At 45.8% G+C, this 126,822-nt stretch overlaps 2 protein-coding genes, 4 long non-coding RNA genes and 4 pseudogenes across 20 annotated transcripts; 3 read left to right on the forward strand and 7 right to left on the reverse strand.

Moving 5' to 3' along the window:
- Positions 1–2,708: 2,708 nt before the first annotated feature.
- Positions 2,709–4,173, reverse strand: LOC139360187 (uncharacterized). Its single transcript, XR_011617397.1, has 3 exons — positions 3,892–4,173; positions 3,221–3,418; positions 2,709–3,008 (listed from the first exon to the last, which is right to left on the reverse strand). It is a non-coding gene; the product is annotated as an uncharacterized lncRNA (long non-coding RNA).
- Positions 4,174–21,704: 17,531 nt separating this feature from the next.
- Positions 21,705–97,019, reverse strand: LOC105497034 (zinc finger protein 83). 14 transcript variants are annotated; one of them, XM_071086094.1, is made up of 6 exons: positions 96,987–97,019; positions 44,476–44,563; positions 31,352–31,478; positions 29,911–30,006; positions 27,657–27,773; positions 21,705–25,740 (listed from the first exon to the last, which is right to left on the reverse strand). In XM_071086094.1, exons 2-6 carry the CDS (start codon positions 44,488–44,490, stop codon positions 24,041–24,043), a joined length of 2,055 nt encoding a protein of 684 aa, XP_070942195.1. In that variant the 5' UTR covers positions 44,491–44,563; positions 96,987–97,019; the 3' UTR covers positions 21,705–24,040. The 14 variants fall into 14 exon arrangements, with proteins under 14 accessions (XP_070942195.1, XP_070942194.1, XP_070942196.1 ...); XM_071086093.1 differs by lacking the exon at positions 96,987–97,019 and adding an exon at positions 48,018–48,122; XM_071086095.1 differs by lacking the exon at positions 96,987–97,019 and adding an exon at positions 46,870–47,501.
- LOC105497035 (Golgi apparatus membrane protein TVP23 homolog B pseudogene) lies at positions 42,210–43,381 on the reverse strand (annotated as a pseudogene).
- Positions 47,830–64,977, forward strand: LOC139360188 (uncharacterized). Its single transcript, XR_011617398.1, has 3 exons — positions 47,830–47,961; positions 64,234–64,356; positions 64,856–64,977. It is a non-coding gene; the product is annotated as an uncharacterized lncRNA (long non-coding RNA).
- Positions 60,847–61,794, reverse strand: LOC112429406 (zinc finger protein 860-like; annotated as a pseudogene).
- Positions 62,162–75,988, reverse strand: LOC105497036 (putative protein ZNF321; annotated as a pseudogene).
- On the reverse strand, positions 77,724–87,462 carry LOC139360177 (zinc finger protein 813-like). Its single transcript, XM_071086122.1, is given in 4 exon segments — positions 77,724–79,880; positions 81,360–81,486; positions 87,401–87,417; positions 87,420–87,462. Coding segments are annotated over 4 exon segments (1,932 nt in total). The 3' UTR covers positions 77,724–78,135.
- LOC139360183 (uncharacterized) lies at positions 88,204–102,956 on the forward strand. 2 transcript variants are annotated; one of them, XR_011617392.1, is made up of 4 exons: positions 88,204–88,385; positions 89,079–89,154; positions 89,815–89,987; positions 102,561–102,956. It is a non-coding gene; the product is annotated as an uncharacterized lncRNA (long non-coding RNA). The 2 variants fall into 2 exon arrangements; XR_011617391.1 differs by lacking the exon at positions 102,561–102,956 and adding an exon at positions 95,615–95,748 and having other exon boundaries at positions 88,205–88,385.
- Positions 102,957–107,210: 4,254 nt separating this feature from the next.
- On the forward strand, positions 107,211–107,822 carry LOC105497038 (CDKN2AIP N-terminal-like protein pseudogene; annotated as a pseudogene).
- Positions 107,823–119,607: 11,785 nt separating this feature from the next.
- LOC112429411 (uncharacterized) lies at positions 119,608–124,353 on the reverse strand. Its single transcript, XR_011617868.1, has 2 exons — positions 124,252–124,353; positions 119,608–120,139 (listed from the first exon to the last, which is right to left on the reverse strand). It is a non-coding gene; the product is annotated as an uncharacterized lncRNA (long non-coding RNA).
- Positions 124,354–126,822: the final 2,469 nt, after the last annotated feature.

Consider the following 126,822-nt stretch of genomic DNA (forward strand, 5'->3'; position numbering starts at 1 on the left):
GGAGAGAAACCTCACAAATATGATGATTGTGGCATAGTCTTTACTTCATGTTCACACCACATTAGATATCAGAGGGTCCATACTGGACAGAAAGTTTACAAATGTCATATGTGTGACAAGGTCTTCAGTCTGAGGTTACTCCTTGCAGAATATCAGAACGTTCATTTTTGAGGTAATAGTTACAAATGCAATGAGCATAGCAAACCATCAAGGATTAATTGACAGTAGAGTCAATTCAGCATTGACTTGAGTTTGAGTTGACTTAAAACATTGAGTTCAAGCATTAATTGACATTAAAGTGTTTATATTAAGAGGATTGGGCCAGGTGCGATGGCTCACGCCTGTAATCCCAGCACTTTAGGAGCCCGAGGTGGGTAGATCACTTGAGATCATGAGTTTGAGACCAGCCTAGCCAACAGACGTGAGTCACTTTTCCCAGCCTGCTTTTTGTTTCTTTAACAAAAACCGATAGGGATTTTTATGAGTATTGTGTTGAATCTGGATCACACTGGGTTACATAATAATTTAGCAATATTAATTTTTCCAAACCATCAATATGAGTTGTATCTCTATATATGTTTTTAATCATTTGGGTTAATGTTTGTAGATTTCAAGGTACAAAATTCTCAGTTTTTAACGTTTATTCCTAAGTATTTCTCACTTTAAGATCTCTAGCAAATGGAAGTGTTTTTTAAGATCCCCAGCAAATGGAAGTGTTTTTAAATTTTCGTTTAAAAGTGTTTTTTGTTAATATACGGAAATTCAACTAATTTTTGGTGCTGATACTGTACTGTGCAAATCCACCGAATCCATTAGTATTTTGGTTGACTCAGGCCCCGCCCACCTCTTGCCCTCACGTTCTGGCCAGATCCAGGCCCCGCCCACCTCTACCCCTGGTCTGGCTTCTGCCCTGCGCTGATTGGCACAGACCCGGAAGCTGATGGCATGGACTGAAGGTTGTACCGTGGAGTTTGAGCTTCCCAGTTCTTTGGTGCTGCTATACCGGGGACGTGGGGTCCCCACAGACCTGGAAATTCTGCCCCCTCTTTCTCAACTCAGAGAAAATTGAGAAGTCCGGCTGAGAGTCCATGAGTCGCTTCCTTTTGATTTTAAAGTCTCCCTGAGGCTGGTCCCGTCCCTGTCTTTCTGTGGGGCCGTGCAGACACCTCCTGTCGCGAAACTTTCCTTCTAAAAACCCTTCCGACCCATCCTCCCGCCTCCTGCTGTTTTTTTTGTTTTTTTTTTTTTTTTTTTTTGAGACGGAGTCTCGCTCTGTCGCCCAGGCTGGAGTGCAGTGGCGCGATCTCGGCTCACTGCAAGCTCCGCCTCCCGGGTTCACGCCATTCTCCTGCCTCAGCCTCCCGAGTAGCTGGGACTACAGGCGCCCACAACCGCGCCCGGCTAATTTTTTGTATTTTTAGTAGAGACGGGGTTTCACCGTGGTCTCGATCTCCTGACCTTGTGATCCGCCCGCCTCGGCCTCCCAAAGTGCTGGGATTACAGGCGTGAACCACCGCGCCCGGCCCTCCTGCTGTTTCAAGTCCTCACCATCACCCTCGAGCTGGACTCTCACCCTGGGCGCCTTCCAGCCTTGCTCTCTTCGGCTCCTGGAGCGCAGCGCTGCAGCCCCAGTCCCGGGGAGACCACGTTCTCTATGTGGTCCTGAGATCCTGCAGACCCCACCCCTGTCCGAAGGCGCCATCGCCCCCCACCTCCCTCCTCGTACCCAGCCCTGCTTCTCCCCAGTTCCAACTCCTGGAAAACGTGCTCCTGCTGGAGGCAACCCTGTTTTTCCATCCTCCCCCTGTTGTTCCCGGAAGGCAGGCCTGGAGTGTGAAGTTTCCAGGTTCTTGGATATTAAACATAATTGAAAAACAAACAAACAAACAAAAACACAAAGTAACAAAAGAATGAAGCAGCGAAAGCAGAAATTTAATCAAGAAAGCACTCCACAGGGTGGGAGTGGGCCCGAGTGAGCGTCTCCAGGGCCCCGTTTACAAAGTTTTTAGAGGTTAAAGTTTTTTGTTGTTGTTGTTTTTAAGGTCCCTATGGGCTACCCCATATCTGGATGAAGGATTTGGCCCTTGGCCAACGAAATACTGAGGTGAATTCGCCTGAGACCAGAGCAGATGGGTGCCCTACGCAGAGTAAGTGGTGGCCAGTGCTTGGCTGTGGCCACTCCTGGGCTCTTGCTCTTTCCATCTGATACCTGGTGGAAGGGGGAGGGCGCTAGGGAGAGCAGCCTTTGATCCTTTGTTACTTCGGGTGGGAAGATGGGGTTTTTCCTTTTAGTCTAGTTTTGGAAAGTTCACGTTAATTGGTTTTAGATTCCTTTTTTATTTATTTATTTTTTTGGGGGGGATATCGGGGTCTCACTCTGTTACACAGGTGGGAGAGCAGTGATAGCATCACAGCTCACTGCAGCGTCAACCTCCTGGGCTCAAGGGATCCTCCCACCTCAACCTCTAGAGTAGCCACGCGCCACCACACCGTGATAATTTTTGTGTTCTTGGTAGAGACAGGCTTTTGCCTTGTTGTCCAGGTCGGGCTCCAACTGCAGGGCTAAAGTGATCCTGGAGCATCGGCCTCCTTCAGTGCTGGAATGACAGGCTTGAGCCACCATGCCCGCCTTATTTCTTGGTTTTTAAAAAATATACATATAGGCCGTGCGCAATGGCTCATGCCTGTCATCCCAGCACTGTGGGAGGCCGATTCTCGTCTATCCAGGAGACAGGTTTCACCATGTTGCCCAGGTTAGTCTCAAACTCCTCAGCTTAACTGATCTGGCTTAACTGATCCGCTTGCTTGGGCTTTCCAAAGTGCTGGGACTACAGGAGTGAGCCACCACACGTGGCCAGTCCTGGAATTTTCTAGAGGAGGATGACCAACGCAGCCTATGGACCCTTCCTGGCCATCACATGAAGACCAGCGACTCCTCCTTCCAAAACTCAGAGCTTCTCAGGATGACTTGGGGAAACGTCCCCCGCTGTGAACCTCGGTGAGCCCGCCTGTAACATACAGGTGAGGGAGAAGACCAGAAAAGCTCAGTCAGAGTGACACTGACCCTGAAATGATGGGCAAAATGGAGTGTGTGGCTTTTCCTGTAGGAGAGGGTGATGCTTAGTTGTAATTTGAATTTTAAATGGATTCCAGTCGTCCGAAAAACAGGTGATTAGACTCAAATCACCTTGAACCTTTTCATCTCATGGCTTTAACCCACCTACATGGCTCCATGTCCCTTGCAGTCCTCTCCCCTGAGCTCTACAGTCCTGTGCCCAGTTCTCTCCTCTCTCTCCTGGGACATCAAACAGGCGTCTCCACCTTCACATGTCCATAAGTGACTTCCTAAACCCCCAAACATTCCCTTGCAGTCCTACACATCTCAGATGAGGGCGACAATGTACTTCTAGGGGCTTAGCTGAGGTCGACACCATGTATTTTAAATATAGGAAATACATTATTTGTAAGTGTTGTAATTTATAAGGTAAAGAGAAAATTTTATGTACACGTGAAAGGAGTGAGAAAATGCCGGGCGCGGTGGCTCACGCCTGTAATCCCAGCACTTTGGGAGGCCGAGGCGGGCGGATCACAAGGTCAGGAGATCGAGACCACGGTGAAACCCCGTCTCTACTAAAAATACAAAAAATTAGCCGGGCGCGGTTGTGGGCGCCTGTAGTCCCAGCTACTCGGGAGGCTGAGGCAGGAGAATGGCGTGAACCCGGGAGGCGGAGCTTGCAGTGAGCCGAGATCGCGCCACTGCACTCCAGCCTGGGCAACAGAGCCAGACTCCGTCTCAAAAAAAAAAAAAAAAAAAAAAAAAAAGGAGTGAGAAAATACATCATTTCCAAATTTCTTTTGAGGTGTGGGGGAAAAATATTTCAAGACCTCAACCTTAGGGATCTGTGCTCCCAGGACCCCTCTGACTTCATCTCCTGCCTGCGTCCTCCTCACTTCATCTGCTCCAGCCATACAGGCCTCCAGCCATACGGCTCAAGCCATACAGGCCTCTTTCTTTTTTCTGGGACTGAGGTTGCTCCTGTCTCAGGGCCTTCTGGGCTGTCCCTCTGCCTAGTACTCTGGCCCTGCAGCTGCAAGTGACAAGCAGCCTTTCTTCCCTAAGTCTTTGTTCTGACATCACTTTCTCTATGGAAACCTTTGTGATCTCCTACAGTCCCCCATTTGACATGGCAGCCCCACCTTCACCCCCACCTCTGGTCCATGTTGCCTGTTCTGTGTGATTCTTTTTGCTCCTTTACTGTTCACTGGATTCTGGTGAGAACAAGTCACCAAGGGGAGAGCAGAGCCAGAAGGTGGGGCTGTGCTGGGCTGGCGCCCTCTGAGTGGAGCTCAACCCTGACTTTACATGAGGGTTCTCAGACATTTTGCAAATACATGTTTTATGCTGTTTTATCAGAGATTGCTATTATCATAGGATGGGACCCACCCTCAATAATACTTATAATGGCGCTGGTGATTCTCATCTGTGTCCAGCATTGAACGTCAAGGCAGTTTCCTCCATGTTGAGAGCTGAGATCAGCCTGTGATCCACAGGGAGGTGAGGGGGCTGTGCTCTGTGTGGGGTTTGGTTAGTGCCAGATCTGTGCCCTGAAGGTCTGTGCCCTGCTGCAGCGTGTGTGTGTGTGGACTTTTCCAGGGAGGGGGGAGTGGAATCTAAAAACAAGTCAAAATTACCCTTGTAGATCTTCATGTGGGACATTGTTATCTCTGCGTAATCTCTGGTGCAGTGGGCAGCAGAGGACTTCTCCCGGGTGAGGTGTCCCCTGTGTGTGCGTGTTTTGTCACAGGAAAGGAATGAGTGATTTCTAAACACTAAATCTCGGCTGGGTGCAGTGGCTCACATCAATCCTGAGTCTTTGGGAGGCCTGGGTGGGCAGATCATGAGGTCAGGAGATCAAGACCATCCTGGTCAACGTGGTAAAACCCCGTCTCTAGTAAAAACAGAAAAATTAGCTGGGCCTGGCAGCTCATGCCTGTAGTCTCAGCTACTTAAGAGGCTGAGGCAGGAGAATCGCTAGAACCAGGGAGGCAGAGGTTACAGTGATCTGAGATCATGCCACCAAACCACATCCTGGTGACAGAGCTAGAATCCATCTCAAAAAAAAAAAAAAAAAAAAGGAAAAATTAAATTGCTATGTAATGAAGCCACCACAAAGGGCAAAGAAAAGGAGCCAGGGATGGCTGTTCCTCAGGTAAAGTGACATTCCTCAGTGGATTCTTCTGTCTCCTTCTTTTCTAAAATAGCAGGTATTGTAGTAGCCGGTCTTCTGTGATTCTGAAGCGTCCTACCTCACAAGTTTGCTCACACTCACCCATGCCTTTTCTCAGTCTCTCTCATCTTAAATTCCATCTGCCTCCGTTGCCCAGGCTGGAGCTCACTGGAGCAATCTGGGCTCACTATAACCTCCACCTCCCAGGATCAAGTGATTTCTCGTGCCTCAACCTCTCAAGTAGCTGGGATTACAGGCGTCCGCCACCAGGCTTGGCTAATTTTGTAATTTTCGTAGAGATAGGGTTTCACCATGTTAGCCAGGCTGGTCTCAAGCCCCTGACTTCACATAATCTCCTTGACAGTTTTTCACTGTTACTAAGAATAACATACTGGATGCCTGTGAGTGTGGTGACTTCACTGCAGATATCTGGAGAATTCCTGCAAAACCAATTACTTCTTTTTGGACTTGCCATTTCCTCTTTTAGATATGGGAAGATTCCATCCGGACCCCCCCAGCTGCAAAGGTGCCCTCTCTGACTGAGAACATGAGAAATGTCTCACTCTTTCAAGCAAGGCTTACTACTGTGGTCTTACCACCATGTCCTTTTTTGTATTCAGTGAAAATGAAAGCCCTTTTTATTTATATTTTCTATTCCTTGAGAGTCTGAGTAGATGTCATTAATCGTGGACATGTATATTTAAAATAGATTTTAATACTTTGCTGAAAGCATTCTTTTCATGTATTTTGAGAGCTATTTTGTATTCTTTTGTTCTTTATTTTTGTCCTGGTGATTTGTTCATATTATGCATTTTTTAAGGATAAAACAGAAATGTTCTTTCACATGCCCGCTTTTTTTTTTTTAAGACTGAGTTTTGCTCTTGTCACCCAGGCTGGAGTGCAATGGCATGATCTCGGCTGACTGCAGCCTCCGCCTCCCAGGTTCAAGCAGTTTTTCTGCCTCAGCCTCCCGAGTAGCTGCGATTACAGGCAGGCGCCACCAGTCCCAGCTAAGTTTTGTACTTTTTAGTAGAGATGGTGTTTCACCATGATGGCCATAATTTCTCTTGCCTTCTGAAATTAGAAATTTTTGGTCATTAATGTCTTCCAACAGGCTTTTCTATACCTTTCTTCCTCTCACTGTCTTCTGGGACTTCTGGTACTTGAAAAAAAATTTTTTTGAGATGAAGTTTTGCTCTGTTGCCAAGCTGGAGTGCAGTGGTGCAAACTCGGCTCATCTCCAGCCTCTGTCACCTGGGTTTAAGTGATTCTCTTATCTCAGCCTCCCAAGTAGCTGAGACTACATGTGTGCACCAGCACACCTGGCTAATTGTTACATTTTTCATAGAGCCGGGGTTTCTCTATGTTGGTCAGGCTGGTCTCAAACTCCTAATCTCAGGTGATCTGCCCACATTGGCCTCCCAAAGTGCAGAGATTTCAGGGGTGAGCCATCGTGCCTGGCCTATTTTTTTTTTTTTTTTTTTGAGACGGAGTCTCGCTCTGCCGCCCAGGCTGGAGTGCAGTGGCCGGATCTCAGCTCACTGCAAGCTCTGCCTCCCGGGTTCACGCCATTCTCCTGCCTCAGCCTCCCGAGTAGCTGGGACTACAGGCGCCCGCCACCGCGCCCGGCTAGTTTTTTGTATTTTTTAGTAGAGACGGGGTTTCACCGTGTTAGCCAGGATGGTCTCGATCTCCTGACCTCGTGATCCGCCCGTCTCGGCCTCCCAAAGTGCTGGGATTACAGGCTTGAGCCACCGCGCCCGGCCAGCCTGGCCTATTTTTTAAATTGTTTTATTTTTTTGAGACAGTCTTGCTTTGTCACCCAGGCTGGAGTACAGTGGAGCGATCTTGGCCCACTGCAACCTCTGCCTCCCATGTTCAAGTGCTTCTCCTGCCTCAGCCTCTAGAGTAACTGGAACTACAGGAGCCCACCTCCACACCCAGCTAATCTTTGTATTTTTAGTAGAGACAGGGTTTTGCTATAATAACCAGGCTGTTCTCCAAACTCCTGACCTCAGGTGATCCACCCACCTCGGCCTCCCCAAGTCCTAGTGTGAGCCACCTTGCCAGTCCCCCAGTCTAATTTTTAATTTACATTATGAATTCTGATTTTGAACCCATGTATTGAATTTTTCCATTTAGTTACTGTATTTTTAGCCCGAGAGCTTCTGTGTAGTTCTTCATAATTTCTGTATGTTGGTTGACCTTCTCATTTTCTTCATGCATTGGTTTTTTGATTTCTTGAAGCTGTCTCTTAACTCAATGAGTTTCCAAAATTGTTTGAGTTGGAGTTGTAAGGGTGGCAAGGTCTTCAGTCCGAGGTCAATCCTTGCAGAACATCAGAAAATTCATTTTTCAGATAATTGTTCCAAATACAGTGACCATAGAAAATCATAAAGCTTTAATTGACATTAGAGCCAATTAGGCATTGACTTGAGATTGAGTTGACTTAACATTGAGTTTAAGCATTAATTGACATTAAAGTGTTTATGTTAAGAAGATTGGGCTATGTGGGGTGGCTGACGCCTGTAATCCCAACGCTTTGGGAGGCCAAGGCTGATAGATCACAGCCACTCCTGGCTATGAGAGTGTGGAGGCGGCTGTAGGGGTGGGGCCTGGTTAGAAGGGGCGGGGCCTTGAACAGGATCTGGACAGGGCAAGAATGAGGAGGCTGCCTGGGAGCCGGGCTGGAAAGTGGGAACGCCCGGGCGAGAGAGAGATCATCATCTTGAGGGCGAGGTCTGGAAGGGATGTTTTGAAGTGCAGGGTCTGGAGGGGGCGGGTGCTGTCTTTCTCCCCAGCTGGGCCCCAGATGTCTCCTGCTGTCATCCTCCCCATCCTCCATCCTGCAGGACTGGATTCCCGGGTTACTGATTGGTGGATTGTTTCTGATATGCCGTGATATTACCCCTAATATCACAGGGATGCTTCCTGTCCGTTTTGAGTTAATATTTCAAGCAATCGAAGGTAAAACAACTTACTGTAGTGGGCCACCTGTACTGATCGCTGAATCATTTTTCCTCTTTTTTTTTTTTTTTTTTTGAGACGGAGTCTCGCTCTGTCACCCAGGCTGGAGTGCAGTGGCCGGATCTCAGCTCACTGCAAGCTCCGCCTCCCGGGTTCACGCCATTCTCCTGCCTCCGCCTCCCGAGTAGCTGGGACTACAGGCGTCCGCCACCTCGGCCGGCTAGTTTTTTGTATTTTTTAGTAGAGACGGGGTTTCACCGTGTTAACCAGGATGGTCTCGATCTCCTGACCTCGTGATCCGCCCGTCTCGGCCTCCCAAAGTGCTGGGATTACAGGCTTGAGCCACCGCGCCCGGCCCCATTTTTCCTCTTAAGTTGAAAATGGTTTTAATGCAAAGCGCCTTTTTTGAGCAGGTAGAGTCACGCATCCTGCTGGCGGTGCAAGCTCCCCTCCATCTGGGGCAGGGTAGGGGAGAGGGGCAGGAATCTTGGTAAAGGGGTGGAGTGGGGCGCTGGTTGCAGCGGGGACTGGTAATTAGAATGGCTTATTAAACTAAGCAAGATCCTGGGTTGTTTGAGTGGATAATGGAAACTGAAAGGTGACATGCAAAACTGCCTATTACACACAGGAGTGGAGGATAATTTCATATTTCATGGAAATAAAGTCACAGCCTGGAGTGGTGTCTCACACCTGTAATCCCAGCAGGTTCAAGAGCCGAGGCAGGAGGATCGCTTGAGCCCAGGTGTTCGAAATCAGCCTGGGCAACATAGTGAGACCTCGTCTCTACTAAAAATCAAAAAAATCTGCCAGGTGTGGTGGTCCACGCCCGTGGTCCCAGCTGCTTGGGGGTGCTGAGGTGCGAGGATCACTTGAGCCAGAAAGTTGGAGACTGCAGTGAGCTCTGAACTCGCCACCACACTCCAGCCTAGGTGACAAAGCTAGACCCTGTCTCAAACAAACAAGCAAATAAATGAGAGGTGTAATTCCTCCTTTAAAAGTAAGGGAAGAGATTTTATTTCCTTTTATCTCTTAGAATATTCAGTTAGAAAATTTGTAAATTCATTTTCTCTGTCTTCTGAGGTGTTATTATTTTTTTTAGACAGTTTTTTTCTGTTACCCAGGCTGCAGTGCAAGGCGCGATCTCGCCTCATCCACAACCTCCATCTCCTGGGTTCAAGCGATTCTCCTGCCTTAGCTTCCCGAGTAGCTGGGATTACAGGCATGAGCCACCATGCCCGGCTAACTTTTCTTTTTTTCTTTTAGAAACTAAACCTTTTTTCAGTTTAATGACCCAGGGATGTATTTCTGCAGGACTTGGGAGTTCTTTTTGAAAGGCAAACAACAAGGGAGACAGTACCTTTATCTCAGTAGGAAATTAAATAATTCAAACATCAAATGACTTCAATTTAAGGCTATGGACCTTGAGGTAATTCTGAGCCTTGAGAGGAATGTGGTCATGCAAGCTGAGTCCAGTGTTATGCAGGGGCAATTTCTAAGACTTTTCCTGTAAGTAATTAGGAAGACTAAGCAGCCACAGAGCTAAGACCTCCTCGGATCATTGTCCCTTCTTTTGTAATGATAAGGTACACTTTGACCTTCCTTGAAGTGTATCAATCCACAACCAAGCAAGTGGCTGCACCCTATGCACTGGTCTTGAATAAAAAAATGTGGTGATTCTGCTAAAGATTCTCTGTCTTTCCCTATGTGTGTGAAACCTTAATATCTCTACTTTGGAATGCTGATCCAATTCATTTAGAGTTGATGTTTCCAGGTGGCTATTTCCAAGCTTTGCCTTCAAGTAAATTCTGTACTTAATCATATACTCTAAATTTTATTTACTGCTGACATCAGTTTCTGTCGGATTGTAGGAGCCTCACCAGAGAGGGCACCTGCTGCCCTGTTGTAAAACTCACACTTGCCAAAAGTTATGGGTTAGAGTTTCTCCCCCTCCCTCAGGATGACGCTAGTTAGCTGACACAGATGGTCACCTCCGTTACCAAGTAGAGCCATGTGCGATCAAGGGTGTTGTCAAGTCCTCTTCCCTGAGGACTGATTAGTGTTTATCTTGAAAACATGTACTTAATGGGTTGTATAGAACAGTGAAGTGTCTTTCTCTGTTTTCAACCTCTTAGCTCTTTTCCTCTATTTGCCATCACATTCTGGTCTAAGGCTTATTTATTAATGAAATCATTTTTATTTCTTATTCTGTTATCGTCGTGTAGATGATTTCTCATTCGGGGGAAGATCATTTTGTTTTCAATTATATTGTCTCAACATTTAAATGGTGAAGTAAAGAGTATTTCTTGGGCCAGGCTTGGTGGCTCACGATTGTAATCACAACACTCTGGGAGGCCGAGGCAGGTGGATCACTTCAAGTGAGGAGTTTGAGACCGGCCTGGCCAACATGGTGAAACCCCGTCTCTACCAAATATACAAAAATTAGTTGGACATGGTGGCGCGCTTGTAATGCCAGCTACTCCGAAGACTGAGGCAGGAGAATCACTTCAACACAGGGTGTACAGGCTGCACTGAGCTGAGACCTTGCCACTGCACTCCAGCCTGGGAGACAGAGAAATACTGTCTTAAAAAAAAAAAAAAAAAAAGGAAATTAAAAAAAAGAAAGTATTAGATCTCCTCCACAAATATGCTGGGACGACTAACTGGATATTCACATGGAAAAGAATAATGTTGGATCCCTACAGAATCAAAATTTTATTTTAAAAATTTAGAGAATGAGGAAGGGAGCACTGCGGGAGGGACTATTACTTTGTCGCCCGTGCTGGTCTGGAACCCCAGGCTCAGCGAACCTCCCGCTGCTGCTTCCTGAGTAGCTGCGACCTCAGGCTCCCTCCCCAGCGCCCGCATCCCTGCTGTGTTTAAGCAGCAGGTGGTGACCTCACTCTTCCCTGGCCTGAGCACTCCGTCCCGCATCCCAGGTGTGGCCCTAGGGAAGTCTCTGAAGCTAAGCACAGGGTAGACCCTTCCCTCACCCCCACTCCCACCCCCCAGAGTGAATGGCGAATAGAAAGGGAGAAGATTTCTATTCTGTTCTGTGGGCCGGCAGCGTGAAATCGTACATTCCGCCCAGGCAAGGCTTTGCATTTCACATTCTAGTTTGCATCCCCATTCCAGACAATTCCAGGGCTTTTGAATCAAGCCTCAGCCTTCCTGGCCGGTCTCGCCTCCAAAATCGGAAAAACAGAGGCGCTGGGCTCAAGACTGAGACTCACAGGTGCAGCCCCGGCCCCGCCCTCTGCCGGTTCTAAAGGGCAAAGTCTCTCCCCGTGGCGCCGCGCTTCGCCCTGCCCAGGCTCCGCCCACCTCCTCGTGGACCCCGCGCAGGCCTTATTTCTGTCCTGCGCACGCAGATTCACGCAAACCTGGAAGCGGATAGCGTGGAGTGAAGGTCCCACCGCAGCCCGTGAGTTTCTCTCTGTCTTGCATTAAGTCTGTGTTTCCCAGGTCCCCGGCGCTTCTGTACCTGGGACGTGGGGTCCCTACAGACCTGGAACTTCTCGCCCTTCTTCATGCAGAGCAAATTGAGACGTCCCTTTGAGAGTCTGGGGTTCACTTCCTTTCCTACAGACCTGGAAATTCTCGCCCGTCTTCCTTCATGCAGAGCAAATTGAGAGTCTGGGGTTCGCTTCCTTTTGGGTTTAAAGTCGCCTTGAGGCTGGTGCGGTCTGGTTTTTCTGCTGTAGGGCAATGTATACACTTTCTATTGCGTAGTTTTCCTGCTTAAAACCTTTTTCTAACTCCTCCCGCCCCGCGCTTTTTAAAGTCCTCACAGGTGAGGTGGATTCCCGCCCTGGGCGCCTCCCACCCTCGCCTTCGTTGGCCTGTGGAGTGTAGGGCCCTGGCCCCAGTCCTTCAGAGGCCGCGTCCTCTGCCTGGTCCTGAGATCCTGCAGACCCCACCACTGTCTTAAGGCGTCGTCGCCCCCCACCTCCCTCCTCGTGCCGGGTCCTGCTGCTCCCCAGGTCTCCCCTCCGCAGTCACCGCTTCTCCTGAGCGCGCGCTGGGGAGGTGCCCGGGGCCTGTCCTGTGACACGGGCTGTTCTTGCCTGCCCAGCTCCAGCCCCTGTAAAATGTGCTCCCCCGGGATGCAGGCGTCTTACTCCAAATCCTCCTGTAATCGTGTGGGCCAAAGGGATCAGGAGACAGAGAGCAGTAGAAAACCTGAGATAAGAAAAGAAAACAGGAGGAGAAAAGTAACTGCAGAAATGTAGAGAAAAGCTAGATGTACAGAGACATGGCAAGGAGAAGAGAGGGAGAACCACAGCAGGGAGGATTATTGTGGGTCTAGAGTGCCATAGAGTGGGGACGGGGGATATAACAGGGAAGAGAGAATTTAACAGGGAGAGCAGAGGAGGCGCAGAGATGGGAGAAGAGGGAGAAATCTATGGAGACTGAGGACAATCGAAAGATTGAAAGATCTATGAAGAAGGAGCCATAAGAGGTTAAATAAGTTGTGAGGATGGAGCAGAAGAGGTGGAAGAGAAGGAATAAAGGGAAGAAGGGGATAAACAGCAAGAGAGGAGAGGGGCAAAAATGAGACGCAGAATCCCAGGGAAAAAGACAAGAAAACAAGAGCTGGAGAGAGAAGAGGAGAATGAGAGATATGTACAGAATTAGGGAGGGAAGCATAGTAATGAAAACAGAGAAGCTGGGCGCAGTGGCTCATGCCTGTAATCAAGGCACTGTAGGAGACTAAGACAAGGGGATTGCTTGAGTCCAGGAGCTCGACACCAGCCTGGGCAGCATAATGAGACCCACATCTCTGACCGAAAAAAGAAAAAAAAAAAAATTAACGGGGCGCGATGGTGGACACCTGTAATCCTAACTCTGGAGGCCGATGTAGGAGGATCACTTGAGCCCAGGAGGTCCAGGCTGCAGTGAGCCGAGATCATGCCACTGCACCCCAGCTTGGTCAACAGAGTGAGACCCTGTCTCAAAAGAAAAAAAGGAGCGGGGGACTTTGGGTTCAGATGAGTAGGTGAGTTCATATTACTAGTCGTGACATGTTGACTTCTTTATATATAATCTAATAACTTTAAAAAATTTGTTTAAATTATACAGATGAGGTTGAGAATTTTTAAACTCCTATCTATGAGACGTTAACATCCTGTAAATCTTGGCATCAGAGGTCAGCTTCCACTTGGAATCCCTATTCAGCCCGAGGGCAGTGACTTACTCAGTTGTGAGTCACTCTCTTGCCTTTTCTCAGAGTTGGGTATAAAGTGGAACAGTGAAGTGGGGAAAGAAAAATTGGTGTTATTACATAATACTTTTAATTTAATTGATTAATACTTGGGACAGGCGTGAGCCTGGGCGATAAAGCCAGAGCCTGTCCCAAATATTAATTAATCCAGCACTTTGGGAGGCTAAGGCTAGTGGATCACTTCAGGTCAGGGATTCGAGACCAGTCTGGCCAACATGATGAAATTCTGTCTCTACTAAAAATACAAAAATTAGCAGGGCATGATGATACTCGCCTGAAATCCCAGATACTAGAAAGGCTGAGGAAAGAGAATCGGAGAATCGCTTGAGCCTGGGAGGGAAAGGTTACAGTGAGCCAAGATCCTGCCACTGCACTCTAGCCCAGGTGACAGAGCGAGACTCTGTTTCAAAGAGCAAAACAAAACCTTCTGGCTGACGTTAAAAATATCCAGTTCTGGCCGTGCGCGATGACTCATGCCTGTAATCTCAGCACTTTTGGAGGCTGATGCGGGCGGATCACCAGAGGTAGGGAGTTTGAGAACAGCCTGACCAACATGGAGAAACCTTGTTTCTACTAAAAATACAAAATTAGGCAGGGGTGGTGGCGCGTGACTGTAATCCCAGCTACTCAAGAGGCTGAGGCGAGAGAAGTCGCTTGAACCCAGAGGCAGGGGTTGCAGCGAGTTGAGATCGCACCATTGCGCTCCACCTTGGGCAACAAGAGCGAAACTCTGCCTAAAAACAAACAGATATCCGTTTGCCTGTTTGCTTCTGTACTTTTGATTCAGTAGTTCTTGGAAGAGAGCTCGATGTCCACATATTACATATTACAATGCTCCCCAAGCATTCAGAGGGAGGCAGTCAGCGGAACAATTAGTGAAATGTTTTCCTAGATCATCTGCAATGTCTTCTTTCCTACTGAAACATAGGACTGGGACTCTAGAAAAGCTCCAGTATGTTATCTTCCTTTTTTTATAAGCAGGAGTCTCTTTCTGACCTGCTGTCTCCATGTTGGAGCAAGGGAAAGAGCCCTGGACAGTGGAGAGTGAAGTGAAAATAGCAACAAAATCCAGCTGGGTGGGAATGTATTACAGGTGTAAAGGCAGGTAAGAGCTCAGATGGGCAGAGTGGAAGCTCCACCTTCCACTAGTGTGTGGGGAAACTCTGCAAGTGGGAGAATTCTGTGGGAAAAGAAAAGTTTAAATCCTGAGATCTCTGAGTGAACATCTTTATTTGCCCCCTCTTATCTCTCTGCTATTTATTTATTTATTTAATTTTTTGAGACAGTGTCTTCCTCTGTTGCCCAGACTGAAGTGCAGTGGCACAATAGCTCACTATGACCTCCGCCGCCTGGGTTCAAGTGACTCTCCTGTCTCAGCCTCTCAAGTAGCTGGAAATACAGTCATGCATCACCACCACACCAGGCTGATTTCTTTATTTTTAGTAGAGATAGTGTGGCACCATGTTGGCCAGGCTGGTCTTGAACTCCTGATCTCAGGTGATTTGCCTGGTGCTGAAATTACAAGTGTGAGCCACCGCTCCAGGCCCCTCTGCTCTTTATTTATTTATTTATTTTTATTTTATTTTATTTTTTTTTTTTGAGACGGAGTCTCGCTCTGTCGCCCAGGCTGGAGTGCAGTGGCCGGATCTCAGCTCACTGCAAGCTCCGCCTCCCGGGTTCACGCCATTCTCCTGCCTCAGCCTCCCGAGTAGCTGGGACTACAGGCGCCCACCACCTCGCCCGGCTAGTTTTTTGTATTTTTTTTTAGTAGAGACGGGGTTTCACTGTGTTAGCCAGGATGGTCTCGATCTCCCGACCTCGTGATCCGCCCGTCTCGGCCTCCCAAAGTGCTGGGATTACAGGCTTGAGCCACCGCGCCTGGCCCCTCTGCTCTTTAGACGTGTAGTAGTTTGATTTTTTTGTCCTCTAGTGATGCTGCAGCTCAGAGACAAAGGCACAGTCTTTATCCTGATGGGCAACACCCTGTCATCTGGCTTCTGTGACCTCTTTGGTTTCTTGACTCTGGCACAGGGAGTGCTGTGTCAAAGGGATCTCTTCCCCTGTGGTCTCTCCTTCTGTACTTGATTCCATCTGATGCTCTGTTCTCTGTTCCTGTAGATCAGAGCTGAGGCCTCCATACACCTACCCCTTGACCTATTCAGGTTCCATCCCATTTCCTGTACTTGGAACACCTAATTAGGAGATGAGAAAACCGGGGCTGCTCCTCTGCATCTGGGGCCCGGGATACTGCACAGAGCCCTCTCTGGTTGTTCAAATAGTTGGCTTGCCTATTTGAAATAGGAAAAAAGGCCGTGCGCGGTGGCTTATGCCTGTAATCCCATCATTTGGAGAGGCTGAGGAGGGCAGATTACTTGAAGTCGGGAGTTTGAGACCAGCCTGGCCAACATGGTGAAACCCCGTTTCTACTAAAAATACCAAAAGTAACCAGGCCGGGCGCGGTGGCTCAAGCCTGTAATCCCAGCACTTTGGGAGGCTGAGACGGGCGGATCACGAGGTCAGGAGATCGAGACCATCCTGGCTAACATGGTGAAACCCCGTCTCTACTAAAAAATACAAAAAACTAGCCGGGCGTGGTGGCGGGCACCTGTAGTCCCAGCTACTTGGGAGGCTGAGGCAGGAGAATGGTGTGAACCCGGGAGGCGGAGCTTGCAGTGAGCTGAGATCCGGCCACTGCACTCCAGCCTGGGCGACAGAGCATGACTCCGTCTCAAAAAAAAAAAAAAAAAAAAAAAATACCAAAAGTAACCGGGCGTGGTGGTGGGTGTCTATAATCCCAGCTACTCAGGAGACTGAGGCAGAAGAATCTCTTGAAACCAGGAGGTGGACTTTGCAGTGAGCCGAGATTTTGACACTACACTTTGCCTTGGCGACAAAGTGAGACTCCGTCCCACCCGCCAAAAAAAAAAATAAAAAAAAATTTAAAAAAAAAGTGTTTTCCCTACTCTCTCATGCCACTGAGCACAGAATGCCTCCGTTCTGATCACCAAAATTTGTGGATTTCTCCCCAACCACATCTTGGAGTGCAATGGTGTGATCTCGGCTCACCACAACCTCCGTTTCCAGGTTGAAACGATTCTCCTGTCTCAGCCTCCCGAGTAGCTGGCAAAGAGCAAGACCTCATCTCAAAATAAAATAAAATATATGAGAACAAAGTTACTCAAAGTACGAAAGGCTAATCAGAGACTGAAAAGAAAGCAACCATTTGTCTCTTATCTACCTATGTCCTGGAACCCCCCTCCCCGGCTTTGAGTTGTTCTACCTTTCCCGACTGAACCAATGTACCTCTGACACTTACTGATTGATATGACATGTCTCCCTAAAATGTAAGGTCTACCTAGACCATATTGGGCACATGCCATTAGGACCTCCTGAGCCTGCGTCATGCGCATACTCTTAACCTTGGCAAGATAAACTTTCTTTTTTTTTTTTTTTTGAGACGGAGTCTCGCTGTGTCTCCCAGGCTGGAGTGCAGTGGCGTGATCTCGGCTCACTGCAAGCTCCGCCTCCCGGGTTCACGCCATTCTCCCGCCTCAGCCTCCCAAGTAGCTGAGACTACAGGCGCCCGCCACCACGCCCGGCTAGTTTTTTGTATTTTTAGTAGAGACGGGGTTTCACCATGTTAGCCAGGATAGTCTCGATCTCCTGACCTCGTGATCCACCCGCCTCGGCCTCCCAAAGTGCTGGGATTACAGGCTTGAGCCACCGCGCCCGGCCAAGATAAACTTTCTAAACTGATTGAGATGTCTCAGATACTTGGCTCACAAACTATTTTTAAAGTCCCAGGTGATTTATTTTAGCAGCTATAAGAAAAATCTGGGCTGGTACGGTGGCTCATGCCTGTAATCCCAGCACCTTGGGAGGCCAAGGTGGGCAGATCACAAGGTCAGGAGTTCGAGACCATCCTGGCCAAGATGGTGAAACCCTGTCTCTAGTAAAAATACAAAAATTAGCGGGTGTCTTGGGCACGTGCCTCTAATCCCAGCTACTCCGGAGGCTGAGGCTGGAGAATCGCTTGATCCAGGGAGTTGTGGCTTGCAGTGAGCCGAGACTGTGCCACTTCTCTCTAGCCTGGTGACAGAGCAAGACTCTGTCCAAAAAAAAAGAAAAAAGGAAAAGCTGGTTTCAGGGGTTTCTGGTTACATCAGGAAGTTTCAGCAGCCATACTTCAGAGAATCACGTTCTTGAAGCAATGTATGTGTCCTGAGTTTATTTTTTATATGTCCTCTTGACTTTGGTTTAGTTGTGAAGCAGCCTCATTTTCTGGGGTAATATCTGAGGTTCATTGTCTCATGGCCACGGAAATCAAGTACGTGGACACCCAAGAGTGACGTTAGAGTGGAAGTTCAATAGGCGAAAGAAAGTCAATAGCTCTCTGCTACAGAGAGGGGTCCTGGAAAAATGGTTTGAGGATTCGTGGTAAAATGTAGGGGTTTTATTGATGAGCTGGTGGGGAGGCAGTGTCTTATCTACATAGGGCATGAAAAACTCGTTAGGACCAGATGTGTCATTTGCATACGGCATGAATTTCTGGTAGCCCCCTCCCCAATGTTTTATTATGCAGGTGGGTTCTGTGCCTGAGATGTGCACCATCTTGCCCATTTCTTTCTTACTGTACACGTGCTAACAAAAAAGGAAAGACGGAGCTTCCATTGTGGGCATGCCTAGCCCCAAGGTTGCCCCTTTCCTATTGGTGCAGCTGCTGACTTTCCTCCATGCAAGCTTCCAGCTTGCTTACCTGTTTGCAGATCAATTTTTCAGGCTGCTCTTCGTTAGAACAAAATGATATTTTGGGCAGCTTTTTGTTAGAAGGGAAGCTCTGCAGAGGAGTTTTTGCCCTCACTATCTGCCTAAATAATTTCTTTCTACCTCCTGTATCAGTTGGATATGGCAAGGGTGACCCAACTGATAGGATGAACTTTCACCACGACAGAATTTTCTTTTTTTTTTTTTTTTTTTTTTTTTTTTTTTTTTTTTTTTTTTGAGACGGAGTCTCACGCTGTTGCCCAGGCTGGAGTGCAGTGGCGCGATCTCGGCTCACTGCAAGCTCCGCCTCCCGGGTTCCCGCCATTCTCCTGCCTCAGCCTCCTGAGCAGCTGGGACTACAGGCGCCCGCCACCGCGCCCGGCTAATTTTTTGTATTTTTAGTAGAGACGGGGTTTCACTGTGGTCTCGATCTCCTGACCTTGTGATCCGCCCGCCTCGGCCTCCCAAAGTGCTGGGATTACAGGCTTGAGCCACCGCGCCCGGCCACACGACAGAATTTTCAATTCACTTTACGTGCATTCTGAAAGTAACTAGAAAAGATACTTTTTATTGTCAAATTGTAAGGGTTTTGTTTGTTTTGAGACAGTCTCACTGTGTCACCCAGGCTGGAGTGCAGTGGTGTGATCCTGACTCACTGCAACCTCCGCCTCCCAGGTTCAAGCAATTTTCCTACCCCAACCTCCTGAGTAGCTGGGATTACAGGTGTGCGCCACCACGCCTGGCTAATTTTTGTATTTTTAGTAGAAATGCCATTTCGCTATGTTGGCCAGGCTGGTCTCAAACTCCGGTCCTCAAGTGATCTGCCTGCCTCGGCCTCCCAAAGTGCTGAGATTACAGGCATGAGCCACCTTGCCCAGCCAATTATAAGGTATTTTAAAATTATTTATTATTTTTTTGAGATGGAGTCTTCAGTCTGTCAGTCAGGCTGGAGTGCAGTGGCACTATCTTGCCTCACTGCAACCTCCGTCTCCTGGGTTCAAGCAGTTCTCCCGCCTCAGCCTACCAAGTAGCTGGGATTACAGGCATGCACCATTACTCCCAGCTAACTTTTTTTTGTATTTTTAGTAGAGATGAGGTTTCACCATATTGGCCAGTCTAGTCTTTAACTCCTGACCTGGTGATCCGCCCGCCTCAGCCCCCCAAAGTGCTGGGATTACAGGCGTGAGCCACCGCGTCCGGCCCTATAAGTTATTTTATACCTTTTCTTTGTTTTCTCTTTCTGTCAGGTATGGTTAGAAAACCTATAACATAGAGAGTCTTCAGAATATATTTGGATTTATTGTGGAGTCCTAATTAGGGAAAAGGAGTCTGGCTAGTAGGAACAGGGGGAAAGCAAAGAGATAAGGCAAATAAGCTATTTTAAAACTTAAACATTGAGTTACCATATCATCCAGCAAGCCTAGTGCTGGGTATACATGCAAAATAAAAGAAATCAGTATGTGAAAAAGATCTCTGCACTACCATGTGTGTGCACTCCTGTTCACAATAGCCAAGATTTGGAAGCAACCTAAGTGTCCAGCAACAGATAAATGGACAAAAAAAAAGTGGTGCTTACACACAACGGACCAATGTTCAGCCATCAAAAAGTATGGTATCCTGTCATTTGCAAAAACATAGAGGCAACTGGAGATCTTTTTTTTTTCTTTTGCTGAGACAGTCTCTCTCTCTGTCACCCAGGCTAGAGTGCAGCAGTGTGATCTCTGCTCACTGCAACCTCCACCTCTGGGTTCAAGCGATTCTCCTTACTCAGTCTCCCGAGTAGCTGAGATTACAATCGTACACCACCACGCCCAGCTCAATTTTGGTGTTACTTTTGTTCATATTCCCCACATTTACTTTTATTTCACAGTACTTTTTATATCCTTACTATATGTGTATTTTTATTTTATGTAAATTAAAATGCATGCCTTGTGTTCATTTGGGACATAAGAGAAAGACATTTAGAAGAATACAAGTTACACTTATCAATAGGGATGCAGGTTTGTCACAGTGTGAAACTGCACTGCTATGGGATTCTCATCATGTTCACATAAGTAACCTAAGGCCGACTGCAGAGAGGATAACTGAAGTGGAAGGGGTGATTGTATGTTCTCAAATTGTATGATGTTTAATTCCATCATAAAATAAAACTGTAGATCCTTCAGCCTTAGCAACCTGATGGGGCATTGTTTGTGTTTAGACATGAAGGATCCTATAGAGGTGAGATAAAGCTATGCAGGTAGATGGGACATAATTAACTCATAGTTATAAAAAAATAAATTTGATTGACACATGAAATTTATGATACATTCTAAATAAAACAATAGAAAATGTAGCCTGGCCAACACAGTGAAACCACATCTCTACCAAAAAATACAAAAATTAACCGGGCATGGTGGTGGTGCGCATGTAGTCCCATCTACTAGGGAGGCTGAGGCAGGAGAATTGCTTGAACCTGGGAGGCGGAGGTTGCAGTGAGTCATGATCGCTCCATTGCAATCCAGCCTGGGTGACAGAGTGAGACATTGTCTCAAAAAACAAACAATAGAAAATGTAATGCTGGCAGTTTAATGGGATTCCTAATCAAGAACATGCTATTGTGGTTTTTTTTTTTTTTTTTTTAATAATTAAACTCTCCTCTTTGGACCAGATACAGTGGCTCACACCTGTAATCCCAACACTTTTAGGAGGCCAAGCAGAAGGATCACTTGAGCTCAGGAGTTCAAAACCAGTCTGGGACACATAGCGAAACCTCGTCTCTACAAATAGAAAAAAAGAAAAAAATGCTAAAAAATCCTCTTCTCTGTGATAACTAATCTTTTCAATTTCAAGATTAAGATCAATTTTTCCTCAATCTTGCTACATGACAGCTACTGCCATTCAATGGAGATGTGGCTAACATTTCCCCTGCATTACCTCTACCTTACATGTAATCACTTCCTATTAACGTATTAATCTCCTCCAGTAAAAACTGCAGTCTCTTGAGGTCTTGGATTGCTCTGTTTCATGATTGGTTAGTAGAGCATTTCTTTCCTATAATCCACACTGGCCCTCTCTGTGAAGAATGCCCTGTATGCAATAATATGACTGATATCACAGCTTTACATTATTCTCAGCCCCTTACAAATCTTAATTCAGCCATTTTTTTCCTTTTTTTTTTTTTTTTCTTTGAAATACTCACTCTGTCATCCAGGCTGGAGTGAAGTGGCACAATCTAGGCTCACTGCAACCTCCACCTCACGGGTTTAAGTGATTCTCCTGCCTCAGCCTCTCATAGCTGGGATTACAAGCGTGCGTCACTATGCCTGGCGTGTTTTTGTATTTTTAGTAGAGATGCGGTTTCACTTTCTTGCCCAAGCTCGTCTCGAACTCCTGATCTCAGGTGATATACCTGCCTCGGCCTCCCAAAGTGTTGGAATTACAGGAGTGAGCCACAATGCCTGGCCCATTGTTGTTTTTGAGGAGCATCACAGAAGCACATATGTAGGCAACAATCTCCGTCTGGTTCTGTTTCCTTGTGTGTGTGTGTGTGTTTTTTTTTTTTTTTTTTTTTTGAGATGGAGTCTCACCTGTCACCCAGGCTGAAGTGCAGTGGCGCAATCTCGGCCCACTGCAAGCTCCGCCTCCTAGATTCAAGCAATTGTCCTGCCTCAGTCTCCCGAGTGGCTGGGATTACAGGTGCCAGCCACAATGTCTGGCTAATTTTTGTTATTTTTAGTAAAGATGGGGTTTCACCATGCTGGCCAGGCTGTTCTCAAACTCCTGACCTCAAGTGATCCACCCATGTCCGCCTCCCAAAGTGCTGGGATTAGCCAATATTCAGCCAATATTTAATTTCAAAAGATAGTGTCCCTGTTTCACAGGAATATGGAGAGAAATGATCTCACCTAATGAAGTAGGCCATTTTTTCCTATTCTTGCCTGTAGATCATGAAATGACTAAGAAAGACATCATAAAAACATTTCTAATGTCAGCTTGAAAGTTAACATTGGTAAAGAAGTCTTTCTCCTTCAATAATGTAATCAATTATTTTATGACCTGAAGGTAACTGGCCATTTCCAAATGTCTTTGAGTCTTTGATGTATGTCATGACTTTTAACATGCTTTGAATTGTAATTATTCTGCAGAATGTAATATAAAAGATTAATGGCAGAGAATTAGACTTCCTATGAGCTCTCAGATGGATTATAGTCTGTGAATTGGTTAATTTACCATATCACTACATTTGTGTTTGTTCCACTATAATTTTTTTTTTTTTTTTTTTTGAGATGGAGTCTCACTCTGTTGCCCAGGCTGAAGTGCAGTGGTGAGATCTCAGCTCACTGCAAGCTCCGCCTCCCAGGTTCAAGTGATTCTCCTGCCTCAGCCTCTCAAATAGCTGGGATTACAGGCACCCACTACCACACCTGGCTAATTTTTGTATTTTTAGTAGAGATGGGGTTTCACTATGTTGGTCAAGCCGGTCTCAAACTCCTGACCTCATGATCCACCCAACTCGGCCTCCCAGTGTGCTGGGATTACAGGCGTGAGCCACCACACCTGGGATCCACTATGAATTATTTTTTGAGACAGAGTCTCACTCTCTTGACCAGGCTGGAGTGCAGTGGCACGATCTTGGCTCACTGCAACCTCTGCCTGCCAGGTTCAAGCAACTCTCCTGTCTCAGCCTCCCGAGCAGCTGGGACTACAGGCGTGCACTGCTACCCCCAGCTATTTTTTGTATTTTTAGTAGAGACAGGGTTTCACCATGTTGGTTGGCAGGATGGTCTCAATCTCTTGATCTCATGATCCACCCGCCTCGGCATCGGCCTCCCAAAGTGCTGAGATTACAGGAATGAGCCACTGCATCCAGCCCTCCAATATGAATATATATATATATTTTTTAAAAGACGGAGTCTTGCTCTGTCGCCCAGGCTGGAGTGCAGTGGTGCAATCTCGGCTCACTGCAAGCTCCGCCTCCCGGGTTCATGCCATTCTCCTGTCTCAGCCTTCTGAGTAGCTGGGACTACAGGCGCCCACCACCACACCCGGCTAATTTTTTGTATTTTTAGTAGAGACGGGGTTTCACCGTGTTAGCCAGGATGGTCTCGAACTCCTGACCTTGTGATCCGCCTGCCTCGGCCTCCCAAAGTGCTGGGATTACAGGCGTGAACCACCACGCCCGGCCTCCACTATGAATTTTTAATGAACCATGAGAATGCATCTTAGACTAGTGACCTTTCCAGATTTACTACATTTACTTGGTTTTTATTGAATACATCTCTCATGACAAAATAATGAATATTACACTGAAAGGCTTATTACATTCATTATCTTTGTGTAGTTACTCTCCAGTATAAACCCTGTGATGTTCCAGTTTTAATGCTTGGGTAAAAGCCTAAGCGTGCACATTCCCTTTGTATGGTTTCATCAAAGTTTTTGATGCCTAGTAAGACTATGGCCTGCAGAAAATCTCTATCACATATAATTATATAAAGGCTCTTTAGTATGGATTCTCTGATGTTGATGACTGTTTGAAGTCATAATGGTTTCCCAGTGTTTTTGTTTCTCAAGTATGAAATTTTGCAATATTGTACAATGTGAGAGTTGTGCCAGAAGACCTTGCCACTTTCATTACATTTGTTAGGTTTCTCACCAGCAAGAATTCTTTGAAAAATCCTGATCTCAGACTTTTACCTTAAGGCCTTGCCACATTCAATACATTAGTAAAGTTTCTCTCCCCTATGGACTAGCTAATGGTTATTAAGCCTTGAACAAAACTAAAGGCTCTGCTACATTCATTATACTTGCAAAGTTTTTCTCCAGTATAAATTATTGTATGTGTTGCAAGGCTTTAATGCTGACTGAACCCTCTGCCACATTAATTACATTTGTTAGATTTCTCTCCGGCATGAAATCTCTGATGACCAACAAGATATGAACTGTCGCGGAAGAGTTTGCCACATTCATTACATTTGAAAGGTTTCTCTCCAGTATGGGTCACATGATGATTAGTAAGGCTTGAACGTACACTGAAAGCTTTGCCACATTCATTACATTTGTAAGGTTTCTCTCCAGTGTGAATTTTCCGATGATGTGCTAGGGATGAGTTCAGACTGAAGACTTTCCCACATTCATTACATTTATAAGGCTTTTCTCCAGTATGAATTCTCCGATGATATGCAAGGTATGAATTTTGACTGAAGACTTTGCCACATTCATTACATTTGTAAGGTTTCTCTCCAGTATGAATTCTGCGATGTTGTACAAGATGTGAATTTTGACTGAATGCTTTGTTACATTCATCACACTTAAAAGGTTTCTCACCAGTATGAATTAGCAGATGTTGGGCAAGGTATGAATTGCGACTGAAGACCTTGCCACATTCATTACATTTGTAAGGTTTCTCTCCAGTATGGATCCTCCAGTGATTTGCTAGGGATGACTTGTGACTGAAGACTTTGCCACATTCGTTACATTTGTAGGGTTTCTCTCCAGTGTGAATTCTCCGATGTTGTGCAAGGTGTGAAATATGATTGAAGACCTTTCCACATTCATTACATTTGTAGGGTTTCTCTCCAGTATGAATGATCAGATGTTGTGTAAGGTAGGAATTGCGACTGAACACCTTGCCACATTTGTTACATTTGTAAGGTTTTTCTCCAGTATGAATTGTCCGATGTTGTGCAAGGTGTGAAATTTGATGGAATACCTTTCCACATTCATTACATTTATAAGGTTTCTCTCCAGTATGAATTCTTTGATGTTGTGCAAGGTGTGAAATTTGATTAAAGACCTTGCCACATTCATTACATTTATATGGTTTCTCTCCAGTATGAATCCTGCGATGCTGTGCAAGGTGTGAAATATTATTGAAGACCTTGCCACATTCGTTACATTTATATGGCTTCTCTCCAGTATGAATTCTTCGATGACTTGCAAGGTTTGATTTTTTATTGAAGCTCTTGCCACATATATCACATTTAAGCTGCTTCTCCTCAGCATGGATTATTTGATGTATAGTAAAATGTAAGCCTTGGTGAAAGGACTTGCCACACTCATTACATTTGTAGTGTTCTGTCCCAATGTTTGCTTTCTCTTTTTGTGTGAATAATGAATCCACAAAATTATATGCATGTGTATGAGAAACGTGGGTTTTGACAGTAGAAGAAATACCTTGGGGTGGGGAAACGAAGGAACTACTGTTGACAGATTTTTCCATGTGATCATATTTATATATTTTCCTTTCAGCTTGAAATAGCTGCAGTTCTGGTAGGTGTGACTGTAAGTTTAATCCAAGTTGACTTTTAATAGGCTTGTTTTGTACATCATCCTTTCTACCATGCATGTCTCTTCTACCAATGAGACTTTCCTTATAGGTCACACACACTCGTTTGTAATGTCTTTCATCATGTCTCCACCGACATTGAGAGTCATGTACATTTTTCTGGGTTTCACTGAAGCAAAAATCTTCTATGTCGTGGCTTTCATGTCTTTCCAACATTACTGTCTGGAGTATTTCTCCTGTATTACTCTCCTTTTTTGTTGGTAATTCCTTGATCTCATATTTAGAAAAAATACCTATAAGACATAAGGAACCCACAGTTTCCAATTAATTACAGATAATAAATATCTCCTATTGAAATATGTAATATTACACTAAGAGTAATACTTATGTTAAAAGAAATTATAAAACTCCCAATCATGATTTTTAATTTTTTGGAGAACAAAAGGAACAGATATTTTCTTTTCTTTTTCTTTTTAAGATGGAGTCTTGTTCTGTCGCCCAGGCTGGAGTGCAGTGGCGCAATCTCGGCTCACTGCAAGGTCCGCCTCCCGGGTTCACGCCATTCTCCTGCCTCAGCCTCCCAAGTAGCTGGGACTACAGGCGCCCGCCACTACGCCCGGCTAATTTTTTATATTTCTAGTAGAGACGGGGTTTCACCATGTTAGCCAGGATGGTCTCGATCTCCCGACCTCATGATCCGCCCACCTTGGCTTCCCAAAGTGCTGGGATTACAGATGTAAGCCACCGCGCCCGGCCAGGAACAGATATTTTCTAGTAGAGAAAGGGTGACTGCACATAATTCAAACTAACGGCAGAACAGTGGTATAAAGAAAGCTACGACCAACCACTTACTTTGCAAAAATTAGTTAGGTTAGCTCCCCAAAAAGGAGAATTTTTCCAACATGAAGCCTGGGCATACAATAGAAGGGAAACATGGCTATCTAGTAATTGAAAAGAATTTTGGAATTGGGAAATTTATTGACTAAGGTCAGAGAAAACATTCTTTGGAGCAAACTGAAAAATAAAAGGTATACAACACAACGAAGGCACCCATGGTCTAAATGTTTGCACTGACCAAAATTAGTCTACTAAGATCCTATTCCCCAATATTATGTTATTGGAAGTGGGGACATTGGGCAACAATTAGGCCATGAGGAGGAAGCTCTAATGAACAGGATTAGTGCCTGTATAAGGAAAACCACTAGAGTGCTTGCTTCCTTTCACTCTGACATATGAGACACAGCAAGAAGCTGGCTGGGGCAAGGTGCGGTGGCTCAGGCCTGTAATCTCAGCAATTTGTGAGCCCAGGGTGGGTGAATCATCTGAGGTCAGGAGTTTGAGACCAGCCTGTCCAACATTATTAAACCCCATCTCTACTAAAAATACAAAAATTAGCAAAACTCCATTAAAAAAAAAAAAGCAGACTAGGGTAAAATAGAAAGAAGGCACCACCCGGGAAGTGTTTTTATGCATCTCGGACTTCACTGTTTACAGATTTATGAGAAATTATTTCCTGCAGTTTAAGGTGTTAAGCATCTCAGTCTACAGTATTTCTTACGGTAGTTTGAGGTGGTTAAGACATGAAAAGCTCCATCTAATAAATCTGACAGAGACTGATAAATCTTTTTTCTTAACTAAAGTAACTTTTCCATCTTCACAAAAACTCTGCAGTATTCCCAGCCATCTACCAACAAACACTAACTTGCCAAAAGAAATTTGGAGTAAATTATTGCTTTTCAAATAAATAGAGTAGGTCCACCAATTTACACTGAAAATAAGTGAGGTCAGTGGGATTTGATCTTGGGCTGCAGACCCAGACATGTTCTTAAAAGTGGATGTAGTATTGCCCTGGCAATCCCATTACTGGGTATATATCCAAAGGATTATAAATCATTTTACTATCAAGACACACACACGTATATTTCTTGCAGCAATAGTTACAATAACAAAGACTTAGAACCAACCCAAATGCCCATCAAGGATAGACTGGTTAAAGAAAATGTGGCACATATATTCCATGGAATGCTATGCAGTCATAAAAAAGAATGAGACTGGCAGGACACAGTGGCTCACACCTGTAATCCCAGCACTTTGGAAGGCTAAGGTGGGCAGATCACCTGAGGTCAGGAGTTGGAGACCAGCCTGACCAACATGGTGAAACCCCTTCTCTACTAAAAATACAAAATTAGCCAGACAAGGTGGTGCATACCTGTAATTCCAGCTACTTTGGAGGCTGAGGCGGGAGAATCGCTTGAACCCGGGAGGTGGAGGTTGTGGTGAGCCGAGATCATGCTATTGCACTCCAGCCTGGGCAACAAGAGCGAAACTCCATTTCAAAAAGAAAAGAAAAAAAAGAATGAGATCATGTCCTTTGTAGGGACATGGATGAAGCTGAAAGCCATCATGCTCAGCAAACTAACACAGGAACAGAAAACCAAACACTGCATGTTCTGACTCATAAGTGGGAGTTGAACAATTAGAACACATGGACACAGGGACAGAAACAACATACAGCAGGGCCTATCGGGGTGGGGGGCAAGAGGAGGGAGAACATTGGGAAAAACACCTAATGCATGCAGGGCTTAAAACCTAGATGACGGGTTGATGGGTGCAACAAATCACCATGGCACATGTATACCTACATAACAAACCTGCACATTCTGCACATGTACCCCAGAACTTAAAGTAAAATTTAGACAGTGGCATGTCAACCATCATACAGAGCAGACATTGGTTTAGGCTGTGTCCTGAGAAGGCTGTCCAATGGATAAGCATGTGTCTTTCCTTACATAATGAGAGTAGTGTGGGGTCTGAGAGAGTACTGTGGATATTGAGGTGGTCAGAAATACAAAGATTAATACGTTCATAAGTGACAGTAGGCCGGGAGAAGTGGCTCACGCCTGTAATCTCAACACTTTGGGAGGCTCAGGCAGGTGGATCACCTGAAGTCAGGAGTACAAACCCAGCTTGGTCAACACGATGAAACCCTGTCTACTAAAAATACAACAATTAGCTGTACATGGAGTTTGGCGCCTGTAATCCCAGCTATTGGAAAGGCTGAGGCAGTCGAATGACTTAAACCTAGGAAGAGGAGATAGCAGTAAGCAGAGATCATGCCACTGTACTCCAGCCTGAGCAACAGAGCAAGACTCCGTGTGAAAAAATATATAATTATAGTTCATCAGTTAAAATTCTGACCTTAGTAGAAAAGAACTGATTTAATAAAGAGCATTAATAATATTGCATCCTTGCCTGGGCATGGTGGCTCACACCTGTAATCCCAGCACTTTGGGAGGCAGAGGCAGGCAGATCGCGAAGTCAAGAGATCAAGAATATACTGGCCAACATGATGAAACCCTGTCTCCACTAAAAATGAAAAAATTAGCCGGGCATGGTGGTGCGTGCTTGTAGTCACAACTACTCGGGAGACTGAGGTAGGAGAATCAATTGAACCTGGGAGGCAGAGGTTGCAGTGAGCCAAGATCGTGCCATTGCTCTCCAGTCTGATGACAGAGCAAGACTCGGTCTCAAAAAAAAAAAAAAAAAAGTACCCTATCTTCAACTCTGGGAAAAATTGCAATTGTGCAGCAAAAATGGAAGAGATTTTTAAAAGTCAGTATGATAATGTGGGAAGGAGGCAGGTTTACATCTCTTATAATGTATCCTATGAAATTTGTCAAACTGAATGACCTATGAATTCTATTTATAGGCACATATTCAACAAATCCAACGTATAGATTCAGCATGATTTCAGCTCACCTCTTTCTCCCATGTTGAAGAGATTCTCTTGCCTCAGTCTCCTGACTACAGGCACCCGCCACCACGCCCGACTACTTTTTGTATTTTTAGTAAAAACAGGGTTTTATCATGTTGGCCAGGCTGGTCTCAAACCCCCGACCTCAAGTGTTCCGCTTGCCTCAGCCTCTCAAAGTGATGGGATTACAGGCAGCCACTGCATGTGGCTATTTTTCCTATTTCAAATAGACAACCAGACTATTTGAACAAGTACAGAGGGCTCTGTGCAGTATCCCGCACCCCAGATGCAAAGGAGGAGCAGCCCAGACTTTTCCATCTCCTAATTAGGTGTTCCAAGTACAGGAAATGGGATGGAACCTGAATAGGTCAAGGGGCAGGTATATCTAGAGGGACGGGGCAGTTCTGATCTATAGGGACAGAGAACGGAGCATCAGATGGAATCAAGTACAGAAGGAGAGACCACAGGGGAAAGAAACCACTTTGGCATAGCCTGCCCTGTGCTGCAGAGTCAAGAAACCAAAGAGGTGACAGAAGCCAGATGACAGGGTGCTGCTCATCAGGATAAAGACTCTGCCTTGGTCTCTGAGCTGCAGCATCACTAGAGGGCAAAAGGTCAAACTAATACACGTCTCAAGAGCACAGGGCACAGGCGTGGTGGCTCACCCCTGTAATCCCAGCACTTTGGGAGGCTGAAGCGGGTAAATCACCTGAGGTTGGTAGTTCGAGACCAATCTGGCCAACATGGCAAAACCTCGTCGCTATTAAAAATACAAAAATTAGCCAGGTGTGGTGGTGGTGCATACCTGTAAAAAGAAAAGAAGAGAAAAAGAGCGAGCAGAGGGATAAGTGGGGCAAAGAAATATGTCCAGAGATCTCAGGATTTAAATGATGCTTTTCCCACAGAATTCTCTCACTTGCAAAGAGTCTCCCCACACACTATTTGAAGATGGAGCTTCCACTCTGCCCATCTGACCTCTTACCTGTGTTTACATCTGTAAAACATTCCCAGCCGGACACAGTGGCTCATGCCTGTAACCCCAGTACTTTGGGAGGCCGAGGCAGGTGGATCACAAGGAGACCATCTTGGCCAAACTGGTGAAATCCCGTCTCTACTAAAAATACAAGAATTAGCTGGGTGTGGTGGCATGTGCCTGCAGTCCCAACTACTCAGGAGGCTGAGACAGGAGAATTGCTTGAACCCAAGAGGTGGAGGTTGCAGTGAACTGAGATCGTGTCACTGCACTCCAGCCTGGGCGACAGAGTGAGACTCTGGCTCAAAAAAATAATAATAAATAAATAATCCCCACCCATCTGAATTTTTTTGCTATTTTCACTTTACGTTACACAGTCCAGGGCTCTTTGCCTTGCTCCAACAGGTCAGAAAGAGACTCCTGCTTATAAAAAGTAGGAAACATGACATGTTGGAGCTTTTCTAGAGCCCCAGCCCTACGTTTCTGTAGGAAAGAAGATATTACAGATGAACCTAGGAAAATATTTCAAATTCCTCCATTGCCTGCCTTATTCTGAATCCTTAAAGAGCATTGTAATATGTGGACATCAAGCTCTCTTCCAAGAACTACTGAATTGAAAGCACAGGAGTAGCAAACAGAAATCTGGATATCTTTAAAGTCTGCCATAAGGTTTTGTTTTTGTTTTTTGAGACAGTCTCGCTCTGTTGCCAGGGTTGGAGTGCAGTGGCGTGTTCTCAGCTCACTGCAACCATTGCCTCCCAGGTTCAAGTGATAATCTTACCTCAGCCTTTCTAGTAGCTGAGATTACAGGCGTGTGCCACCACACGACATTTCACCATGTTGGTGAGGCTGGTATCGAACTCCTAACCTGAAGTGATCCACAAGCATTGGCCTCCCAAAGTGCTCGGATTACAGGCATGAGTCACCATGCCTTGCCAGCCATAAGGTTTTAAGCCTACTTTACTTCTGGAAACCCCACTGAACTATCATGAAGAAAGCAGAACATCTAAACAAAGGGCACAGTTAAAGTCCAGATGCTACATCATGACGCTTTCATTTTGAAATCAATACAGCTTCCATTTTAGTCAAGCAAGGATGGGGCTCCCAGGAGACAACTGGAGAAAATACAAAGATATGCAAGGGCACACCCCCACCTCTGGAGGGCAGTTATCCTCACCCAGGGAGACCAGGTTCCTATAATTCTCCAGCATCACGTTTCTGTATAGAGTCCTCTGAGCAGGGTCCAGGCATTTCCACTCCTCCTGAGAGAATTCTATGGCCACATCCCTGAATGTCAGTAGACCCTGAAATGAAAACACATTTTAACCAAATGGTTATGGGAGGAGGTCTTATCTTTACAGAAGTGAGAAGAGGAGAGTGGTGACAACAAGGATTTAATTGTAGTGAATGTTCTGACAAATCTGAGTGTGGGATTTTTCACCACATGATGTCTTCCCAGTGGTGTTTGATTACACTTTTTAAACAGGTCATAATACCCTCTTGGTATAAATTTCTTATGTTTGTGAAGAATACAAGAGACGCTCAAATAAATAATAAATGCCTGGTTCCCATTATAGAAAAGTTAAAAACTTTTGGCCAGGTGTGGTGGCTCACACTTGTAATCCCAACACTTTGGGAGGCTGAGGCAGGTGGATCACAAGGTCAGAAGTTTGAGACTAGCTTGGACAATCTGGTGAAACTCTGTCTCTACTAAAAATACAAGCAGGCCGGGCGCGGTGGCTCAAGCCTGTAATCCCAGCACTTTGGGAGGCCGAGATGGGTGGATCACGAGGTCAGGAGATCGAGACCATCCTGGTGAACACAGTGAAACCCCGTCTCTACTAAAACTACAAAAAACTAGCCGGGCGAGGTGGCGGGCGCCTGTAGTCCCAGCTACTCGGGAGGCTGAGGCAGGAGAATGGCGTGAACCCGGGAGGTGGAGCTTGCAGTGAGCTGAGATCCGGCCACTGCACTCCAGTCTGGGCGACAGAGCGAGACTCCGTCTCAAAAAAAAAAAAATACAAGCATTAGTTGGACATAGTGGTAGATGCCTGTAGTCCCAGCTACTCAGGGGGCTGAGGCAGGAGAATTGCTTGAACCCGGGAGGTGGAGGTTGCAGTGAGCGGAGATCGCACAGTTGCACTCCAACCTGGGCAACACAGACTCCGTCTCAAAAAGAAAATAAAAAAGAAATGTTAGAAATTTTTATTGACACACCAAGTGACACTCAGTATCTAGATGAGATAGAGCATGAGTAATGCCTTCAAAGATGACAATATTCACAGTGAAATGTCAGCCGGGCTCAATGGCTCATGCCTGTAATCCCAGCTACACAGGAGGCAGGAGACTTGCTTGATCCTGGGAGGCAGAGGTTGCAGTAATCCAAGATCACACCACTGCACTCCAGCCTGTTCAACAGAAATTCCATCTCAAAAAATAAATCAATAAATAAAAAATTAAAAAATTTAGCTGGGCATGGTGGCAGGCATCTATGGTTCCAGCTGCTTGGAAGGCCTGGGCAACAAAGTGAGGCCCCATCTCAAAATACATGAAAACAAAATTACTCAAAGTACAAACATTTTGTGTATATATATCCACAAAATAATAAAATATACACAGACTCACAAAAAACTAGAGTTGAATGCAAAGGGTTGTCATTTTCCCCAGATTTTCAAAATATGTACGTGTGTGTGTGTGTGTATATATATATATATATGTATATATATAAAGTAGCAAGTTTTGTTTAATTGAAGAGGAATCTCATCTTGGTGGAAAAGGATATTTTGGCAGTTGGGGGCAGGGGGGAATCTGTTCAGTTCTAAGAAAGCAGCAGATTACCCATCCTAGAAGCAATCACTCTTTTAACAGCCTTCCCTGAGGAATCCTCAGATATTGGCAGTAATGCAGGCGAGCACAGAGGCAGTGACTATGACACTCTTTATACAAAGAAAAGTCACAAAGGACCCACATGTCATTCAGCCAATTTCCATGCAGGTGTCAAAGAGGAAGGTAGCCATGTTTACTAACATGAGAACGTGTAAATTTTCACAACCAGCAGGATCAAATATCAGTAAAATATTTACTAAAACACAAAGAACAACAGACACTGGGCGTCAGGCCTCTGAGCTCAAGCCTACATGTATACATCCAGATGGCCTGAGGCAACCGAAAAGTACAAAGGAAGTGAAACAGTCAGCTCCTGTCTTAACTGATTGACCAACCTTATGACATTCCATTATGACTTGTTTCTGTCCTGTCCCAACTGATTGATGGATCAACCTCATGACATTCTTCTTCTGGACAATGAGTCTTATGATCTCCCCACCATACACCTTGTGACTCCCTCCTCTACTGACAATAGATAACCACCTTTAACTGTAACTTTCCACTGCTTACCCCAGTCTATAAAACTGCCTCTCATTTATCTCCCTTTGCTGACTCCTTTTTTGGACTCAGCTTGCCTGCACCCAGGTAAAATAAGCAGCCTTGATGCTCACACAAAACCTGTTTGGTGGTCTCTTCACACGGACGTGCATGACATTTGGTGAGACCCAGGACAGGAGGACTCCTTCAGGAGACTGACCTCCTGTCCTGGCCCCCACTCCATGAGGAGAGCCACCTACGACCTCGGGTCCTCAGACAAACCAGCCCAAGGATTCAAATTGGGTAAGTGGTCTTTTTACTCTCTTCTCCAACTTTTCTCACTATCCCTCAACCTTTTTCTTCTTTCAATTTCAGCACTGCCTTTCAGTCTCTCCCTTCCCTTAATTTCAGTTCCTTTCCTTTTCTGGTAGAGACAGAGGATACTTGTTTTATCCATGAACCCAAAACTCCGGCGCTGGTCACGGACTTGGGAAGACAGTCTTCCCTTGGTGTTTAATCACTGCAGGGATGCCTGCCTGATTATTCACCCACATTTCAGATTTGTTTGATCACCGCAGGGACACCTGCCTTGATCCTCCACCTTGGTGGCAAGTACCACTGCCTCTGGGCAGCAAGTACCACCCCCCACTTGTGTCTCTACCCCTCTTTTCTCTAAACTTATCTTTTTACTATGGGCAACCATCCGCCCTCCATTCCTCCTTCTTCCCCCTTAAGCCTGTGTTCTTAAAAACTTGAAACCTCTTCAACTCCCACCTGATCTAAAACCTAAGCATCTTATTTTCTCCTGCAACACTGCTTGGCCCCAATACAAACTTGATAATGGCTCTAAATGGCCAGAGAATGGCACTCTATTTCTCCATCCTACAAGACCTAAGTAATTTTTGTCATCAGATGGGCAAATGGTCTGAGGTGCCTTATGTCCAGGCATTTTTTACACTTTGCTCCCTCCCTAGCCTCTGCTCCCAATGTGACTAGTCCCAAATCCTTCTTTCCCTTCCGCCTGTCCCTTCAGTCCCAAACCCAAGTGCTGCTGAGTCTTCTGAATCCTCCTTTTCTGCAGACCCCTCTTTCCTCTCTCCCCCTTCCCAGGCCACTCCTCAGCAGGCTGAATCAAGTCCCGATTCTTCCTCAGCCTCTGCTCTCCCACCTTATAGCCCTGCTGTCACCTCCCCTCCCCACACCCAGTTTAGCTTACAATTTCGTTCTGCAGCAAATACTCCCCCACCTGCCCAACAATTTCCTCTTCAAGAGGTGGCTGGAGCTGAGGGCATCATCAGAGTGTATGTACCATTTTCTCTATCAGACCTTTCCCAAATTAATCAGTGCTTAGGCCCCTTCTCATCAGACCCCATTAAAGATATACAGGAAATCCAGTATTTAACCGAGTACTACAACTTAACCTAGAGTGACTTAAATGTCATCCTAACTTCTACCCTTTCCCCAGATGAGCGAGATAGAGTTTATACCCTAGCCCAGTCCCACACTGACACCCACTGTCATCATGAGCAAGACCTTCAAGAAGGCATCAGTATAGTTGCCCAAGAAGATCCCCAGTGGGAATACCAGACAGGCTCACCAGGTGTAGGTAGATGAGATTATATGATTTCCTGCCTAGTTGAAGTGCTTAAAAAGGCAGATTTCAAAGTGACAAACTTAAAGAAACTACCCAAGGAAAAGATGAAAACCCAGCCCAGTTCATGGTTCATCTGGCAGCAACACTGAGACACTTCACAGCCCTAGACCCGGAAGGGTCAGAAGGCCATCTCATTCTCAATATGCATTTTATCAACCAGTCAGCTCCTGACATTAGAAAAAAGCTTCAAAAATTGGAATCCATGCCTCAAACCCCACAACAGGAATTAATCAATCTCGTCTTCAAGGTGTGAATAATAGGAGGCAGCCAAGTGGCAATGCATTTCTGAGTTACAATTACTTGCCTCTGCTGTGAGACAAAACTAAGCTGCACCTCCAGCACACAAGAACTTCAAAATGCCTAAGGTGCAGTGGTCAGGCATTCCTACAGGACCACCTCCCTCAGGATCCTGCTTCAGGTGCCAGAAATCTGGCCACTGGGCCAAGGAATGCCTGCAGCCAGGGATTCCTCGCAAGCCGTGTCCCATCTGTTCAGGGACCCACTGGAAATCAGACTGCCCAGCTCACCCAGCAGCCACTCCTAGAGCCCCTAAAGCTCTGGCCCCGTGCTCTTTGACTGACTCCTTCCCAGATCTGCTCAGCTTAGCAGCTGAAGACTGACACTGCCCCATCACCTCGGAAGACCCCTGGACCATCAGGGATGCCAAGCTTTGGGTAAATGTCACAGTGGAGCATAAGTCCATCCCCTGTTTAATTGATACAGGGGCTACTCACTATACATTACCTTCTTTTCAAGGGCCTGTTTCCCTTGCCTCCATAACTGTTGTGGGTATTGAAGGCCAGTCTGCTAGACCCTTTAAAACTTCCCAATTTGGTGCCAACTTGAACAATATTCTTTTATGCACTCCTTTGTTGTTATCCCCACCTGCCCAGTTCCCTTATTAGGCTGAGACATTTTAACCAAATTACCTGCTTCCCTGACTGTTCCCAGACTACAGCCACATCTCATTGCTGCCCTTCTTCCCAACCCAAAGCTACCTTCACGTCTTCCTCTCGTCTCCCCCGACATTAACCCACAGGTATGGGACACCTCTACTCCCTCCCTGGCAACCAATCACACACCCATACCTAATCACCCTTACCCTGCTCAACACCAGTATCCCATCCCACAACAGGCTTTAAGGGGATTAAAGCCTGTTGTCACTCGCCTTCTACAGCATGAGCTTCTAAAGTCTACAAACTCTCCTTACAATTCCCCCATTTTACCTGTCCAAAAAATGGACAAGTCTTACAGGTTGGTTCAGGATATGTGCCTTTTAAACCGAATTGTTTTGCCTATCCACCCTGTGGTGCCCAACCGATACACTCTTTTGTCCTCAATACCTCCCTCCACAACTCACTATTCCATTCTTGATTTTTTTTTTTTGAGACAGAGTCTGGCTCTGTCACCCACGCTGGAGTGCAGTGGCGTGATCTTGGCTCACTGCAAGCTCTGCCTCCCAGGTTCCCACCATTCTCCTGCCTCAGCCTCCATGAGTAGCTGTGACTACAGGCGCCCGCCACCACGCCTGGCTAATTTTTTGTATTTTTGTTTTTAGTAGAGATGGGGTTTCACTGTGTTAGCCAGGATGGTCTCGATCTCCTGACCTCGTGATCTGCCCATTTCGGCCTCCCAAAGTGCTGGGATTACAGGTGTGAGCCACCGCGCCTGGCCATATTCTTGATCTTAAAGATGCTTTTTTCACTATTCCCCTGCACACCTCGTCTCAGCCCCTCTTTGCTTTTTCCTGGACTGAACCTGAGACCCATCAGTTCCAGCAGCTTACCTGGGCTGTACTGCCACAAAGTTTCCGGGATAGCCCTCATTACTTCAGCCAAGCTCTTTCTCATTTACTTTCTTTCCACTCCTCTGCTTCCTACCTTATTCCAAACATTAATGACCTTCTACTCTGTAATCCCTCCTTTGAGTCTTCGCAAAGCTTGGGTTGGGATTTGAGAGATCAGCCGGACACAGTTGGCAGGGAGAGCATGAGTGTTTTCATGAAGAATTATGCCAAGGTAGGTAATGGATGGGGAAGAAATTTGAGCTTTGGAGGGGGATACCTGATATCCTTTGGAAAATAAATGTTGAAGGAGCAGGACGGTATCTTGCTGCGAAGATACTCCCCTCATATTTGGACTCCCCACAACACAAGCTGCTACTCTTGTGGCTGCTCCATTATGCATCTCTCGGCAAAGACCCACTGGAATTCCCTTGGGTAACCTTTCACCTTCTCAATGCTCCTTCACTCTTCATCTCCAAAGCCCAACTACACATATCACTGAAACAATTGGGGCCTTCCAGCTCTGTATTACAGATAAGCCCTCTATCAATACTGGCAAACTTAAAAACATTAGCAGTTACTATTTCTTAGGAGAACATTTACCCTGTATTTCACTCCATCCTTGGCTACCTTCCCCTTCCTCTTCAGACTCTCCTCCCAGGGCCTCCTCTTGTTTACTTATACCCAGCCCCATAAATAACAGTGAAATATTGCTCATAGACACTTGACACTTTCTCAAACACCATGAAAATCGAACCTCCCCCTCTATACAATTACCCCATCAGTCCCCATTACCACCTCTGATGGCTGCCGCCCTAGCTGGATCCCTAGGAGTCTGGGTACAAGACACCTCTTTTAGTACTCATCTTTTCACTTTGTATTTCCAATTTTGCATTGCACAAGACCTCTTCTCCTGTGGCTCCTCCACTTACATGTGTCTACCTGCTAATTGGACAGGTACAGGTACACTCATTTTTCTTATTCCCAAAATTCAATTTGCAAATGGGACTGAACAACTTCCTGTCCTGCTCATGACACCAACCAGACAAAAGAGTTATTCCTCTAATCCCTCTACTTGTAGGGTTAGGACTTTCTGCTTCCACTATTGCCCTTGGAGCTGGAATGGCAGGTGTTTCAACTTCTGTCACGACCTTCCATAGCCTTTCAAATGACATTTCTACTAGCATTACAGATATATCTCAAACTTATCAGTCCTTCAGGCCAAGTCGACTCTCAGCCACCCCTGGCCCGCCCCCCTGGCTTCTGGGAGCCCCATCGCCGGGGGTGCAGGCACCCCCCGCGATCGGGCTCAGTTGTCCTCCAAAATCGCTGAGGCCTCGACTTACTGCTGAAAAAGGAGGACTCCGTATATTTTTAAATGAAGAGTATTGTTTTCACCTAAATCAGTCTGGCCTGGTATATGACAACATAAAAAAACTCAAGGATAGAGTACAAAAATTTGCCAACCAGGCAAATAATTACTCTGGACCCACCTGGACACTTTCTGAGTGTCTTGGCTGCTCCCTATTCTTAGTCCCCTGGTTCCTGTTTTTCTCCTTGTCTTATTCAGGCCTTGTGTCTTCCATTTCATTTCTCAATTCATTCAAAACCACATTCAGACCATCACCAATCATTTTATACAACAAATGCTACTTTTAACAACCCCACAGTACCATCCTCTGCACCAATATCTCCCCACAGCCTAAATGTCTATTCCTTGTAACTCATAAAATTTTCCTTAAGGTGCCCATGCAGCCCCTAATCCCGCTTGAAGCAACCCTGAGAAACATCACCCATTATCTCTCCATACCACCCCCCAAAATTTTTGCCACCCTAACACTTCACCACTGTTTTATTTTTCTTATTAATATAAGAAGAGAGGAATGTCAGGCCTCTGAGCCCAAGACTGCATGTATATGTCCAGATGGCCTGAGGCAACCAAAAAGTACAAAAGTGAAACAGCCAGCTCCCGTCTTAACTGACTGACCAACCTTATGACATTCCATGATGACTTGTTTCTGCCTTGCCCCAACTGATCCATCGATCGACCTCGAGACATTCTTCTTCTAGACAATGAGTCTTATGATCTCCCACCATGCACCTTGTGACCCCCTTCTCTGCTGATAATAGGTAACCACCTTTAACTGTAACTTTCCACTGCTTACCCCAGTCCCATAAAACTGCCCCACCCCTATATCTCCCTTTGTTGACTCCTTTTTCGGACTCAGTCTGCCTGCACCCAGGTGAAATAAAGTCTTTTTGCTCACACAAAACCTGTTTGGTGGTCACTTCACACGGACAAGTGTGACACTGCAGTCTGCTTAAGGGTGGAGGGTGGGAGGAAGGAGAGGCGCAAAAGAAAAAACAAAAAAACTGTTTGGGGCTGGGCATGGTAGCTCATGCCTGTAATCCCAGCACTTTGGGAGGCCCAGGTGTGTGGATCACCTGAGGTCAGGAGTTCAAGACCAGCCTGGCCAACGTGGCGAAACCCTGTCTCTACTAAAAATACAAAAATTAGCCAGGCATGGTGGCAGGCACCTGTAATCCCAGCTACTTAGGAGGCCGAAGCAGGAGAATCCCTTGAACTTGGGAGGTGGAAGTTGCAATGAGCTGAGATCATGCCAGTATACTCTGGTCCGAGCAAGAAGAGCAAAACTCAGTCTCAAAAAAATAAATAAAAAAATAACTATTGGGTACTAGGCTTAATGCCAAAGTGATGAAATACTCTGTACAACAAAACCCCAATGACACGAGTTTAACTGTGTAACAAACCTTCACATGTAGCGCTAAACCTAAAGTTAAAAAATGAATATAATTTTTAAAAAATTTACTACTGATTTTTTTCTGAAGTCTCATAACAATGCAGAAAAACACATATACGAGACTTGCTCTGACACGTGGCACAGAATTGACAGTAGCGGCTCCCCAGTGAGGTTGGAAAGAGGGTGGAGGATGTGACAGGGAAAGGAGATGCTTTATGGCCAATGGCCTCAGATGCAGCTTTGCTTAGAGTTTTCCACAAAACAAATATATTCATTGGCCAGGTGTGGTGGCTCATGCCTGTAATCCCAGCACTTTGGGAGGCCTAAGGCAGGCGGATCACCTGAGGTTGGGAATTCGAGACCAGCCTGGCCAACATGGAGAAACCTCATCTCTTCTAAAAATACAAAATTAGCCAGGCATGGTGACACCTGCCTGTAGTACCAGCTACTCAGGAGGCTAAGGAAGGAGAATCACTTCAATCCAAAAGGTGGAGGTTGCGGTGAGCAAAGATCACGTCATTGCACTCCAGACTGGGCAACAAGAGTGAAACTCTCTCAAAATAAATAAATAACAAATATATACATCATGTGATGTTTAAGTGTAAAAGTATATATTTACTAATAATTGGTGGGGCTGGGCACCGTGGCTCATGCCTGTAATCCTAGCACTATAGGACGCTGAGGCAGAAGGATCACCTGAGGTCAGGAATTCGAGACCAACCTGGCCAACATGATGAAACCCCGTGTCTACTAAAAGTACAAAAAGATTAGACAGGCGTGGTGGCACATGCCTGTAATCTCAGGTACTCGGGAGGCTGAGGCAGGAGAATCACTTGAACTCGGAAGGTGGAGGTCGCAGTAAGCTGAGATCATGCCACTGCACCCCAGCCTGGGTGACAGAGCAAGACTCCATCTCAAAACAACAACAACAATAATAACAGGTGGAATGAGAATATGGCTCAATCCTCTAGGATACAAAAGTACTTCTCCCATTGTTGAGAAAAATTGTAACTTTTTTTCCTTGTAAATAGTAGAATTTTATACAAAGTTTTGCACCTTCAAAGTTATCACTTCAATAAGACACTCAATTAAAAAAAAATCTTAAAAACTATTTTAACAATGTACAAATATATTCACAATATAATCTGCTGATTAAGACTTCAACAAAGTGTATAATATCTATAACAGAATTTACAAATGCCTACAATAGTTTCTGGATTGGTTTACAGTTACACAGAATGCTTTAGGAAATACCATTAATACAAATGCATAATTTACAATATCCCCATTATAGCAAGAAAAAAAAAATAGATTCAGAAAATAAAATGTCTTTTAGGCATTTATTATGCCAAGTATGTAAACGATTATTCTCATTATGATATGAGAATAATGCTCTTTTAGTGGTAAAAGATCTATTAGCTCAAGGTCCACTGAGGAGCTTTCAATCTAGCTATCCTTTCTGTAAAATAAATAGAACAGCAGCAATCTCTGGGTATTCCTTAAACAAACGATGATGATTCCACTTATATTACCTGGGCCTTCAGTAAACGACTTCTTCCAAATAAAAATAAGATTTTAGAAAGTAGTTAATACCACTGGCCCTAATCGTTTTCACTTGTTTGCATATGTTTAAGAAATTTCCCCCATGAAGTACATATTAAAAACTAACAATAGCCGGGCGCGGTGGCTCAAGCCTGTAATCCCAGCACTTTGGGAGGCCGAGACGGGCGGATCACGAGGTCAGGAGTTCGAGACCATCCTGGCTAACACGGTGAAACCCCGTCTCTACTAAAAAATACAAAAAACTAGCCGGGCGAGGTGGCGGGCGCCTGTAGTCCCGGCTACTCGGGAGGCTGAGGCAGGAGAATGGCGTAAAAACCCGGGAGGCAGAGCTTGCAGTGAGCTGAGATCCGGCCACTGCACTCCAGCCTGGGCGACACAGCGAGACTCCATCTCAAAAAAAAAAAAAAAAAAAAAAAAAAAACTAACAATAATTTCTAACTCATACATAAGCCAAAGTGCTCACTCTTACCATGGAAGCAAAATTTGCTCCTGAAAATAGTCTACAGAAATAATATGTAAACACATAGAACTTTGAGACAGACTAAGAACATCTTCCTATGTTTTATGGATCAAAATGCAAAGGTCTCCATTACCTATGTAAATGACCACTTTCATTAACTTGGGATATACTGATATTACACAGCTGTGTGCATACCTATGGAACACGTGCACACCTACACCACAGAATAAATCCTGACAATGTTTCTAGTGCCAGCATATACTTTCTAGCCCCAAATGCTGGAAAGCAAATAAAAACTTAATATGAAAACTACTTTTCCAGGCCGGGCGCGGTGGCTCAAGCCTGTAATCCCAGCACTTTGGGAGGCCGAGATGGGCGGATCACGAGGTCAGGAGATCGAGACCATCCTGGCTAACACGGTGAAACCCCGTCTCTACTAAAAAATACAAAAAACTAGCTGGGCGAGGTGGCGGGTGCCTGTAGTCCCAGCTACTCGGGAGGCTGAGGCAGGAGAATGGTCTAAACCCGGGAGGCGGAGCTTGCAGTGAGCTGAGATCCGGCCACTGCACCCCAGCCTGGGCGACAGAGCAAGACTCTGTCTCAAAAAAAAAAAAAAAAAGAAAACTACTTTTCCTTTTTATAAATAAAGTTTTTAAGTGGAAAAACAAAGCCAACACTCCTCATTGCAACATGGACTAAGCTCTAAAAGGTTCAGAGTCAAGAATCTCTTCAGTTGTTCCCCAATGTAACAAAGCACGTAAGTTTTCTCTATTCAGGAAGTCTGATCATCTCCAGTGTTTTGTCGTAAGAACTGCTTTCCAAAATGTGAAGTAGCCATGCTGGTTAAATTCTTTCTGCTGCCCACCTTACACCCGATGTAACCATACAGGTTGGCACCTTGTAGCACCACACCCATGATAACCACCGCCAACCACTCTACTCTGAAGGAGAAGAGTGCACTAAAGGCAAATATCACCCACAGCACTGGACAGGCAATAAGTCCCAACCAAAAGATTCTCGATTCAGCCTCTGACACAGTTTTAGTCTCTTGAGAGGACTTCTTTCTAGATTCAAATACCCAGTGGCTCTTTCCATCTTCAGCAATGTGATTCCACCAACGTAGGCCAACCATGAGTCTACCTGCGACATTCTTCACTGCCCAAAAGTCACACGACAAGATAATTGTCACCATACAGGTAATAAAGCTGCTGCTGAGCAACTCACAGAGCAGACAGACGACCATTGCACTGACTCAAAAGAACAAGTGGAAAAATGCTGCTACTGGATGTCTGATTTTGGATTTTCTTGGTCTATTAGTCGTTTCCTCTTCTGCATCAAACAGTGAAACATCTTCAGTGTCATCATTACTATCCTGCTGCAACATGGCGGCCCCAACTGTAACTATTTTTACCGAAAACACCTGTTTCACAAGCCTCTCCACAGTGACACCACAGTCTCCAAGAGCTTAGTGTGCTAACAATGGTTTAAAGAATCTCTAGCGGGCCAGGTGCGGTGGCTCACGCCTGTAATCCCAGCTCCTTGGGAGGCCAAGGCGGGAGGATCACAAGGTCAGGAGATCGAGACCATCCTGGCTAATAGAGTGAAACCCTGTCTCTACTAAATACAGAAAAAAAAAAAAAAATTAGCCGGGCATGGTGGCAAGTGCCTGTAGTCCCAGCTACTTGGGAGGCTGAGGCAGGAGAATGGCATGAACCCGGGAGGCAGAAGTTGCAGTGAGCCAAGATCGCACCACTGCACTCCAGCCTGGGCAAGAGATTCTGCCTCAAAAAAAAAAAAAAAAAATCTCTAGTTATTTAGGTTGATTTCATTTTTTTTTTTTTTTTTTTTTTTTTTTGAGATGGAGTCTCGCTGTGTCTCCCAGGCTGGAGTGCAGTGGCGTGATCTCGGCTCACTGCAAGCTCCGCCTCCCGGGTTCACGCCATTCTCCCGCCTCAGCCTCCCGAGTAGCTGAGACTACAGGCGCCCGCCACCACGCCCGGCTAGTTTTTTGTATTTTAGTAGAGACGGGGTTTCACCATGTTAGCCAGGATAGTCTCGATCTCCTGACCTCGTGATCCACCCGCCTCGGCCTCCCAAAGTGCTGGGATTACAGTCTTGAGCCACCGCGCCCGGCCTGATTTCATATTCTTAAAATAATGATGGAATAAAACACCTTGTATCATTCATGTCTGTGTATGAACTTTCCATTCTAATTAGTAAGATTTTTCGAGTCAGAAACACAGTAACTCACTCAATTACCTAAAAATATAGTATAAAATCAGGGAGAAAAGATTTCCCCTTGTTGGTCTCCTTTTCTAGAATTTACCACATACTTTGTGCCCATTAATAGATGACTTCCATTGGCAGCTGCTCTACTCCTGATCCACAGAGAGCTGACAGTACATCCAGTTGTGGTCCCTGAACAATCCCTGCTGCCCAACAGCCCTGACACCACGGGACCCTCACCCCATATCCATCCATGTCTGGTGTGAGCCCTTCCCAGGACCATGCCCAGTGCCGCCTCTTCCCAACTTCATGTCACTGGGTCACAAGAGATGGAATCTAAGCGAGATGAGAGGGACTGAGGGAAGGCATGGGTGAGGGTGAGCAAACCTGTCAGGCAGGACGCTTCAGACTCAGAGAAGATTCCCAACTCCAAGGCCCAGCGTTTCTGAAAGGAAGGAGACAGAACAATCCACCGAGAATATCATCTCACCTGAGGAAGAGCCATCCCTGACTCCTCTGCTTTCCTCTTCCTCTTCCGGGTTTCTTCCTCATGGACCAAGAGTCTTTAGAAGTCAATCCTGAATGTTAAAAATACGTTGTTTATTGCTCAGAATCAACACACCCCGTCCCTGTAACACAACCACACATATAAAGGAGACCCCACACTGAGGAAATATGGTCCCCTGTGCTGCCCACTGCCCCAGAGACAATAAACTCCTACAGGAAAACTCCCGCACCCTCCTGGAGAAGTCCACACACGCTGCAGCAGTGGGGAGCTGGGCTGGAATGAGCACCTCTTCAGGGCACAGACGCAGCCCTGACCAAACGCCATGCAGAGGCTTGGTGCAGTGGCTCGTGCCTGTCATTCCAGCACTCTGGGATGCCGAGGCGGGTGGATCGTTTAATCTCAGGGGTTTGAGATCAGCCTGGGCAACATGGTGAAACCCCATCTTTACCAAAAATACAAAAAAAAACGTAGTCAGGCATGATGGTGCATGTCTGTGTGTCTATGGTCCCAGCTACTTTGGAAGCTGAGGTGGGAGAATTGCTTAAGCTCAGGAGTTCGAGACCAGCATGCCAACATGTTGAAACACTCTGTCTACTAAAAATACAAAAAGTGGGCCGGCCGCAGTGGCTCATGCCTGTAATACTGGCACTCTGAAAGGTCAAGGCGGGCGGATTGCTTGACGTCAGGAGTTCGAGAGCAGCCTGGCCAACATGGTGAAACCCCGTCTCAACTAAAAATACAAAAAGCAGCTGGGCTTGGTGGGCGTCTGTAATCCCAGCTACTTGGGAGGCTGAGGCAAGAGAATCCCGAGAATCTGGGAATCTGAGATTGTGGTGAGCCAAAATCACGCCACTGCACTTCAGCCTTTCCCAGGCTGGTAAATTCCATCTAAAACAAACAAACAAGCAAAAAATCAAAAAACTATGTAGACCAGGTTCGGTGGCTCTTTCCTATAATCTCAGTACTCTGGGCAGCCAAGGCAGGAGGATACTTTGGGCCCAGGACTTTGAGACCAGCCTGGGAACACAGTGAAACCTCGTTTCTACCAAAAAACAAACAAACAAAAAAAACAATGATGGACTTTTTGGTGGCTCATGACTGTGGTCCCAGCTACTCAAGAAGCTGAGGTAGGATTACTTGAGCCCAGGAGGACCAGGCTGCAGTTAGAGATCATGCCACTGCACTCCAGCCTAGGCAATTGGCCAGACCCTGTCTCTTAATATTAATTAATTAAGTTAAAAATTATGTGACAACAGAAAGGAATTTTTTTCTCACTTCACTGCCCCACTCCCTACCCCACTCTGGGAAAAGGGAACAGAGTGACTCAGAAGTGAATAAGTCGCTCCACTCTGGCTGAATAGGGATTCCAAGTGGAAGCTAACCTCTGAGGCCAAGATTTGTAGAATGCACATATCTTATAGATAGGATTCTTAAAACTCTCAATCTCATCTGTATAATTTAAGCAAGTTTTTTTTTTGTTTGTTTTTGTTTTTTTTTTTTTTTTGAGACGGAGTCTCGCTGTGTCTCCCAGGCTGAAGTGCAGTGGCGTGATCTCGGCTCACTGCAAGCTCCGCCTCCCGGGTTCACGCCATTCTCCCGCCTCAGCCTCCCAAGTAGCTGAGACTACAGGCGCCCGCCACCACGCCCGGCTAGTTTTTTGTATTTTTAGTAGAGACGGGGTTTCACCATGTTAGCCAGCATAGTCTCGATCTCCTGACCTCGTGATCCACCCGCCTCGGCCTCCCAAAGTGCTGGGATTACAGGCTTGAGCCACCGCGCCCGGCGCAAGTTTTAAGTTACGAGATTATATACAAAGAAGTCAACATGTCACAACTAATCGTATCCAATGAGCTCACCCACTCATCTAAACCCAAAGTCCCCCACCCCTTTTTTTCTTTTGAGACAGATCTTGCTCTATTGACCAGCCTGGAGTGCAGTGACATGCTCTCGCCTCACTGCAGCCTGGAAATCCTGGGCTCAAGTGATTCTTCTGTCTCTGCCTTCAGAGTACCTAGGACTACAGGCGCATACCATCATGCCGTTAATTTTTTTTTTTTTTTTGGCGGAGATGGGGGTGTCTCACTATGTGGACCAAGCTGGACTTGAACTCCTGGACTCAAGCAATTTTCTTGCCTCAGTCTCCTAAAGTGCTGGTATTACAGGCATTAGCCACTGCGACCAGCCCCTCTTTCTTCATTACTATGCTTCCCTTTCTAATTCTGTACCTATCTCTCTCCCCTTCTCTCTCTAGCTCTTGTTTTCTTTAATTTCCCTGGGATTCTGCTCATTTTGTACCCCTCTCCTCTTCTGCTGTTTATCCCCTTCTTCCCTCCATTCCTTCTCTTCCACCTCTTCTACTCCATCCTCGCAACTTACCTAACTTCTTGCTGCTCCTTCTCCCCAATCGTTCGATCATCCTCAATCTTGATATATTTCCGTCTCTTCTCCCATCTCTGTACCTCCTCTGCTCTCCCTGTTAAATTCTCTCTTCGCTGTTATATCTCCCTGTCCCCACTCTCTGGAACCCCAGTCCTCAGGTGTCCTCCCTGCTGTGGTTCTCCTTCTGTTCTCCTTGCCACCAGCACCACTCTGCTCTGTCTGCCCTGGCTCCAAATCCCTCCTCCTCTCCCTCACTCTGATGAGCCTCCCTCTTTGCTGCCCCTCTCCCTACCTTGCTGTCCTTCATCTCTCTGTACATCTAGCTTTGCTCTACATTTCTCCAGTTGCTTTTCTCCTCCTGCTTTCTTATCGTTTTCTTTTCACTTTTGCTGTCTCTGGGCAAATCCCTCACCCATCCTCTACTTTGCCATCTGTTATGGTCTTTCTCATTCTTCTTTTGTCTGTCTCAGGTTTTCTACTGCTCTGTCTCCTGAAGCCCTTGACCCACACAATCACAGGAGGGTTTGGAGTAGGAAGCCTGCATCCCGGGGGAGCGCATTTTCCAGTGGCTGGAGCTGGGCAGACATGAACACCCCATATCACAGGACAGGCCCCGGGAACCTCCCCAACGCGGTCTCAGGGGAAGCGGTGACTGCAGAGGGAGACCTGGGGAACTGCAGGGCCCGGCACGAGGAGGGAGGTGGGGGCGTCTTAAGACAAGGGTGGGGGTCTGCAGGATTCCAGGACCAGGCAGAGGACGCGGCCTCCGTGGGACTGAGGTCCCTGCGCTACGCTCCAGCGGCCTACCAAGGCGAGGGTGGGAGGCGCCTAGGGAGGGAATTCAGCTCCCCGGTGAGGACTTTAAAAAGCGCGGGGCGGGAGGAGTCAGAAAATGGTTTTGAGCAGGAAAACTACGCGACAGGAAGTGTAACATTGCCCTATAGCAGAAAGACCGGGCCGGCCCAGCCTCAGGGCGACTTTAAACCCAAAAGGAAGCGATATCCGGACTCTCACGGGGACGTCTCAATTTGTCCTGGGTGAAGGAAGAAGGGCGAGAATTTCCAGGTCTGTAGGGACCCCACGTTTCAGGTATAGAAGCGCAGGGGACCTGGTAAGCCCAGACTTAATACAAGAGCGAAACTCACCGCCACGGTGTGACCTTCACTCCACCAAACCCGCTTCCGGGTTTGCGCGAATCTGCGCACGCAGTACGGAAGCCAGGTCTGGGCGGGGCCGGGAGGAGGTGGGCGGGGCCTTGAGGAGTAGGGGCGGGGCGGAAGGCGGAGAGACTTTCCTCTTTAGAACCGGCAGAGGGCGGGGCCAGGGCGGGACCTGTGCCTCTCTTAGCCTCCTTCTCAGCGCCTCTGTTTTTCGGATTTTGGAGGCGAGACCGACCAGGAAGGCTGAGGCATGATTCAAAAGCCCTGGAATTGTCTGGAACGAAGATGCAAACTAGAATGGGAAATGCAAAGCCCTGCCTGGGCGAAAAGTACGATTTCATGCTGACGGCCCACAGAACCAAATAGAAATCCTCTCCCTTTCTATTGTCTCACTTGGGAGAGAGTCCACCCTGTGCTTAGCTTCAGAGACTCAGGTCACTGCTTGAGATGCAGGATGGAGTGCTCAGGCCAAGGAGAGGTGAGGTCACCACCTGCGGCTTAAACACAGCAGGGATGCGGGCGCGGGAGCGGGAGCCTGAGGTCCCAGCTATTCAGGAAGCAGCGGAGGGAGGATCGCTGAGCCTGGGCGTCCAGGCCAGCCTGGGCGACAAAGGCTGGCCTGGACTCCTCGACAAACACCCCCTCCCGCAGGGCTCCCTTCCTCGTCTCTCTCTCTTGCTTTTTTTATAATAGCATTTTTGATGCTGTTACATAGGGATCCAACATTATTCTTTTCCACGTGGATATCTAGTTAGTTGTCCCAGCGTATTTGTGTAAGAGATCTATTACTTTTTTTTTTTTTTTTTTTTGAGATGAAGTTTTGCTCTACTTGCCCAGGCTGGAGAGCATTGGCGCGATCTCGGCTCACCGCAACCTCCTGGGTTCAAGCGATTCTCAAGCCTCGAACTCCCAAGTAGCTGGGATTACAGGAACGTGCCACCATGCCCTGCTAATTTTGTATTTTTAGTAGAGATGGGATTTCTCCATGTTGGTCAGGTTGGTCTCAAACTTCCGACCTCAAATGATCTGCCCGCCTCGGCCTCTCAAAGTGCTGGGATTACAGGCGTGAGCCACCGCTCCTGGCTTATTTTCTTTTTTATATTTACTTTTTTCTATTCTTGAGACACAGTTTTCTCTGTTGGCCAAGCTGGAATGCAGTGGCGAGATCTGGGCTCACTGCAACCCCTGTCTCGTGGGTTGAAGCGATTCTCCTGTCTCAGCCTCTGGTGTAGCTGACATTACAGGCGCGCGCAACCATGCCCAGCTAATTTTGTATTTTAAAAACCTCCTCTCTAATTTTTAGAGACGGGGTTTCACTATGTTGTCTAGGTTGGTCTGGAACTTCTGACTTCAAGTGATCTGCCTGCCTCAGCCTCTCAAAGTGCTGGGATTATAGTCATAAGCCACCATGCCTGGCCCCAAAAATATTCCTTATTTTACTCTTTAAATTTTGAGAAAATATAATGGAAAACAAAACAAAACAAAATCTTCTCCCAAATGAGAACTCATCTTCACGACGATAATAGTGAGAGAAATAAAAACCACTTTATTAATAAATAAGCCTTAAGCCAGAATATGATGGGAAAATAGAGACAAACAGCTGAGAGGTTGAAAAGAGACAAAGAAACTTCGCTATTCTATACAACCCGTTGAATACACGTTTTCAAGATAAACACTAATCAGCCCTGAGGGAAGAGGACTTAACAACACCCTTGGTCACACATAGTTCATCCTGGCTCATACCGGTAATGGAGGTGGCCATCTGTGTCAACTAATTAGCTTCATCCAGAGGGAGGGGGAAAACCCCAACCCGTGCCTTTTTGACACGTGTGAGTTTTACAACATAGCGACAGGTGCCCTCTCTGGTCAGGTGCCTGCAATCCAACAGAAACTGATGTCAGCAGTAAATAATAAAATTTAGAATATATGATTAAGTATTGAGTTTACGTGAACACAAAGCTTGAGGATAGCCACCTGGAAACATCAACTCCAGATGAATGGGATCAGCGTTCCAAAGTAGAGACGTTAAGGTTTCACATACAGGGAAAGACAGAGAATCTTTAGCAGAATCATGACAGTTTTCATTCAAGACCAGTGCATAGGCTGCAGCAACTTGTTTGGTTATGGACTGATACAATTTGAGGAAGTCTACTTTATCACTCCATAAGAAGTAACAATGATCCCATGAGGTCTTAGCTCTGGGGCTGCTTAGTCTTCCTAATTATTGACAGGAAAACTTTTTTTTCTTTGAGAGGGAGTATTGCTCTGTCGCCCAGGAGTGTAATCTCAGCTCACTGCAACCTCCACCTCCTGGGTTCAAGCAGTTCTCCTGATTCTAATTGTCAGTCCCCTCTTCAACCAGCCCCCCACTCCACCCCTTTACGGAGGTCCCTGCCCCTCCCCACTACGCTGCCCCAGTCTGAGGGGAGCTCGCCCGCCCCGCCTCCAGGACTCTACCTGCTCAAACAAGGCGCTTTACATTAAAACCATTTTCTGGCCGGGCGCGGTGGCTCAAGCCTGTAATCCCAGCACTTTGGGAGGCCGAGACGGGCGGATCACGAGGTCAGGAGATCGAGACCATCCTGGCTAACACGGTGAAACCCCGTCTCTACTAAAAAAAAATACAAAAAACTAGCCGGGCGAGGTGGCGGGCGCCTGTAGTCCCAGCTACTCGGAAGGCTGAGGCAGGAGAATGGCGGGAACCCGGGAGGCGGAGCTTGCAGTGAGCTGAGATCCGGCCACTGCACTCCAGCCTGGGCGACAGAGCGAGACTCCGTCTCAAAAAAAACCAAAAAAACAAAAAAAACCATTTTCTACTTAAGAGGAAAAACGATTCGGCGTTCAGTACTGATGGCCCACTACAATATGTTGTTTTACCTTCGATTGTTTGAAACACTAACTTGAAACGGGCAGGAAAGGTCTATGATATTAGGGGTAATATCACGGCACATCAGAACCAATCCACCAATCAGAACCCGGAGGATTTAGTCCAGGCCGGCAAGAGGATGACGGTAGGCGACATCCGGGGCCCAACTGAGAGAGCCCAAACCAGACCCGTGCAGGCCCACGCCCTTCAGAACAACACCCCCTCCAGACCCCGCCCCCAAGATGACGATAACCCTCTGGTTCTGCCCTTTCCCGCTGTATGGCCTGACCCCCAGGCAGCCTCCTCCCTCTTGCCCCGCCCCAGTCTTGTTCCAGGTATCGCCTCCACGCTCTAGCTGTCCTAGGTTCCTGTTTAACAATTTATACACTCATGTACCACAGAGTCCTAAGCACAAATATGGACGACACCAATCTCTGGTAATGTATCTGACTGAGCGTCTGCCTCAAGAACATAACAATAGCAATACTGAGTGAAATATTAGTAAGTTTCATGTATGTATATAATTGATCATTTATTATCTGCAGCTTTAAATTGGCTAAAATTACATAGCATGGGTTTTTATTTTAATCAAATATTAGAAATCTATCATTCACAAATGGAATCTAATCACACAAAGTTGAAGAGCATTTCCCTATGTTGAATAAATATGAAGTCGTTCAGAAATTGGAACTGATTTAGTGTTTTGCATTACACCTAGTTCTTTTCTTTTCTTTTACTGTTTTTTGAGACGCAGTTTCTCTCTTGTTGCCCAGACTGGAGTGCAATGGCGGCATCTCGGTCATTCTGGAACTGATTTTGTGCTAGTCTTTTTTTTCTGTGTTCATGAGCTTGTGAACCAAAAGTATCTAACAGGTCTCAATCAATTTAGAAATCTATTTTGCCAATGTTAAAAATGCACCCCGATAGCCTCAGGAGGTCCTGACGACGTGTGCCCAAGTGTTCAGGCTGTAACTTGATTTTACTCATTTTACAGAGACATGAGACATCAATTAGTACATAGATGTACATTAATTCGGTCTGGAAAGGTGGAAAAACGAACTGGGGGCTTCCGGGTCACAGGTAGATAACAAATGATCACATTCTTTGAGTGACTGATCAGCCTTCCACTGAATACACAATTTATATATGAGAGGGAGTAGAGGATAGTCACTTATGCCTTAGTCTGGTTCAGTGGCTCTGAATTTTTACATAAATAGGGTAGGTGAAGCAATCGGATAGGCATTTGTCTCAGGTGTGCAGAGGGACGGGTTCTGTCCCACGCTTGGGCAGATAAGCTATCAGTTTACCTTACCAAGGAGTAATTCAACAGAACTGTTTTAGGGTGAAGATCTTGAGGTTCCCAGTTAGTGAGGGGAGTATTGTAGCTTTTCTCCTTCCTTCCTTCCTTCCTGTTTTTTTGAGACAGTTTCACTCTTGCCCAAGCAGGAGTGCAGTGGCCCAATCTCTGCTCACCGCAACCTTCACCTCCTGGGTTCAAGTGATTCTCTTACCTCAGCCTCTTGAGTAGCTGGGATTACAGGCAGGCACCACCATGCCTGGCTAATTTGGTATTTTTAGTAAAGATGGGGTATCTCCGTGTTGGTCAGGCTGGTCTCGAACTCCCAACCTCAGGTGATCGCCGCACCCAGCCTCTCTGTAACTGTTTTTTAAATACTTGTAGCTATCTTGTCTAGGAATAAAATGGGAGGCAGGTTTGTCTGACACAGTTCCCAGCTTGACTTTTCTCTTTGGCTTAGCAATTTTTATTTTTCTTTCACAAGCTTGTGACTGACATAATGCTTTGACACACTGATATTGCTTTATATAGATTTTTCCATAACAGTGAAGTCCAAGGGTCTATCATGAAGTGGGTTAGGAGAGACGAGAAGATTCCCAGGAGTCTCCTGGCCTCAAGCAACCATCCTACCTTAGTCTCCCAAAGTGCCAGGACCACAGGTGTGATCCACTGAACCCAGTGGAGTCTCCATCTCAAAAAATCCAAAAGCAGTTCACAAATTATGGATCTCTATGGAATTACATCATTTTACTTTATCTTTTTGAAATGAAAAGTCTCACATATTTATTGTTGAACCCAGCCAATGTATGCATTCATAACAAAGTCAGAGAGAAAAAATACATTAGCAATAAAAAATGTCCAACTCTCCAGATAGTGGTGACATTTTCAGTTTGATACGGTAACGTGATTGTGACGCTTAGACAGCATAAATATGCGTGCTATCTCATCTGCAATTCTTTATAGACCCATCTTGGTTCTTCTCCAATGTACCCTTTTAGAGTCGTACCTGATTTTATTACCAGTTTTCATCTGAATCCACTAGGGGAATCGGATGATTTTACTTTTGTTTCTTGGCCAGGAATCTCTTAATCCTGAAACTCTCTTGAGAGGACATGGTGAGAAGCAGAGTCAAGTGCACACTACGATGGTGAAGAAAAGAAAAGAAGGGGCTTGACATCTTTATTTATTTTTATTTATTTTTTGAGTCGGAGTATTGCTCTTGTTCCCCAGGCTGGAGTGCAATGGTGCCATCTTGGCTCACTGCAACCTCCACTTACAGGGTTCTAGCGATTCTCCTGCCTCAGCCTCCCAAGTAGCTGGGATTACAGGCACCCACCACCATACCCAGCTAATTTTTGTATTTGTAGTAGAGATGGGGTTTCACCATGTTAACCAGGCTGGTCTCAAACTCCTATTTTTTCAGCTGTTAGCTGTCAGTCCTCTTCATTACGGCACAAATAAGATTAATTTTTGTCTGTAAAACTGATGTGGATGGTCTGCCTGCCACTCCATGCATCACTTTCAACATTGTCTTGTACCAACTCAAAATGAGTTATCCATTTACAAACTGGCGATTTTTGGGGGGCATCATCACCATAACATTTTCATAAAGGATTAATGATTTAATTATGTCTCTACCCAAAGTTTACCATAAGTATTCTTCTTTTGAGACAGTGTCTTGTTCTGTCACTTACACTGGAGTGCAGTGGCATGATCACAGCTCACTGCAGCCTCGACCTCCCAAGCCCAAGCCATCCTCCCACCACAGACTCCACAGTAGTTGAGACTGCAGGCATATGCCATCATGTCCAGATAATTTTTAGATTTTTTTTTGTAGAGAAGGGGGTTTTGCCATGTTGCCCATTCTGGTCTTGAATACCTGCGCTCACATGCCACACCTGTCTCGGTCTCTGAAAGTGCTGGTATTACAGGCCTGACCCACTTCATCTGTTCTAATCAGAAAGTTGATGTTTTTTCTTGTTTCAATTTTAGCAGAATTTGTACTGCTTTGATATAGTCTCTTTTCAAACTCATGTCTTATCCTTCTGAGTGCCTCAAACTAGAGCCTGTTCAGACATGTTAAAACAGATTTGTATCGGTTCATTTGGGTGTAAAGGGTGTGAAATTTATGCACAATTTTCTCATAATATGTATTTTTCCATGAACTTTTTTTTTTTTGTTTGTTTTTTTTTTTTTTTTGAGACAGAGTCTTGCTCTGTCGCCCAGGCTGGGGTGCAGTGGCCGGATCTCAGCTCACTGCAAGCTCCGCCTCCCAGGTTCATGCCATTCTCCTGCCTCAGCCTCCCAAGTAGCTGGGACTACAGGCGCCCGCCACCTTGCCCGGCTAGTTTTTTGTATTTTTTAGTAGAGACGGGGTTTCACCGTGTTAGCCAGGATGGTCTCGATCTCCTGACCTCGTGATCCGCCCATCTCGGCCTCCCAAAGTGCTGGGATTACAGGGTTGAGCCACCGCACCCGGCCTTCCATGAACTTCTTAAGGACCCCTTGTACAGGCAACTGTATTCAAGAGGATATAAAAAGGATTGTAGATATTCAAGTGCCACTTATTTCTGGGATGCAAGGATGGTTCAACATACTCAAGCAAATCAATGTGATAAACCACTTGAACAGAATGAAAAGTGAAAACCACATCATCTCAATAGATGGAGAAAAAGCATTTCACAAAATTCAACATCCAGTCATCATGGATATCCAAAACAAAATAGAGAAGGAAATTTACCTCAACAATAGAAAGAGCATCCATGAAATGACCAATGCAGAAATAATCAAGCAGGGAAAATGGAATGCTTTTCCTGTAGAATTTCACATGATGCAAAAATGCTCTCACTCCTTCTACTCAATAAATATTGGCTGTCCTAGCCAGAACAATTAAATAGCAAAACGAATGAAACTCATCCAAATCAGAAAGAAGTAAAATTATATTAGTTTGTAGATGATGTAATCTTCTGTGTAAAAAAATCATAAATAGTCAACCAAAATACTACTGTAACTAATAAACACATTCGGTGTATTTACAGAATAAATTATCAGCATCAATAATTAGTTGAATTTTGATACATTAATAAATAATTATAAAATAAAATTTAAAAACACTTTCATTTGCTAGAGATCTTAAAGTAAGAAATACTTAGGAATAAACGTAAAAAGGTGAGAACTTTGTACCTTTAAACCTATAAACATTCATCAAAATGATTAAAAACTTTATATAAAGAGAGATACAACACATATTGATGGATTGGAAAAATCAATACTGTTAAATAATTATTTAACCCAATGTGATTTAGATTCAACACAGAACCCGTAATAATCCTTATCCGTTTTTGTCAAAGAAACAAAAAACAGGTTGGGAAAAGTGGCTCATGTTTGTCAGCCAGGCTGATCTCAAACTTCTGACCTCAAGTAATCTACCCGTCTTGGCCCCCTGAAGTGTTGGGATTACAGGCATGAGCCACCACATCTGGCCCAGTCCTCTTAATAGAAACACTTAAATGTCAATTAATGTTTGAATTCAATGTTAAGTCAACTCAAACTCAAGTCAATGCTGAATTGGCTCTAATGTCAATTAATGTGTGATGGTTTGTTATACTCATTGCATTGGAACAATTATCTCCCAAATGAATTTTCTGATGTTCTGCAAGGAGGAACCTCAGACTGAAGATCTTGCCACATTGATGACATTTTAAAATATCTGTCCAGTATGAATTCTCTGATGTCTAATGAGGTGTGAACGTGAAGTAAAATCTTTGCCATAATCATCACACTTGTGAGGTTTCTCTCCTGTATGAATTCTCCTGTTTTGCATAAGATGAAGTTTGATTGAAAACCTTGCCACAATCATGACATTTGTAATGTTTCTCCCTCCCAGGGAGGGTGTAGAGGTTTCCCATACCTGTGGGTTAAGGTGGGGAGGATATGAGAGGAAGACAGGAAGGAGGCTTTGAACTGGGGGGAAAGGTGGCAATGAGGTGAGGCTGTAGCCGAGAAATAGTCAGGGAAGCAGATAATTTGGTTAAAATGTCTCGACCTAATAAGGAAACTGGGCATGTGGGCATAACTAAAAAGGAGTGCATAAAAGAATGTTGTCCAAGTTAGCACCAGAGTTGGGGAGTTTTAACGGGTTTAGAAGCCTGGCCATCAATACCCACAACAGGTATGGAGGCAACGGAAACAGGCACTTGAAAAGAAGGTAACATGGAGTGGGTATCCTCCATATTGATTAAGAAGGGGGATGGACTTACCCTCTACTGGGAGAGTTACCTGAAGTTCAGCATCCGTGATGGTCCAGGAGGCCTCCAAGGCAATATCAGGCAGCATTAGTCTTCAGCCACTAAGCCGAGCAGATCTGGGAAGGAGTCAGAGAGCCTTAGGCCAGAGCTCTAGGGGCTCTGGGAGTGGCTGCCAGGCAAGTTGGACAGTTCAATTTCCAGTGGGGTCCCACACAGATGGGACATGGCTTAGGAGGAATCCCGGGATGTGGGTGTTCCTTGGCCCCGTGGCCAGATTTTTGGCATTTGAAGCAAGATCCTGGGGGAGGAGGTCCCAGAGGAACACCTGGCTGCTGTAGTTCAGGTGTTTTGAAGTTGTTGTGTGCTGGAGATGTGGCTGGGGTTTTTCTCACAGCGGAGGCAAATAATTGCAACTCTTCTCTATTATCATACACCTTGAAGGCAAGGTTAATTAAGTTCTGCTGTGGGGTTTGAAGGCCAGAATCTAATTTTCAGAGCTTTTTCTAATGTCAGGAGTGGATTGGGTAATAAAGTGTATATTGAGAATAAGACGGCCTTCTGGTCTCTCTGGGTCTAGGGCCGGAAAGCGTCTAAGGGTTGTTGCCAAACGGGCCATGAACTGGGCTGTTTTTATATTTAATGAAAAATAGCCTAAATACTAACTGATTTGGAAGAGGTCGACTAAAGAAAAAGGAGCATTAACCTTGACTATGCCTTCAGCTCCAGCCACATCTGTAAGACGGTTAGAGAAAAAACTCTTTCCCGTTCATCTGGGGAGAGGGTAGAAGTTAGGATGACATTTAAGTCACTCCAGGTTAAATTGTAGGACAGAGTTAGATATTGGAATTCCCGTATATATTTAGTGGGGTCTGGTGAGAAAGAGCCTAAGTGCTGACTGATCTGAGAGAGGTCTGATAGAGAAAAAGGCACAGGTACCCTGACTATGCCTTCAGCTCCAGCCACCTTTCTGAGGAAATTGTTGGGCAGGTTCGGGAGAGCGAGCTGCAGAATGAAACTGTAAGCCAGACCAGGTGTGAGGAGGGGAGGTGATAGAAGGATTATAGGGTGGAGGAGTGGAGGCTGAGGAAGAATTGGGACCTGGCTTGGCCTGGTGAGGAGCAGCCTGGGGAGGGGAAAGGTCAGATGGGTCCATAGAACAGAAGGATTCAAAGGACTCAGAGTTTGGAGTGGAGACTGAAGGAACAGGAGAGAAAGAAGAAAGATTTGGGATGAGTCACACTGGGAGCAGAGATTAGGAAGGGACTGATGTGTAAAAGAATGCCTGGACATCAGGCACCTCAGACCATCTGCCCATTTTACGACAAGAATTATTTAGATCTTATAGGATGGAGAAAGTAAAAGTGCCATTTTCTGGCTATTTAGAACAATTGTCGAGTTTGTATTGGGGTCAAGCGGTGTTGCAGAAGAAAGTAAGGCTTTTAGGTTCTAGGTCAGGTGTGAGTTGAAAAGGTTTTAAGTTCTTGAGAACACAGGCTAGGGGAAAGGAAGGAGGAATGGAGGGTAGAAGGTTGCCCAAACTGAAGGAGGCAAGCCCAGAAAAAAGAAAGGGTAGAGACACGGAGAGATGGGGGTGGAAGGTAGTTGCCCCCCAGGGGAGGTGTTGCTTGCCACCAAGGTGAAGGATCAAGGTAGGCTTCCCCACGGTGATCAGACACCTCTGAAACGTGGGTGAACAATCAGGCAGGTGTCCCCTCAGTGATTAAACACCAAGGGAAGACTGTCTTCCCGTGTCCGTGACCGGCGCTGCAGTTTTGGGTTCACGGATAAAATGCATCTCCTCTGTCTCTACCAGAAAAGGAAAGGAATTGAAATTAAGGGGAGAGATTGAAGGGTGGCACAGAAATTGAAAGGAGAAAGAGGTTGAAGGATAGTGAGAGAGGTTGGAGAAGAGAGTAAAAAGAGGCCGCTTACCCAATTTAACATTGGTGAGATGTTACTTGGGCTGGTTGGTATGAGGACCTGAGGTTGTAGGTGGATCTCCTCATGGGGTGAGGGTGAGGATAGGGAGGTGGTCTCCCAAAGGAGTCCCCCTGTCTAGGGTTTTGTCACCAAATGTCATGCACATCCATGTGAAGAGAGTCCACCAAACAGGCTTTGTGTGAGAAACAAGGCTGTTGATTTCACCTGGGTGGTGCAGGCGGGCTGAGTCCGAGAAAGGAGTCAGCAAAGGGTGGTCGGGTTATCATTAGTTCTTAAAGGTTTGGGATAGGCGGTTGAGTTAGGAGCAATTTTTTGTGGGCAAGCAGTGGCTCTCACAAAGTACATTCTCAAGGGCGGGGAGAATATTACAAAGTACCCTTCTTAAGGGCGGGAGAATATCACAAAGTTCATTATCGCAAGGACAGGAAGGGTGTATTGTCATAAGGTCAATTGATCAGTCAGGGTGTGGCAGGAACAGATCATAGTGGTGGAATGTCACCTTTTGTGGTTCTTCAGTTGCTTCAGGCCATCTGGATGTATACATGCAGGTCACAGGGGATATGACAGCTTAGCATGGGCTCAGAGGCCTGACAATGGGAGATAGAGGCAAACAGCTGAGAGGTTGAAAAGAGAGAAAGAAACTTCCCTGTTCTATACAACCCATTAAGTACATGTTTTCAACATAAACACTAATCAGTCCTCAGGGGAGAGGAACTGATAACACTCTTGGTCACACATAGTTCATCCTGGCTCTACTTGTTAACATAGTTGACCATCTGTGTCAGCTACTTAACTTCATCCAGAAGAAGGAAGAAAAACCCGAACCCATGTCTTTTTGGCAAGTGTGAGTTTTACAACATGGTGAAAGGTGACCTCTCTTGTGAGGCTCCTACAATACGACAGAAACTGATGTCAGCAGTACATAATAAAATTTAAACTACATGATTAAGTATAGATCATTTGAACACATAGTTTGAAGAGCGCCACCTCGAAACGTCAACTCCAAATGAATGGGATCAGCATTCCCAAGTAGAGACGTTAAGGTTTCACAGACATAGGGAAAGCCAGAAAAGCTTTAGCAGAATCACCACATTTTCCAATCAAGACCAGTGCATAGGGTGCAGCAACTTGATTGGTTACAGATTGATACACTTCAAGGAAGGTACTTTATCACTCCAGAAGAAGGGACAACGATCAGAGGAGGTCTTTCTCTGGGACTGCTTAGTTTTCCTAACTACCTACAGGAAAACTCTTAGAAGTTGCGCCTGCAAGGCCGGGCGCGGTGGCTCAAGCCTGTAATCCCAGCACTTTGGGAGGCCGAGACGGGCGGATCACGAGGTCAGGAGATCGAGACCATCCTGGTGAACACAGTGAAACCCCGTCTCTACTAAAAATACAAAAAACTAGCCGGGCGAGGTGGTGGGTGCCTGTAGTCCCAGCTACTCGGGAGGCTGAGGCAGGAGAATGGCGTAAACCCGGGAGGCGGAGCTTGCAGTGAGCTGAGATCCGGCCACTGCACTCCAGCCTGGGCGACAAAGCGAGACTCCGTCTCAAAAAAAAAAAAAAAAAAAAAGAAGTTGCGCCTGCATACCACTGGACTCAGGTTGCATGACTACATTCCTCTCAAGGCTCAGAATTATTTAAAGGTCCATAGCTTTAAATTGGAAGTATTTAAGGTTTGAATTACTTAATTTCTTACTGAGCTACAAATATTATCTTCCTTGTTGTTTGCCTTTCAGAGAGAGTTCCCAAGTCCTTCAGAAATATATCCCTGGGGCAGGCACGGTGGCTCATGCCTGTAACCTAACCATAGCACTTTGGGAGGCTGAGGCAGGCGGATTGCCCAAGTCTGGGTAACATGGTGAAACCTCGTCTCTACTAAAATATGAAAAAATTATCCGGGCATGGCAACATGCTCCTATAGTTCCAGCTACTTGAAAGGCTGAGGCAGGAGAATTGCTTGAACCTGGGAGGTGGTTTACTTAAAGTAAGAAATACTTAGGAATAAAAGTAAAAAGATGAGAAGTTTCCACTTTGAAATCTACAAACATTCATCAAAATGATTAAATAGAGATACAACCCATATTGATGGACTGGAAAAAATTAATATTGTTAAATGATTATATAACCCAATGTGATTTAGATTCAACACAATACCCATGAAAATCCCTATCAGTTTTTGTTAAAGAAACAAAAAGCAAACCGGGAAAAGTGACTCACATCTGTTGGCCAGGCTGGTCTCAAACTCCTCACCTCAAGTGATTTACCCATCTTGGCCCCCCAAAGTGTTGACATTACAGGTGTGAGCCACCCTGCATGGCCCAATCCTCTTAACATAAACACTTTGATGTCAGTTAATGCTTGAACTCAATGTTAAGTCAACTCAAACTCAAGTCAGTGCTGAAATGACTCTATTGCCAATTAATGGTTGATAGTTTGTTATACTCATTGCATTTGGAACAATTATCTCAAAAATGAATTTTCTGATGTTCTGCAAGGAGTAACCTCAGATCTAAGACTGAAGACCTTGCCACACTGATGACATTTGTAAGATTTCTGTCCAGTATGCATTCTCTGATATCTAATGAGGTGTGAACGTGAAGTAAAGGCTTTGCCACAATCATCACACTTGTGAGGTTTCTCTCCTGTATGAATTCTCTTATGTTTTGCATAAGATGAAGCTTGACTGAACACCTTGCCACAATCATCACATTTGTAAGGTTTCTCTACTGTATGAGTTTGCCAATGAACTGCAAGGTATGAAAGATGTCTGAAAAATTTGCCACATTTGTTACACTTGTAATCTCTCTCTTCATTATGGATTCTCCAATGATTTGCAATGGTTGTAGCATTACTGAAGACTTTGTGACAATCATTACATTAGTAAAGTTTCCCTATACCATGGATTGCTTGATGGTGAATAAGTGTTGACTACCCACCAAAACCTTTGCCACACTCATTACACTTGTACGGTTTCTCTCCAGTGTGAATTCTAGTATGTAGTGTCAGGTGTAAAATACTCCCAAAAGCCTTGTCACAAACCTTACATTTGTATGGTTTCTCTCCAGTGTGAATTGTCCTATGTCTTTCAAGGTGTGATTTGGGACTGAAAACTTTGTCACATTCTTCACGTCTGTAAGGTTTCCCTCCAGTATGAAGTCTATGATGATGTGCAAGGTTTGATTGTTGATTAAAAACCTTGCCACATTCATTACACTTATAAGGTTTCTCTCCAGTATGAATTGCCTTATGAATTACAAGAGCTGAATTTTGACTGAAGGTCTTGCCACACTCATTATACTTGTAAGGTTTCTCACCAGTGTGACATTTATGATGGCATGCAAGGTATCGCTTCTGATGAAAGACCTTGACACATACATCGCATTTATATTGTTTCTCTTCTAAGGGCATTATTTGGTGTTTCCTTAAGAATGAACTACAGCCAGGCGCGGTGGCTCACCCCTGTAATCCCAGCCCTTTGCGAGGCCGAGACGGGCGGATCACGAGGTCAGGAGATCGAGACCAACCTGGCTGACATGGTGAAACCCCGTCTCTACTAAAAAATACAAAAAACTAGCCGGGCGAGGTGGCGGGCGCCTGTAGTCCCAGCTACTCCAGAGGCTGAGGCAGGAGAATGGTGTGAACCCGGGAGGCGGAGCTTGCAGTGAGCTGAGATCCGGCCACTGCACTCCAGCCTGGGCGACAGAGCGAGACTTCGTCTCAAAAAAAAAAAAAAAAAAAAAAGAATGAGCTACAATTGGCGGCTTTGCCACTCTCATTACATTGGAAAGATTTCTCTCTCATGTGTACTTCCTGTTTTTGTGTGAGTAATGAAGAATGCAGGAAATTCTTCCCATACTTATTAGAAATATGTGTTTTGGGCCTACAAGAAATTATTTGGGATGTTGAAAATGAGGAAGCATTGTTGATAGACTTCTCAATTTGATTATCAATTTTCTCTTCAGTCGGAAATATGTGCAGTTCAGGCAGATGTGAATGAAAGCTTGATTCAAGCTGGTCTTTAATAGGCTTGTTTCCAGCATGCCTTTACTCATATTGGTCTGTACTCCCAGTCATCTTTTCTATTTTTGTCATTGGTGCTTCATGGCCATTTCTTCCATCTTCTTGACACTGAAACACAAAGTCATGAATATCTTTCTCAATTTCCTGGAAGCAAACATCTCCAATGTGATGACTTGCTTGTCTTTGCAATGTCCCTGTGTGGATCACTTCTGTATTGCCTTGCCCTGTTGAAGAGAACTTCTTCATCATGCATTTGGAAGAGATAGCTACAAAATATAAACACCAATATGTTTCCAATTAAGTACAGATGGTAAATAATACTAAAATGTGTATATGACACAAAAAACAATACTTATTTTTAAACTTCCCAAACATGATCTTCCAAGTTTAGGAACACAAAAGGAGTAAGGTTCTTTAATAAATAAGGACAATTACATGTACTTCAAATTATTTGTACGGAAGCCTATTTCCAACATCATGACAAAACACTGATGGGGGCAAACATGTATAAGCCCAAAGTAAGGAGTATTTTTCCAATGTGAACTTAAGGTGTATAACTGTTTGCAAAAAACATATCACTGTCACATCAAAGAAGAGAAAAAATATATATTCTTCATATTTACAGCATATTTACTGTGTACAAATAAAGGCTAAAGAACCACACAATATACTATATCGATAAATAATCCACAACAAGCTACTGTAAGGACAACCAAAATCAATGGAAATTCTGTATTGTCAAACAATCATAGCACTGAGAAAATAAGAAAAGATTACAAAAATTAGCTAGGCATGGTGGCCCATGCCTGTAGTCCTGGTTACTTGGGAGGCTGAGGCACAAGAATGGCTTGAACCCAACAGGCAGAGGTTGCAGTGAGCCAAGATCACATCACTGCACTTCAGCCTGGTTGACAAAGTGAGACTCTATCTCAAAAAAGAAAAAAAAATTAATAGAGCATTCTTCTGAATAACTGTCATAAAATTACTTATATCCATGCAGAAAAGGCATGTTGTGACATTTTAAAAAAGTTTTTTGTATTTTTATATTTTTGAGATGAAGTCTAGCTTTATCATAACAGGTTCGAGTGCAATGGCCTGATGTCGGCTCACTGCAACCTCTGCTTTTGGGTTCAAGTAATTCTCCTGCCTCAGCCTACCGAGTAGCTGGGATTACAGGCACACACCACCATGCTTGGCTAATTTTTGTATTTTTAGTAGAGATGGTGTTTCACCATGTTGGCCAGGCTGGCCTCAAACTTTTGACTTCAAGTGATCCACCCGCCTCAGCCTCTTAAACTCCTGGGATTACAGGCATGAGCCAAGGCTCCCGGTGGCACTTTTGACATTAATGAGTGGAGTGTGTCCGTTATATTCCATACCACATACCAAAAAGCCTGATGTAAAATCATAAAACTTAATTAGTAAAATATTGTAATTCGTAAAACCAGCAAGCAAATAATAAGTATATTTATACAGCCTGCTGAATTCTAAACAATTCCATTAAGAAAAAAGCCACAACTTCTACTTACCACCAGCACACAATATAAGAACTGAAATACATGTTAAGATCACTACCTTCTGATGTATGAGGTCAAGAAAATACACAGCATTATAAGGTTGCAGTGAACCGAGATCACACCATTGCAATCCAGCCTGGACAACAGGCTGAGACTCCATCTCAAAAAAAATTTTTAAAAAGTTATGACTAACGGTGTCAAAGATTGTAATTATGATGTGACAACTGCAGTTATGTAACAGCTAGGGAATGTAGCAATTCTTTTTGTTATTTATATTTTAATTTAATTTAATTTTATTTTATTTTTTAAGACAGAGTTTTGCTCCTGTTGCCCAGGCTGGAGGCTGGAGTGCAATGGCGTGATCTCAGCTCACTACAACCTTCGGGTTCAAGCGATTTTCCTTTCTCAGATGCCTGAGCAGCTGGAATTACAGGTGTGCACCACAATGTCTGGCTAATTTTTTGTATTTTTAGTAGAGACGGGGTTTCACCATGTTGGCCAGTCTGGTCTCCAACTCCTGACCTCAGGTGATCCACCCGCCTTGAACTCCCAAAGTGCTGGGATTACAGGCGTTAGCCACCGTGCCCAGCCTCAGAGCAATTCTATATATAGGCATTGCCCTTAGTTATCTAGTTTACTATGCATAACATACAAAACATAGAATGTGTACTGGGTAAATTTATAAACTGAGATTATAGGAAACATTTTAGAAAACAAATCGCACAATAAAAACATAAACATGATGCAGGCTCCCAGGTCTGAATGTTCTTATTGACCAAAAGCCATGTTCAGAGTTCTTATTCTCCAATAGGATGTTCCTGCAGATGGGGCCTTTGAGAGAATTTGGTCATGGGTGTTGACTACTAGTGAATAGGACTCGTGCTTTTATAAAAAGAGATATTAAAGAGCTCATTTCCTGTTTCTCTTTCCAGCATGTGAGAATACGGCAGGAAGATGGCTGAACTAAACCATGAAGAAGGCTCTCACCAGGAACCAATTTGGCTGGCACCTTGCTCTTGGATTTCCCACTTTCCAAATTCATGAGAAATAAATGTCTGTGTCTTCAGCCTCCCAGTTTAAGCTACTTCCTTTATTGTTTGTTGTTGAGACCAAGTGATGCTCTATCACCCAGACTGCAGTGTAGTGGCACAATTTTCCTGCCTCAAGAGATTCTCCCTCCTCAGCCCGGAGTCTCACTCTGTTACCCAGGCTGGAGTGCAGTGGCATGATCTTGGCTCACTGCAACCTCTGCCTCCCTGGTTCAAGTATTTCTGCTACCTTAGCCTCCCGAGTAGCTGGGATAACAGGTGCAAGCCACCACGCCCAGCTAATTGTTGTATTTTTAGTACAAATGGGGTTTTACCACATTGGCCAGGCTGGTCTCAAACTCCTGACCTCAGGTGATTTGCCTGTCTTGGCCTCCCAAAGTGCTGGGAATGACAGGTGTGAGTCACCGTGCCTGGCCCATTTTTTTGTTTGTTTAGTAGATTCGAGGTTTCATCACGTTGGCCAGAATGGTCTCAAACTCCTGACCTCAAGCGATCTGCCCACCTCAGCCTCCCAAAATGCTGGGGTTAGAGGTGTGACCCACCCAGGCCAGCCAATGTAAACTCTTTCTGACAGGACAGCGAGATAACGGAGACAGGAGAAGGAGCATCTCATCATCAGCACTGAAGGCTGACAAATCTGTTTAAACAAAGGAAGTTTACAGTCTGTACTACAAACCTTGCAATACTTCAAACCATCTAATAGCACTATCATGTTTTAAAAACCTTGAGGCAAGCAACGCATGGTGGCTCATGCCTGTCATCCCATCACTTTGGGAGGCTGAGGCGGGAGATCGAGACCATCCTGCCTAACACGGTGAAACTGTCTCTGCTAAAAAAAAAAAAAAAAAATACAAAAAAATTAGCTGGGCATTGTGGCACGCACCTGTAGTCCCAGCTACTTGGAAGGTAGAGTTAGGAGAAGCGCTTGAACCTGGAAGGTGGAGGTTGCAGTGAGCTGAGATCACGTCACTGCACTTTAGCCTGGGTGACTGACTGAGCCTCCGTTTTGAATTAAAAAAATTTTTAAAAAAAATTAACAAAAGGAATTAAAGAAGGCTAAAGAGTAACTCCAACCCACACACATATATATAAAGTTCTCCATTAAAGGCAAATAAAAAGCAGATAGGCCAGGCGCCATGGTGCAGCTTATAGCTTGCAGTGAACTCCAAGAATGAAGTACTCAGACAATTCCAGCTGAGTGGGGGCAGAGATCAACCCTTCTGAGAGAGTGCCGCCCCAGAATCCATCCTCCAAGTCTTTTTTTAAAGGGCTTGTTTAAACTACACTTCAGCCTGGCGTGGTGACTCATGCTTGTAATCCCAGCAATTTGGGAGGCCGAGGCGGGCGGATCACTTGAGGTTAGGAGTTCAAGACCAGCCTGACCAACATGGAGGAACCACGTCTCTACTAAAAATACAAAATTAGCTGGGGTGGTGATACAAGCCTGTAATCCCAGCTACTCAGGAGGCTGAGGCAGGAGAATCGCTTAAATCCAGGAGGCAGAGGTTGCAATGAGCCGAGATTGTGCCATTGCATTCCAGCCTGGGCAACAAGAGTGAAACTCCATCTCAAAATAATAATAATAATAATAATAAAATAAATGACACTTCAGACAAACAAAATGCATCCACCTCGGGGCTCTGTGCAGTCAGGTCATGAGGCACATATGGCCTTGTAAAAGCACTTAGACCACATTCACAGGAGACTGTTTGCAGCATTTCTTATCACACAGTCTACTCCTTGTCCTGATTTCAGGGTCAAGGAGTTACAGTCTCATGCACAAACAACATACACACATACAACATACAACAAAAATACTGAGGCATCAGTATTTTTCCATGCCTCAACCTCAAATGCCTTGTACATAAGCTTGAATATGTTGCTGTGCACCCACCAAAGGTGATTCACGCCTGTAATCCCAGCACTTCAGGAGGGGAGGCCAAGGTGGGCAGATCACTTAAGTTTGGGAGTTCAAGACCAGCCTGATCAACAAGGAGAAACCTTGTCTCTACTAAAAATACAAAATTAGCCAGGCGTGGTGGCACATGCCTGTAATCCCAGCTACTCGGGAGGCTGAGGCAGAAGAATTACCTAAACCCAGGAAGCAGAGGTTGCAGTGAGCTGAGATCATGCCATTGCACTCCAGCCTGGGCAACAGGAGCAAAACTTCATCTTGTAAATAAATAAATAAATGAACAAACAAACAGATACAGAAACCGGTATAAGTGTGCCTTTTCTTTATAACTCAACTTTTCCATTTAGAAGAAAAAAGCATGAAGAAAACACTACGTATATGTTAATGAAAATACAACATACACAGAACTAATTCTGACATAAATAACAAAGAGTTCTAGTGGAGATAGAGTAGTTTTTGCAGGTTATGGAATTTTTGTTTTGTTTTGTTTCATTCTGTTTCCTTGAGATGGAGTCTCACTCTGTCTCCCAGGGTGGAGTGTAATGGCACCATCTCGGCTCCTGCAACTTCCACCTCTCAAATTCAAGTGTTTCTCCTGCCTCAGCCTCTTGAGTAGCTGGGATTACAGGTGCCCACTACCATGCCTGGCTAACATTTGCATTTTCAGTAGAGACAGAATTTCACCCAGCCAGGTAATGGAAATTTCAAGTTTCATTATTATGCTACCACTTTAAGATGTTTAACATACCTTCAACAATAACCTCGCCCAAACATCTATACAACACACTTCGGTTCTTCATATTGAAAGGAATGGACACTAACGTGGTTGTTATAGTCTCACTGGAATCATGCTTCAACCACTTACATGTTTACTAAAAACTAAAAGACAAAACTATTTAAAATAATAACAATGGCTGGGCACGGCAGCTCGTGCCTGTAATTTTAGTGCTTTGGGAAGCCAAGACACATGGATTACTTGAGATCAGGAGTTTGAGACCAGCCTGCCCAACATGGCGAAACCCCATCTCTTCTAAAAACACAAAAATTAGCTGGGCAGGTGCTGGGTGCCTGTAGTTGCAGCTACTCAGGAAGCTGGGGCATAAGAATCCATTGAGCCCAGCAGGCAAAGGCTGTGGTTAACCAAGATCACACCACTGCACTGTAGCCTGGACAACAGAGTGAGACTTCGTCATAAACAAAAAAAAAAGGTAAATAAGAAGGGAGTCAAAGCACATCTACACAAAAAAGCAATTATACACAAAAAAATAGTAAATGAGAAATGAAGAACAAAGCAACCTACAAGACACGCAGATAAGATGTAACAGAAAGGCAACGGTAAGGTCTTTTCCATCAGGAATACTTCAAATGCAAATATTTAACTCTGCACTCAGAAGGCGAAGACTGGCTCCATCAACAGGAACCAACTACATGTTGTTCACAGAAGACTCATATTAGCCCTATGGACACACATACACTAAAATTAAAAAAAAAAAACCAATAATTAGTTATGGAGGTTGGTGCCTGTAACCCCAGCTACTCAGGAGGCTGAGGAGGGTCTCTTGAGCCCAGGAGATCAAGACCAACTTCAACAACACAGTAAGACACTGTCTCTAAGAAAAATAAAAGTGATAAATTAGCCCCTCATGGTGGCATGCACCTGTACCAGCTGCCGAGGGAGGCTGAGATGGGCCAATCGCCTAAGCCCAGGAATCCAAGGCTGCAGTGAGCCCTAATCCCACCATTGCACTCCACCCTGGGGGATAGAGTGAGATGCTCTTTCTAAAAAAATTTTTAAATAGAAAATAACACAAAAAATAAAAATAATATTCCAAGCAAATGTCATCGCAAGAGAGCAGAGGTGGTTATAGTAATTTTTTTTTTTTTTTTTTTAGAGATGGGGTCTTGCTCTGTCACCCAGGGTGGAGTGCAGTGGTGTGATCTCGGCTCACTGCAACCTCTGCCTGCTGGGTTCAAGCAATTCTTCTCCCTCCACCTCCCAAGTAGCTGGAATTAGTGCACACTAGCATGCTTGGCTATTTTTGGTATTTTTAGTAGAGACAGTGTTCTACCATGTTGGTCAGGCTGGTCTAGAACTCCTGACCTCATGATTTGCCCACCTTGGACTCCCAAAGTGCTGGGATTACAGGCGTGAGCCACCGCACCCGGACCTAAAACATATTTTAACTTGAAAATATTTTACTGGAGAGAAGGAAAGATATTACATCATGATAATAGGGTTAATTCACCAAGAATATACAATAACTAGAGATATATATGCATGAATATGAGAGCTCCATATATAAAGCCAATGTTTACAGAACTAAAAAAAAAATGGCTCCATTGTAATGCTAGGAGATTTCAACATTCCACTTTCAATAATGGGTAAAACTACAAGAGCACTGAACAATAAAAAAGTAGAGGGAGGCCGGGTGCATGGCTCATGCCTGGAATTCTATCACTTTGGGAGGCTGAGGCATGAGGATCACCTGGGGTCAGGAGTTTGAGACCAGCCTGGCCAACATAGTGAAACCTCATAGCTACTAAAAATACAAAAATTAGTTGGACGTGGTGGTGGGTGCCTGTAGTCCCAGTTATATGGGAGGCTGAGGCATGAGAATCACTTGAACCCAGCAGGTAGAGGCTGCAGTGAGCCAAAATTGTGCCACTCTACTCCAGCCTGGGTGACAGACAGAACAAGACTTCATCACACACACACACACACACACACACACACACACACACACACACGAAACTGATGATTAAATGAATAAAATCCAAGATCATGTGTAATATATAGAAATGTCCAAGATGAAAGTAGTGGCTTAACCAAATAACAGTGAACTTCGTAGCAGAGGCATCATTCCAGTGACCTATGCTCCCCACAAGGACCTTGGGCCCCAATACAGGGTCTTTCTGTCAACTGTCTTTCCCACTCAGCTGAGTAACCATCTCAGAACAGTCACCTACTCCCCTGTGACACACACCAGTAAAGTGTGGATGAAGCACAACTGAAGAATGGCTGAGGGGCCTTGTGGAATAAGAAGAAATGCATATATTGGTCTTTTGCCCAGTTCCTGACACAGAGCTCCAAAGACCTTGGGACGTCCTGGGTGCGGGAGCATGATTTGTCCTAATGAGGCAACCTCTATGGTCTCCTGGATGGAGCTGATCACCAGCAAGAACAGGCTAGGCCTAGGGGCATGGACAGTCACTGCCATCCACCATCCTCCAGGAAGGGGAGAGGGGCTGGAGACTGAGTTACCATCAATCATGACTTTGTGATGAAGCCTCCACGCAAATCCCTAAACTATGGGAGATGAGAGCTTCCAAATGCTGAACACACACAGGGCCTGGGGCACGGCACACCCAGTGAATCTTCCCTCACTCCGTGTGCGGAGCACAGCTCCCTGGAAAGATGCCTCTAGTGTTAAGTACACTGTTAATTCATTTCTACATATTATACATGATGTTGGATTTTATTTATTTAATAATCATTTTCCTATTTTGTGTGATAGTCTTTGTATTCTGTTTTATATCAATCATGTGTGGAACTGTTATATCAGAGAGTGACTATGGATTTACATTTTACTGCCCCACCCCGTGAATCTCATCTGGCTGTCCATCTGTGTCCTGTGAAACATCCTTCATCATGAACTCAAGAAAGTGTTTCACTGAGTTTTGTGAGCCACCCTAGCAAAGTAATCAAACCCAAGAAAGGGGTTGACGAAACTCAACTTACAGCTGGTTGGTCAGAAGAACATGTGACCATCTACTACTTGGAACTGGTGTCTGAGGTCGGGGGCAGCCTTGAGGCCTGGAGTTCAACCCTTGACCTGTGAGTTCTCACTCTAACTCCAGGCAGACAGTGTCAGAACTGAATTCAACTACGAGACATTCAGTTTGTGTCCATCCAAATCTGTATCTCGTTGAGGGGAAATACACACATTTTGGTGATCAGAAGGGAGGCATTCTGTGCTCAGCAGCATGTGAGAGTAGGAAAAGCACATTTGTTTTTTCATATTTTTTTTTTTGGTGGGAGGACGGAGTCTCGCTCTGTCACCCAAGCTGGAGCGCAGGGGCGCAATCTCAGCTCACTGCAACCTCTGCCTCCTACGTTCAAGATATTCTCCTGCCTCAGTCTTTCAAGTAGCTGGGAATACACATGCCTGCCACCACACCCGGCTACTTTTGGTATTTTTAGTAGAGACGGGGTTTCACCATGTTAGCCAGGCTGGTCTCAAACTCCTGACCTCAAGTGATCCACCCTCCTCAGCCTCTCAAAGTGTTTGAATTATAGGCATGAGCCACAGTGCATGGCCTTTTTCATATTTCAAATAGACAAGCAGACTATCTGAAGAAGCACAGAGGGATCTGTGCAGTATCCTGGGTCCCAGAGGCAAAGGAGGCACAGCCCATGTTTTCTCATCTCCTGATTAGGTGTTCCAAGTGCAGGAAATGGGATGGAACCTGAAGAGGTCAAGGGGTAGGTGTGTGGAGGCCTCAGTTCTGATCTATAGGGACAGAAAGTGGAGCATCAGATGGAATCAGGTACAGAAGGAGACACCACAGGGGAAAGAGCTCCTTTGACACAGCCCTCCCTGTGCCACAGGGTCAAGAAACCAAAGAGGTCACAGAAGCCAGGTGACAGGGTGTTATTGCCCATCAGGATAAAGTAAAGGCTCTGCCTTTTTCTCTGAGTTGTGGCACCACTAGAGGGCAGAAAGATCAAAGTACTACACATTTAAAGGGCAGAGGGGCCGGGCGCGGTGGCTCACACCTGTAATCTCAGCATTTGGGAGGCCCAGACAGGCAAATTACCTGAGGTTAGGAGTTTGAGACCAAACTTGCCAAAATGGCAAAACTCCTAAAAAAACAAAAATTAGCCAGCTGTGGTGGTGATGCATGCCTGTAGTCCCAGCTACTTGGGAGGCTGAGGCAGAAGAACCACTTGAACTCAGGTGGCAGAGGTTGCAGTGAACTATTGTGCCACTGTACTCCAGCCTGGGCAAAATGGCGAGACTCTGTCAAATAAATAAATAAATAGCAGAAAAATAAGTAGGAGCAAAGAAAGATGTCCATTCTGAGATCTCAGGATTTAAACTTTCCTTTTCCCACAGAATTCTCCCACTTGCAGAGAGTTTCCCCACACACTAGTGGAAGGTGGAGCTTCCACTCTGCCCATCTGAGCTCTGACCTGCCTTTACACCTGTAATACATTCCCACCCAGCTGGATTTTGTTGCTATTTTCACTTCACTCTCCACAGTCCAGGGCTCTTTCCCTTGCCCCTACATGGTGACAACAGGGCAGAAAGAGACTCCTACTTATAAAAAGAAAGGAACATAATGTGCTGGAGCTTTTCTAGAGTCCCAGCCCTACGTTTCAGTAGGAAAGAAGACATTACAGAAAAATCTAGAAAAATATTTCACAAATTCCTCCACTCACTGCCTACTTCTTAAGGCTTACAGAGCATTGTAATATGTAATATGTGGACATCAAGGTCTCTTCCAAGAACTACTGAATCGAAAGCACAGGAGAAGCAAACAGGAAACTGGGTTTTTTTGTTTGTTTGTTTGTTTGTTTGCTTTGAGACGGAGTTTCACTTTGTTGCCCAGGCCAGAGTGCGATGGCGTGATCTAACCTCCACCTCCCCAGTTCAAGAGATTCTCCTGCCTCAGCCTCCTGAGTGACTGGGATTACAGGCATGCGCCACCCCTGGCTAATTTTGTATTTTTAGTAGAGAGGAGGTTTCTCCATGTTAGTCAGGCTGGTCTCGAACTCCCGACCTCAGGTGATTCCCTTGTTTGGCCTCCCTAAATGCTGAGATTACAGGTGTGAGCCACCATACCCAACCAGAACTGGATATCTTTAAAGTCTGCCATAAGGTTTTGTTTTTCTTTTTTTTTTTTTTTTGAGACAGTCTTGCTCTGTTCCCTGGGCTGGAGTGCAGAGGCACAGTCTTGGCTCACTGCAACCATGTGCTTCTAGGTTCAAGCGATTCACCTTCCTTAGCCATTCTAGTAGCTAGTATTACAAATGTGTGCTACCACACTGGCCTAATGTTTGTATTTTTAATACAGATGGGGTTTCACCATGTTGACCAGGCTTCTCTCCAACTCCTGACCTGAAGTAATCCAGAAGCCTTGGCCTCTTGAAGTGGGAGTGATGACAGGCGTGGGTCTCCATGCCTGACCTGCCATAAGGTTTTTTTTTTTTTTTTTTTTTTTTTTGAGACGGAGTCTCGCTCTGTCGCCCAGGCTGGAGTGCAGTGGCCGGATCTCAGCTCACTGCAAGCTCCGCCTCCCGGGTTCACGCCATTCTCCTGCCTCAGCCTCCCGAGTAGTTGGGACTACAGGCGCCCACCACTGCGCCCGGCTAGTTTTTTGTATTTTTTAGTAGAGATGGGGTTTCACCGTGTTAGCCAGGATGGTCTCGATCTCCTGACCTCGTGATCCGCCCATCTCGGCCTCCCAAAGTGCTGGGATTACAAGCTTGAGCCACCGCGCCCGGCTGCCATAAGGTTTTATGCCTACTTTACTTCTGGAAGCCCCACTGAGCTATCATGAAGAAAGCAGAAGATCTAAACAAAGGGGATAGTGAAAGTCCAGATGCTACATCATGAAGCTTTTCATTTCAAAATCAATACGGCTTCCATTTTAGTCAAGCAAGGATGCGGCTCCCAAGAGGCAACAAGAGAAAAGGCAAAGACACACAAGGGCACACCCCCAGCAGGGAAGTTATCCTCACCCAGGGAGACCAGGTTCCTATAATTCTCCAGCATCACGTCTCTGTATAGAGTCCTCTGAGCAGGGTCCAGGCATTTCCACTCCTCCTGGGAGAATTCTATGGCCACATCCCTGAATGTCAATAGACGCTGAAATGAAAACACATCTTAAGCAAATGGTTATGGGACGAGTTCTTATCTTTACAGAAAATGAGAAGAGGAGAGAGGGGAAAGCATGGATTTAATTGTAGTGAATGTTCTGACATCCGAGTAAGGGACTTTTTACCACATGATATCTTCCCAGTTGTGTTTGATTATACTTTATAAAGAGGTCATGATACCCTCTCAGTATGAATTTTATGTTTGTGGATAATACAAGAAAGACACAAACAAAAAATCAATGCAGAGTTCCCGTTATGGAAATGGTAGCGGCCAGTCATGGTGGCTCACGCCTGTAATTCTAGCAGTTCGAGACCAAGGCAAGCAGATTGCCTGAGCTCAGGAGTTCAAAACCAGCCTGGACAACATGGTGAAACCCCATCTCTACTAAGATACAAAAAATTGGCCAGGTGTAACAACGTGAGCCTGTGGTCCCAGCTACTGGGAAGGCTGAGGTAGGAGAATTGCTTGACACCGGGAGGCAAAAGTTGTAGTGAGGCGAGTTCAAGCCACTGCACTCCAACCTGAGCAACAGAGCAAGACTCTGTCTCCAAAAACAAAACAAAACAAAAAAAGCAATGTTAGAATATTTTATTGACACACCAAGTGACATTCAGTATCCAGATGAGACAGAGCATAAGTGATGTTTTCAGAGATGACAATGGCCACAGTGAAAGATCAGAAACTAAAATTCATCTAGGTAAGGGGATACATTGCTCTAATCCCAGCACTTTGAGAGGCCGAGGCAGGTGGATCACCTGAGGTCAGGACTTCAAGACCAGCCTGGCCAACATGGTGAAACCCTGCCTCTACTAAAAATGCAAAAAATTAGCCACATGTCCTGGTGGACACCTGTAATCCCAGCTACTCAGAAGGCTGATGCAGAAGAATCATTTGAACCCAGGAGGCAGAGGTTGCAGTGAGCAGAGATCATGCCATTATACTCCAGCCTGGGCAAGAAGAGCCAAACTCTGTCTCAAAAAAAAAAGTAAATAAAAAATAACTATTGGGTACTGGGTTTAATATCTAAATGATGAAATAATCTGTATGACAAACCCCATTCATTCACAGGTAGCCCCAAACCTAAAGTAAAAAATATATATATAAAAAAAAATTTAATTTACTGCAGAATTTTTCCTAAAGTCTCATAACTATGCAGAAATACATGTGTACAAGGCTTGCTCTGACACCTAACACGGAACTGACGGTAGCGGCTCCCCAGTGAGGTTGGAAGGAGGGTGGAGGACGTGACAGGGAAAGGAAATGCCTTATGGCCAAGGGCCTAAGCTGCAGCTTTGCTTGGAGTGTTACCACAAAACAAATATATATATCATGTGATGTTTAAATATAACAATATATATTTAATAATAATTAGGCTGGGCATGGTAGTGCACGCCTGTAATCCCAGCACTTTGGGAGGCTGAGGCGGGTGGATCACAAGGTCAGGATTTCAAGACTAGCCAGACCAAGATGGTGAAACCCCATCTTTACTAAAAATACAAAAATTAGCTGGTTGTGGTGTCACATGCCGGTAATTCCAGCTACTCAGGAGGCTGAGGCAGAAGAATTGCTTGAACCCAGGCGGTGGAAGTTTCAAGCGCCGGCCATACCTTCATCTGCATAGGGCACCCATCTGCTCTGGCCTCGGGCCCGTTCACCTCAGCATTTCACTGGCCAAAGGCCAAATCCTTCATCCAGATAAGGAATAGCCCATAGGGACCTCAAAAGAAATACTTTAACCCCGCAAAACTTTGTAAACGGGGCCCTGGAGATGCTCGCTCAGACCCACTCCCCGCTCTGGAGTGCTTTCCTGATGGAATAAGAGGATGGAGAAGAGGGCTGCCTCCAGGAAGAGCACGTTTTCCAGGGATTGGAACTGGGGAGAAGCTGGGCCCGGCAGGAGGAGGGAGGTGGGGGGCGACGGCGACTTCGGACAGGGGTGGGGTCTGCAAGATCCCAGGATCAGGCAGAGGACTCGGCCTCCTGGGGATTGGGGCTGCGGCGCTGCGCTCCAGAGGCCGACGTAACAGCGAGGCTACTAGGCGCCCAGGGCGAGAATCCAGCTCGCGGGTGAGGACTTGAAACAGCGCGAGGTGGGAGGACGGATCGGGAAGCGTTTTGTGAAGGAAAGTTTCGCGACATGAGGTGGCTGCACAATCCCACTGCAGAAAGACCGGGGACGGGACCGGCGTCAGGGCGACTTTAAACTCAAAAGGAAGCCACTCACGGACTCTCAGCCGGACGTCTCAATTTGCTCTGGGTTTAGAAAGAGGGGCTGAAATTTCCAGGTCTGTGGGGACCCCATGTCCCGGGTATAGCAGCACCAGAGAACTGGGAAGCGCACAGACAGCCGCGCAACCTTCAGTACACGCTATCTGCTTCCGGGTCTGAGCCAATCAGAAAAGGACAGAAGCCAGGCCTGGGCGGGACACCCAGGAGGTGGGCGGGGCCTCGGTGAGGCCGGGAACAGACTCGAAGAGGTGGACTGGGCCTGAGCGAGGCAGGGGCGGGGCGCCCAGGACAGGTGACCTGGCGCGAGGGACAAGAGTCCTGGACTGTGAGGGGTCTGCGGGGGCGGGAAGGAGGGGGAGCTTCCCTCCCTCTCGCTCTGGGCGCCTCTGTTTTCCGGGTTTTGGAGGCAAAACCCGCCAGTGAGGCTGAAGCAGCTCAGCAGTCAGGGAAATAGTACCTCTCTGAGAAGTCTACGTAGGGCGGTAATTGGACACGGGAAAGTTCCTTGCTAATGAAATTAATTTTAGCAATTTAATTCCAAAGCCTCGATGTTGTCTAGGGCAGAAATGCAAACTAGAATGCGAAATGCAAAGCCCTGCCTGAGCGAAACCTACAACTTCATGCTGATGGCCCACAGAACAAGAGAGAAATCCTCTCCCTTTCAATTCTCCATTCACTGGAGTGGGAGAGTCCACCCTGTGCTCAGCTCCTGAGACTTCCCTAGGGCCACTCCCATGGGGTGCAAAGGGGAGGGCTCAGGTCAGGGAGGAGTGAGGTCACCACCTGCTGCTTAAACGCAGCAGGGATGCAGGCAGGGTGGCGGGAGTCTGGGGTCCCAGCTACTCAGGAAGCAGGAGCAGGAGGATCGCGGAGCCCGGAGGTCCAGGCCAACCTGGGTGACAAAGTAAGACCCTCTACCCCAGAGCTCCCTCCTCCATGTCAATAAGAAAAAAAGTAATTAAAAAAAAAAAAAAAAAGCACTGACATTTAAACAGTGCATATAAATTGCCCAAGTGTTCCTTACATTTGTTATTTCATGCTGCACTTAAAATGAGTTATTCTTATCATGGAAAAGAGTCAAACTCTGTAAAATATCTTTAGAGATTTATTCTGAGCTAAATATGAATGACCATCAGGAGGTCCTGAGAACGTGTGTCCAAGGTAATGGGGAACAGCTTGTTCTTAGGCTGTTTAGGGAGGCATTAGACATCAATCAAATACATTCAAGAAATACACTGATGGCTGGGCGCAGTGGCTCATGCCTTTAATTCCAGCACTTTGGGAAGCCGAGGCGGACAGATCACGAGGTCAGGAGATCGAGACCATCCTGGCTAACACAGTGAAACCCTGTCTCTACTAAAAATACAAAAAATTAGCCAGGCATGGTGGCGGGCACCTGTAGTTCCAGCTACCCGGGAGGCTAAGGCTGGAGAATGGTGTGAACCCAGGAGGCATAGCTTGCAATAAGCCGAGATCACGCCACTGCAATTATCTCAAAAATGAATTTCCTGCTGTTCTGCAAGGAGAGACCTCAGACTAAAGACCTTGCCTCACCTATGACATTTGTAAGATTTCTGTCCAGTATAGATTCTCTGATGTCTAATGTGGTGTGAATGTAAAGACTTTGCCACATTGGGCACGGTGGCTCGTGCCTGTAATCCCAGCACTTTGGGAGGCCAAAGTGGGCAGATCACAAGGTCAAGAGTTGAAAGCAGCCAGGCCAACATGGTGAAACCCTGTCTCTACTAAAAACAAAAATTAGCCAGGCTTAGTGGAACATGCTTGCAGTCCCAGCTACTCGGGAGGCTAGGAAGGAGAATCGTATGAACCTGGGAGGCGGAGGTTGCAGTGAACTGAGATTGTGCCACTGCACCCCAGCCTGGGAGAAAGAGTAAGACTTCATCTCAAAAAGAAAAAAAAGAAAAAAAAAGACTTTGCCACAATTATCACAGTTGTAAGGTTTCTCTCCTGTATGAATTCTCTTGTTTTGCCTAAGATGAAGCTTGACTGAACACCTTGCACAATCATGACATCTGTAAGGTTTCTCTCCAGTATGAGTTCGCCAATGAACTACAAGCTATGAACGATGTCTGAAAACTCTGCCACATTTACTACACTTGTAAGATCTCTCTTCATTATGAATTCTCTAATGATTTGCAAATGATAGTAGCATTACTGAGGACTTTGTGAGAATCATTACATTTGTAAAGTTTGCCTATGCTGTGGATTGCTTGATGATGAGTAAGTGATGACTTCCCACTAAAGGCTTTGCCACACTCATTGCACTTATAAGGTTTTTCTCCAGTATGAAGTCTATGATGACATACAAAGGATGACATATGACTGAAGGTCTTGCCACACTCATTACACTTGTAAGGTTTCTCCCCATTATGAAGTCTATGATGGTATACAGAGGATGACATATGACTGAAGGTCTTGCCACACTCATTACACTTGTAAGGTTTCTCTCCAGTATGAACTCTCTGATGTTGTGCAAGGTTTGATTGTTGATTAAAAACCTTGCCACATTCATTACACTTGTAAGGTTTCTCTCCAGTATGAATTGCCTTATGAATTACAAGGGATGAATTTCGAGCAAAGGTCTTGCCACACTCATGACAGTTGTAAGGTTTCTCTCCAGTATGAAGTCTACGATGGCCTACAAGGGATGACTTCTGACTGAAGGTCTTGCCACACTCATTACACTTGTAAGGTTTCTCTCCAGTATGAAGTCGATAATGACATGCAAGGTGTGCTTTTTGATTAAAAACCTTACCACATTCATTACATGTGTAAGGTTTCTCTCCAGTATGAACTCTCTGATGTTGTGCAAGGTATGAATTACGCCGGAAAACCTTGCCACATTCATTGCATGTGTAAGGTTTCTCTTCAGTATGAACTCTGTTATGGCGTGAAAGGCATGAATTATGCCTAAAAGCTTTGTCACAAACCTTACATTTGTATGGTTTCTCTCCTGTATGAATTCGCCTATGTGTTTCAAGTTGTGATCTGCAACTGTAAACTTTGTCACATTCTTCACATTTGTAAGGTTTCTCTCCAGTATGACGTCTACGATGGCCTACAAGGGATGATGTCTGACTGAAGGTCTTACCACACTCATTACATTTGTAAGGTTTCTCTCCAGTATGAAGTCTATGATGGCGTGTAAGAGATGACTTGTGACCGAAGGTCTTGCAACACTCATTACACTTGTAAGGTTTTTCTCCAGTATGGACTCTATGGTGCCATGCAAGGTATTGCTTTTGATGAAAGACTTTGCCACATACATCACATTTATGTTGTTTCTCTCCTGAATGGGTTATGTGATGTCTCCTTAAATGTGAGCTATAATTAAAGGCTTTGCCACACTCATTACATCGGAAAGGTTTTTCTCTCATGTGTACTTCCTGTATTTGTGTGAATAATGAAGAATGGAGAAAATTCTTCCCATACCTATTAGAAATATGGGTTTTAAGCCTACTGGAAATTCTTTGGGATGTTGAAACCAAGGAAGCATTGTTGATAGACTTCTCTACTTGATTATCAATTTTCCCTACAGTCTGAAATACGTGCAGTTCAGGCAGATGTGAATGAAAGCTTGATCCAAGCTGATCTTTAATAGGCTTGTTTCCAGCATGTCTTTGATTATGTCGGTCTGTACTACCTGTCAACTTTTTGATTTTTGTCATGGGTGCTTCATGGACCTTTCTTTTGATTTCTTGCCACTGAAACTCAAAGTCATGAATATCTTTCTTGATTTCTGGGAAGCAAAAATCTCCAATGTGATGACTTTCATGTCTTTCCAACATCCCAGTGTGTAACACTTCTGTATTGCCTTGCCCTGTTGATGAGTACTCCATCATGGTTTTAAAAGAGCTGTCTAAAAAATATAAAAACCAATAGGTTTCCAATTAAGTACATATGGTAAATAAAGGTTAATATTGAAATATGTTAATATTACACAAAAAGCAATACTTATTTTAAACTTTCCAAATATGATCTTCAAAGTTTAAGAACACCCTCTCTCTACTAAAAACACAAAAATTAGCCAGGTATGGTGGTGGGTGCCTGTAATCCCAGCTACTCAGGAGGCTGAAGCAGGAGAATTTAAACCTGGGAGGCAGAGGTTGTAGTGAGCAGAGATCACATCATTGCACTCCAGCCTGGGTAACAAGAGCAAAATTCCATGTCAAACAAAAACAGTTCAGTCAAGAGCCTCATATACATGAGGCAGTAAGCCTGAATCATGTCCTCCCTAGGAGGAACTTCTACAGCAGTGACTGCTGCTTAGAGAAGCTGATCATTAGTTTATGTGATGATCACTGTCACAGTACCAGGGAGAGATGCTTCTGTGATGCTCCTTTAAAACCAGAATGAAAGACCAAGCATGGTGGCTCAGGTTTGTAATCCCAACACTTGGCTGGAGGCTGAGGTGGGCAGATTGCTTGAGACCAGAAATTTGAGACCAGCCCGGTCAACATGGTGATACCCCATCTCTAACAAAAATACAAAAATTCGCAAGGTATCGTGGCTTGCATCTGTAATTCCCGTTAGGTTGGGAGACTGAGGTATGAGAATTGCTTGAATGCAGGAGGTGGAGGTTGTCATGAGCTGAGATCACAACAGTGCACTACAGCCTGAGCAACAGAGGGAGACTCTGTCTCAAAAAAAACAAAACAAAACAAAACCAGAACCACAGCTGGAAACACTTGTCAGTCAGTGTAAGTGTCATGCTTTCAATCTCGTATCCTGGGCCATGCTGACAATTCTGCTCAGGGCTTCCAGGGACATCTCTGCCTAGAGCAGGATGATATTCAATTGTATTAGTCAGAGTGTTAATAAGTGTTCTGGGCCGGGAGCGGTGGTTCAAGCCTGTAATTCCAGCACTTTGGGAGGCCGAGACGGGCGGATCACGAGATCAGGAGATCGAGACCATCCTGGCTAACATGGTGAAACCCCGTCTCTACTAAAAAAATACAAAAAAACTAGCCAGGTGAGGTGGAGGGCACCTGTAGTTCCAGCTACTCGGGAGGCTGAGGCAGGAGAATGGCATAAACCCAGGAGGCGGAGCTTGCAGTGAGCTGAGATCCGGCCACTGCACTCCAGCCTGGGCGACAGAGCGAGAGTCCGTCTCAAAAAAAAAAAAAAAAAAAAACAGTGTTCTGTTTTTGTGTAAAACCACTCCATAGGAGAGTCTCTAAGAAGCTATCCATGACAGATAGGAGGGTCATCACTGCAGAAAAGAAGGACATGTACATCAAAAGCATGTATCACAAAATCTCAAAAGAGAATACAAAATCAGGAAGAGCCAAGAAAGACAAAGGCAGATTCCTCACGTGTGGAGACACATTTTCCTCACCCACAGCCTCCAGGTTCCTGTAGTTCTCCAACATCACTTCCCTGTATAAAGCCCTCTGCACAGGGTCCAAGCATTTCCACTCCGCCAATGAGAATTCTATAGACACATCCCTGAAAGTCACGCGTCCCTAAAATGAAACACACATTTCCACAAAACATTATGGAGGAGTTATCACCTTCACAGAAAATGAGAAAAGAGAAAATAAGCATTGATTTGATCCAAGACTGTGTTCTGACAAACCCACGCTAAGGTATTTTTGAACAGTTTTTTCTGTACAGTTGTGTTTTACTGTACTTTCCCATTATAGATTTTAAAATCTAACTCACTGTGGAAGTCTCAGTTTTATGGAAAATATAAAAAACACATGTCCGGGATCCTGGCTAACTCAGTGAAACCCCATCTCTACTAAAAATACAAAAAATTAGCCGGGCGCGGTGGCGGGCACCTGTAGTCCCAGCTACTCAGAAGGCTGAGGCAGGAGAATGGTGTGAACCCGGGAGACGGAGCTTGCAGTGAGCCGAGATCATACCACTGCACTCCAGTCTGGGAGACAGGGCGAGACCCCGTCTCAAAAAATATATATATGTATGTGTGTGTGTGTGTGTGTCCAGGGTGCGGTGGCTCACACCTGAAATCCCAGCAGTTTCGGAGGCCGAGGTGAGTGGATCAACTGAGCTCAGGAGTTCGAACCACCCAGGGCAACATGGTGAAACCAAGTCTCTACTAAAAATACAAAAAAATTAACTGGGTGTGCTTGTGCACGCCTCTAGTCCCAGCTATTTGGGAGGCTGAGGCAGGAGAATCGCTTGAGCTCCAGAGGTGAAGGTTGCAGTGAGCTGAGATTGTGCCACTGTACTTCAGCTTAGACTGCAGAGTGAGACTCCATCTCAAACAAACAAACAAACAAACAAAATATATATGTATATGGCCAGGCATGGGGGCTCACACCTGTAACCCTGTCACTTTGGGATACCAAGGTAGGTGGATCACTTAAGGTCAGGAGTTTGAGACCAACCTGGGCAACATGATGAAACCCCATAGCTACTAAAAATAGAAAAATTAGCTGGGCATGGTGGGGGAACCGCCTGTAATCCCAGCTATTTGGGAAGCTGGGGCAGGGGAATTGCTTGAACTTTGGAGGCAGACGTTGCAATAAGCTGAGATCATAGCACTGCACTCCAGCCAGGGCAACAGAGTGAGTCTTTCTCAAAATAAAAATATATGTAAATATATACTGCAAATAATGTGTTTTCTACAAAAACCATGGGCTTGGCTGGGCATGGTGGTTCACATCTACAATCCTGACACTTCTGGAGGCTGAGGCGTGTGGATCACAAGGTCAAGAGATTAAGACCATCTGAGCCAACATGCTGAAACCCCGACTCTATTAAAAATACAAAAATTAGCTTGGTGTGGTGGCATGCACCTGTAATCCCAGCTACTCAGGAGGCTGAGGCAGGAGAATCACTTGAACTCGGGAGGCTGAGGTTGCAGTGAGCTGAGATAGTGCCACTTCACACCAGCCTATCGACAGAGTGAGACTCTGTCTCAAAAAAATCATGGACTTCTCCATTAATGCTTTCCAGGACACATTTAAAATCACATCTACACACACTTAAATTAACTTCAGTCCGGACATTATAAGGAAAAACCTGGAGAGGACACATCCATAGCTACTCACCAGGCTGAGGTGGGAGGATTGCTTGAGCCTGGAGAGCAGAGGTTGAAGCGAACCAAGATTGCACCACTGCACTCCAGCCTGGGGGACACAGTCAGACCCTGTCACCCCCACCCCCCAAAAAGTCTGAAGCTCATTGAATTAAGCGACAGCTTCAAGAAATCATGAAAGCAATGCATGAAGAAAATGAGGTCAACCAACATACAGAAATTATGAAGAACTACAGAGAAACTCTCAGGCTAAAAATACAGTAACTAAATGGAAAAACTCAATACATGGGATCAAAATCAGAATTCATTATGTAAATTAAAAATTAGTGAAGAGGGGATGGGTGAGGTGGCTCACACCAGGACTTTGGGAGGCTGAGGAGGGTGGATCACATGAGGTCAGGAGTTCGGAGACCAGCCTGGCCAATATGATAAAACTTTGTCTCCACTAAAAATACAAAGATTAGCAGGGTGTAGTGGTGGGCTTCCCACTGCACTCCAGCCTGGATGACAGAGTGAGACTGTCTCAAAAGAAAATAATAAAATAATTTTTTTAAAAAGGCCAGGTGTGGGCCAGGTGTGGTGGTTCATGCCTGTAATCCTAGCACTTTGGGACGCCGAGGCAGGCAGATCACCCAAGGTCAGGAGTTCAAGACCAGCCTGACCAACATGGAGAAACCCCATCTCTACTACAAATACAAAATTAGCTGGGTGTGGTGGTGCATGCCTGTAATCCCAGCTACTTGGGAGGCTAAGGCAGGAGAATCGCTTGAACCTGGGAGGTGGAGGTTGCGGTGAGCCGAGATTGCATCATTGCCCTCCAGCCTGGGCAATAAGAGCAAAACTCTGTCTCCAAAAAAAAAAAAAAAAAAAAGAAAGGCCAGGCTTGGTGGCTCATGCCTGTAATCCCAGCACTTTGGGAGGCCGAGGCGGATGGATCACCTGAGGTCAGTAGCTCAAGACCAGTCTGACCAACATAGAGAAACCCTGTCTCTACTAAAAATACAAAATTAGCTGGGCATGGTGGTACATGCCCGTAATCCCAGCTATTCAAAAGGCTAAGGCAGGAGAATTGCTTTAACCATGAAAGTGGATGTTAAAATGAGCCGAGTTTGTGACCTTGTACTCCATCCTCAGCAACCAGAGTGAAACTCCATCTCAAAAAAAAAAAAAAGTAGTGAATAGGAAAAGAAACAACAACAACAAAGAATAAAGAAAAATGAAGGGAGTCTAAACAGACTAACAGGACACCAGCAAGGACACCATCCTAACACATTAGGAAAGTCCCAGGCCAGACTGTGGCTCACGCCTGTAATTCCAGCACTTTGGGAGGCCCAGGTGTGGGAATCACCTGAGGTCAGGCGTTCAAGACCGGCCTGGCCAACATGGTGAAATTTCATCTCTACTGAAAATACAACAATCAGCCAGGTGTGGTGGTGTGCACCTGTAATCTCAGCCACTTGGGAGGCTGAGGTGAGAGAATTGCTTGAATCCAGAAGCAGAGGCTGGAGTGAGGTGAGATCACACCACTGCACTCCAGCCTGGGCAACAGTGTTGGGATTTACTCAAGATAGGGGCAGAAATATTAAAGGGAAATATTAGGGAAAGTTATAGGGAATAGTCACAAACCTTTTGGAAGGCCAAAAGGTTACATAGCTTGTAGTAATTGAACAGGCTGAAGGCAGCCGGCTCTTACCTTACAGCATTAGGTCATAGGGTAAATACTAGGGACAACAGAGGCTTCCCCAGTTGTGTCTGTTTACCCTGCCTCCAGTAACTAACCTTTGAGCCCCATGGCACTCTAGGGGGAGGCTGACCAGGGAAATTGTCCCTTAATGGTATTTACTTTATTTTATTTTATTATTATTTTTTTTTGAGACGGAGTCTCGCTCTGTAGCCCAGGCTGGAGTGCAGTGGCCGGATCTCAGCTCACTGCAAGCTCCGCCTCCCGGGTTCACGCCATTCTCCTGCCTTAGCCTCCCGAGTAGCTGGGACTACAGGCGCCCGCCACATCGCCCGGCTAGTTTTTGTATTTCTTAGTAGAGACGGGGTTTCACCGTGTTAGCCAGGATGGTCTCGATCTCCTGACCTCGTGATCCGCCCATCTCGGCCTCCCAAAGTGCTGGGATTACAGGCTTGAGCCACCGCGCCCGGCCCAATGGTATTTACTTTAGACCACAGTACCTGGGCTTTAATCATTCATAAAACCACTCTCTTAACCATGTTAATTATCCTCAAGTGTGTTTACTCAAACTTCTGTTGTTAATTCAATGCTACACAAATGCCTGGAGTGTGAGCTGCTCAGGGCCGCTGCAGTGACAAACCTCTCTTGGTGTGCAGGCAACTGGGCGCCCAGCAGGACTGGCAAAGCAGAGTGTCTGTCTGTGTGTCGGTGTACGTTTCACTCATCCATCTGGACCAGGGACTGTGGGCAGACCCCTGCAGCTAATGCCCTGTTGTGAGGGGCAATACCTCAGTTGGTGCCCCGTGTGAGGAAAGTCAGGGATCTGCAGAAACAGACCCCCAGCAGTTCAAGCCTCTCCTGAGGCAACCTGCAAAGGAAGGGTGAGGACCGCCCTCAAGAGGAAAGCTGTGATGGAAGCGTGAGGAACGCGACCCCCGAAAACGAAGGCAAAGAAGGACCATGTGGTCAAGTCAGTGAGTAATCAGTAAGTCACTGGTGCCCACTCTAGGTTACCACGTTCTGGGGAAAGTTGGAAACAGCATATAAAAGCGTTAAGACAGTTGCTTAAGGCTAGTGGTCGGGAAACACAGCAGAACTAGCCAAACAGAATTATCTGTGTGTCAGTGTATGTTTTATTCATACATGGTTTAGGTCAGGGTCGGCACGCAGACCCCCGCAGCTAATGCTGTCTTGTGAGGAGCAATACCTCAATAGAGCAAGACTCCATCTCAAAAAAAAAAAAAAGAGTACCAGAAGTCACAGAAGTGAGTGAGAGGAACAAAGGAATAGAAAAGCTTGTTGCAAGGCATAATGGCCAAAAATTTCTAATTTCAGAAGGCAAAAGAAACAAATTCAATACCTTAAGAATATCCAACTAGGATAAATCTAAGAGACCTACAACAGACAACATCATAATAAAACTGTCAAAATTCAGAGTTAGAGAATCCTAACAACAGCCAAAAGAAGAGCTAACTGTCACTGTCAAGAGGGAGCCCCTGTAATATTATCAAGATAGTTCTCGGCTGGGCGGGCGGTGGCTCACGCCTCTAATCCCACAACTTTGGGAGGCTGAGGCGGGCAGATTATGAGGTCAGGAGTTTGAGACCAGTCTGGCCAACATAGTGAAACCCATCTCTACTAAAAATACAAAAAATTAGCCAGGTGTGGTGGTGTGCGACTGTAATCCCAGCTACTCGGGAGGCTGAGGCAGGAGAATTGAGGTGGTAAGACCATGGCGGTAAGAATCATAGTGATAAGACCACAGTAGTAAGCTTTGCTTAATGCGTGGGAAATTTCCCATGTTCTTAGTCAGAGAGGGCACCTCTGCAGCTGGGGGCAGGGATGGAATCTTCCCACATCTAAAAGAGGAAATGACAACTCCAAGAAGAAGCAATCGGCTTTTCTTTTCTTTTTTTCTTTTTGAGACGGAGTCTTGCTCTGTCACCCAGGCTGGAGTGCTGTGGTGCAATCTCCGCTCACTACAAGCTCTGGTTCCCGGGTTCACACCATTCTCCTTCCTCAGCCTCCCAAGAAGCTGGGATGACAGGCGCCCGCCACCACGCCCGGCTAATTTTTTTGTATTTTTAGTAGAGATGGGGTTTCAGCATGTTAGCCAGGGTGGTCTCGATCTCCTGACCTCGTGATCCACTCGCCTTAGCCTCCCAAAGTGCTGGGATTACAGGCATGAGCCACCGCGCCTGGCCTGCAATCAGCTTTTCAATACCCCAACTTGTAGGAAAGCTCCAGATATCTGCAGTGAAGTCACCATGCCCACAGGCAGCCAGTGTGGTATTCTTGGTAACAGTGAAAAACTGTCAAGGAGATTATGTGAAGTCAGGAGTTTGAGGCCAGCCTGGACAGCATGGTGAAATCCTGTCTCTATTAAAAATACAAAATTAGCCCAATGTGATGGTGGACGCCTGTAATCCCAGCTACTTGGGAGGCTGAGGCCTGAGAATCTCTTGAACCTGGGAGGTGGAGGTTACAGTGAGCCCAGAGTGCTCCAGTGAACTCCAGACTGGGCAATAAAGGGAGACGGAATTTAAGATGAGAGGGAATGAGAAAAGGCATGGGTGAGTGCGAGCAAACGTGTGAGGCAGGACGCTTCAGACTCACAGAAGACTGGCTACCACAATACCTGGCATTTCAGAAAGGAAAGAGACAGCAGAATCCACCGAGGAATATCACTCACCTGAGGAAGAGCCATCTTGGATCCTTTTCTTTGCTCTTCTTGGTGGCTTCCTCATGTAACATGAGTCTGTGGAAATTAATCCTGTGTGAGAAAAAAAATATGATATTTAATTTTTTTTTTTGAGATGGAGTCCAGCTCTGTCACCATGATGGGGTTCAGTGACATGATCTCATCTCACTGCAATCTCCGCCTCCCCAGTTCAAGAGATTCTCCTGCCTCAGTGTCCTGACTAGCTGGGATTCCAGCCATGTGCCACCACACACAGCTAATTTTGTGTTGGCCAGGATAGTCTCGATCTCCTGACCTCGATATCTGCCCACCCCAGCCTCCTGAAGAGCTGGGATTACAGGGGTGAACCACTGCACCCCCCTCACCTCCCTGTGGATCACAGGCCGATCTCAGATCTCAACATGGAGGAAAGTGCCCTGACGTTCAATACGTTCAATACAATAGACACAGATGAGAATCACCAGTGCCATTGTAAGTATTAGTGAGCATGAGTCCCATCCTATGATAATAGCAATCTTTGACAGAACAGCATAAAAGATGTATTTGCAGAATGCCTGAGAACCCCAATGTAAAGTCAGGGTTGAGCTCCACTCAGAGGGCGCCAGCCCAGCACAGCCCCACCTTCTGGCTCTGCTCTCCCCTTGGGGACTTGTTCCCACCAGGATCCAGTGAACAGCGAAGGAGCAAAAAGAATCACACAGAACAGGCAACATGGACCAGAGGTGGGGGTGAAGGTGGGGCTGCCATGTCAAATGGGGGGTTGGGGAGATCACAAAGGTTTCCATAGAGAAAGTGATGTCAGAACAAAGACTTAGGGAAGAAAGGCCGCTTGTCACTTGCAGCTGATGGGACAGAGAATCCTAGGCAGAGGGACAGCACAGGTGAAGGCCCTGAGACAGGAGCAACCTCAGCCCCAGAAAAAGGAAAGAGGCCTGCGTGGCTGGAGCAGAGGGAGCCAGGAAGACGCATGCAGGAGGTGAGGTCAGAGGGGTCCTGGGAGCACAGATCCATAGGGATGAGGTCTTGAAATATTTTTCTCCCACACTTCAAAAGAATTTTGGAAATGATGTATTTTCTCACTCCTTTCATGTATACATGCAACTTTCTCTTTACGTTATAAATTACAACATTTACAAATAACGGAATTCATTTCCCATATTAAAAATACATGCTGTCAAGTTTGGCTAAGTCCCTGGAAGTACACAGTCACCCTCATCTGAGATGTACAGGACTGCAGGGGAATGTGTTTGGGGGTTTAGGAAATCACCTACGGAAATGTGAATGTGGAGACGCCTGTTTGATGTCCCAGCAGAGAGCTGAGGAGACAACGGGACACAGGATTGTAGAGCTCAGGGGAGAGGGCCTGCAGGGGACATGGAGTTGTGTAGGTGGGTTAAAGTTGTGAAATGACATGGTATAGAAGGGCAGTGGGTGTGGACAGAGACAAGGAGAGGTTCAAGATGATTTGAGTCTAATTCCCTGTTTTTTCCATTCTGGTACTTGTGTTTTTTACATTTTTGGAGAACAGTAATTTATTTAAAATTCATATTACACCTGAGCATTACCCTGTCCTATAGAAAAAGCCACAAACTATTTGGTCAATAATTTCAGGGGCCAGTGTCACTCTGACTGAGCTTTTCTGGTCTTATTTGTCACCCGTATATTACAGGTGCAGTCACTGAGGTTCAGAGCAGGAGACATTTCACCAAGTTATCCTGAGAAGCTCTGAGTTGAGTGGCAAGGAGGTGTGGCTCATTCCCATGTGATGGCCTGGAAGGGTTAACAGACTGGCATTGGTTTTTTTCTCTAGGAATTTGCAGGATGGGCTGGGTGTGGTGACTCACCCCTGTAATCCCAGCACTTTGGGAGGCTGACATGGGTAGATCATATGAGCCCAGGAGTTTGAGACCAACCTGGGCAACACAGTGAAACCCTGTCTCTAAGAAAAGTACAAAAAATAGCCAGGTATGGTGGTGTGCATCTGTGGTCCCAGCTATTTGGGAGGCTGACTGGGGTGAATCTTTGGCCTCCCAAGTAACTGGGATTACAGGGGTGAGCCACCACGCCCAGTCCAACATTTACATTATAGCATCTTGACTTGACCCTCGGCTCCTCAGCTGCCTTGTGACTGTGTGTGTGTGAGACTGTGTGTGTGTGTGCGTGTGTGTGTGTGTGCTCACGTGCTGTGACAGGCAAGGAAAAGCCAGTAGAGAGTCATCGCCACTGGCCTGGCAGGAGGAGGTGGCCCGCAGGTTGCGGTTCACTGTGCTGTTTGCACTCTGATCCTTGGAAGAATCTTTCCTGAAGTCATGGAGCCTCCAGCTCCTCCAGAACAGAACTAGTTGTGTAGGGGTGTGTCCTTCATGCCCTTCAGCACCCTGATCTTCTCCCCACTCTTCCTGAAGGGAACCCAGGACCCTGCCTCTGAGCACATCACCTGCTGGTGGCAAAGCCCCTGCCCATAATGGCCAAACTGGGCCCTGGTGATGCGCAGAGCACGGAAGACTCGGGAGCTGGAGTGAGGCGGTGACACAGACGGCAAAAATGGGAATGCCTCGGGATTGGCTGAGGACACAAGGTCTGGTCTGTAGGGCTTTTCTGACCTCAGTGAGGCCTTCTCCTCTTATTTTGACTGAAATAAATAGCCACAGGAAGTTCAGATCAATTAGAGTGGAAATTTCCAGATGAAATGTGGGACCATCCTCACATTTGCCCCAGCCCCTCAGTCTTCCCTGAGGATGCCTCAGCCTCTAAACCACAACCCTAGAGTAGATGCTGCAGTTGTCCTGTGGCCAAGATGGGAAATGTGTATCCTTCAAGTAAGGGAGACCCAACACACAAAGTAATCCACGCAGAAGGGTGTTTCTGGGCGGGCACAGTGACTCCCGTCTGTAATCCCAGCACACTGGGAGACCAAGGCAGGTGGATCACCTGAGGTCATGAGTTTGAGATTATCTAGGCAAATATGGTGAAACCCCATCTCTACTAAAAATACAAAAATTGCGCTGGGTGCAGGGGCTCATGCCTGTAATCCTAGCACTCTGGGAGGCTGAGGCTGGTGGATCACTTGAGGTCAGGAGTTCGAGACCAGCCTGGCCAACATCGTGAAACCACGTCTCTACTAAAAACATAAAAAGTAGCCTGGCTTGGTGGGCATCTGAAATCCTAGCTACTCGGGAGTCTGAGGCAGGAGAATTGCTTGAACTCGGGTGGTGGAGGTTGTAGCGAGCCAAGATCACACCACTACACTCCAGCCTGGGTGACAGAGTAAGACTCAGAAATAAAATATAATAAAATACAAATACAAATACAAAAATTAACCGGGTGTGGTGGCACACACCTGTAATCCCAGTTACTTGGGAGGCTGAGGCACAAGGATCGCTTGAAGCTGGGAGACAGAGGTTGCAGTGAGCCAAGATCACGAGACTGCACTCACAGTTTGGACAATAAAGTGAGAGTCTGTCTTAAAAAAAAAAAAAAGCACTTCTGATATGATTCATGCAGAGATAATAAAACCTGGGTAACGTGATAGAGACTGATGGGCAGAGGGAACTTCAGAAGGTGGTGGGAGGGCATGGGAGACAGCTCTGAGCCTAGACCTGAAGGAGGAGAAAGGGACAATGCGGTGATCATTTAGGGACATAGGGTAAGAGCAGGGACAATGACCTGAGACAGAAAAGGTTTTGGTGTTTGAGGAAATTAAAAAAACTGTGACTGGGGCAGACGGAGTCGGGAGAGGAGGGCAAGCTCCCAGGAGGAGGCTGGACACTGGCAGGGGCCCTGGACACAGGGCTGTGGAGCCACAGTGAGGAGTTGGGCTTTTGTCCTGGGGAACACGGGAAGCCAGTGGAGGGTTCCCTGCCAGAGACTGACACGACCTGCTTTAGATTTCACTGTGATATCCTCATACAGAGAAAGGCCCCGAAGATGGTCTCTGTGTCTGAGTCTACACTTCTGTTTCTTCCATTCTTCTGCTTTTCTTCATTTTTAGAGTACTGCATCCCATTTAAAATTCTAGTTACAACTGGGCACTCCCCTCTCCCAGATGAAAAGCCACGCCCAGGCACACACTCTATTTTGCCAATCATTTCAGGGGTCAGCGTCGCTCGGGTTGAGCTTTTCTGGTCTAGCCCCTCATCGCCAAGTTGCAGGGAGGCTCACTGGGGCTCAGAGCAGGGACATATTCACCAAGTTATCCTGAGAAGGTCTGAGATGAGTGAGAAGGTGTGTCTGAATTCTTACATGGGGCCTGGAAGGACTAACGGGAAGGGTTGGTCTTTATCACCCCTATCCTTGAAAATTAGAGAAGCATCTTTCACATGCCTGGGCTAAAGAAACTTCTTTTACAAGGTTCTGATGCCATTAATTCCTGACATTTAATTCTTCCTTTAAAAAAATCACAGTAACGGCCGGGCGCGGTGGCTCACGCCTGTAATCCCAGCACTTTGGGAGGCCGAGGCGGGTGGATCACGAGGTCAGGAGATCGAGACCATCCTGGCTAACATGGTGAAACCCCGTCTCTACTAAAAATACAAAAAACTAGCCGGGCGTGGTGGTGGGTGCCTGTAGTCCCAGCTACTCGGAGGCTGAGGCGGGAGAATGGTGTAAACCCGGGAGGTGGAGCTTGCAGTGAGCCGAGATCACGCCCCTGCACTCCAGCCTGGGTGACACAGCGAGACTCCGTCTCAAAAAATAAATAAATAAAAAAAAATCACAGTAACATCCATAAAATGCAGAAGTGTGAACATATAGCTATTGACCTTGAAAACAGTGAAAGAAGGTCAGCTGTAGAACTAAGACATAAGCAAATTGTTTTAATCAAGAATATGTGGGTGATCAGGCACGGTGGCTCACGCCTGTAATCCCAGCATTTTGGGAGGTCGAGGTGGGTGGATCGCCTGAGGTCAGGATTTTGACACCAGCCTGGTAAACATGGTGAAACCTCGTTTCTACTAAAAATACAAAAAATGAGCCAGGCATGGTGGCAGTCAACTGTAATCCCAGCTGCTCGGGAGGCTGAAGCAGGAGAATCACTTGAACCCCGGAGGCAAAAGTTGCAGCAAGCTGAGATGGCAGCATCGCACTTCCAGCCTGGGGAACAAGAGTGAAACTGTCCAAAAAAAAAATACAGGAGTGCTTCTGGAACAGCATTCCATGCCAATCTGACCCATCTGTCAACATTTGTCCAAATGCACTAGATGGCCTTGAGGGAAACATGTACTTAATAGCTTACAACTCAAGATTTTAACAATGACATAAGGAAAGAAAACTGAAAAATAGACTAACTGGTTAAACTACATTTTCATGTTAAGGTAAGAGGTCCCCGACGTCTTTACCGGGTACACACTGAAACAATCAAAACTTCTGTATGAAGTACCAAAGGTTTCCAATAAATAATAAAATCTAGAAAGCATGCAGACCTCGATCTGAACCAGATGCAACTAATTTCAAACCGAAACTATTTTTAAATTGTTTTTTTAAAAAAAAGCTAACAAACTCTGAGGTCAATGGGAACATAACTGAAATATACACATGTACAGAAAGGAATGATGTGAGTTGGTTATAGGATGCCACAAAGGCATCTTTCAGAAGTGATTATGTATTAAAAAGATATTCTTTTTTTTTTTTTTTTGAGACGGAGTCTCGCTCTGTTGCCCAGGCTGGAGTGCAGTGGCGCGATCTCAGCTCACTGCAAGCTCCGCCTCCCGGGTTCACGCCATTCTCCTGCCTCAGCCTCCCGAGTAGCTGGGACTACAGGCGCCCACAACCGCGCCCGGCTAATTTTTTGTATTTTTAGTAGAGACGGAGTTTCACCGTGGTCTCGATCTCCTGACCTTGTGATCCGCCCGCCTCAGCCTCCCAAAGTGCTGGGATTACAGGCGTGAGCCACCGCGCCCGGCCAAAAGATATTCTTAAAACTAAGATTTTTCTCACACTCCAACTGCAAAAATATCTATATATTTAAAAAATGAGGAACTAGAAAGAAAAACAAAAGGAAATCTATGACACCATGAGAACAAAAGCACTTTTGATGTCCCTTTTGTTTTTTATTTTATTTTTTTGTCTGTTTTTCTGAGATGGAGCCTCACTCTGCCGCCCAGGCTGCAGTGCAGTGGCATGATTTCAGCTCACTACAACCTCTACCTCCCAGTTTCAAGCGATTCTGTACCTCATCCTCCCGAGCAGCTGGAACTATAGGTGCATGCTACCATGCTAAGTTTTGTATTTTTCATAGACATGGGATTTCACCATGTTGGCCAGGCTGCTCTTGAACTCCTGACCTTAGGTGATTCCCTCACCTCAGTCTCCCAAAGTGCTGGGATTACAGGCATGAGATACCACACCTGGCTTTGATGTCCATTTTAGAATGTACTATGGGTTGGGTGCAGTGGCTCACACCTGTAATCCCAGCACTTTGGGAGGCAGAGGTGATCAGATCACCTGAGGTCAGGAGTTTGAGACCAGCCTGTCTAACATAGAGAAACCCTGTCTCTACTAAAAATACAAAATTGGCCCGGGGTGATGGCGCATGCCTGTAATCCCAGTTACTCAGGAGGCTAAGGCAGGAGTATCGCTTGAACCCAGGAAGCAGAGGTTGCAGTAAGCTGAGATCGCAACATTGCCCTCCAGCCTGAGCAACAGGAGTAAAACTCCAACTCAAAAAAAAAAAAAAAAAAAATACTATGTAGGCCAGGCACGGTGCCTCAACCCTGTAATCCCAGTACTTTGGGAGGCCAAAGCAGGAGGATCCTTTGAGCCCAGGATTTTGAGACCAGCCTGGGAAACATAGTGAAATTCCATTTTTTGTTTGTTTGTTTGTTTTTTTAAATACAAAACTAGCCGGGCTTGGTGGCTAATGCCTGTGGTCCCAACTACTCAGGAGGCTGAGGTAGGAGGATTGCTTGACCCCAGGAGGCCAAGGCTGTAGTTAGAGGAGATCATGCCACTGCACTCTAGCCTGGGTGATAGAGCCAGACCCTGTCTCAAAATATTAATTAATTAAAAGTATTTTGTAATAATAGAAAGTGATTTTTGTCCTACTTCACTGCCCCACGTCCTACCCCACCCTGGGAAAAGGGAAGAGAGTGACTCACAACTCAGTAAGTCGCTGCCCTCTGGCTGAATAGGGATTCCAAGTGGAAGCTCAGCTCTGATGCCAAGATTTACAGAATGTACATGTCTTACAGATAGAAGTTTTAAAATTCTCAATCTCATTTTTATAATTTAAACAAGTTTTAAGTTCTTAGATTATATACACAGAAGTCAGCATGTCACAACTAATCATATACAATAAACTCACCTACTCATCTGATCCCAAAGTCCCCCCGCCACTTCTTTTCTTTTGAGACAGGGTCTCACTCTGTTGATCAGGCTGCAGTGCAGTGGCATGATTTTGGCTCACTGCAGCCTGGACCTCCTGAGCTCGTGATTCTCCTCCCTCAGTCTCCAGAGTAGTTGGGATTACAGGTGTGCACCATCATGCCCAATTAAGTTTTTTTTTTGGCAGTGATAAGGGTCTCACTATGTTGTCCAGGCTGGTCTAGAACTCCTGGACTCAAGCAATCCCCCTGCCTCAGTCTTCTAAAGTTCTGGGATTACAGGCATGAACCACCGCACCCAGCCTCTCTTTCTTCATTACTTTGCTTCCTTCCCTAATTCTGTACATATCTCTCATTCTCCCCTTCTCTCTCTAGCTCCTGTTTTATTTTTCCCCAGGATTCTGCTCTTCATTTTGTACCCCTCTCCTCTCCTGCTGTTTATCGCCTTCTTCCCTCTATTCCTTCTCTTCCACCTCTTCTGCTCCATCCTTGCAACTTATTTAACGTCTTGTTGCTCTTTTCCCCAATCTTTTGATCATCTTGTATCTCCATATGAGATAGAAATTTAAATATAATAAGTACTGCATTTATTCACTCCAATAAAAGTAAAAGCGAAGGCCCATAATATGGCAAGGCAAGGGTTAAAAATAAAAAGAAAAGAATAAGTTTTCCTCTGCAAGCTCAGGTTAAGGACGGTTACAGGATAACACTGTCCGAATAACCAAGTCTAAACGAATGGGCTCCAGACACCCCCACATTCCAGAGCAAGGTTGAAGAAAAAAAAAGAGTGAAAAATTATTTTACTGTTACTCTTTTTCCAGGCTTCTTAACCATTATGATGTTTTACAAATGTATTTAGCCAGTTCTTGTTTTTCTTTTGATGCAGCTGCAAGGTCACTGGCTATGCAAGATCACAAGATATGCTATCAATTACATGGCCTGTCACTGTATAATTCATTGCTTTTGTAAGGCCACTTGTAAAAACTCCACTCTGTCTTTGTTCAATACTCAGCTTTTTGGATATGAATCCACTGAGCCGGTGTGCACCTAAAATAAACAATTCTGTTTCTCTCATATTGGTCTCTCCATTCTTCACTTTACCGCAACACATATATTTCCACCTCTTTTCCCATCTCTGTGCCTCCTCTGCTCTCCCTGTTACATTCCCTCTTCCCTGTTATACCCTCATCCCCACTCTCTAGAACTCCAGATCCCCAGGTGTCCTCCCTGCTGTGGTTCTCCCTCTGTTCTTTTTGCCACCAGCACCACTCTGCTCTGTCTGCCCTGGCTCCAAATCCCTCCTCCTCTCCCTCACTCTGATGAGCCTCCCTCTTTGCTGCCCCTCTCCCTATCTTGCTGTCCTTCATCTCTCTGTACATCTAGCTTTGCTCTACATTTCTCCAGTTGCTTTTCTCCTCCTGCTTTCTTATCTTTTTTATTTTCACTTTTGCTGTCTCTTCGCAAATCCCTCACCATCCTCTACTTTGCCATCTGTTATGGGTCTTTCACATTCTGCTTTTCTGTCTCAGGTTTTCTACTGCTCTCTCAGTCCCTCTCTCTGTCTCCTGATCCCTTTGGCCCACACAATCGCAGGAGGGTTTGGAGTAAGACACCTGCATCCTGGAGGAGCGCATTTTCCAGGAGCTGGAACTGAGCAGGCAAGAACACCCCGTGTCACAGGACAGGCCCCGGGCAGCTCCCCAACGCGGGTTCAGGAGAAGCGGTGACTGCGGAGGAGAGACCTGGGGAACAGCAGGGCCCGGCACGAGGAGGGAGGTTGGGGGGGACGGTGCCTGACAAGGGTGGGATCTGCAGGATCCCAGGACAAGACAGAGGACGCAGCCTCCCCGGGACGGGGGCCGCGGCGCTGTGCTTCAGGGGCCGACAAGGGCAAGGTTGGGAGGCGTCCAAGGCGGGAATCCACGTCGCGGGTGAGGACTTTAAAAAGCGCGGGGCGGGAGGAGTCTGAAAATGGTTTTGAGCAAAACAAACAAACACACACAAAACAAACAAACAAAAAAAACTACCCGATAGAAAATGTATACATTGCCCTACAGCAGAAAGACTGTGGAGGGGACCAGCCTCAGGGCGACTTTAGACCCAAAAGGAAGTGACTTCCGGACTCTCACGGGGATGTCTCAATTTGCTCTGGGTGAAGATGGGCGAGAATTTCCAGATCTATGGGGACCCTAGGTCCCAGGGACAGAAGCGCTGAGGACCTGGGAAACGCAGACTTAATACAAAACAGCGAAACTCACCGCCGCGGTGTGACCGTCACTCCACGCGATCCGCTTCCAGGTTTGCGAGAATCTGCCCGCGCAGGACAGAAACCAGGCCTGGGCGGGACCCGCGAGGTGGTGGGCGGGGCCTGGGCGAGGTAGGGGCGGGGCGCGAAGCAGAGAGACTTTGCAGTTTAGAACCTGCAGAGGGCAGAGCCGTGACCGGACCTATGTGTCTCACATCCTGGCTCCCAGCGCCTCTGTGTTTGGGGTTTTGGAGGCGAGAGCGGCCAGGAAGTCTGAGGCATGATTCAAAAGCCCTGGAATTGTCTGGAACGGGGATGCAAACTAGAATGTGAAATGCAAAGCCCTGCCTGGGCAGAATGCACGACTTCATGCTGATGGCCCACAGAACAGAATAGACATCCTCTTCCTTTCTATTCTCCATTCATACGGTAGGGAGGGTCGGTCCTGTACTCAGCTTCAGAGTCTTCCCTAGAGCCACCGTCTGGGGTGCGGGACGGAGTGCTCAGGCCAGGGAGGAGTGAGGTCACCACCTGCTGGTTAAACACAGCATGGGTGCGGGCGCGAAGGCAGGAGCCTGAGGTCCCAGCTACTCAGGAAGTAGCGACAGGAGGATCGCTGAGCCCTGGGGTCCAGGCCAGCCTGGGCGACAAAGTAACACCACCTCCCGCAGGGCCCCCTTCCTTGTCTCCCTCTCTCTCCCTGTCTCTCTCTCTTTTTAAACTTTTTTAAATAAAATTTTTGATGGTGTGACATAAGGATCCAACATTATTCTATTCCGTGTGGATATCGTTATTTGTCCCAGCACATTTGTGGACGAAATCTATTACTTTTCTTTCTCACGTTTTTCCTTTCTTTTTCTTTGAGAGGGAGTCTCCCTCTGTCGCCCAGGCTGGAGTGAAGTGGCGTGATCTCTGCTCACTGCAACCTCTGCCTCCCAGGTTGAAGCGATTCTCCTGCCTCAGCCTCCAGAGTATTACAGTATTACTGGTATTAGAGGCGCGCGCAACCATGCCCATCTAATTTTTGTATTTTTGATAGAGGAGGGCTTTCACCATGTTGGTCAGGCTGGTCTCAAACTCCGAACTTCAAGTAATCCACCTGCTTTGGCCTCCCAAAGCGCTGGGATTACAGGCATGGGCTACTTTGCCTGGCCTAAGGAATACTCTACTATTTAAACGTTGAGAAAATACAATTGAAAACAACAACAACAAAAATCTTCCCCCAAATGAGTAATTATCTCCACAACAACAGAGAAAGAAATAAAAACCATTTTATTAATAAAGAAACCTTAGACTCAAATGTGATGGGGAAATAGAGGCCAACGGCTATAAGGTTGAAAAGAGAGAAACTTCACTGTTCTGTACAACCCATTAAGTACACGTTTTCAAGATGAACAGTAATCAGTCTTCAGATAAGAGGACTTGACAACACCCTTGGGTCACACGTACTTCTTCCTGGCTTTACTTGGTAATGGAGGTGACCATCCGTGTCAGCTAAATAGCTTCATCATGAGGGAGGGGGGAAAACACTAATCCATGTCTTTTTGGCAAGTGTGAGTTTTACAACATGGCGACAGGTGCCCTCTCTGGTGAGGCTCCTAGAATCCAACAGAAACTGATGTCAGAGGTAAATAATAAAATTTAGAATACACTATTAAGTGCAAAGGTTATTTGAACACAAAGCTTGGAAATAGCCACCTGGAAACATCAACTTCAAATGAATGGCATCAGCATTCCTAAGCAGAGACGTTAAGATTTCACACACAGGGAAAGACAGAGAAGCTTTAGCAGAATTACCACATTTTCCATTCAAGACCAGTGCATAGGTTGCAGCAACTTGGTTCCGGATTGATACACTTCAAGGAAGGTTACTTTATCACTCCATAAGAAGGGACAATGATGCCAAAAGATCTTATCTCTGGGGCTGCTTAGTCTTCCTGATTATTTACAGAAGAACTCCTCCTTTTTTTTATTGTTTGTTTGCTGTTGCTGTTGTTTTTTCAGACAGCGTCTAGCTCTATCACCCAGGCTGGAGTGTACTGGTGCTATGTCGGCTCACTGCAACCTCCACCTCCTGGGTTCAAGCAGTTCTCCTGCCTCAGTCAGACAGGTAGCTGGATTACAGGCCAGCATGATCACACCTGGCTAATTGTTTTCTATTTTTAGTAGAGACGGGGTTTCAGCATGTTGGGCTTCTCCATTAATGCTCTCCTGCATACTTCAAATCACATCCACACACACTTAAATTAACTTCAGTTCAGAGATTATAAGCAAAAACTTAGAGAGGACACATCCACAGGCTGAGGTGGGAGGATTGCTTGAGCCTGGAGAGCAGAGGTTGAAGTGACCCAAGATTGCACCATTGCACTCCAGCCTGGGGCACACAGTCAGACCCCGTCACCCCCACCCACCAAAAAGTTGGAAATGCATTGAAATAAGAGACAGCTTCAAGAAACTATAAAAGTAATGCATGAAGAAAATGAGAAGGTCAACCAACATAGAGAAATTATGAAGAACTACACAGAAACTCTCGGGCTAAAAATACAGTAACTAAATGGAAAAACTCAATACATGGGATCCAAATCAGAATTCATTATGTAAATTAAAAATTAGTGAAGAGGCGACGGCTGAGGTGGCTCACACCAGGACTTTGGGAGGCCAAGGTGGGTGGACCACTTGAGGTCAGGAGTGCGGAGACCAGCCTGGCCAATGTGGTGAAACCTTGTTTCTACTAAAAATGCAAAGATTAACCAGGTGTGGAGGTGGCCTCCTGTAGTCCTAGCTACTCTAGAGGCTGAGACAGGAGAAGCACTTGAACATGGGAGGCAGAGGTTGCAGTGAGTCAAGATCACTCTACTGCACTCCAGCCTGAGCCACAAAGCAAGACTGTCTCAAAAAAATAAAAATAAAAATAAAAATAATAGGCTAGGCCTGGTGGCTCATGCCTGTAATCCCAGCACTTTGGGAAGCCTAAGCAGGGAGATCACCTGAGGTTGGGGGTTTGAGACCAGCCTGACCAACATGGTGAAACCCCATCTCTACTAAAAATACAAAATTAGTCGGGCATGGTGATGCATGCCTGTAATCCCAGCTACTGCAGAGGCTGAGGCAGGAGAATCACTTGAATCCCGGAGGCTGAGGTTGCAGTGAGCTGAGATCACACCATTGCACTCCAGCCTGAGCATCAAGAGTGAAACTCCACCTCAAAAAAAAAAAAAAAAAAAAAAAAAAAAAAAAAAAAAAATTAGTGAAGAGGAAAAGAAACAACAACAACAAAAAAAAAGAAAAATGAAGGGAGTCTAAACAAACTGACTGAACAACATCAAGGACAACATCCTGGTTGGGCATGGTGGCTCACGCCAGTAATCCCAGCACTTTGAAAGGCCAAGGCAGACGGATCACGAGGTCAGGAGTTCAAGACCAGCCTGAACAATATAGTGAAACCCCATCTCTATTAAAAATACAAAACTTAGCAGAGCATGGTGGTGCGCACTTGCAGTCCTAGCTACTCTGGAGATTGAGGCCAGAGAATCGCTTGAACCTGAAGAGGCAGAAGTTGCAATGAGCTGAGATCGCACCATTGCACTCCAGCCTGGGGAGCAACAGCGAGACTTCGTCTGGAAAAAAAAAAATAATTAAAATAATAATAATAAATTAAATTAAATGTAAAAGGACAACATCCTACACGTTATAAACATCCCAGGCTGGGCATGGTGACTCACACCTGTAATCCCAGCATTTTGGGAGGCCAAGGTTGGGGGATCACCAGAGGTCAGGAGTTCAAGTCTGGCCTCGCTAACATGGTGAAATTCCATCTCTACTAAAAATATAACAGTTAGCCTGGTGTGCTGGTGGGAACCTGTAATCTCAGCTACTTGGAAGGCTGAGGTGAAAGAACTGCTTGAACCCAGGAGGCGCAGGCTGTAATGAGCCAAGACTGCACCACTGAACTCCAGCCTGGGCAACAGAGCAAGACTCCATCTCAAGAAAAACTACCAGAAGTCCCAGAAGACAGTGAGAGGAAGAAAGGAGCAGAAAATCCTGTTGGAAGAAATAATGGCCAAAAATATCTAATTTCAGAAGGCAAAAGAAACAAATTCAACACTTTAAGAATCTCCAACTAGAGGCCAGGCACAGTGACTCATGCCTGTAATCCCAGTACTTTGGGAGGTCGAAGTGGGTGGAAAGAAAATGGAATAACAGGCTACTTGAACTAAATATTGATGTTAGCATAAAGAAAAAAGGTCCTAGGGCCAGTCGTAGTAAGTCACACCTGAAATCTCAGCACTTTGGGAGGCCGAGGCGGGCGGATCACCTAAGGTCGGGAGTTTGAGACCAGCCTGACCAACATGGAGAAACCCCGACTCTACTAAAAATACAAAATTAGCTGGGCATGGTGGTGCATGCCTGTAATCCCAACTACTGGGGAGGCTGAGGCAGGAAAGCCACTTGAACCAAGGAGGCAGAAGTTGCAGTGAGCTTTGATCGCACCATTGCACTCCAGCCCAGGCAACAAGAGTAAAAAAAATAATAATAAAATAAAAAAATTGGCCTTTAATATCTGTATCAAGTACACATTGAAACAGCCTAAAATTGGGCACGGTGACTCACACCTGTAATCCCAGCACTTTGGGAGGCTGAGGGGGGTGGATCTCGAGGTCAGGAGATAGAGACCATCCTGGCTAACATGGTGAAACCCCGTCTCTACTAAAAAAAGAAATTCCAAAAAATTAGCCAGGCGTGGTGGTAGGTGCCTGTAGTCCCAGCTACTCAGGAGGCTGAGGCAGGAGAATGGTGTGAAGCCGGGAGGCAGAGCTTGCAGTCAGCCAAGATCACATCACTGCACTCCAGCCTGAGTGACAGAGTGAGACTACATCTAAAAAAAAAAAAACCTGGAATAATTTATCAGGTACTAGAAAATGTTTCCAATATATATTATACAGACTAGAAAGCTTGCAGTCCTCAATGTAAACTGAACACAATAAATTTCATAGAGAAACAATTTTAAAATGGTTAAAAATATACACATCTAATGAAAGGTGGGGTCAAAGAAAATAATTTTGAACAAATATCATAGTTGGAAAGCAATGATGTGAGCTCATAAGATTCTATCAAAGCTTATTTGAGAAGTAGTTATTTATTTTACTTTGTTGAGATGGAGTCTCACTCTGTCCCCCAGACTGGAGTGCAGTGGCACGATCTCAGCTTACTGCAACCTCCACCTCCCGGGTTCAAGCAATTCTCCTGCCTCAGCATCCTCAGTAGCTGGGATTATAGGCGCCCACCACCACACCCAACTAATTTCTGTATTTTAGTCGAGATCGTGTTTCACCGTGTTGGTCAGGCTCGTCTCGAACTGTTGCTGTTACATGGGGACTGAAAGGAGGAGGACGAATGCAGGAACGAAGACAAAGAGAGAAGGATCTGTTTGCAAGAAAGGGTCAGGGGACTTCTTGCTTATAGAGAACAAGGGCTCTGAGCTTCTATAGCCTTTTGAATTTATTGGGTAAACAGGGAGGAAGGGGTAACTGTTGGTCAACTATTTGATTTAACACAGGCCTACATAATTGTTTTCTTGGTTCTACAGGCTCCAGATGCTCCTGTAGATAACTTCAAGGAACACAGTGCCTGGGATGTGACTGCCTTCAGCATTCCTTCTGGTGGCAGATGCAGTTGTCAAATTGCCAGCATCCTGCTTTCATGAGAACAGTTTCCTGTTTCCCCATATAGCCCCCAGTGGTACACTGAGTTGGTCTCAACCCTCATTCCTTCAGCCTCCAACATCTCCCCATTTATGTTTTTGCATTAATTGAATAAAGGAATTCCAGGCTGTGCAGTTTTCAATTGCCGGTTGGTGGCCCACCCGATCTTACAGACTATAAACAGAAAACAGAGACATAATATTATTCCTATAAGTATAAAAAGGACCTTAAGCTGATGTTTAACATAGGTTCAAGGATTGATACTTTCTAAATCCTGCAGGAATTCTGTCCAAGCTTCTAAAGAGGGCTGAAACTCGAGTCTGCTTACTCAAGTCAAGAATTTTACTTTGCAATTCATTGATGTCAAAAGTAACATTGGATGTAAAAGCCCTCGAAAATGAGCCTTTACAAGGTCTTATGGATATTCACTTTGGTTATATTCCAAATTGTCTACACAAATGCAAGTATGCTTAAAATGACAGTGTAATTTCTGCTGCAACTGTAAACTCTGTATTTGTTACCTTCACCACAAAACAGTAGTCTTTAACACTGTCACCTTGGTTTGTAATTCAGTATTAATTTGATTTTGAAGCATCCATGCCTGGTAAGCTGTGTGCATCCAATTTTCCATATATCGGGCTTTTTGTTTTTTTTTTTTTTTTTTTTTTTTTGAGACGGAGTCTCGCTCTGTAGCCCAGGCTGGAGTGCAGTGGCCGGATCTCAGCTCACTGCAAGCTCCGCCTCCCGGGTTTACGCCATTCTCCGGCCTCAGCCTCCCGAGTAGCTGGGACTACAGGCACCCGCCACCTCGCCCGGCTAGTTTTTTTTTTTTTTTGTATTTCTTAGTAGAGACGGGGTTTCACCGTGTTAGCCAGGATGGTCTCGATCTCCTGACCTCGTGATCCGCCCGTCTCGGCCTCCCAAAGTGCTGGGATTACAGGCTTGAGCCACCGCGCCCGGCAATATCGGGCTTTTTGAATAGAGCTGTGCAGTGCTACTGAGGACACCACCACAGAGGTTATTAGTGTGACTAAGGAAACGATAGCAAAAATTACCATGCCCAAGACTCTATGAGCACGATGAGTGAGCTGAGTGAGAAGGAGTTTCACAAAGTGTAAAGCGAGGGTGGTAGTCCAAGGTTCAGACAGATTGACAGGGATACACAATCCAGGAATGACATTTACCTGGAGCTAATCCTTCTTAGAAAAACACAAACTGTAAATTGAGTGGTAATATTCCTTACAAAGGTAACATTAACACTGTGTTGAGCAACATTACCGGTACTGGAGTGTCCCAACCCAGAAGCTGCCACTCATCAATGGGAGTGCTGCTTTCCATACCGACCCCTGAATTGGGTCCCCCTTTCCTTGATGCCACCACTGAGGTAAAGGTGGGTTAAAGCCTGTCCCGTGCCAAGGAAGCTGCACGGCAGATTCAATCCCTGTGCAGTGTAGCAAAGAAAGGTTGAAGGTCTGCCACCAGTACCAGCGAAGTTTGTGCCATGATGTCTGACTCTCATCTCACCCATCTAATTGACCACGGGGCCCCTAGTCATGATGGACAACATCACTGGACATGACCAGCTGTTTTCCCTGTTTGGCATGTGGCACGTATTATATGGGAGTAAGTGTCTATAGTCATATAAACATAGCTGAGGTTGCCAAAGGCAGCTATATGGGTAACATCCATCTGCAAGATTTCTTTTGGATGCAAACCTCATGGGTTACATTCTTCTACAGGTGCAACACCAGGAACATGTTGGCAAGTGGGGCAGGCTTGCACAGTAGCTTGAGCTTGGCTGTAAGGGCAGAGGTGTTTTGATGCAGTAATGCAAGAGAAGCTTGGGCTTGTCAAAAAACAGAACTGATCAGTTTATCTGCTCTATTATTACCTAGAGATAGTGGCACAGGGAGTTGAGAGTGAGAGCAGATATGAGAAAGATGAAAAGAGGCAGTACAAGAGTGAATAGCTTGTTGGAGTCTTAGAAACAAGGTAAACAGTTCCGGTTCTAGGGTACATTTAATAGTGACAGTCTCAAAGCAACTGGCTACATTTACCACAAAGGCTGAATCACAAACAATATTAATACGAGATAAAGTTGTGAGCTCTAGAACCAGAATAACTGTGATTAATTCTGAATGTTGAGCTGAAACTCCAGAAGTCTTTATTGTTTGAGTATGTTTAGGTCCATACATACCTGCATGACCTTTGGAAAAACCATCAGTAAAATAGGTCTGTCCACCTGGAATAGGCTTGTAGTGAGTAATCACAGGGAGGATGAAAGGGTGAACTTTATAAAATTGCAAGATTTTGTCTGATGGATAATGGTCACCTGTTATTCCCACAAAATCTGTGAGAGTGATTTGCCAAGCAGTTGACATTTCCCGAGCTACGGCCTGCTGTCAGGGCTCCAAAGGAACAACCATTTTATCAGGATCATATTCTGTAAGCATTCTTGATCTACACCTGCCTATTGTCATAAGTTGTGTAATTAAAGAAAAACTTGCCAAGTTTTCACTGTCTGATTGGATAAAAAGAGCCATTCTATTACCATTATGGATTTGTCTATGAATTGGCCCGAAAGTCCTTCTGGAGAATGGGGGGTAGGAAGAATAAACAAAAGCAAATTCTTTCGCAGTTGTAGCCAGAAGGCATGTCATTGTTGAAGCATCTGCTCTACAAGCTAAAACTCAGCTTCTGCCTCTTTAGTAAGTTGCTGAGAGGAATCTAATGACGACTCTTTTTTTTTTTTTTTTTTTGAGACGGAGTCTCGCGCTGTCACCCAGGCTGGAGTGCAGTGGCCGGATCTCAGCTCACTGCAAGCTCCGCCTCCCGGGTTCACGCCATTCTCCTGCCTCCGCCTCCCGAGTAGCTGGGACTACAGGCGTCCGCCACCTCGGCCGGCTAGTTTTTTGTATTTTTTAGTAGAGACGGGGTTTCACCGTGTTAACCAGGATGGTCTGGATCTCCTGACCTCGCCCGTCTTGGCCTCCCAAAGTGCTGGGATTACAGGCTTGAGCCACCGCGCCCGGCCTAATGAAGACTCTTTTTGGAGGGTTTGATAAAAGTGTGTGAGTTGATAAGCGACAATACCTAGCATCAGGCACAGCCAATTAATACCCCCTAATAATTGTTGGAAATCGTTCAGAGTTGGTAACCTGTCCCTATGGAGAGTTATTTCCTGAGGTTGAACACTTCTTTCAGTAACAGTAGTACCCAACTGTTGGTATGGGGGGTTGCTTGTACCTTTTCAGGAACTATTTTGAGATTCCATTCAGTTAAGGCCTGCTTTATTTCTCTGTATAATTGGCGTAATATTTGAATTGTAGGAGTGGCCAAAAGAATACCATCCATATGATGAATGATGTAGGCAGTGGGAAACATATTCCAAGGCTCCTTTAATGCCCTTCCTACAAAATGCTGACATAACGTGAGACTGTTGAGCATGCCTTGGGGTAAAACTTTCCATCGATAATGAGAGACAGGCTCTCTCTGATTAATAGAGGACACAGAGAAGGCAAATTTAGGCTTATCCTTCTCATGTAAGAGTATAGTATAAAAGCAATATTTAAGATTGATTATTACGAGAGGTCAATCTCTAGGAATGGTTGTTGGGGAGGGTAGACCTTGCTGTAATGCACTCATTGGTTTAATCTGTGCATTAATAGCTCTCTAATCATGCAGCAGTTGCCATTTTCCTTTTCCAGGACCACAAATCCTGGTGAATTCCAGGGGCTGACTCCTCTATGTGTCCTGCATCCAATTGCTCTTTTTCCAGCTGATGGAGTTGAGTCAGTTTCTCCTGTGATTGGGGCCATTGATCCACCTACACAGGTTTATCAGTTATCCACTTTAGCGGCAAAGCTGTGGATGGAGGAGAAGTATCAATGACCCCTTTTAGAAATCCTGATGTCCTAGTCCTTTTCTATCTGTTTGCCCGGTTATTGATATTGGATTAGGGTTTCCCTGCAGGAACTTTCCCAAGCCTTTCCCACTTTGATATCGCTTGTCCTTCAACATTTTATATCCTGGGTTATCAAGTTTATCATTTGTAAGTCTCAGATCCCATGCTGTAAGTAAATCTTGGCCCCATAAATTAACAGCTATATTTGCGACATAAGGTTGAAAAGTACACAGCTGTCCATCCAGACCAAGACAGGGTAAAATCTCAGGACTCTGTTGAACACTTTGAGCTGTTCCCACTCCCACTAGGGATGTATAGGTTCATTGCAGGGGCCAGGATGGGGGCCAATAGTTTGGATATTATTGACACATCAGCTCCTGTATCCATAAGCCCATAGAATTTCTTTCATTTAATTTGCACTGCACAAGTGAGTCAATTAGATGCTATGGGTTGTGATAAATACATTTCCTGTGTAGTTATACTCCCAAATCCTTGATTTCCTCATTTTTCCTTTCATGGAGAAGGGTGTAATTTGCAGGGAATAAACAATAGTTGAGCAATATGTTCCCCCAGTTCAAAAACCCAAAGATCTTGTGACATTGAAACTACTGCTCGGCTTGCGGCGGGTACCATGGTCGGTGGCGAAGCGGCAGCTGCAGTGGAGGAGCTGGTCTTGTGGGTGCAGCAGGCGGCCGACTTCACGGAGCAGTTCCGCTCCTACTCAGAGAGCGAGAAGAAATGGAAGGCCCGCATGGAATTCATCTTGTGCCACCTGTCTGACTCCTGCGACCAGCCCGACGGCAGTGGCCGCCTGGACCAGCTACTGTCCCTCTCCATGGTCTGGGTCAACCATCTCTTCCTAGGCTGCAGTTACAATAAAGACCTTTTAGACAAGATGATGGAAATGGCCAGTGGGATTGAAGTGGAAGACCTGCCACAATTTACTACCAGAAGTGAATTAATGAAAAAGCATCAAAGCTAAGCCAGAAGATTTATCACCTTTTCATCATCAGCTACAGGATTAGAAAGGAGGCTGGGATGAATGTGACGTCGACCACAGCAGCTCTCTTAAGACTCCTGGTATTACCAACATAAAGAGGCAGGTGGAATGAGAAGGACTCTGTCTAGATTGGCTTTTTTAACATTCTCATTTTTTCCAGTAGTTATCACTGTAAAAGTATGCATGGATATTTATGTATTTATAAATCATGTACTCTAAGATGAGTTCATCAACATTGTAAAAGCCCTCTTATATTTTCAGGTTTTTGGTTTTTTTTTTCTTACCAACAAGGTCTCACTCTGTCACACAGGTGGGAGAACAAGGGTGCAGTGTTGGCTCATTGCAGCCTTGAACTCCTGGGCTTATATTTTCAGGGTTTTTTGTTTTTCATTTTGTTTTTTTTGAGACAGAGTTTTGCTCTGTCACCTAGGGAGGAGTGCAGTGGCGTGATATATTTTCAGCTTTTAAATGTCAGAATTTTTGTTTAAAATGCCTTTTTGGGCTGGGCACAGTGGCTCACACCTGTAATAATCCCAGCACTTTGGGAGGCCGAGGTGACCGGATCACCTGAGGTTAGGAGTTTGAGACCAGCCTGGCCAACACGGTGAAACCCCATCTCTACTAAAAATACAAAAAAGATTAGCTGGCGTGGTGGTGGACATCTGTAATTCCAGCCACTCGGGAGGCTGAGGCAGAAGAATTGCTTGAACCTGGGAGGTAGAGGTTGCAGTGAGCCAAGATTGCACCATTGCACTCCATCCTTGGTGACAAAAGTGAAACACTCTCAAAAAAAAAAAAAAAAGATTAAAAAAAAAACAAAAAAACCTCAATTTCTCCCTCATAATCAGAGTCAACAAGCCCAGGGGCCACGATAATGCCCTGTAAGTTAAGATGGCTTTTGCCCAAAATTAATCCCATATATCCTGTTGGCAAAGTCCCCAAATGTCAGTGAGAACCTTGGTGGGTTTATCTCCTCCAACTAATGTAATGCATTCTCTGGCTGGGAGATCTAGTCCTGCACTCCCAGCTGTTCCTGGGGAGATGGAATCAATGTTCCTCTGGAAACCCACTCCTGAAGTGGGGTTATGGTTGGGACAGGGAATGCCCTCATTGTTTGAGGGGCCTGGGTCCAGGCCCCCTTCTCGTTTCCTGACAGGGGAGTGCCATTTTGATGAAATTTTGAGCGGCATTGATTAGCCCAGTGATTTCCTTTATTACAAAGAGAGCAGAGCCCTGGAGTTTTTTTCTGTTGGGGGGGCGTGGGTACTGCATTATAAAGTCCCTTCTGCCCTGAGGTCTGACAGCATTCTTTTTTGAAATGTCCAATGTTTCCACAATTATAACATTTTCCCACTTTATGGTTCAACCCTTGGCTCTTTCTAGATTTGTTCACTACTAAACTAGCCACTGCTTGAGCCAACATTGTAGAATGATGGAGTTAAGTTCCCACATCTTGACAGGCTTTAAGAAAATTTCCCAAGCTCTTTGTAGCTCTCACAGGAGCCAGTGCACATTTACAATCTGCATTCGCATTTTCAAAAGCTAGAGTCAAAGTAGGCATTTCTACAGCAGCGGCATGAGGGATCTGATGTTGCACTGCCTCTTGTAACTGTGCAATAAATTATGCATAGGGTTCTTGCAATCCTTGCATGACATGCCGAAAAGATTGCATCCCCTCAGGAATTGTGGCCCAGGCACACTTAGCAGCCAAGGACACTGCTGGTAAGCAATGTCTGTGAGTGCCAATTGCTGCACAAGGTTCAAATAAGGGCCACTACAAAATAGCATGTCCTCTGCAATGTTCCCATGTCCAACGGCATGATTATGCCTAGCCTGGTCTGCACGCATTTCTTGCCCATTTAAATTCCATGTCAAATATGCACTAGTCGACAAGCAAGTGTGAGCCATGTGCTTCATATCAAAGGGTGGGAGGTGCATAGCACTAAATACCAATTCTAGCAATCCTAAAGTAAATGGGCTCTGTATTCCATTGTTAACCACACTTGCTTTTAATTCTTTCACTAGCTTAAATTCTATTGGCATGTGTATATGAATAAGCCTCTGTGGATTATTTGGATCAGGCGTTACAGTAATAGAAAAACTGTAAGATCCTAAAGATTCCTCAGCTATGGCAGCAGCATTCAAAATGTTTTGTATTTGTACTGGGGTCTCTATTTCTGTTACTGTAGGAGGCAGTAAAGGCCAGTTATCCCCTCTCTCCTGTTTATCATTTTCAATAGTCACTCTTGGTGAGATAAAATATCCTTTCAATTATTGAGATTCAGAACATCACTCCTGCTGTCCAGCAGAAAAAGAAGAGGACAATGGCAGGAGGACAGTACAGACTAAACCCCAAGTAGAGAAAACAAAAGGGTCTACTGTAAGGCCTTTTTGAGGAGCCCATTTCAACTCTTCTCCTACCAGGTCCCAATTTTCCACATTGAGGGTGCCTGCCTATGGAAACCAAGGGTTTGCATAATAACCTCTTGCAGAGACTTAGTGTTTGAGAACTAACCTGAGCACCAGATTGTTTAAGTAAAACTGAGCAAACACACATAATGTTGCTCCTCAATAGACAAATTCTGTCCCATGTTACCCTGCTTCAGAAACTCCCCATTCCCAGTACTGTCTTAGGGCACTGACATTGTATCCTGCACTGGCAGACTTGTCCTGGGGTTCCCTGTTTGTCTGATCAGTTTCACTTCCTCTGCTCCCGCAGACCTTCTTTGTTCAAGTCCCTGTTTGGGCATCACTCATAGGTGTTACTTCGAGACTGAACCGAGAAGGACAAATGCGAGAATGAAGACAAAGACAAAAGGATCTCTTTCCAAGAAGGGGTCGAGGACTTCTCGCTTATAGAGAATAAGAGCCCTGAGCTTCTACAGCCCTTTGTATTTACTGGGTAGATGAAGCAGGAAGGATGGGGTAACTGTCGGTCAACTATTTGATTTAACACAGGCATACATAATTGCTTTCTTTGTTCAACAGACTCCAGATGTTCCTGTAGATAATTTCAAGGAACATGGTGCCTGGGACGTGACTGCCCTCAGCATTCCTTCTGGTGGCAGATACAGGTGTCAGCATGCCAACATCCTGCTTTCATAAGAACAGTTTGCAGTTTGCTCACATAGCCTCCAGTGGCATACTGAGTTGGTTATGACCCTTATTCCTCTGGCCTCCAACATCTTATTAATTAATTCATTCATTCATTCATTTATGTTGAGAAGCAGTCTCACTCTGTCACCAGGGGGGAGTGCAGTGGCACGATCTCAGCTCATTGCAACCTCTGCCTTCAGAGCTCAAACAATTTTCCTGCCTCAGCCTCTTGAACAGCTGGGCCTACAGGCACGTGCCACCCTGCCCAGCTAATTTTTGCATTTTTTCAATAGAGACAGGGTTTCACCATGTCAGCCAGGATGGTCTTGATCTCCTGACCTCACGATCCGCCCCACTCAGCCTACCAAAGTGCTGGAATCACAGGTGTGAGCCACCGTGCCCAGCCATCTTTTTTCATTTTTTATTTTTATTTTTATTTTTTTGAAATGGAGTCCTGCACTGTCACCCAGGCTGGAGTGTAATGGTGCCATCTCTGCTCACTGAAACCTCCTCCTTCTGGCTGCATGCAATTCTCCTGCCTCAGCCTTCCAAGTAGCTGAGATTACAGGTGGACACTGCTTGGCTTATTTATTTCATTTATTTATTTATTTATTTATTTATTTATGTATTTTTAGTAGAAACTATGTTTCCCTATATTGACCAGGCTGGTCTCAAACTTCTGACTTCATGATCCATCCATCTTGACCCTGACCAAAGTGCTAGGATTACAGGCATGGGCTACCACACCAAGCCACACATTTACATTATAACATCCTGACTCTTGGCTCCCCAGCAGCCTTGTGACTGTGTGTGTGTGTGTGTGTGTGTGTGTGTGTGTGTGTGTGTATGCTCACATGCTTTGACAGGCAAGGAAAAGACAGTACAGAGTCATTGTCACTGGCCTGGAGGAGGAGGTGGCCCTTGGGCTGCAGTTCACTGTGCTGTTTGCACTCTGATTGTTGGAAAAATATTTCCTGAATCATAGTGTCTTCTACCTTCTCCCAAACAGAACTAGTTTTGTAGGGGTGTGTCATTCATCCCCCCGCATCTCCCCACCCTTCCTGAAGGGAATCCAGGACACCTGACTCTGAGCACATCACCTGCTGGTGGCAAAGTCCCTGCCCATAGTTGCCAAACTGGGCCCTGGTGATGTGCAGAGTGTGGGAAGCCCCAGGAGCTGGAGTGAGGCAGTGGAACAGATGGCAGAAATGGGAATGCCTTGGCAGTGCCTGAGGACACAAGGTCTCGTCTGTAAGGCTTTTCTGACCTTTGTGAGCCCTTCTCTTCTTATTTTGACTGAAACAAATAGTCACAGCAAGTTTAGATCAATTAGAGTTGAAATTTCCAGTAGAAACATGGGACCATCCTCACACTTCCCCAGCCCCTTGGTCTTCCCTGAGGATGCCTCTGCATCTAAACCACAACCCCAGAGTAGGTGCTGCAATCATCCTGTGGCCAAGATGGGAACTGTCCATCCTTCAACAAAGGGACACAAAACAATCAAAATAATCCATGCAGAAGGGCATTTCTGGCAGCGCACCGTGGCTCACGCCTGTAATCTCAGCACATTGGGAGGCCACAGCAGGCAGATCACCTGAGGTCATGAGTTTGAGACCAACCTAGCCAACATGGTGAAACCCCAACTTTACTAAAAATACAAAAAGTAGCTGGGCTTGGTAGGTATCTGTAATCCCAGCTACTCAGGAGGCTGAGGCAGGAGAATTGCTTGAACCTGAGAGGTAGAGGTTGCAGTGAACATGAGACAGGAAGGGCCACCTGTCCCATGATCATGTGACTTGCTTGATCTTATCAATCACTTGGACGACTCACCCTCCTTACCCTGCCCCCCTTGTCTTCTATGCAATAAGTATCAGCACACCCAACCATTCGAGGCCACTACTAGTCTCCGCATCTTGATAGTAGTGGTCTCCAGGGCCCAGCTGTTTTCTCTTTATCTCTTTGTCTTGTGTCTTCATTTCTTACGATCTCTCATCTCCGCACATGGGGAGAGCACCCGCTATGCCCCGTAGGGCTGGACCCTGCATTTGGCACTCCAACGTGGGTTTCTCCCTTGCTGTGTAAAGTTGCACTTTGAGCACGGGACTCAGCGGAGGACTGTGACAACAGATTCTTGAGGATTGCGGTCATTAAGCTTGGTGGTAAGTTTGGGTACTCAGAGCATCTCGGGGACACCATGGGACAGGCCAGTACTAAGGACTTGGCCTATTTAAACTTCATAAAAACCCTTCTTAAAGAAGGAGGAAATTCAGTTTCCTCTGACAAGCTAATTGAACTTTTTGAGGTTGTCGATCTCACTTGCCCTTGGTTTCCAACCTAGGGAACTCTAGAACTTAAAGATTGGGATGAGGTGGGCTGACAGCTTAAAATCTGTCACAGAGGGGGACATGTTATCCCGCTGGTCATTTGGAGGGTTTGGTCCTAGGTTCACTCCATCTTAGAATCCTTGCAGCCACAGGAGGAGGGAATGGAGGGTATGCTACCTTTCCTCTCCTCTGAAGAGGTTGAGGAGAACCTCACTACTCTCTATCCAGAGGATACCACACAACTTGAGGCCATCATTTCAGAAATGGACCTCCACTCTGACATTCTTTTGGCTCCACCAAATACACCACAGCCTACCGCGCCTACTGCACCCCCAGCATCGCTTTATGAGGACCTTATGAAGAATCTCCTTCCCCCTTTCAGATCCAAAAAATCCCTCTGAAATGTACTCTCAGCAGCCATCGTGGCTGGAACCTCCTGTACTCTCTCAGGCCTGCTGTAGGGCTCTCAACCATCCACCTGTTCAGCCCGGTCATGAGGCTCTCAACTCTATCCCTGTTCAGCCCAGTAAAGAGGCCCTCAATGCTCTCTCTTCACTCAATTCTGCCTTTCCTCCTATACATCAGGATCCACAGAAGCCTGACCTGCAGTCCATGCAGCAGCCTGGAGTTCAGGTCCTGCAGTCCATGCAGCAGCCTGGAGCTCAGGCCCCTGAAAGATCTGCAGAGCAGGTGACTGCGCTTCAGCCTGGCTTGAAGGCTCTCAACTTCTCCTCTATTCAAATCTCCAATTTCTTTTCTGCCTCTGGTCCGGTCACAAGTGCTGTTGCTACACATAAGCAACAGGTTGTGTACATTCCTGAGAATGACACATCTTTTATGAGGGCCATTTCTCAGGCAAGGGAATATGGGGATCCTGAGGCATGGCCATTTCCTGTTATTCTAGAATCTCCTATACCTGCCACTCCCGTTCCTGCTGCCCCTGCTCCGGCTGTGCCAGACCAGTCACAGCCCGCTGACCAAGCTCAGCGGGTGGCTGATCCCACTGCTTCTCCAGACCCGCAGCTCAATGATCAGGCTCCTCAGTTGGTGCAACAAGGGCCCGCTGCCGCAGCACAGCCAATTCCTGGCATACCTGCCATTCAGGCTGTGGTGCAACCTGATCCCTTACACCCTGGTTAGGCCCACTTACGACCAGCTACTTGGGAAAGTTTTTCTTTCAAATTCCTTAAAGATTTCAAAGAGTTGGTTAAACAATATGGTACCAATTTCCCTTTCATCCGTTCCACCTTAAAGTTCTTAGCAGAAGATAAACGCTTGGTGCCCTATGACTGGGAAATTCTAGCAAAATCTGTCTTATCTAAATCTCAATATTTACAATTTAGGACATGGTGGGTTGATTTGCTGTCCAGGATCGAGTCCGCCTTAATCAGGGCTCTAATCTTCCTGTCAATGTCACAGCTGACCAGTTACTGGGAATGGGGCAGTGAGCTGCAATTAGAAACCAAATTATATTGAATGATGAAGTCATTGAGCAAACTCTGAAAATGCTGCCTGGATGCTTGGGATAGGATTCAGGATGATGGCTCTAGATGTCCATCCTTTACAGCTGTTAGAGAAATGCAAAATGAACTATACCCTGACTTCATTGCCCATCTTCAGGACATGGCAGAAAAAGCTATTCCTGATCGAAATGGCCAGCATTTGGTTGTGGAACTTATGGCTTATGAACAAGTAAACCCAGACTGTCAGGCTGCTATTCACCCTGTAAAAGGTAAAATCCCACCAGGAGGTGATTTAGTCACATCCTATATTAAGGCATGTGAGGGTGTTGGTGGAACTTTGCATATTGCTATGGTCATGGCTCAGGCTATGGCTAGTTTTAGAATGCCTGGACAATTTCCTGGTAATAGTTTTCACTGCAGCCAAACTGGACTTACCAGGAAAAAATGTCCTCGGTGTTCAGACCACTGCCCTGTACAACACCAAACCTAAAAGGCCATACAACAGTGAGCCCCACCTTCCATACCATGCCCAAGATGCCGTAAGTGCAATCACTGGGCAGCTCACTGCCACTCGAAATTCGACATTGACGGCAATCCTTTACCACCACTTCAAAACCAGGGAAACTGGAAGAGGAGACAGCACCAGGCCCCTTCAAACAAGGGGGCATTCCCCAACTCCCAGCCTTGGCCTTCCAGCCAGATGGGTGCATTTCTGGCCCAACCAATTGACCAACCATCCAGTTTCCACTTCAGCCATTCTTGCCACAAGCACAGATATCACAGCCTCAACAAGGATCTCAGTTCAATGTTTGTCCCCCGCCACCACAGGATCTGCAGCAGTAGATCTCTGCTGTATTAGGGACAGTCCCCTTTTGCCCAGAGAGCCACCAATCACTGTTCCCATAAGTGTCTTTGGGCCCTTGCCACCTGGTTCTGTTGGTTTATTGCTTGGTCGCTCAAGCTTAAATTTAAAAGGTGCTCAGGTACATACTGGTGTGATTGATTCTGATTACTCTGGGGAAATACACAGTATTGTTAGTTCTGCAGTTCCTTGGCAAGCTTCGGCAAGAGATAGAATTGCTCAACTTCTTCTTTTGCCATACATTTCACTCGGATCTAGTTCTCATAAAAGAACTGGAGGTTTTGGAAGTACAGATAATCAGGGTAAAGCATCTTACTGGGCTAAGAAAATGTCTGACACCTGACCTGTTTGTCCCGTGCATATACAGGGAAAGAAATTCGTGGGCATTATTGACATGGGTGCTGATGTCTCCATTATTGCTTTACATCAATGTCCTCAGCAATGGCCCAAAGAAAGCGCATCCACTGGGTTGGTGGGAGTTGGTCAGGCCTCCTAGGTTTACGAAAGTTTCACTATTTTACATTGTACTGGCCCAGAGCGACAGACTGGTACTATTCTCCCTCTAATTACACCCATTCCAGTTAATCTCTGGGGAAGAGATCCTTTACAACAATGGGGTGCACAAATTTCCTTCCTGCATGCTACTTACAGTGAGCAAAGTAAAAACATTATGACAAAAATGGGATTTGTTCAAGGCACTGGTCTGGGAAAATTGGTTAAGGTATTACTGAGTCTATTCAACCTTCCTATAAATTTGACTCTAAAGGGCTTGGTTAGTCTTTTTAGAAGCAGTCACTGTCAACTATCAAGCCTCCAGATCCCATCACTTTAACTTGAAAAACTCAGAAACTGGTTTGGGTGGATCAGTGGCTACTCCCAAAAAGTAAGCTGGAGGCTCTCCATAATTTAGTCTTGGAACAATTAGAATTGTGACACACTGAAGAATCTTTTTCTCCATGGAATTCACCTGTCTGTTATCCAAAAGAAATCTGGAAATTGGAGAAAGGCCACTGATCTCAGGGAAGTTCATGCTGTACTTCAACCCATGGGGACATTACAACCTGGCTTCCCTTCCCCTTCTATGCTCCCTGAGTATTGGTCCCTAATTATCATAGATCTTAAAGATCTTAAAGATTGCTTTTTTAACATTCCATTGGCCTCTCAGGACTTTGAAAAATTTGCTTTTACTGTCCCTTCCCTCAACAATGTCACTCCAGCTGCATACTCCATGGGAAAGTTCTAACACGGGGCATGCTTAATAGTCCCACTATTTGTCAGTATTTTGTGGTGCGCATGCTTCAACCAGTTAGGGATCAGCTTCCCCAATGTTTCAGTTTCCTCCTCATTCACTCTATGGATGATATCCTCTGCACAGCCCCCAAGCATGCCGTTTTGACTTCCTGCTTTTCCATGATTCAACAGGCCATTTCGGAAGCCCAGAAAAAAATTCAACTGGCAGTCTCTATTACACCAGAAAAAAATTCAGCCTTCCTCTCCTTTTCAATATTTGGGCATGCAGTTGGAAGACAAGGTGATTAAACCACAAAAAGTTCAGCTTACGAGAGACTTCTTAAAAACTTTAAATGACTTTCAAAAATTACTTGGCGATATTAATTGGATTCACCCTTCTTTGGGCATCTCCAAATAAGCTATGTCTGACCTTTGTGTCACAATACATGTGAACCGTACCGGCCTCCAGTAATGATTCTTATCAGGTGCACAATGTTTTCAGTAGTAATTATTTTCAGGTTCTGACCGTTAAAATAAATTCATTTGAGGAACAGAGAATTCCTGTCACAGTAAAACATAATAAAACACAAGGATTGCCAGACTCTTTGAAAGACACTATAAAGGGACCATTAATAATTGGAAACATCGGCCGGGCGCAGTGGCTCAAGCCTGTAATCCCAGCACTTTGGGAGGCCGAGACGGGTGGATCACGAGGTCAGGAGATGGAGACCATCCTGGCTAACACGGTGAAACCCCGTCTCTACTAAAAAAAAATACAAAAAACTAGCCGGGCGATGTGGCGGACGCCTGTAGTCCCAGCTACTCAGGAGGCTGAGGCAGGAGAATGGCATGAACCCGGGAGGCGGAGCTTGCAGTGAGCTGAGATCCGGCCACTGCACTCCAGCCTGGGCGACAGAGCGAGACTCCGTCTCAAAAAAAAAAAAAAAATTGGAAACATCCTATGGAGTGACTGCAACGCCCCAACACCAGCAGTGTCATGGAGTCCCATCACAGGGACTGTCATTGATTGGATCCCAAAAGGGTATATTGGCGAGATCGCTCCAGCCAAAATACCCAATGTTCAGAGTTTAACTATTCAATAGATTATGAAGAAGACTGGCAGTCCTCCAAAAAGAGGGAATGGGTGTCCCCTTACCCATTCAAATGCTTGCACAAGGGCATCGTTCCTCCTAGACCAAAAATGATTCATGCTATAGTTACCTCGGAGCATCCTCAATTGTGGAGGTTGACTGCAGCCATGTCCGGAATCAGATTATGGAATGTAGCTTATCAAAAAGTTCTTACAAATACCAAAACAAACAGGTATAAGATCATTTTAATGTCTGAAAGGGTGATACCCATTAGGAGCTGTGTTAAACCACTCTATATATTATTAGCTGGAAACATAATTATCACCCCGATTGTCAAACTATTGAACGCGATAGTTGCAAATTGTTTACGTGCATTGATGCTACATTTGATAAAAAAAACAAATGTTCTCCTGGTCAGGGCCAGGAAAGGGGTATGGATACCAGTTTCTTTACACTGCCCCTGGGAATCTTCTTCTATTCATATAGTCAATGAAATCCTTAAAGAGATCCTTAGGCCGGGCGCGGTGGCTCAAGCCTGTAATCCCAGCACTTTGGGAGGCCGAGACGGGCGGATCACGAGGTCAGGAGATCGAGAGACCATCCCGGCTAACACGGTGAAACCCCGTCTCTACTAAAAAATACAAAAAAACTAGCCGGGCGAGGTGGCGGCCGCCTGTAGTCCCAGCTACTCGGGAGGCTGAGGCAGGAGAATGGCGTAAACCCGGGAGGCGGAGCTTGCAGTGAGCTGAGATCTGGCCACTGCACTCCAGCCTGGGTGACAGAGCAAGACTCCCTCTCAAAAAAAAAAAAAAAAAAAAAAAGAGATCCTTAAAAGAACTAGGAGATTCATTTTTACTCTCATTGCCGTGATTGCAGGTTTAACTGCTATTACTACAACAGCGGCTACTGCTGGAGTAGCCATTCATAACTCTGTCAGACCACTCATTACGTGGAAATATGGCAAAAGAATTTCACCAGGCTTTGGAATTCTCAGGCTCAGAATGATCAAAAACTAGCCAATCAAATTAATGATCTCCGCCAGAGTGTCATCTGGTTGGGAGATAGAATAATGAATTTAGAACACCGAATGCAACTACAACGCGACTGGAATACTTCTAATTTTTGCATAACACCTTATGCTTACAAAGAAGATCAACATAGTTGGGAAAAAGTCCAAAGGCATCTAAAAGCCTGGGATGATACTTTAACCTTAGACATTTCAAGACAGAAGGAGGCCGGGCGCGGTGGCTCAAGCCTGTAATCCCAGCACTTTGGGAGGCCGAGACGGGCGGATCACGAGGTCAGGAGATTGAGACCATCCTGGCTAACTCGGTGAAACCCCGTCTCTACTAAAAAATACAAAAAACTAGCCGGGCGAGGTGGCGGGCGCCTGTAGTCCCAGCTACTCGGGAGGCTGAGGCAGGAGAATGGCGTAAACCCGGGAGGCGGAGCTTGCAGTGAGCCGAGATCGCGCCACTGCACTCCAGCCTGGGTGACAGAGCGAGACTCCGTCTCAAAAAAAAAAAAAAAAAAAAAAAAGACAGAAGGAGCAGATTTTTGAGGTTTCCCAGGCTCGCTTAACTACCGTTCCTTGTTCTGACATATTTGAAACAATTACAAAGGGACTATCTGATCTAAACCCTTTCAAGTAGGTCAAACCCATTGGAGTTTCACTTTTATTATTGACATTACTAATACTGGTGTGTTTATGTCGTTTGCTTTTAGTCTGCAGGTGTCTCCACGAAGTCTAATGAAAAGCTCAAAGTCAGCGACAAGGAATGATGGCAACGACAATCCTAATCAATACAAAGGGGGGAGATGTGGGTGAAAGACTACCTAGCTGCCAAAGCAAGAGACTGAAGGCACAAACTGTGTCAGTATAATAAAGGAAATAGTTACAATATTCACAGTACAATTGAGATATAGAGATGATCACGGATAATTATCAATCATTATTATAAATATTATTAATCATTAGCTTTTAATATTACTCTTTGTTGTATTACTCATATTACCAAAGAATAACCAGTGGGGATAGGGTCAGGTGCTGAAGGGACATTATGAGAAGTGACCAAGAAGGCAAGGGGTGAGCCCTCTGTCACGCCCACATAAGCGCCACTTGAGGGTTCCTTGGTCAAGTGGTAACGCGAGTGTCTGGGAAGGCCCCCGTTACTTAGCAGACCGTGAAAGGGAGTCTCCTTTCCTTGGAGGAGTCAGGGAACGCTCTGCTCCACCAGCTTCTTGTGGAAGGCTGGATATTATCCAGGCCTGCCCGCAGTCGTCCGGAGGCCTAAACCCCTCCGTGTGGTGCTGTGCTTCAGTGGTCACGCTCCTTGTCCGCTTTCATGTTCCTCCCGTACTCCTGGTTCCTCTTTGAAGTTCGCAGTAGACAGCGGTAGAAGAAATAGTGAGAGTCTTAAAGTCTTTGATCTTTCTTATAAGTTCATAGAAGAAAACGCTGATGTATGCTGCCTGCTCTCTCTGCTTCAGCTACCTATAAGGGAAGGAACCCCTGTTCTATGATCACGTAACTTGCTTCATCTTATCAATCACCTGGACAACTCACCCTCCTTACCCTGCCCCCTTGTCTCCTATCAGTAAATATCAGCACGCCCAGCTGTTCGGGGCCACTACCGGTCTCCGCGTCTTGGTGGTAGCGGTTCCCCGGTCCCAGATGTTATCTCTTTATCTCTTTGTCTTGTGTCTTTATTTCTTACAATCTGTCGCCTCTGCACATGGGGAGAACACCTGCTAAGCCCTGTAGGGCTGGACTCTACAGTGAAAACCCGTGTCTACTAAAAAATACAAAAATTAGCCAGGCATGTTGGAGGGTGCTTGTAATCCCAGCTATTCAGGAGGCTGAGGCAGGAGAATCACTTGAACCAGGGAGACGGAGATTGCAGTAAGCCAAGATCACACCACTGCACTCCAGCCTGGGTGAAGTAGAAAGACTCCATCTCAAAAAAAAAAAAAAAAAAACCAAAAGTGATTATGTATTAAGAAAGAAATTTTTAAAGCTAAGATTTATCTCAAACTCAAAAACTGCAAAAACAAGGAAAGAATAAAGAGAGAAGAGGAACCGGAAAGAAAAAAAAAAAAAGAAAGAAAATCTATTGCACAACGACAACAAAAGCACTTTTGATGTCACTTTGGTTATTTTATTTTTTGTTTTTTTGAGATGGAGACTCGCTCTGTCACCAAGGCTGCAGTGCAGTGATAGGATTTTGGCTCACTGCAACCTCTACCTCCCAGGTTCAAGAGATTCTCATGCCTCAGCCTCCCAAGTAGCTGGAACTACAGGTGCATGCCACCACAGCCAGCTAACTTTTGTATTTTTAGGAGAGACGGGGTTTCACCATGTTGGCCAGGGTGCTCTTGAACTCCTGACTTTAGGTGTTCCAATCACCTTGGTCTACAAAGTGCTGGTATTACAGGTGCAATGGCTCATCCCTGCAATCCCAGCACTTTGGGAGGCCAAAACAGAAGGATCCTTTGAGCTCAGGATTTTGAGACCAGCCTGGGAAACAGTAAAAACTTGTTTCTGCAAAAAAAGTTACAAAAACTAGCCGGGCTAGGTGACTCATGCCTCTGGTCCCAGCTGCTCAGAAAGCTGAGGTGGGAGGATCGCTTGAGCCCCAGAGGTTGAGGCTGCAGTTAGAGGAGATCACACCACTGCACAACAGCCTGGGTGATACAGCCAGACCCTGTCTCAAAATATGATTTAATTAATTAGTTAAATTTAAAGTATTATGTAATAACAGACAGTGACTTTTTCCCCCTTCACTACCCACGTCCTACCCCATCCTAGGAAAAGGGAAGGCAGTGATTCACAACTCAATAAGTCACTTCCCTCTGGCTGAATAGGGATTTCAAGTGGAACATAACCTCTCATGCCAAGATTTATAGAATGTTCATGTCTTATAGATGCCAATTTTAAAATTCTCAATCTCATCTGTATAATTTAAACAAGTTTTTGGTTATTAGATTATATACACAGAAGTCAACATGTCACAACTAATCATATCCAAAGAACTCACCCACTCATCTAAACCCAAGGTCTCTTGCCCCATTTTTCTTTTAAGACAAGGTCTTGCTCTGTTGATGAGGCTGCAGTGTAGTGGCCTGATCTCAACTCACCGCAGCCTGGACGTCCTGGGCTAAAGTCATCCTCCCAGCTCTGCCTCCAGAGCAGCTAGGAGTACAGGTGCACACCATTAGGCCCGGTTATTTACTTATTTTTTTTTGGCAGAGATGGGGGTCTCACTATGTTGCCCAAGCTGGTCTCGAACTCCTCAAGCAATCCCCTTGCCTCAGTCTCCTAAAGTGAGGAGATTACAGGCATGAGCCACTGTGCCCAGCCCCTCTTTCTTCATTACTGTGCTTCCCTCCCTAATTCTGTACCTATCTCTCATTCTCCCCTTCTCTCTCTAGCTCTTGTTTTCTTTTCTTTTTCCCTGGGATTCTGTTCCTCATTTTGTACCCCTCTCCTCTTCTGCTGTTTATCCCCTTCTTCCCTCTATTCCTTCTCTTCCACCTCTTCTGCTCCATCCTCACAACTTATTTAACCTCTTGTTGCTCCTTCTCCCCAATCTTTCAGTCATCCTCAATCTCCATCTATTTCTGTCTCTTCTCTCATCTCTGCACCTCCTCTGATCTCCCTGTTAAATTTTCTCTTCCCTGACATACTCCCCCGTCCCTACTCTGTGGCACCCCAGATCCCCAGGTGTCCTCCCTGCTGTGGTTCTCCCTCTGTTCTCCTTGACACAAGTACCACTCTGCTGTCTACCCTGGCTCCAAATCCCTCCCTCCTTCACTCTGATGAGCCTCCCTCTTTGCTGCCACTTCCCCACCTTGACGTCCTTCATCTCTCTGTACATCTAGCTTTTCTTTACATTTCTCCAGTTGCTTTTCTCCTGTTTTCTTATATTTTTGTTGTTGCTGTTGTTGTTTTCACTTTTGCCATCTCTTAGCATATCCCTCACCAATCCTCCATTTTTCCATCTGCTATGGGCCTTTCTTATTCTTCTTTTCTCTGTCTCAGGTTTTCTACTGCTCTCTGTCTCCTGCTCCCTTTAGCCCACACAATCATAGGAGGGTTTGGAGTAAGACGCCTGCATCCCAGAGGACAGCATTTTCCAGGGGCTGGAGCTCAGCAGGTGAGAAGACCCCGTGTCACAGGACAGGCCCTGAGACTTCCCAAGTGCAGGTTCAATGGTTGGGAACAGGCTCCCCAAAATCTGGCCATAATTTGGCCCCAAAACTGGCCATAAACAAAATCTCTGCAGCACTGTGGCATGTTCATGATGGCTATAACTCCCACGCTGGAAGGTTGTGGGTTTACCAGAATGAGGGCAAGGAACACCTGACCCACCCAGGGTGGAAAACCGCTTAAAGGCATTCTTAAGGCCGGGCGCGGAGGCTCAAGCCTGTAATCCCAGCACTTTGGGAGGCCGAGGCGGGTGGATCACGAGGTCAGGAGATCGAGACCATCCTGGCTAACATGGTGAAACCCCGTCTCTACTAAAAAAATACAAAAAACTAGCCGGGCGAGGTGGCGGGGCGGCGCCTGTAGTCACAGCTACTCGGAGGCTGAGGCAGGAGAATGGCGTGAATCCCGGAGGCGGAGCTTGCAGTGAGCCGAGATCGCGCCACTGCACTCCAGCCTGGGTGACACAGCGAGACTCCGTCTCAAAAAAAAAAAAAAAAAAAAAAAAAAAGGCATTCTTAAGCCACTAACAATAGCATGAGCATTCTGTGCCTTAAGGACATGCTCCTGCTGTAGATAATTAGCCAGACCCATCCCTCTATTTCAGGTCATCCCTTCCTTTTCCATAAGAGATACTTTTAATCTAAAATCTATAGAAACACTAATGACTGGCTTGTTGCTAATAAATACGTGCGTAAATCTCTGTTCCAAGTTCTCAGCTCTGAAGGCTGTGAGACTCCTGATTTCCCGCTTCACACCTCTATATTTCTGTGTGTGTGTGTGTGTGTGTGTGTGTGTGTGTGTGTGTGTGTGTGTCTTTAATTCCTCTAGAGCCACTGGGTTAGGGTCTCCCTGACCGAGCTGGTCTCGGCACTCAATGGAAGCCGTGACTGCGGAGGGGAGACCTGGGAAGCAACAGGCCCTGGCATGAGAAGGGAAGTCAGGGAGGACGGCGCCTTAGGACCAGCATGGGGTCTGCAGGATCCCAGGACCCGGCAGGACTGGGCCTCCCTGGGACTGGGGCCGCAGTGCGGCGCTCCAGGAGCCCACCAGGGGGAGGCTGGGAGGCGCGCCTCCGGCAAGAATCCACTTCCCGGGTGAGGACTTTAATAAGCCCGGGGAGGGAGGAGTCAGAACAAACTTTTGAGCAGGAAAACTACGCAATAGAAAGTGTATACATTGCCCTATAGCAGAAAGACTGGGGACAGGACCAGCTTCAGGGCGACTTTAAACCCAAAAGAGTTTAAAGACCCCCGGGCTCTCACGGGGATGTCTCAATTTTCTCTGGGCGAAGGAAGATGGGTGAGAATTTCCAGGTCTGTGGGGACCCCAAGTCCCGGGGAAAGAAGCGACGGGGACCTGTGAAGCGCAGACTTAACACAACACAGAGCAAAACTCACTGCGGCGATGTGACCTTCACTCCACCCGATCCGCTTCCGGGTTTGCGTTCATCTTCGCCCAAGCAGGACGGAAGCCAGGCTTGGGTGGGAGGTGGGAGGAGGTGGGCGGGGCCTGGGCGAGATAGGGGCGGGGCGGGAGGCGGAGAGACCTTGTTCTTTAGAACAGGCAGAGGGCAGGGCGGGGCGGGGCGGGGCGGGGCGGTACCTGAGCATCTCTCAGTCTCCCTCCTAGCCTCTCTGTTTTCAGGTTTTGGAGGTTAGAGCGCCAGAAAGTCTGAAGCATGATTCAAAAGCCCTGGAATTGTCTGGAACCGTGATGCAAACTAGAATGTGAAATGCAAAGCCCTGCCTGGGCAGCACGTACGATGTCATGGTGACGGTCCACAGAACAGAACAGATATCCTCTCCCTTTCTATTGTCCATTCACTTGGAGGGAGAGTCCACCCTGTACTCAGCTTCAGAGACTTCCCTAGGGCCACCGCCTGGGGTGCGGGACGGAGTGCTCAGGCCAGGGAGGATGAGGTCACCACCTGCTGCTTACAGACAGGAGAGGCGCTGGGGCGGGAGCCTGAGGTCCCAGCTACTCAGGAAGCAGCAGAGGGAGAATCGCTGAGCCTGGGGTTCCAAGCCAGCCTGAGCTACAAGTAACACCCACTGCCGCATGTCTCCCTTGCTCGTCTCTCTTTCTCTTTAAAAAAAAAAAAAATTTTTTTTTGTTAAATAAAATTTTTGATGGTGTGACGTACAGATCCATCATTATTCTTTTCCATGTGGATATCCAGTTAGTTGTCCCAGCACATTTGTGGAAGAGATCTATTACTTTCTTTTATTATTATTATTTACTTTTTGCTTTCCCTTTTTTTCTTTCTTTTTTTTTTTTTTTTTTTTTTTTTTTTTTGAGATGGAGTCTCGCTCTCTCTCCCAGGCTGGAGTGCAGTGGCCGGATCTCAGCTCACTGCAAGCTCCGCCTCCCGGGTTCACACCATTCTCCTGCCTCAGCCTCCCAAGTAGCTGGGACTACAGGCGGCCGCCACTGCGCCCGGCTAGTTTTTTGTATTTTTTAGTAGAGACGGGGTTTCACCGCGTTAGCCAGGATGGTCTCGATCTCCTGACCTCGTGATCCGCCCGTCTCGGCCTCCCAAAGTGCTGGGATTACAGGCTTGAGCCACCGCGCCCGGCCTCCCTTTTTTTCTTTCTTTTGAGACAGAGTATTTCTCTGTCGCCCAGGCTGGAGTGCAGTGGCGAGATCTCGACTCAGTGCAGCCTCTGCCTCCTGGGTTCAAGCGATTCTCCTGCCTCAGCCTCGGGAGCAGCTGGCGTTACAGGCGCGTGTCACTATGCCCGGCTAATGTTTGTATTGTTGGTAGAGACGGGGTTTCACCATGGTGACCAGGCCGGTATCGAACTCCTCACTTCAAGTTATTTGCCTGCCTCGGCCTCCCAAAGTGCTGGAATTACAGGCATGAGCCACCATGCCTGGCCCAAGAAATATTCTTTACTTTGCTTTTTAAATGTTGACAAAGTATAATTGAAAACCAAAAAATCTTCTCCCAAATGAGAAATCATCTCCATGACAATAACAGAGAAAGAAATGAAAACAGTTTTATTAATAAATAAGCCTTAGACCAGAATGTGATGGGAAATCGAGGCAAACAGCTAAGAGGTTGAAAAGAGAGAAAGAAACTTCACTGTTCTGTACAAACCATTAAGTACATGTTTTCAAGATAAACACTAATCAGTCCTCAGGGAAGAGGACTTGACAACACCCTTGGTCACACACAGTTCATCCTGGCTCTACTTGGTAATGGAGGTGACCATCTGTGTCAGCTAAGTAGCTGAGGGAGGGGGAAAAACCCTAACCCATGTCTTTTTGACAAGTGTGAGTTTTACAACATGGTGACAGGTGCCCTCTCTGGTGAGGCTCCTACAATCTGACAGAAACTGAAGTCAGCAGTAAATAATAAAATTTAAAATATATGATTAAGTATAGAGTTAATGTGAACACAACACTTGAAGAAAGCCAGATGGCAACATCAACTCCAAATAAATGGGATCAGCGTTCCCAAGTAGAGACGTTAAGGTTTTCACAAACAGGGAAAGACAGAGAAGCTTTAGCAGAATCACCACATTTTCCATTCAAGACCAGTGCACAGGCTGCAGCAACTTGATTGGTGACGGATTGACACACTTCAGAGAAGGTTACTTTATCACTCCGTAAGAAGGGACAAGGATCCCAGGAGGTCTTACTGCTGGGGATGCTTAGTCTTCCTAAGACTAAACAAACGGTGGGTATAGTGTAATAGGCAGTTTTCCACGTCACCTTTCAGTGTCCATTATCCACTCAAACAACCCAGGACTTTGCTTAGTTTACTAAGCCATTCTAATTGTCAGTCCCGGTTGTAAGCAGCGCCCCACTCCACCCCTTTACCGAGGTACCTGCCCCTGTCCCCAGTCCTGCCCCAGCCTGAGGGGAGCTCGCCCCGCCTGCAGGACGCGCGACTCTACCTGCTCGAAAAAGGCGCTTTGCCTTAAAACCATTTTCAACTTCAGAGAAAAAAAGATTTAGCGTTC

Source organism: Macaca nemestrina, chromosome 20, assembly GCF_043159975.1.
Source record: "Macaca nemestrina isolate mMacNem1 chromosome 20, mMacNem.hap1, whole genome shotgun sequence".
NCBI lineage: Eukaryota > Metazoa > Chordata > Mammalia > Primates > Cercopithecidae > Macaca > Macaca nemestrina.

What these genes read in the sequence shown, in the direction of transcription:
- LOC105497034 (XM_071086094.1), bottom strand. An exon ending in TAGGAACCTGGTCTCCCTGG is followed by an intron (nt 30,007 to 31,351) that starts GTGAGGATAACT and finishes TTCTTTTTACAG; the next exon opens with GTATGCACCACCACCACACC. An exon ending in TCTCGAACTACCAACCTCAG is followed by an intron (nt 27,774 to 29,910) that starts GTGATTTACCCG and finishes TTTGAAATGGAG; the next exon opens with TTTCGCTCTTGTTGCCCAGG.